The 144,179-nt window shown below is 38.3% G+C and overlaps 1 protein-coding gene across 5 annotated transcripts; it reads right to left on the bottom strand.

The window, feature by feature from the left end:
- Positions 1 to 20,920: 20,920 nt before the first annotated feature.
- PIK3R1 (phosphoinositide-3-kinase regulatory subunit 1) lies at positions 20,921 to 76,050 on the bottom strand. 5 transcript variants are annotated; one of them, XM_062514016.1, is made up of 16 exons: positions 75,922 to 76,050; positions 70,622 to 71,377; positions 43,433 to 43,525; positions 42,016 to 42,090; positions 39,082 to 39,213; positions 37,999 to 38,200; positions 37,725 to 37,804; positions 27,685 to 27,787; positions 26,907 to 27,005; positions 26,595 to 26,775; positions 25,998 to 26,123; positions 24,841 to 24,983; positions 24,391 to 24,567; positions 24,224 to 24,292; positions 21,743 to 21,913; positions 20,921 to 21,285 (listed from the first exon to the last, which is right to left on the bottom strand). In XM_062514016.1, exons 2-16 carry the CDS (start codon positions 70,953 to 70,955, stop codon positions 21,096 to 21,098), a joined length of 2,175 nt encoding a protein of 724 aa, XP_062370000.1. In that variant the 5' UTR covers positions 70,956 to 71,377; positions 75,922 to 76,050; the 3' UTR covers positions 20,921 to 21,095. The 5 variants fall into 5 exon arrangements, with proteins under 5 accessions (XP_062370000.1, XP_062370002.1, XP_062370001.1 ...); XM_062514018.1 differs by lacking the exons at positions 37,725 to 37,804; positions 37,999 to 38,200; positions 39,082 to 39,213; ... (2 more) ...; positions 70,622 to 71,377; positions 75,922 to 76,050 and adding an exon at positions 31,374 to 31,729; XM_062514017.1 differs by lacking the exons at positions 37,725 to 37,804; positions 37,999 to 38,200; positions 39,082 to 39,213; ... (2 more) ...; positions 70,622 to 71,377; positions 75,922 to 76,050 and adding an exon at positions 29,193 to 29,332.
- Positions 76,051 to 144,179: the final 68,129 nt, after the last annotated feature.

The following is a 144,179-nucleotide window of genomic DNA, read 5'->3' on the forward strand; positions in this document are numbered from 1 at the left end:
TAAGTCCTTGCACTGCAGGGTTCCTGGTGCACCTTCCTCCCTCTCCACTCCCTGCCTCCACCCAGCCTCCAACAGAGTTTTAGAAAACTACAGGAGAGGGCTTTGTACTGCTGCAATCACCTCTCGTATGCACTGGAAGCAGCTCATGGTCAGGGCTGCCTCACATCAGGCCGAGCAGAGGTCAGGCTCCTCAGAAGATCGAGCAAAGCATGGTTTACCTTTCCCTAGTGCTGCTAGCTTTCTGAATATTCTGAGCTGGATTCCTCTGCCCACTGCAACTACCATGTCTTAAAATTCTGGAATTGCTAATGCTTTTATTGTCAAAAGGAGAGGACTGCTACAAACCTAAGCCCCACCTGCAGCAGCACAGTGTGACTGGCATAAGATACAAGGCGTGGTGGAACCAACAGCTGAACACCAACTGGAAGGGGTCCAGCAATGAGCATGGTGATGGTGCCCATCACATGCGCATGGACACCTCATTCTTGACTTCTGAAGGAATTGATTCCATGCACAAATCAGGAGAACAATTGCCACAGAGAGTTTCATTGTCAGAGAAACAAAACAGGGCTGTGGAGAGCCAGGGGCCCACAGGACAGGGCAGGGAGAAGCTAGAATCTCAACACCTTGTGCATTGTCCCAGTTTCATCCCTGCAAAAGTGAGAAGCAGAGCTGGAAAATTGAAGGCCTGGCAGTGCCAGCTGACTTGCATGCTGTGACAGGACTACTCTGGCAAAAGGTTCTCCACTGCTCAAATGAGTTTTCTCAAAACTTAACTTACTTCCTGCCTCATTGCACTAAGACTTAAATACTTCTTGGGGGGTTACTGAGGCCCAGGGCACAGGAACCACAGTAATTACTTCTACTTCTGATCACATATTGGGACAATCTGACTGCCATTTTTGCTGGCTCTTTTTTTTTTTTAATTTGGTACTGATATTTTAAAAAATTATTATTTTTTTTAAAATTTCTGTTCAATTAAAGTAAAAATTATGATGGCAGATTGCCTAGTGAGGGATTAATTGGAGTACTGGTACTGTGCAAACCCATCACAAGCATAAAACATGATACTGATTTTGTGCCTTCTGGAGGTTTTTTGACAGCTGATAAGGTTTGCTGTAGCAGTGTTTCAGTTTCTGTTTGAGATAAGCTGCAACCATAATACATTACTAAAGCTACGAAAAAATTTCCTATTCAAAACTGGAATAACAACCTATGTGTAAGGGCATTTCCTAAACCATACCCTGCCAAGCACCCTTTCCCATAAGAGATTCCTGCAGCAGCTCTTTGTGGTCCTGTACCCCTGCCCTGTGCCTTGTGCTCATGTGCACATGACTTTCTCCTCAACACAACCTTAGCCAGCAGCAAATCTTCTTGACTGATTTCTTCAAAAATCTAACAGAAAAAACATGCAGAGCACTCTTTCAGCCTCTCCTATTAGTCATAGCTTTAAAATATCTAAACAGTTTATTTTAAGCCACTCCTTCACCTAATTCCATGTCTAATCAAATTATCCTGCTGTTAGATGTTCTCTCAGTAATCCTCAAAAAAACCTGTTTTCCAGCTAAGCTGATTTGTAACAAAGTCTACTTCACAAGCCTTAGTGCTGGGACCAGAGCTGTTGGCCCCTCCACCCTGACGCAGAGCTGCTAATGGCTTGAATATTTCCTCTTGGGTTTGTTTTCCCTGATCAAGTCAAGATGATACCACACTGCTGAATTACTGCCACAAGCAAAACCCGTTTCAGACGACTTCAAAATCCATTTATAACAGTTCTTGGCTTCCTTATGTATTTCAGAAAAAAGGTGTCAAGTAAGATGAGGAAACTTACCTGCTGGGATGCTCTTTTCTTGCCACAGTGTTGGGGGTTGGTTCTTTCCGTTTTCCCTCTGTGGAATTTTCCCCATTGTCATGCTAAGATACCTGTTGACCGGGCCCTGGTGGCAAGGGAGAGGGGAGGGAAGAGGGAAACCCCTCAATATCCAAACATCCAGAAGAGCAGACAGAAGGCTCTGGCTTGGCCCATTTCTCCCGCGGAGTTCGGACGAGAAGGACGATCGGTGCCTCAGCCCCATCCCTGCCATCCCAGCGCCGGGAGCCATCCTCACTGCTGTCAGACCCTGCCCTGCTCCCTTCTCACTGTAACCTGCCACCATCCAGCACTCTGCTGAGCACCAGGACCCACATCGTGAGTGGAGGGCTCTCTCTCCATCTCTCTCTCCCCCTGGGACAGCTCTGCCACCACCCCCAGCCCTCCTGCAGCTCTGCGGGACCTGCCCGCCCCCAGCACCGGGAACTGCAGCTCAGGGAAAAGGTGCCTGCAGCCAAAAAACACTGGGACTGAGTTACTGTTCTGTTTGTGGCTAATTTCATAGCTGTTGTTGTTCTTGTTTGTCTTGTTAGATGTATTAGTAAAGAACTGTTATTCCTATCCTCATATCTTTGCCTGAGGGCTCCCTTAATTCCAAAATTATAATAATTTGTAGGGAGGAGGGATCACACTTTTCATTTCAAAGGGAGGCTTCTGCCTTTCTTAGCAAACATCTGTCTTTCAAACTAGGACTGGTATTGTTGTTTGGTGAGGAAAAACCCAAGGGCATAGAGATCAGTCTTCTGCTTTCTAGAATGGCTAATTGATAATAAGCTTCTGTCTCTGAGTCAGTTTAAGAAATCAAAAAGCAGCTTGTCCACAATATAATGGAGTACTCTCTCACCATGATGCTGCTGCATACTTGAAATAAGACTTTTCCAAATGAAAACTCTTGTCAGTATTATTAAAGTAGATAAATACTGTCTACTAGGATTTATAAATAATTAAATAGATGCTAGAGAAAGATCTTGAACCTTGGTCTCCTGTATCCCCCAGTGAGAGATCTAGTCATTATGCCATCATATCCCTCCTAATTGCCTATTATTGCTCTGGGCCAGTGAATGTTTTATTATTTTCACAGAGGAGAATAACTCCCACAAAAAAAGATTGGTATTGATGAAGTCTGGTAATGATATTGCTTTGCTAAATATGGTGTATGGTTGTAACATCACAACACTCTTCCAGAAGTACTGTGTCCTTGGTCATTTCTCCTAGGCACTGAAAGTGGAAGCTCAGCAGTCACAGGGCTTCGCCAAAACACTTCTTTTAAGAGTTTTGTTTTTTTTGTTTTGTTTCTTTTTTCCATTTTTCATGTGCATGTCTAATGTTTTACTTTTCATTTTCTATGGATTGAGTGTTCTCATATGCCTTTTCTCCCCACCTCAAAGAAACTTGTGACAGAAAGCTAAGAAATAAGGCTCTGCTGAAACAGAGAAAAGAAGAAATGTGACCAATTGCAATGACAAGCTTGCATTGGGTAATTTAATACACACTCACATGAATTCTGCTTGCCTAAATGCTGTGCTAGTGCAGTAGTCAGATGGCCACAAGAAAAACAGAACAAAACAGAAAGAAAGAAGAAAGAATCTGAGAAGGAAAGAACCTGCCCATATTCCCAGGAAGGGATGAGTAAATTTTTGGCACATGAATGTTTTAGGTGAATTATGCCTCCTTCCCAGAATCATCTAAACCAAAGGAGACAGGCTGATGAGAGTCATCAAGCTTTCCACAAGCAGCCTGGTCTAACAGAAAAAGTGTCCTCCCAATTAACTTCTATTAACATAAGGCCAAAAATGAAGTATAGAGGCTCTAAGGCTACTGAGTGAGACAGGAATCAAGGAATAGACAGAGTTTAATAGGCTCATGTAGCACAGTGGGTCCTCTGACAGAGCTTCATCTAGTGCCTGGAATGAATTCCAGATGTATCTGCAGTCCATTGAACAGGAAGAACTGCAATATCTGCCTTGAAAATTATTCAGGATGATATAATATTTTACTAGTATGACTCTTTATCTAAAAAGCAGGAGGAAAAAATTGGCTTGTCATTGTGTTGATCTGAAAAATGTTAATTTTTTAAACTTTGTCTAAATGAGGGGCTTTTTTAGTTTTGTCTCTTTGTCATTGTTTTTTGTTCATTTTGTTTTTTTGGTTTGTTTTGGGTTTTGTACCTGCAGTGTATGGAATAGAAGTTTCTATTTTACTCATACTTGTTTAAGTAATGAAGAATGACAAAGGAGACAAAGAGCAGGAGGGAATAAAAACTTGGAAATTCATCAGGTGGAGAAACAGTGACCCATCTATGATAATTCAGGAATTAATGGGCTGAATCCAGCATGGATTTTGTTTTCTCTTCTTCAATCCCAAGACAAGACTTCCCCTTACGGATAAATGTAGGGAAATAAAAAAAAATATTTCCTCACGTTTATTCTACTTAGTGAGTGTTTTCCAGAATGGAAAGGAGGAAGAAGCCTTGTTTGAATGACTGAAAATTTAAAGGACTAAATTATCAGGAAAATGTTTCTAACCAAGTAAATGTCATTTTCATGCAGTATGAGTTCTGAGTATATCTGGGCAGGCAAATACTAAATCTGTTATAGTCCCCTCCATATTGGATGGCAGCTAATGAACTCTTGGCTTCAACATGTTAGGATAGAGTAGTACCTTAATTCTTCCCTTCTTCATTCTCCCCTTCCTGTTAATGGGAAGAAGAGCAGCTGGGAGGAACATTTGCTGTGGGCAGAGTATAGACTGCATTAAGGATCAAACATTTAAGCAGAACATTTCAACAGGGATGCAGAACCCATTTAGATTTCAGCTGTGAACATGTTCCATCTTGTTTAAAACTGAGCCTCTTAGAATGCCTCTGCAAAAGCTGAGAAATGTTAGAAATTAAGATTGCATTTACCCTTGAAGCAAAAGGTCATAAGAATAAAATAAGAATATTGCCTTATTTGTTTATGTTAAGAAATACATAGTGTGATTTTAGCACATGTAGTTATGGAACAGCACACTCCAGAGTTTGAAAGTGAGTCTCACAGACTCTTTAAGAGATGGCAATCTTACAGATTTCCAGAACTTTCATTAAATCAGTCATGAGCTCTGGAAGACTAAGGGAGGGGAAAAGAAAAAAAAAAAAAACAAAAGCAGTATTCTAAATGTGAACCAAAATTCTGAGAAAAAGGCAAAAAATAACAAGACCTGACATTCTGAATGTAGAGCTACATGTAGTTGATCATCACAAGTGATGCTATAAAGGGTCAAACTCCCAAACCTTCAAAAATTTGGTACACAGATCTGAATTATTTTAATATCTTTTTATTATATACTTGATTAGTCCCTGTATAATAACTTCTGTGGTTTATCATTCCTTCAGTTCTACCAAGTCTAATGATTTTACTGCCTGTAGTGTAGAAGCAGTTTTTCATTTCAGCTGTCCTGATGTATTTGACTGCAATGAATTTGTCTAATAACTCCTTAGTACTCACAGTTTCCCAGGCTAAAGAATTTTACAGTTCATTTATGTATTATTTGTATTTGTAGGTTTCAAATTAACCACCTGTTAAGTTTGTTTGATGCCCTTGGACCTTGTGTTCTAAGAAGCAGTAACTAATTTTTTTCTGTTTGCCTTCTCTTTTTCTTTCAGAAGTGGTTGTACCTATCACACCTCCTCATCAGCCACTTTTCTGAGCTAAAGCACCCTAGTCAAGCTTCTGTCCTCTTTCAGTGAAGTTATGCCATGCCTTTGACCACATTTGTCATGCTATCTCTAGTTTTGCTTTTTCATCTGCTTTTCTTCATGACAAAGAAGACAAAAATATGTAGTCAAAGACTTCGACTGTCTGAAACAACTGAGTTGTTTACCAACTTATGAACTGAGCCTCTTTGGGATGGGTACTATATAAGGCGTTTCTCACAGGTTCAGGTTTGATAAAGCAAAACTGAAGTGTGAAGTTCCACTGCCAGCCCAAAAAAAAGAAGGTGGGTCTGTGATCTTCAGGCTGATTGTCCTCATGTTGCCAGGAGGGGCACGGACAATTACTTATTCACTTGTCCTATGTGCCTGGAAAAACACTTACAAAAAATCCTCAAAAAGCAAACTAAACCAACCAACCAAGCAGCTGTTGGGAGTTGGTTTCTTTCCCTTTTCCCTCTGTAGAATTTTCCCCATTGTCATGCTAAGATACCTGCTGACTGGGCCCTGGTGACAAGGGGGAGGGGAGAGAAGAGGGAAACCCCTCGATATCCAAACATCCAGAAGAGCAGACAGAAGGCTCTGGCTCGGCCCATTTCTCCCGTGGAGTTCGGACGAGAAGGACGATCACTGCCTCAGCCCCATTCCTGCCATCCCAGCTCCGGGAGCCATCCTCACTGCTGTCAGACCCTGCCCTGCTCCCTTCTCACTGTAACCTGCCACCATCCAGCACTCTGCTGAGCACCAGGACCCACATCGTGAGTGGAGGGCTCTCTCTCCATCTCTCTCTCCCCCCGGGACAGCGCTGCCATCACCCCCAGCCCTCCTGCGGCTCTGCGGGACCCGCCCGCCCCCAGCACCGGGAACTGCAGCTCAGGGAAAAGGTGCCTGCAGCCAAAAAGGACTGGGACTGAGTTACTGTTCTGTTTGTGGCTAATTTCATAGCTGTTGTTGTTCCTGTTTGTCTTGTTAGATATACTAGTAAAGAACTGTTATTCCTATCCCCATATCTTTGCCTGAGAGCTCCCTTAATTCCAAAATCATAATAATCTGTAGGAAGGAATGATCAAATTTTTCAGTTCAAAGGGAGGCTTCTGCTTTCCTTAGCAAACACCTGTCTTTCAAACGAAGACACCAACAAAAAAAAGCAACCAAAAACCAAACAGGTTTTAGAAGAATTGCAATTTTAGAAGAGGAAATGTACACCTCCCTTTGCCTTTATGACTAATGAATAAAACCACTTCCTCCCCACACCCCACCCCAGCACAAAGAAACAAGAGACAGAAAATGTTGAACCCTCTAAAATAAGGTAACTACCAAGAGAATATTTTCTCACTACCCTCTAAAATTTCCTCTCGTATCAACTGATTGCTCCATCCTGACAGGGTGGGGCTTCTGATGACTGACTGAGACAAGCATCTGATCAGACTGTCAATTTGCTCTCTCTCCCTCACTCCCACCAGGTTATTTTTCAGACAGAGAGATGAACACACAGAAGACCTTAAAAAGACAAAATTCACCTTGTGTGAACAATGTATAAACAAAATTTATAGCTCAGATCCAAAGGACAAAGAGATCAAGAAACTTGGTCATCGGTAAGAACAGTCAAGCTCTCTAATTGGGAAAGACAAGTTCTCTTTTCCATTGCAAATATTATTCAGGTGTGGTAGGTGCAATCAGTCAGACACAGAAGGGGAAAAGGTTCCTATGACACTAGAAAAAAAGAAATCCACAGGAACTTGAGGCTGAAAAATCATCTGAGACAGATAATTTAGTTTTCTCAGTTACAAAAGCAGTATCATCAGATCTAAATAAATGATTGAAAAAGTTGTCAAATAAATAGCCTAATGGATATGATCATAATTTTGCTGGTTGAACAGCATTTGAACAAGTGCTCCTCCAATAATCTGCACAAGGGATTGTCCGAGTGACGTTTTAATGTGACTTTTCTTCTGCTGAACTTTTAAAATGAATACCCCTGATGCAATTTTACCACTCCTTCATAATTTTTGCACTTTGATACTGCTTCCTTAGAAATGATAGGAGAAGACTTTCTCCTTAACAGACTATACATGTTTTCAAGGCTAGGAGGCCTGACCAGTGATTTTAGTTCAGCCAGATTTGAAAATGTTGGTAAAGAAAGCAGAAATAATTTAAAAATAATTTAGTGCAGCAGGGCTAATCACTTTAATTTAACACAAAAAGTAGTGACCTGAATGGCATCTGGTCTACCTATAAGCTAGATAATTCTGGGAGATATTTTGTGCTGAGATAGATAAAATCAGTGAACCTAAAGAGATTTTTGGCACACGCAGCTCCACATGTATATTTGTCCACTTCAAGTTTATACCAATTTCTGTTGTGATTGGAGTAGTCTGGAGGGAAGGGATCTGAAACAAATAGCAAAGGGTCTTTTCTGACTTGGAGTTTCCAATCAGTGTAATAGTTAGTTGTGCTTTATGGTTAGTCTTTTATGCACCCATAAAAGATTCTAACACATTTGATGGCTGTTTTTTCTTTATTACTGTGTTCAAACATTTGCATTTCTGATCTAAAACACTAGGCAGTATTGAGTTTTTCAGTGCAACCGAGCCAAAACAAAGCACCTTTGATTTCTGAGTGGATAAGATAATAAGATGTGATTATGAAAATACCAGTCCAGTGTGGTTTCTGTGTCATACTCAAACCTGGCTAGGTTTGGTTTCCTGTTCCATTTTTAAGTTACGTATGTCCAAAGTAGAAGGCCTGTAATTTCTTCAATTGCATGTGATGGCTTTCCATGGTAGATAAATCTCCCAGACTTTGATACTTTGGCATCCAAAGCTACACTCACACTGCAGACAAATTAGGCCTTCAAATGTGACTATTGATCTAAAAATAGTTCTGATCCACATATTACTTCTTGAGCTGTAATACTCAGTAAAAACCGAAGAACTCAAACTGCCTATAGAAAAACATCACAATTTTAATATTACCCATATCAACCAAAGCCTGACTAGTTTTCCTGCTCTAGACATACAGTCATCATTGAAGCAGGGATGTGAATTAAATAATTTATTTTCTCTGCTGAGTGACAAAATAACGAGGCATTATAATGAGTTTTCTTCATCCAAATGAACGTTTTAATTTGTTTTATTTTATTGGTGGAGTAAAACCACCAGTGAATTGAAAGGATTTTTATAGCATGTTGTAAATAGCATAAAGCATTCACCTACAGCATCTTCTCTCTGCCTTCAGCCTCTGCTCACTAAAGATGCTCTTAGATCTCACATGTACTAAGTGACTACTAGGGTGATCACTGTTGGCTAACAGGCTTTATTAGATGGGAAATGAATTCCTCCTTTTAGTTTTGAACTTCCAACTTAAGAGTTGGACTTGATGATCCTTATGGATCCCTTTCAACTCAGAATTTCTGTGATTCTGTGGTCTATAAAAGAGTTCTGCTGAATTCATAACCTTTGTGAGGATTTCATACGAAATAAGTGAGGGTTTGTAAATAATAATTTCTTTTGAGGAATGATTCGTGATCAACTCCAGTTTGTGCATACTGAGCCTTTACTTCTTCATCTCTTTCAAGGTTTATTAAATTAATTTCTAGAAAGGATGGAGAATGAAAACATCTTGTTGCTGAGTGTGTAATTTATATGACACAGGAACATTACCTTGGATTATAAAATGCATCAGCTTCAACAAATACACCAGTAACTTTGAATTGATAAGGATGTTGGGCTGGAAAACTTTATCCTCAATTGTCTGCAGAGCAAAATTAAAAAGATAAGTAAGTTCAAGCTTTTAGAAGGCTGTGTGAACACCTGTTTATATTTTTATGCCTTGACCCTTCTGCTTGCATTCAAGAAGATCCACCAAGAATATAATCCACTGAAAATGGGTAGCTTCGGAAAAGAATGGTAGAAAACTTTTTGTTTTTCATGTCCTGTAGTCCTCCTCATGCAGTGGGAGCTAGTTCTCAAAGCTCCAGAGCTAGGTTTGCATCAGAAGCTTTAGAGGTGAAAATGTAGATAAACTTCAGATGTCACTTATGTGCTGGGACTCTGAAGATGTCAGGTCAAAGAAGAAAACATACATGTTGAATTGGCCATGGACACAAAACAGTCAAGGACTAAGTGTGTTTTACCAGATGGGAGAGCACTTTCTTTGAGTTTCTGGATCAGGCAGGTTTCTCACATTCATCCTGTCTTCATATTAGGGCATAAGTCATCCATCATCTTCCCTCACAGCTCTGTTGTCATCAAAAATAATCCAAGTGCATGGGTGGGAGTAGCTTTGGTTACTTCAGCTGTTTTCCCGATCAGTGGCCAGACCAATAAAATTAGAGAGCAGTCAAAAAGACCGCAGTCCTTGTTTTTTGACTGGAGATAAATATGTCAGATCTGATCTAAAAATTACAAATATTATCTTGGTTTGAATGGCAGGTGCCTGCGAAGGAATAGAGAATCTAACCTCCTTCCCTCCAAATCATTGTAAATTTGAAATTAAGGTGCTTTCAGGCAAAGATATGGGGAAGGGAGTAACAGTTCTTTAGAGGTATGTATGTGTATAACAAGGCAGACAGACAACAACAAGGACCAAAACCCCAGAAAACGCAATTAACCCTCTCCTCTCTCCCTGCCGTTCCATCCATTTCCGCCGGGTGCAGTTCCAGGCACAGCCAGCAGGGGCGCCGGTGGCTCCCGGCGGGCAGGGCGGGCGATGATTCCCCCGCTCCTGCAGGGGGCGCTGTGGGGCGGGCTCTGGGAGCACGCGGCCATGGTGGCGGGGCCCGGCCGGGAAGGGATGGAAAAAAAGGTTTTCTTAATAAATTCCCAAGGGCAGCTGGTTCCGGTGGCCCTCTGGATAGTGAAGTGAGTTATAGCAGGGACCTTGGAGCAGCAGCTGGAATGTCAGGGATGAGGAAAGTCCCGGAGTAGTAGACAAGATAGATCAGAAGCTCTGCAGCTGTAGCTGGAACCGCAGGAGGTCTCGGCACACACCGGAAAAAAAGCCTGGAGCAGCGGCAGAGAAGCAGCAGGCCTACTTTGAGGGGCAGTGGCAGTGGCAGTCTGACTCCTGAGCACTGCTGGAGAGGCTCCCTTGGAGGGGGAAAGGGTCTCGGGGGTCCTGGCACTTGCACTGAGTCACTGAGCAGATGGCGAAGGGTCCCCTGCCTGGTGAGGGAGAGTGTCTGTGAGGCCCCAGTGCAATGGCCTCTCCCAGGAGCAGAGCTCCACTCGCGGTACGAGGCAGCAGGAGACAGAACCCCGCAGTGGTGGTAAATTCTTCCCACAGTGACTGCAGGCTCTTTTCCCTCTTTTCCCTTCTCTTGAATGCTGAGAGAGCAAGACAGAGCTAGGAGCTGTGCTCAGCCCCTTCCCCCAGCCCCAATCTTGTGGTATCTCTGCCCTTCCCAGGAGAATGTCCTTCAGCTATCAAAGTAAAGCCAGCTGCACTCCTCCCCCTTCTCCAGGCTACTTCTTTTCTTTTGCTTAAGTACCAATCGTTATTGTTTTTTAGCAACAAAATGGGCAAAAATGCCCTAAGAGAAAGAAAACAAAAATGGAAAAACCCTGACCTCCAACAAATATGTACAATATTTGGGAAGGGATCTTTCAAGCTCCACAAGTGTCCATAGGGGAAAAACCCTACAGCAATATTTCACCTGGGCAGCATGGTTGCTTCTTTACTGAGGCATTGGCATGAATTTCTTTGGCTTCTCCAGAGGCTTTTAATCAATTTTATACCAGTTTCTAAGGATGCTTGAATTTCAGAAATTTGGGGAGAGTGGCATTTTGAGAAGAAGACACATTCATGTGCCTGTTCATGGGCACAGCCTGTCTAAGAAACTGAACACATTTTCCATAAGTTCGCCTGTCTTCAGACCTGAGGTCATGTTATTGGGTGTATTCCACTAAGAAATGTCAGGTGAGCTGTAGGTCATGGATATTAAAGTCATGTCTCTGTTGGAGACATGCTGAAGGGAGCATGTGCATACACACTGATATAGTGAAAATAAGGGAGGATTTGTTCAGGTAATTGCCACAGTTAACCACCTTCCCTAGTAAAAGGAACTCTATTCAGCCATCTTGATAGAGGATCTGCCCTCTGGTATGTGACACCAAAAGGAAAAATCTTACTACCAAGGCTTTAATAGCAGTCCTTTTCTTTTCCTACCCTCTCCTTTACTCTGGAAATGGCTGTTTGGAGTCAGGATTACACAAGAGTTGCTGCACACAGCTGTCAGAAGGGTACACAGGCAAATTGTGTCTGGTCTCTGGCCACACCCTGATGGAAGCACATGTGGCCCAGCCAGATAAGAGGCATTTTTTCCTCTGGAGAACCACAGACAAGACCTAACTCATCTGTGCCTGCCAAGATTACAGTGCAAATTTGGCAGATCATGACAAGATTTCAGTTTTAGTAACACTTATTGGCAGTGAAGATCAAGACATTTTGAAATATCAGTGTAATTTTACTGTGTGTATTTGTACACAGGTGGCTTTTTCTTTTCTTTAAATCAGTTTGTCCTTTCGCTCTCTCTGAAATACTCACAGTCCTGCAGGAGAGTGGCTGTACACATTCACTCACAAACTAGGTCAGTCTGTTTTCACCTAGGAGCAATATGCCTTTGTCCAAAAAATCTACAGTGCCTACCGTGAAGAGGTGCAATGCTGTGAACACACTCTGAGGGTTTTATTCACATATCCTGAGGAATCCTGGCACTCAAGGGTTGGTTGTCAATCCCTGGCTTTCTTGTTTGCATCGCCTCTTATCAGTAGAGCAACAGGTTGTTTGCATAGCAGCTCCTCTTCTTTCATGTCAAGACTTCTGAACCTTCTCCCTATAACATTCCTGCTTTTGACCTGACACTGGATTTGCTGTAGCAACTGAAGCTATTCAAGGCCTGATCTTCCATTTCATTGCATGGGGAAACTCCCCAGGTTCTCCACAGACTCTTCCCAGTAGAACATTCTGCACTTAAAGGTTTGGCTTAACTGGAGTAGGTATGCACACACTCATGTACCCAAAAAACACCATGGGACCTGCTACCTTCTTGAATTTTTCATGTAGAAGATGCTTGGGGCATATCACACAGCTCTCCTGCCCTGAAGTGGAACTCAGTTTTATGGGGAGGTAATTTGACTGTAGTCCTTCCTATCTTAGTTTTACTATTGCAATACCCCACCCTGTGGTCTCGACTATGAACCAACTGGAAGGAAAATTTTCCCTGGATAAGAAAGGAAATATAGATGTGGTGACTAACAAACTGATCTTACTTGGAAAAAATAGCAGCATCTTCTTCATGCATATCTTTTCAATGATCACATGGCTGGCAAGAGCCCAATTTATTCCTCAGAAGACAGGTCTATAGTTGTCACAAAGACAGGCTGTTGGGAGGCACTGATAAGCCAGGTCTGAGGCAGTGCCAGGTTTTTCCCTGAAGCAGTCAGAGAAGGAGGTAGTATCATGGCATTACTGCTTATCTGCATTCCTCTGCATGGAGTCCAGCATTGCATCTTCAAGGAGGATATGGGCCAGCATATTTTTGAACCTGTCACCTTTGCATTTACTATGAAAATCCCAAGTTCTATAAACCAATTGAAATTCCAGACCCATATTAATTGTCTTTTGTCATGATGCCTAAGAGCAGAAGACATTGTAGCTGGTACTGGAAAGATTAAAACTGAACTGCCCGTCAGCAGGGAAGAGACTGAGTTCATTTAAGCTTAGCCACATTAAAGGTGCACATCTAGGATATGCCATTTGCCTGGGCTCTCCTTCCAGTCAATGGAACAATTCCATAGAGTGATTCACTGCATCCTAAGAATAGTGCCTGAGGTAGGTGGGGTGAATCACTCTGAGGAATTGCCTGGATCTCTCTGAAGAGAGTTTTGCCAGACAGCTTTGATGACAAGCCTTTCTTTATGTGGTTAAAATTAGATGAGATGAATCCCACCTCTAAATGTTCAAACTCACTGTCTTTCTGAAACAAGGAAGAGCTGCAAATTGCACGAGAATGCAAACAGCTGATGTTTTGAAGTGACAACCTTTACCCAAGGCAAATCCTACATGGATTTCACAAAGAAGGTGGAAGGCAACTGGACTGCGCAGTCTGGGTGAGAGGTGTGAAGTTGTTCTTCTTGCCTTTGCTCCCTGATCTGACTCCAGTTCTGACAGCTGCTGATTTACATTCCTCTCATATTTCCACATCATGCTCTATGAGGTCTCTACTCCCATTCAGCCTTCCAACAAACAAGCTATTAAGCCTTGCTATACCTTTTAGATAGGTAGAGTTTACTGCTAATTGCCCTGAGTGCAGTGACAGGCATGAGGGCCCTTGAAAGCCATCACCTTTATGTATGAACCACTGATATGGGTATTGGGCAGGCAGGGGTAATGGATGACCCTGTCACACAAACAAGATACACATTTCCCTGTGGAATTGACTCCAGACATTGACTCTCAGTGTGTCTGTTTCACCTAACACCCCATGGATGACTACTGAAGGACTTCCACCAGTTTCAACATGAAAAAAATTGTGAAAAAGATGAATCCAGCAATATTTGTCTTATACCAAGCACAAGATTTGGGGGCAAAAAAGTAAACCATGTAGAAAACAAACATTTATAGACAATTAAATGCTCTCAGGTATTAATTCATTATCTTTCTTCGCAGGCTATAGTCTCTAATGAGTTAGGAATACCAGACACATGACAGTGAAGTCATCATCTGAATTAACTATATTCATGTCCAGTTTTGTCAATATTTTTTGTTCAAAGACCTGAGAATGGTAGGCTTTAGACCCTTTTGTGTGCTCCCTCTTGAATTTTACTCCTGTCAATATTTGCACACTTAAATCAGTAGCTCTAAACACCTCCATTTTTAGTATGCAAAGGTAGTTTCTTCATAGAGGACAGAATGGCACAAGTGGTGTCCTTGCAATGCCATTCTGGCAGAAAACAAGCCTTGGAATAGCCATGGATAAAACCCTGCTTTTTCGAAGAAGGGCATTTCTGGTTACCTGATTGATTGATCAGAGGTCAAAAGGCGTATCCCTACAAAAATTATCCAAAGTTTAAGTAGTGGCTGATCAATTAATATCTGTTTATCTAGAAGGTCCCAACAGAATTTCTCTTTTAGGTGGTCTGTGTATTTGAGGACATAAGTCCTCATGGATTTAAAGAGAGACACCAGAACTATGAGGTGTTCCTACTGTTCCTGTCTTTTGTTGTACCAGAGGCAATAGGGAAGGCCTTATGCCTCTTGCACAGCCCACAACTGCCTGGAAGCATGTCTGACCTCCTTCCCACGCAAGCTGTCCTGCAGGGAAAGGAAAAGCACTTATTTTTAGCCTTCTTTCTAGTTAGGGATGCAGGCAGGTCCCTGCTGTTTGCTATTTCCTCAGTCTGCACCCTTCAAATGAGGGAATGGGACCCCTGTGGTAAATGCTAAGTGTATCCTAATGGCAATAATCTCAAAAGAGTCCCCATATGAACAAGAGCAGCTCTTCCCCCATGACAGCTGGGAGGGCCATTGTGGGCAGTGATAGGTGGTCCAGGGCTTCAGAAGAACTGCTGTCCTTGCCCCTGCCCTTCTGTGCCTGGCTGCAGCCCTGGGAGCACCTGTTGGCCAGTGCAGAGCCATGGAAATGGCAACACTGAATTTCAAAACTTTCCCTCCCCTTTTTGGCTTCACTGCTCAGATAAAGGGATCTGTGTGAAGTTACTTGCGCACAACTTTGCATGAGTCTGGGAGAAAATATCCCAACCCATGAGCATTCCCAAGCCTTTAAAAATATCACACCCACTTGTGTCTGCACAAAGATAGATTTAAGCAATTTTCCCTATGATTCTGTGACCATCAAAGTTTAGCAAGAAAGTAGAGAGGGAAAGTGGGGGAATGTTTGTCTGCAGACAGTAAAAATAGAATGGCATTTTTTAAACTACTTTTCTAGTCTGCAAAGAGTGTTTTCTATACAATGTATGATACTGACAAGAAATCTGCCAGTCCATAGATTTTTCTGGATTATGATCCATTAGTCTTAATTTCTTTCCAATAGATTATGATAGATGATACATGATTCATCACTTAGCTCACCTTATTTTTCAGAGATGATTCTGTGTCTGCAGAAGTCTTTGTGGTTCAGGGGGCAGGACTGAGATAAACTCAGTGTCAGTATAAAATAATCAGCCCTCTAAGAAAAACTGCAACAGATGCATGTGCACGAGATCTAGTCCCGCTTGCTATTAAGCAGGCTAAAAATACAGTAATAGCCCTTAGTCTAAGTTTCTTTTAAGAATCTCTAAGGCTTGTGACAATGTTGTGGTTGTTAAAAATTGTTGAAGTCTGTGCTGAAAGTCTCAGTCCAGGGTACTTCCACATTAGTGTGAGCAATATGTATGCAAATTTTTGAATGGAAACCTTGGACAGATGGGAGTAGGAATCTCTTTCTTCCAGAGTAGCTGGCTGACTTTCCCAGAGGACCTCTCTTGTCGTAAGATATGAACGAGCTCAAAGAAGTCAGATACCATATACCAATAATGAAAGGAAGCAAATAAGGGTCACAATTGGCCTTACCCAATTCCACCCCCCTCCCCCCCCCGCCCCCATGCTTCAGTTTTATGCTGGTTTTCACAATTAGATGCTGACAAGAAACTGGTACCACTTCTAGTAGCAAAAGCTGACAGGTCGGCTTCATGGAAACCGGTGAAGAAACTCACACTCTTTTCAGGAGAACCATACCTTTATCTCCACTTCTGCACCGCAAGAGGCAGATAACAGATCATGAGTATTGTACTGTTTTTGCAATAGTATGAGATGAGCAAAACTGTTTGACATGAGATTATTTTGGAGCTACTCAACTACCTCATTCAGTTCAAGACAAAAAATGGCTGTGAATCAGCTGAAACTATTGGCTCCCTAGTTCCTCTCATAATAAGAGCATTTGGGTATCATTTAAAAAAAAAGCCACATAGAGACAAGAAGAGTTAGGCAAGGATGCTGGAAAATAAACATCACGGTCCCATTGAAGCCTCAACAACTGAACTGCAGTTTCAAAACAACCTTTATTCTGCTTGAAGACTTATTACAATTTTTAAAGCAACTCAAAAACAAGACACAGCTCCATCAACTCTACAGCTTGAACAAAATTTTAAGGAGGCATGTTTTCACTGTTGCCTTGTAAAGGCAATTTACAATCGGCTTCACCCTCCAACTCCTCAAGAAAATTTTAAAACAAAGTAATCTTAATGTTTTAAAGACATGTAACAGAACAGAGCTTTATTTTCAAAAAACAAGACTTAAAAAAAAATAGCAGCATCTTGGGCAGGTAATGCAATCTCATTAGGACAAGTGCAATGTAACCTTATGAACTCCTACAGTTTAGTCTCAACTGCCATAAACAACACATGATTCTACATAAAATGTTGCACTTTGTAACCTTGTCCGAAGGGAGGCATTATGCTTTGAGCTGCCCATTTCTAAAGCGACCCTGAAGAAAACAGAATCAGGATTCACTTTCCCAACTTAATACCATGCATAGCAAAAGCACTGTGTGAAAATCAGCAGTTTTCCCCATTAGAAGCATCTGAATGTTTTCCCAAGCATTATTATTTCATTGCCAATTACAAGACGAAGCCATTTTGTCACTACAGAACAGTTGACACCAAATAGAAAATCTGAAGATTTGGTTTTACAGATTGCTTGACAAGATAACGGAACCATACAGACAAGCTATTTTTTTTTTAAAGAAACTATCCAACAACACAGAAACTCAGTTTTCTAACTGTATCTGGAAACATGCTGCACCCACAAAGGTCTAGTGTGCATATGTGCGTCTTTAAACAAAGTTAATGATATTACTTACTAAACTCAGCAAAACGATCATGTTCTGTGAAAATGCATCTATATTGGGAACTGTTCATACATAAACACAGCAAGTGTGTACGAGTATGCACAGATATGCATCCCCAACCTGCAAATTCATATTTCAACTTAAGTAAAACAGAAACTCTTAATTTTGCTTGTGAGTTTTGGTTCTCTTTGCTATGTCTCATACCTTTTAAAGGTCTCGTGAAAGTGATGCTGCAGTGCAGCATAACTCAGGGATTTAAAATAAAACAAAAAATTCCCCAAACAAACAGAAAAAAAAGAGTAACAGAATAAAGCCCATCCATGAATTATAGTAGATTAAAAAAACTATGCATCAATAGAAATACAGAAAAACACTGTGTTTCTTCTGTTATATCCCCATGCTTTGTTTTCTGTATATAGTAGTCTGAGATCAAATCAAAACTGGAGTGAACATTATGGTACATTAAAGACAAACAACTCTGCAGTGAATAGGGCCTTTGGCAGGACTTAGCTCTGTGCATTAAGGAGGGAGAGAAATGCAGAGGCCACACAATATGTAAGTACCAAAGAAAACCCACTCATGCCAATTTGAGGGCATAAATAATCCCTGCAAATTGCACAGACCCTGTGTAGGCAGAACATCCCCTTAAGAAGCCCTAAGCACTCATCTTTTCAACATAGTGCTTATTTCTCGTTGCTTGTGCAAGAAAAGCAAGTGTCAAATCTGCACACACACTGTTTTTTTTTTTTTCTGCTACAGCCACACACAAAGAGAAGTTGCACAGCACACAGGAACAAATTATATTCCATACTGGGCTGAGCATGCTAAGGATATGGCCCACTGACATAGCAGGGGTTTTCTTAATATGAGGAAAATTAGATCCAAATGCTTTAACTATGATAAAATTTCTTGACAAGTGCTATGTGAAACATCAATTCAGATTACATATATTTTGCCTACAGAAAAAAAAATGCGATTTTACTCTTAAAATATTTAACATTCAGAAATTAATATATGTCTGAAGAATATCTTGGATTGCTATAAGTGTTAAACTGCTGTATATTGAACTAATCTGTAACTTCAAGCCCAGTAGTATAACTGGCGTGCTAGAGTAATTGTTGGTGTTTTTTGTATAAACCAGTTATCAGTATAACAGATTCACATGGTCCTACAGGCCTGAAAAAAGTGTGGAATGAGGAAGGGAAGGCATGAAGACTAAACTTCTATTCAGAAAAAATATTCAGAATAATTTTCTAAGTGATGACCATGAAGCAGTATTTGTTGAATCCTGTTTCTGATATAAATTACAGTTAAGAAAATACACCTATAGGAAAGCAAAGACAACTCACAAAAAGAAAGAAAGAAAGAAAGAAAGAAAGAAAGAAAGGAAGAAAGAAAGAAAGAAAGAAAGAAAGAAAGAAAGAAAGAAAGAAAGAAAGAAAGAAAGAAAGAAAGAAAGAAAGAAAGAAAGAAAGAAACCACAAAGTCAAAATAAAATCTGAGCTTTACAGCCTCAGAACTGAAGTAACAATGACAATGTAAAAAAGAAAAGATAATATAAAGATTATTAGAGACTGGCAAATTTCTTGTTATTATTTCCAATAGCTTATAAAGCATGGCATACTTTGAAATAAAAAACAAGGATCTCTAACCAGAGCTATTATGAGAGAACTCCATGGGTCTCAGTCTTTTGATTGTGTGCGCAACTCTCTTTAGTAGTAAAGGATCTTATCTTTTGCATCTTGGGGGAAGAATAATTTCACGCATTCACTTACTCTAATATTTTCCAAGATTTCTCTGAATCTCATTACTTTATTGATTTGCAACGTGTGAATTTCCTCAGTGATCAGGACAAAAAACAACCATTGCAAACCATTAACAGTGAACTGTTCCAGGATTATAGCTAACTCTTTTTTAGTGAGATTTATATATTTGTTTCCTTTAACTGAACAATGATTTTGAAAATCTCTGGTGCCCTGAAATTATGAAAGTGTTCACTTTGATACTGCCTCAGCCTACAGACTTTTGAAAATACTTATCATAGCCTAATCATTTGCAAGTCTTAATTAGTTCTATATTATATCCAAATATTCTGAGTAGAGGTGGATTTTTTCCCCCCACAATACTAATACAAAAAAAAATCCTAGGCAACAGATAAGAGAAACTTCCTTCATGTGAAATGAAAATACCTTTACAGGCTGACAAAAATTCTGTCACAGGAGGTCAGGAAGTCATTTATTTAATGTGAAGATGGATTCATTCTGAGATCCAAATTACCTACACTCTACACTGCAGTAGCAAAATATCCCCATTTTTTTTCTGCAGTCACTATCAAAGAAGGATACACTATTATTCTTGTCTTCCATATACAAAGACAATCATGATAGAAGTTCAAAATACTTCAAGAAGCAAATGTAGCATGGTACCGTATTCTAAAAATATCTCTGAAACAGTATTGTTGGACTCAGTGATACTTTGTAATGTTCACATATTTTTTATTGAATTAAGCAGCTTTGAAGCTTATCAGGCACTGCCCAACAAAATATTTAGTCAAAAAAAAATTACTAATTTTTTAAACTTTGAGCTAGTAGCTCAATATTCTATATAGCAAAAATTGTAAAATATTTCATAGTTTTAATTCTCAAGCCAACTCTTGCTGGCTCCCTGTACATTAAAACAAAACAAAACAAAACAAAATTTAAAAAAAACCCAAAACAAACAAACAAAAAACCAAAACCAAACAAAAAACACCAAGAAAGTTATTAACAAAAAAAATAATAATCAGAAAAAATATCCTTAGGCAAAAGAAAAAAAAAAAGAAGACAAAAAAAACAAGAAAAACAAGCTTAATCTGTAGATATGCTTGAGAGAAGACTACAGCCTAAAGAAAATCCAGTATTGCATAGCATAGTCTAAAAATTCAGCTTTCAGCGAAAAGGAAAAAACAAAGCAGTTTGGTATTGACAGTTCTCCATCAATGACAGTTAGTCATCCAGTACTATGTACATTATTATACACTGTATGCCATTGACAATCCTGTTTTCTTCAGTCTTAAATATATTCTTAAAGCAGGATTTTCAATCATCTAAACAAAACACTTCCTGGCACTTTGCTATTACAATTACTCTGAACAACATATTGTAACTGATGTCCTTTTAAAGTGTCCCTTAGAAATGAAAGTGCCACTCTGCTACATATCATTCACCAGAAACCAAAATAGAACCACGATGCTGTATGGATCCACTGAGTGCAGCAACACCATTGCAAGTCAGATTGTGACCACGAAATTCCAATAACTGAAAGACACAGACCTCTTATACCTTGTGTCTGGATAATCCAATGTTCTAGCTGGTAAAGCTTCAGAAGTGGTCGTAAACAAGCACCATGCTTAAAGGCCTCTATGTCCCTGCAGGGAGATCAGGTTTGGATTTTTCTCTTGTGTTTTTCTTTTATGATTACAAAAAAAAAAATGTACTTCAGATTACAAACGTACATTCACAGCATAACACTGTGATCTCTCCCACTGCAGTTGTGAAGGAAATCTCTAGTCCCATCTGAAGACATATAGCTTTGATACTGCAAATTCTTGAGTAAAGCTGAAAGGAGCCTTTTCTCTCCAGAGGCCTCAATGTTGACAAATCATTTCTTTAAAAAAAAACAACAAACAACCCAGAGTATTAAGATCTTCATCGCCTCTGCTGTGCATATACTGGGTAGGCTAGTGTGACATTGAGAGAGTCATTGTGCTGCACAAGTGATGTGTGTTGGTAATGTAGCACCAGTTCTTTGAGCGAGTTGTACAAGTTATATGGCTCTGCAAATCCATACCCAGTAGGTGTTTTGTTTATCACACAGTGCTTCACTTCACCATCCACCCTAGAAAAAAAAAACAAAACAAAACAAAAACAACCAGTTTTTAGTTTGTGAGTACAGCAAAATTAAGATAGAAAATAAGGTATTAGCAAGACATCTTAAGATGCTAGTCTGTACACAGAATTCCTCTGTTCTGCAGTGGGATAATGGTAAAAACCTGTTTAGTCCAAATCTGTGAATGCTATCCTGTCTTAGGGAGGCAGGAGGTAGGCAGCACTTAGCAGCTGCACAGAAAGGAGTGCATACATGTTTTGGTTTCCCTTCTAAATGAGACTCCTCTGTGGGAGCGGCACAGGTTGGAGCCATGTAGGAAATGGAGCAGCAAAAAGAACAGCCTCAGGACTCCTTGACCTGCTTCTAAGCCTAAAGGTCCAAGAGGAATTGTGAACATGCAGAACAGGTGTCTATCTGCCCCCAGCTGAAGGTAGCCCTTATATCATTCACAAGTTAGGGTACATACACAACAGAGCAGGCATAGCAGCCTTGTTTGCTGCTCTCTCGAACAAGGAATGTTCCATCTCGTTTTCCCCGTAGCAGATTTTCAGCTTGGCTTCTGTTGATATTTCCCACATTCCATGTTCTCTCATCATGATGGGGCAAGTCCTCATCATCTTCTACCATAGAGTATTGGCTGTCGAAAAGAAAAAATGTGTTTGTGAAACACAGAACAAAATCCACTAATTACGTAGTCTTTATTCTACATTACAGGATGCCTCCTTGCTAAAACTAGGGATTTAAACCAAGTAATACTGCACTATTTAAACCACTGGATAAAACTAAAATATAAGCTTTGTTTCTTGTTTCTTTGAAGAATACTAATGTAAATTTTAGGAAGTATATAAAAAGATGATATGTTATTTTTCAGAACATGCTGTGAGCACTTCAGTACTTCTGCTATGGTAAATAGAAAGCCCAACAAAATCAGTACCCTCTGAGTCAGCTTAATTTCCAAAGATCAGAACACTTGGTCAGCAGTGAAAAATCATGCTATGTATCAACCACAGTTGCTGCTTGGAGAATCTCTGAGCAGTTGCACAGGGAGACAGATTAATTATTTATAGGGGAATGGCTTTGTGGAAAAGGTGCAATAGTAGAGTGCTCTCTCTCTCTCTCTCTCTCTCTCTCTCTCGCTCCCTCCTTATAAGCAGATTATGAAAAAAACATGCAATACATGCTTCTCTACTAAATCACCCACAAACTATCAAGCTGACTCAGAGTTACAGAGAATCCTGAGCTAAAGCCCACCATGAAAAAGGAAGCATCTGGTTCAGCTGTATGAATATCACTTTGGAATTCTGCAGTTGCAGAGCTCCCCTATCCCATAACAGCCTGTACTGGTTGGCCCTGCCTCTCCTGCTCAGCTTGCAATAAGTCTGGGTTAGGCTAATGCATCTTTTTCTCTTGGTAATAGGCTTTTAATTAGTATTCCTTGGTCTAAGAAAAGATGACTTCTCACTCATCCATGGTTCTGTCTTTCTCAAGATTCTCAAAGTAGTCTACAGAAATCAGCAATTGCACACAGAATTCTATTTTTCATAAAGAGAAAGGGTTCTTTTGTTTCAGATAACACTATCACCAGGTCCCTAATCCCATCACTATTTTGACCTGCACAACATTCACATACATTCAGTAGTGGCTCTGTTTTTAACCAGCATCCAGAGAAAGCAATTCTTGTTTTTTATCCTGCTTATTATACTGGAGGATTTTTTTCTGCAATAAAACTCCAGAAGAGAAGCCATGTTCTAAAAGTTTAATTTTTCGGCAGTTACGAGACTTGTCAGCAAGGAGTATCAGAGTGAGAGAAAATGAAGATTTTTTAAAAACAGTTTCACTTACTATTTTGATGCTACACTAAACCCACAGAGTGTTCTTTGTCTGCTGTTTAAGTGATAGGAACACTAGTGGGAACAGGTGCCTACATTTTTTACATCTCATCTTTGAATTGTCCTAAGACTGAGAAAACAACACGACTTTAAAATGTGTATGTAATTTTTACCTCCTGGTTCTACCACAGCAATAAGCACAATTTCCAGGATAACAGCAGCAGACTCAATAAACCAAGACAAATTAAAATAGATGTGGACAAGGCCAGAATGCAAGGCAGAATGCACTACAGTTATTGTCAGTCTGCTGCTTTCATTGTATATTCAACCAGGCAGCATAAAAGGGATACAAAAGAAACTACATAGACAGAAAATGTTGGTATGAATACTTCTGACACAATTTTGATTTTTCTATTTGTTCATTTTTCACTGTTACTGTGCTTCAGATATTATTTTGTGTCTTGCTTTTGTTTAAATTTTGTCTATGTTTACACAACCCAAGCACTTTTGTCTTTTTTCCCAGGAAAGAAATTAAATGTATTCGTCAGCCTAGCCTCTGTCAGAACCTACAGAAAACTAAACTGTTTAAAATGACAGAATACTACCCTGCCATTTTCCAGAAAAATAAATCAGACCACAAGAACAGAGGCTATTCCTCAGCACATAGAAATTTATCATCTCCAACAGCAATGTGACACAATGATCTGGGTACCTCTATACTGAATAACATAATGGTACTCACAGCTGAGATTTGGAAAAGGCATGCTCATGCCTAAGAGGCCTTCTGAACAATTTATCCAGCTGTATGACCTCTCTAAGATACTAATAGCTTATGAACTTAATTTTGCTGGCAAGAAAAAAGACAGGTTACATTTCAGTGCTTTGTTACAGTAACTTGATTAGGCACTTCATTGAAGAAAGGAGAAGAGTAGAGGGTGAGACAGCATTCTTTCTAACACTTGCATTATGTAGGCTGTCATGTCTTAACAGTGTGCATAAGACCTAGGCTTGAGATTTCCTGTGTGGTCCAAGACTTAAATATGCTTAAATATGCTTTATCTCACTTTTGTGTTCAGGTGATTTGAAACACCAGAATATCTAAATCTTTCAATACTCACTCTTCTGCATTTTCATTTCCAAGCCATTCATTTAGCTTCTTTTGTCGAACACCTTTTTGAGTCAGCCACCTGGACAATAGTTGCAAATGAAATTAATTTTTAGTCAGAAAAGATGGATACCATTGAAAAACCAAACAACTTAAAATTTGTTAATTCATGATACTCACATCAAGTACTGATCTCTTGTCTTCCTCAGCTGTATGAGGTCTGGCTTTATGCTGTTCATACGCTTGTCTATCTCTCTATATTCAGCTGCTTGCTTTTTCAAATCTTCTTCTAATCTACGCCTGCTGTCCACAATTTCACTTATCCGAGACTTCAGTTTTTCATAATTATGCATGATTCTAGATGGAACAATGTGTTAGGTTATACTCTGATTTCTTATTCATTACTTTATAGTCTGCTATTTAGAGGTGTAGACACCTAAGAGAATAGATTATTTCTCTAGATGTAGTTATAGATTTTGTCAGTTCACATCTACCCTATTTGAGGCTACTTTGCTTACAACTGAACAATTTCAAACTTGTCATCTTGCTTCAGTTTTAGGCAGTCCTATAGTTGGCATTGTTTGTGTTTTCAAAAATCATACAATTTGGTATGCAAAATCAAATACTGACCTTTGTATCTCTTTGTCATTTCCTTCCCGTTTGAATTTTTCAATGTATTCCTTACTGTATCTTTCTTGTGTTTGGCACTGCTCCTCAAATATTTTTATTGTTTCATTAAATGCCTCAATGGCTGTTCTTTTCATTTGAATTTCCTGAAAATAAAATAATTGTTATTACAGTTGCTATCAGATAAAGAGTAAGATTTATTGTCTTGTATCACAGAAACACTTCAGTATATTGTAGAAGAATAACTTTGCAATGTAGAAGAATATCTTTGCAATATCCCATTACCAAACTGTATTCTGTCTGCTGAACTTCATGGCATAAAGAAAATAGGCCTGTGCAAAAGGCTACCATGATAAGATTTCCATGATGAGGTTTCTCAAGAAATAAAACTGCTAAAAAAGGAATCAGTTAAAATCTTTAATTTGTATAAATAAATTGAAGCTTAGAACCTCATGGCAGTGCACTTTGCCCTTTGTACAAACTTAAGTCCTTAGAGGCACCTGGCTTTCTGAAATAAAGGTGACCTTGACAAATCTCAGGAGATTATCTAGTTTACCCTCCTGCCCCTACAAACCTAGCTGGTAGCCAAGTTTTAAGTCATTAGTTCAAGTTAGCAGCAATTCTCCAATGTTCTTCAATTCTTTTTAGGCATATTTTCTGCACACTTTAAGAAGCAGTCTTGATTCTGAGTCTGTAAAACTGGACTAATTCAATGACACTTCAAGGCAGGGCTAATAATTGATTAAGCTGCAAGAGGCAACTTTTCATTCCTGCATTTCACCTACACATGTCATCTCTTTATCCTGCATAGGTAAACCAGACCCTTCAAAAACTCAAAATAAAATGCAATGCTTCCCTGCAAATGTGCCTTGAAAACCATAATTTAGCTTGATGAGGTTAGTATGCAGAAGTGGTGGTAAATCAAGACAGTTACGTACTTGCTTTTGATGGAGCTGTCAGACTTGGGCAGAGGGTGGCTTAGTTTACAGGTGGTGGCTGCTCAAACATGAGTAAGCAATTACACTATTCTGAGCAAGCACATCAGGGCAATACAGTGGTGGTGGAAGAGAGGAGTAGGAAGATGGCAGTATGAATTCACAATAATATTCTTTAAAGTCTGCAAAGTCTGCCATTCTCCCTTTGGTTCAAACTTAGCTCACCTGAGATGTTCTTGTGTAGTCTTCATAGAGTCTGTCATATTCTCTGCTTTTTTCTTGGAACTGGGTATTATATTCATGTAATTTCTTTCCTACTGCTTCAATGCTATCTTCTTTTACAACTTGATCCTGGAATGATAAGCAGGAAGAAAGACATTCTGTAAGGAGACAATTATATTGCACAGCTTTTCTGGATGAAACTGTTAAAAAATGCTTAGACAATTACATGGAAATGTGATTCCTCTTTCACCAATATGGAGATACACTAAATGAATAACATGCAAATGAGAAATTTATGACAAAAAGTGTTGCAAGTGTTTAGCTTTATACTGAAAATTACATATTTCACCACTGAGTGGGATAATAATTACGACGTTTATTTCCTCACAGTGTGTCTGCAGTATTTAAAGTTTTAAATATTTACATGCAAAGCATGTAAAATTTGGGGATTTTTGTTTGGAGTTGGTTTTAAACAAAAATACAAAGTTTTGTACCCACTTGATTTTTTCAAACATTAACAGAGCTGAAGTTCATGTTCTGCAAGTTCTGCAATAATTTCTCTGTAATTTAGTGAAACGCAAAGAAAATAAACTAAATTACCTGCTGATACTTAGATACTGGATAGAGTAATTTTACATCCAGTTTAGGATTATACTGGGCTAGAGATTCATTCCGGTAGTGGTTTATTAGCTCGACCACAGAGTTGAATGTTAATGGGTCAGAAAAGCCATATTTTCCATCTCGGTGAAAAATTTTGATCAACTTGTTATTTCCTCCTTTCCTGCAAATGAAGTATATTGAAAAGTTAGGCATGATTCAAGTACTATTTCCTGAAGAATACTCTGCATTAAGTGCAATTATTGCATTTTACTATCAAGTATTACAGACCTAGTAATTAGTAACTAGTGTTACCTCAGAGTCAGTGTGTAGTCCCCATGCATTTTGGTTGAAGCATCTCGTACCAAAAAGGTACCATCAGCTGTGTCTCGAAGCTTCTCATTTACTTCTTCTCTAAAACGAAAGCAAAAGTAACCAATCATTTCAATTAGTTCTTACATGCTTATTTTTCCACAGTGCTGTAAATTAAAATACAAATGTTTTGAAATGTGTGTTTTAGAAGCCTTCTATGTCTCCATGTCAATACAACTACATAATACCTTATTTAAAATTGTTGGAGAACAAGTGGGATAAAAAATGGCATACTCTCTGCTCTCACTACTGGACAAAATTATTGTTCATGCACAGCTCTTTCTGCTTGTTCATACAAGCCTATGCAATTGGAGCAGACAGTGCTGGTCTAGTATACCTATATATAGTACAGATAAAAATATTGCTAATATATAGCACTTGTTAGTCTGACTTGCTGACTATTGTGCCTACAGCTGAGGTTCTGAATGAAAGACCAGAACAAAATTCTTTCTTAGTGCTATCTTTTCATGCTAGCATTTCCTGTAAGTCTTAAAGTAACAGAACAATCATTTTGTATACTGCATTCTAAGTCACTGCCAGTATCTTTTTAGTCATATTTGGAATAAAACCAACTGTAATATGTTTATGATGGAAAATACCATAAAATTGCTCTTAAAACTGTACATTTTCTACACTCAAAGCATAATACATATACACAGAATAGCACAGCAAGAATAGCACAGAGCCAAACATAAGAAATACATGTCTTGAGGTGATTTACCTTGAGATATCCCCCCAGTACCATTCCGCGTCTTGTAATGACATGTTGTTATTCATGCTATTGTTAGTTACGCTATTAGGTTTCGGTGGCTTAGGAGGCAGTGCTGCAAATGAAAGGGGGGAAGAAAAGTTGTAACTCACTGAAAACATGACCATATATTCCTTGAAATTACACATTTTTTTTTAACATAAATTTTATAATTCTGTGTTTTTTAAAAAAAGAACCGGTTGCCAAATGGAGTTGTCCATCATTAACAGTTAAAAGACACTACAGGAATTAAGAAATTTGAAATCAAAATAATTCAAAATTAAGTTTTACTGTTTAAAAAAATTATGTTATCTTCCAATAATATATTTTAAGGAAAATATAACACTGTACTCAACTCCTGCCCCTGTGAAGAAAGCATTTGAGCAAAAAAATCTGAAGTTTTGCTTTTACCTTCTTTCACTGTCTTTGGGCAAACACAAGTAATAAAACATGCCACTTTTTTCTATCCTCCTATGTAATGATCTTAGAGGAATTTTCCTGTTTTCTTACCTAGAAGCTGAGTAATAAAAGATGCAAACCCATAGTAATACAGTATATATGAAGAAGAATTGGGGTTTTGTGATCCTCAGCATTCTGTGCAATGATTTGCAAAAAAAAATCAAAATAATAAACCAAACAGTTTAAGAAACCCATCTGTGACCCAAATATACCTCATGTTAATCTTAGTATTCTACAGAATAAATTGTGTTCCAAATGACAGGACTGATTAAAAAACATCTCCCCCCCCCCTTCCCCCCCATTTTCTTTTCAATGTCAAAGCTGCATATGTACACCAGTGGGTGCCAGAGAAGATACTGCAGCACTGACTTAGTAACAAGAGGGACTACACTGGAATCAGGATTAAAAATCAACTATCAACTCAGCTCTTTCAGTTCTCCAGTAAGTGCATCATTCCTGTGCTGTATGTTATGACCATGCTCAAAAGACAGTGTTTTCAAAGTTGCAAGGAATATCAGGATAGCACAATACTTTCATGCGATACAAAAAATGATGCTACAACAGGCATTCAATTAGTATTGCTAGATTTCAGAAATCTTTTTTTCCTTCAATAATCCAAGCCAATGATTTGCAATCACTGTTTCAGGAAATATGAGTGTTACTACAGCATCTCCTTTTAGGCACTGTGTGGAACAGAGAGAGCAAAAATAGCAATAAAAGAAATACAATTTTTACATGATAAAATAACAGGACTAAAACTACATCTGACATAATAAAATCAAAACAGAAACAGGTCACTTCAGTAAAAATTCAACCAAGCAGTCAGGTATTTTAATATGTTACGATTATAATTACTACAACCATGCACTAATTCACAATTTTATTCTAATTTATGAAAAAAAAGAAAACTATTTGTATCAAAAACAAAGTAAAGAAATCCTATATATCCTGTAAGAATTTTTCAGCAACTATAGTAAAGACCAAAATTAATTAAGTCTTCTATAATAAGACTGCAGTTTTACCTGGTGGATCCATTTCTATGTAAAACATCAAGTCTGTGCCACAATTTATATCTGTCTTAGGACATTCTATATCCAGTTCTTCCATATTCCAAACAGTATTGTACATTTGTGTGAGTTTCACTGAGTAAGCTCAGATACAAGAAAAGAGTCAGGCTGCCTTTGTAATGGTGTCTTGGAATTCATTTTAAAACCTATAAGGGGCTGCACTGTAACCTATTACATCATAATCCTCAGCCAATCATGTCAAAATAATGTCACCAAACCACTCCTGCTTCCTCATTTTATTCTACATTAATCTTAGAACAATTTCAGTTTTGGGAAGAATCTACATTTAGCAGAATTGCAATATAAAGCTGGTATTACACACAAAAGGAGCAAGTGGGCTTTCCTTGCCTGTGTTCCTGGCTCATTTTCCTGACTTTGCAGCATGGTACAGTCCAATCCTGGCAGGATGACAAAAGGCTGATATGCTGCAGCACGTAGCTCTTACACACACAGGCACACACAACACACACTCACACACAGGGCAGCTCCCTTCAGAAGCTGGTCTGTCACATCTCAGGTGGATTCTCCTGCTTGAAAGCCTGATGCTTGCCATTCAAAGATTTAAAAGGATTCTAGAACTACTACACATGTTAGATATGCATTAGATAAGGGCATGACTGTGCGTGTATATCCATTCCACACTCATTTTACACAAACACACACAGAGATGTATACATCCACATAATGAAATATAGATTATAGTTTTGAACTCTGCATTTTTCTACTCTTTTTATGGGCACATGGGTCTGATAGAGTTAATATCACTATATAAACCATGCTGATCAGAGAGATGTCTTCCTCTATTACCATTATGTTATAAAACGCAATTCAAATCAATCCAGATTAATTAATTTTGAAATATAAACCCCAAATATTGTAATCTTACACTCATCTGATTCACTCAAATAATGGAAGAAAGTCATAAGTGAGCAAGATCTTAAACAATGGTTTTGCTGAACATAAAAAAGGTTACGAGGATACAATAAGATTTAGTCTGCCCTTTCACACCATTTTTCTACTCTATTCTCATTTATATTTTTATCAAGTTAATTGTTTTTAAAAGCAAGAGTCTCTTGTCAATGTCTCCTTAGCCCCTTGACTTTATGTCAGCAGCATCTTCCAACCATTTAGAAATATTCCATCTTAACTGCCTCCATCACTGACTGTAACTCTCTCTGACCTCTTGGAACAAACATGGACAGAATAGGCTATTAACTTCAGAGCAGAATGCTATATAAAGCCATATGAATGTTTTATGCTCACTACAATTTATAGGGAGAGAAAACCAGAGACCAAAAATAACTACAACAAAGACTTGCTGTAGCAACTATCTGTGCCTTACACCATAAGAAATTCTGGAACAGCTGAAATATGCTCTATTTCACAAATACTCACTTAAAAAATTAACACAATTTATATGATTTCCAAATATTTTGCCCCTGCCCTCCCCTCTCACCCTGCCCCTCTGTCTGTGCTGCTGAGCAGATTATCCCTTTCAGACAAGCATCAACATAAAGAGCATGTCTGGAGTACCAACATATACAAAAAGATGCATGCTAGTTTGCCCCCTACATTAAGAAACTTTGTTTTGAAGTAGACTCTCCCTTTCCTCTTGAGGTAGATATGCTCCAAAGATTCTTTCCATTTCCAAAATTAAATAGGATACTTAAAATCACCCCAGACACAAGTCTAAACACTGAACACAGAGGTTTAGCCCACCTGCTACCCAAACAGTTGACTTGCCAAGGTAATTATTTCAATTAAGTTATAAAGATTTCCTGCAAAAACTGCATTGCTGCTTTTAGGTCTTGTGGGATCAGTAAATTTTTTTATTCCATTAATAAAGACTTTCAGGAAAAATTACTTCCCTAGAGTTCCACTGGTGGCCAAATTTAGGACTGAACAAACTTGTATAATCAGGTTAGTGCTCAGCTCAGACTAGCTTAGCCTGCAGGCAAGAAAAGACAGAGGAGGCACATAGGCTATCACCCATTTTGTATATAACTTGGAGAGGTACTGAAGTACTTGACTTAAATTCACATATCTTAAAAGACTCTTACAGCCCTACCTGGTAATTAGTTACCGTACAATGCTTCCACGATGATGAAAAAAACACAGAAATTCAAAATCACTTACTTTGTAAGTTATGCATCGCGAATGATCACGCTTGTGAAACAGTTGAAAATACAATCCAGTATTGGTTTCCTCTTATAAAAATCTTTTTAAAAAATAAACCCTAAAACCTCCATTTACTAGGAAGCTTCTCTGAAGCAATGAAGAAAAAGAGATTGCTCTGCTTTCCAACTGATGTTCCATAAAACCCCCTAAAAGAGTTGTAACTTGCAGTGAGAAAATTCAAGCCTTCTCTCTCAACTGCTTAAACCTCTGTGCTGTGCAGAAGGTAACTGCTTACTCTGGTTCATCATTAAAAAGTGAACCTGACTTCAGTACTGCGAAAAAAAAAAAGAAACCACCACCCTCAGTAGCTTGCACGTCTCTCTTAGATAAAGATCTCAGTTTCATGATTAACTTGGGTAGGTTCAAATATTTGCTGAGCCAGGGACTTCAGTTGGGGGATGGGAGCCAGATTCAAAGTAAAAGTTGTCATCAGCTAACAAGTGGCCAATGAGGGGCTAACTTTCTCATTTTAGCTAAGTAGATGAGAAGACCATTGTAAGAGGCCTTAAAATAGATCCTATCCCTGGCTGCTGCATGCAGCATTGAAGATGAGAAAAGCACCATGAACAGCAAATACAGGAAGTGACTAACTGCAGAAAAGAAAAAAAACACAAAAAGCCCAGAGTAAAAATTTTCCTTGAAAAGAGCTGCATCTCTAGAAGCAGCCCTGTGCAAGCAAAATAGCATGCTTGCAAGCACAGCAGCACCTCGTACATGCTGGATCACAAATACAGGTGCTCCTTCAAGACCCTTAGTCTGAGGCTGTGAGACTTTCTAGTAATTTCCTATATACTAAACATATTAGGAAAAACACCTGTCTGTATTCATGGTGATTTCCAGTATATCAGGATTGTTCATTTCTAGGGAGGCAGGTGAGAAAAGGAGCTGTACAGAGAGAGAGAAGCTTAGGTTAAATCTATTTTCCTTGTCTTAGTGTTTGGTGGAGACCAAACTTGCTGAAGGAACAGAGTAGCAACTGAAGAGCCTAATTCCCTCTGCCTACAGAGCTTATCTTTTTGCCAGTTAAACTTCTACAAGGGAATAAATTCAAAGTAAAAGGAGAAGCAGACGCATTAAGAGAAGGAGAGAAGGGGATTAATATTTTCTTCCCACTTCTTGCAGTCAGAGAGAATTTCTAATAAAAAAATTGGATAATTTCTTTGAGATCTTCTTGTTGCTCCTCAAAGCAGTCAAATAGTATAGAAAAGCTTTTGCCTCCTTAATACTTTACATACCAAAATCATCCTATGCTGTGAAACACCACTTGCACCTAATAATGAAATCCCAAATATCTGCAGTACATTTTTGATGTTTTGCACTTGATTGTTTAGCTTCACCTATAACAATCCCTTGCTTCCCTAGTTTTAGCCTCTGCGTATTTGAACAATTGTCAGTTCTAAATATAATTTAAAGCAGCAGAGTAATAACGGTATAGCCTACTTCAAGTGGATATGGAAACCTGTAGTTCTGAACTAATTCAGCTTCAGACTGTAGTTGATACTCTTAAAATTACAGAAGGGGTTAAGAACATTTCCTGGTTTGTAGGACCACATTACAGATGTATATAGTATAGAAAGGAGAAAAGACAACCTAAACTTGAGTCACTGAACTTTTTTATCAATCAAAAAAACCCAGATACCCACACAGAGATAATTAATTCCTCATTATCCTGCAGGAGAGAATGAAGGGTCTTGTAAAAAAAAAAAAAAAAATATATATATATATTGACATGCACACACCTGTATTTTCAAATATTGCCCTGTCTTGTCTTTTTATCTAAATTTCAAAACCCTGAGTGGTGTCCATTTTATTTTGCAGCCTAATATTCCTTCCAGTTGTACTCACAGTGTTCTCCTATTAACATAGCACTTTTTTTTCTAAAAACTTATGTTTGAAGCAGGAAAAGAACTGGTCAGGTTTGACATGCTTCCACATGCTTTATACATACATACAAATACCTGCAAGACATAACAATCTCTAAAAAAAGTTAATAACATCGTATGTACTGTTCCACTTCTATAAAATTCTTGCAATTAGATATTTGAAAACATAAAGCACTGGCTTGTGTCAAAACTTAAACCAAGAATACAGCATTCCAAAGTACGGTGGTTAGCCAAGCATTGCTTCCATCAGGTCAGAAATAAAGCCTAACTTTTATTAGCTTAGGAGGGGAGCCCTCTGCCGGGTAGGACACGGATGCACATGGTCCTCCCTGCCGTGGGCACCGCATCGGCCGTCCCTGGCACTCGTAGCCTTCTGCGTGCTCCAAACCACGCCCGGCGCTGCTGGCAGTCCAGCCAAGACTCTGACATGGTGCAGGTAAGTTCTGACAAGGGATAGCATTCCTAAACATTCGTTTATATCCCCAGGACAGTACCAACACGACTGTGGTCTCAGGCTGATGCCTGTAGCAACACAAGTACCTTTGAGGAGGAATCAAATTGCAGGAGGAACTGGATCAGCCTTTACACTGCCCTACTTTAGCTGTTATGCCACAACTCTTGCGAATATCTTTTGTAACTAAAAGCAAAGTGTCTGCACCTTGGTGATGCTGTCAGGACTTTCACTGCATCCCCAACAAGTGAGCAGTTACATATAAGGCAGCCTTATTACCTCACTCATTCTTAGCTATGATGGTCTGAGTAATGAAAACTACTTTTTCAGGCTGCAGTATTTCAGACTGAGCTGTTATTTACAATGTTACATTCAAGCCTGGGAAACAGGGATAAACTAGGATAGAGAGCCCAGAAAAAGCAGCTCAGGTCTAGTCAGTGCACAGGTTATTGGAGGCTTTGATTATTGATAACAAGGCAGCTCTTTCCTTTGCTATAGCTCTTCTGCTCTTCACCAGCAATGCTACGAGCTCCCCACATCCCCTTACTCTCTTGCCACATTCCACTTCCTCTTTGCCTTCCTAAGACAGACATTACTCTCACACACCCAGAAAGGACCCCTATCTCCCTGAACTCCTCACCCAAAATTACCTCTCAGATTTCTTTGTGTGGCCTGCCTTCGCAGCTCTGAGTGCTAAACTGACCCTGCTGCTCCGAACACTTATTGCACCTACTGTGGGCAGCTTTGGGATCTGCATCCAGGGCAGGCCACTCCAGACAGGAAAAACAGGAACTTTTAAGATCCTTGATAATTAACTGGAAAACTACCCCAGTCTTCTATACCTATAAACACAGCCTAATATAGCCTGTTTTCCACTGTTTACCTTCACAAGTCTGCATGATGTGTGAGACTGTGTGAGACCTGAGGAGCACTATTTGCCAAAATCTGTTACACTTAAACATTTTCTTCTAATAGTGCTGTTGTGGATTGTGCATTTAGAGACTTGTACTTTGTTTCTCACTGTACTCTTTAATTTAAAATCTGTGCAGCTTTACATCAAGCTGGGATGTTCAGATGGGATGCAAAAATCACCTACCTTGCCCACCAAAACCATCTTTTGTCTCTGCTACTAACAAACTTGAAGAATGAGACAAGAACCAGAAAATTGATCTAATTTCCCCAGCCTTATTTCTCCTGCAACATTACTTTGTCTTCATCTGCTACACGAATTTATGATTCTATTAATAGGTATTGTTAACTTTAGTATTTTTATGTGGGATTAAGCAATGATTTAATCCACAAACTGGAATCTATAGTTTGCTGATGAACACAACAGACAAAAAACCCCAATCAGTGGTAAGTCAAGTAATGGTCTAGGAGTAACTCTTATTTTTGTGTTATGACATCCAAGAAGCATCACTCTAGGTAAAAGACGTCCAACTGAAGATGCCTAATTTAAGATCCTTATTTTAAAATACAGTGAGAGGTAAGTTCCAGCTGCTTACTTTCTAGTGTTTTCAGGTAAGAAGTATAATTAGTGGGTGATGTGGTAAGGATAAAACCCTGCAGCTGTGCAATGATCTACTTGCTATTCAGATCAGTTATCTCTTAACACTACATTTAATGTATTTATATACCTCATAAGATACCACTAGAACTTCATGCAAAGCTTGTTTTAGACAGAATGTTCTCATCTTAACAAAAATAATTAAGAAGGAAGGAAGACATCACTCCAGCCTGTGAAAAAGAGAAGAAACTGGCAGCACTGGCTTTCCTGTTATCACTTAGTTTTCATGAGGTTATTTTCAATAACTAAAATTCTTTCTTCTTGAGACTGTTCAAATCCTCCACATGTAAAATCCTATTTAAGATTGCAATTCTCAAAATACATACATGGCAAATAAGGTGTAGTTTATTTGGATTTTTTTATTACAGCCTATCTAAACAGTCTTTATGGAAAAGAAAGCCTCTAAAAGCAATAATCTTAAAGATGACAATTCTGAAAAACACATCTTAGAGTGTCACAGAATGATATTGATGTGGAAATGGACTCATGGCTTAATCCTGCAACTCACAGAACTTTCTATTAAGATTCATCTTTTCAAAATGATTCAAACTCTTTACATGTCTGAGGGCAGAGACTAGCTAACCAGACACTACAAAGCCTGAAAATTTGTTTTTTGATAGTTTTTTCCAGCATATTACTACATGTGTAAATGTTCTACTAAAAACCATTCTACTAGACATGATGACTTTGAAATGCACAGGGAAGGAGTTCTATTTTTCTAACAGATCACATGAAAAATCCTAGTAGGACTGTCAAACTATTGCACCATGCTATATTAATTAATGCAGAAGTAGTATTAAAAACAATCAAATGTTCAATTGTAATTATCAATGTAGTGTCAAATCACATAAATTGGATGGATACAATGGCATTTCTTCAAGCACCCTAATGACACTCTCAAAATGACTAGACTCCTAGTCCTCATTAGTAGGTCTAACATCAACACCTTTCACTTTTATACTTTCTTCACATGAAGCAACTTGGGCAGATACGCAGCTGAATGACCTCTTAAATGCAACTTATAAAATTCTTGCTTTGAAACTGAATAAACTGTTGACTTCACCTTTGTTAACCTCCCAACCAGTGCTTCTAGACATATATATTTGCATGCATATTAGAACTTGCAAACGTGCAACTATAAAATGTGCTATTAGCACTAGACTAATATAATCTGTTTTGCTTTTTAAGGCTCGTAACATGTGACAAATAAAATAGTTATTTAACACTTAGCAGCTATTTGCTGATTCTTAGTAAAATAGTACAAATACAGTAAGTTTGGACTCTTCTAGTTGTTACAAAGCATTAGTGGTTCTAGAAACCCTTTTTTAACTACTTCACCAAAATTAAAAAAAAAAACTGAAGAGCACACTGAAAACAGATGTTAGGGACAGTTTCCTAAATAACAGAGCTGGCAAGATTAGAAAAGCCTTTCAAACAGATCATTAGAACCAAAAATTTTACCCATTTTAAATTAATCTTCATTATCTGATGAAGAGGATTATACAACATGCCTACCTGAAATGCAGGAAATAAAGCAGATTTCTGCTGTGTTCTAGTTCTTCAGATCTTAAGCAACCCTGCAAATCCTACTGCCAAGAATTTTATTCTGTGCTTTGACTACAGAGGTGTGAAAGGTATAGGATGTCCAATGTTTTGTTCACCCTTTCTTTTGTTAGGACATTCTCTGTTAATAAGCTGTGAAAGGAATTGCTTTCAGCTAATATGTAAAGTTTCCTTCATTAATTATTTCCTTTGCACATACTTAGCAAATCTGCCTTGCTTCTACCAAATACTTGATTCAAACCCAGGAATTCTGCATAAATTAGAGGTGTGCTTTACTATTTGTTGACTTAATTAGATGTTAACTTACTGAAGCAATACAAGTAATATCTAGCTTTCCTGGCTCTTAATATTTTTCACATTACTTATTGATAAATAAATTTTTTGCATATCTGGATAAAAAAATACATGTATGTAAATAATGTCTCCATAGGGTATAGCAAATCTAAGAAAATTTGCCTGGGAGGAAATTGAAAGTTCTATAAAACCCTAAGAAAGCTGCCTTCCCCCCCCCCCCTCCCCCACTGTACGATATGCATTCTATTGGTTTGCAGGTCTTAAGAATCCTCAAAAAATCCTATTTGCTGTTTACTGAAAGAGAACAAAAGTCCTAAGGCTGTACAAACTATTAACACTGAAATTATTTTAATGAAAAAGACTATTTCGTATATAACAAACATTGCACCCCACTATAAAACATATAAATAAATTCTGCTTAGCTCTGTAATTGTGCAATTTTGTTTCGTATTAAGTTTGATTTAAAAAGAAAAAACACAAGCATTTACTGTCCTTAAGTTGAATTTTAATATTTAAGATAAAATATAACTTAAAATTTAAAATATTTTTACCTGGTACTGGCTGTCTCTCATTCCATTCACTTGTGATTAAAACCTCTAGGATTTTTATGTGGTGTTCTGTATTATCAGAGCTGCAAGAGATGGATTAGGCAGTAAGAACTAGGAGAAATGCAAAAGTTTATGTTAAATTATTAAAAAAAAAAATTGAAAGAATTTACTACAATGCTCTCACATCAGAAATAAGGTCAGAAAATTACTTAATCCTACTTTGTACATAACAATTTCATATTTATAGTACAAAATATGGTAAAGAAGACACACGTACCTTGCTATCTGGAATTTAAAAAGCAGAGGGCTGAAAATTTCAGCCAGAGACCTTGCATTCAAGAGATTTTTGCTGGAGGCTTGACAAACTCTGAGGAAATGTTTGAGCAAATACTGGAGTGTGAGCCAATACTGGGGAGGTATATTTGGAGATCTGATCAGTTTCTTCAGCAACTGAGCATATTCCTCTGTGCTCTGCACTTCTGCAAGCAAACAGATAAATGATTCTTCAAACTAGCACAGGAACATTCAAGTAAAATGAATCTACATGTGACTCCTTTGGAAACACCAATTTTACAGAAAAAATCTGTCCTTCATTAGAGCCAAAATATTTCTTCCTTCTTTTAAAAGAAGTGAAATGCTCAGTGAAGAGTAGAGAACAAGTATTTAAAAGTCAAATGGAAACAGATATGCATTTTGGTAAAAACCACAATGTGTTCAGAGTGTACTGGAAGAAGTCTGTCTTGTGTTTAGCGTCACACATGATTGGGTAATTCTGAGATGCAATAGATAAGTCTCACAGGTGCTGTTCTAACTCTGAAGGTTACCAGTAACAATATCCTGTCCTGAGATATATAACAGAATACTTAGCCCACGTGCTGAAAGCCTTTAACCTGTACTTGTTTGAAATGACCACTGTAGATGACGAATCTCACATGTATGTATTTCTCACTTCATAATCTGCAACCCCAATGTAACGCAGCACTACATGACCTCTAATACATTTACTTTTTCAGCACTGATAAAAAGTTAAAAATTAGCTTTCTGCATACAGGTAAGTCCTTGATTTTTCCCCCCAGTTCTTCTATAGTATTTCTAGTCACTAAAATGTCGAGAGCTGTCTTATCCCTTATATTTTACAGTACATTTACCTAATTAAGTAACTGAATAATGCAGAATAATGTCTAGATCTGAACTGAAACAGCTTTCATCAAAAGGGGTAAAGGTGTATTTACAAATTCTGAGATGCTGCTGGGTTATGTAGAGTTTTTGCTGTTCTGTAGGTGACAGCTGCACCATCAGATATTCAGAATTCTAATAAAAGCCTTTTTGTTTGACATTGGAAATAAAGCAATAATCATACCTTGAGCTACAGAAATCATGTCACTATAAACAGCTGCTGGAATGATGGGATTTGGCAGGTCCAGAATATACCTCTTGAGAGCATCTGATAAAGTGTGAACATCAAATGTCTCTAAATCCAATGAGGAGGCATCTAAAGGGAAAGAGCAACATGCTTTTTAGACTTCAGAAAATGAAAAAAATACACAAGCTCATAATAAGCCAAAATTTCAAACTTACACCTGGTTCATGGGGAACAATTCATAAGAATGTAAGACACCAACACATAGAGTTCAACACCATGCCCAGTCCCTCGGCATCTGATGAACTAAATGCTTTCCATAACTGTGTGTGGCCTTCTGTCACATACAATTCAGGGCTGAACTCAGAGTAACAGTAGTGACTTGCTACATCTAGGCAATGCTATAGAACATCAGAATATTTTTAACAGATCTGTGTTTTATGTGTAAATATTTTGTGTAAGAAGTAAGTACTAATCAAAGGTTTAGTCAAATGCAGCTTCTCTACAGGGAGCTACTTCTACTATGACTGAAAGTTTGATTAACATCTTGGGGATCCAAGTCTGCAAATATTTATGTAAGTAAGTCAAAACAAATATACACACAGAGAACTGTGTGCTTGGTGTTTTATACAGCTGTTGGGATTTATCTTGTAAAACTTGATACCCTTCCAGGATAGTTATGACTTGGGATAACGTTTGGGAGCGTCACATGGACTACTTGTTAGTGTTGGAGCAAAGAATTATTGGCAGCAAAAATAAAAATGGGAAAATACAGAACTCCTTCGTTAGTGAAAGTAAGGCTAGGGCTCATCCTAGAACATTAAACTCTGGCACAGTAAAGTCCTAAGTGAATACAAAAAGATCCATATTTTGTAAAGAATTGGAGGCATTATTGCTGATCAACCTTCTATCTAGCAAGATCCGTGGTAGAGTAACTGTTGAATCCATTTGTCCAGTCTAAATACAGGCAACAGGGAAGCAGAGGACTCAGATAAATGGTGTGTCTACCAATACTGTGAAATAAGGCAGCCAAGAGGGGATAGTAAGAAACTTAGTGCTTCTCCACCTCCTTTGTTTTCCCCCCAAAAAAGCTTGCAGTATGAGCTCAAATCCTATCAGACACCAAAGAATATGCATGAGAGAAAAGGCAAAATTAATGTCTCAGATTATATAAAACTTGCAGTTTGGGAATGATTTCTGCAAAAGCAATTATATGTCAGAGAATCAACAAATTCTTAAAGAAATAGCTTTTATTAGTTTTGCTGTTCACTTTTTTATTTCATAAGCCACATTAAATCATGCTTCTTCAGTGTTGACCATTCCTCTGAAGTATGTCCCAAATTACTGTAATGAACACATGAGTAAGAATATACTTACTCTGCAACTCTCTGGATGCAATATCATAAACAGACCTGAATTCTTCCATCTGCTGACCTGACAAGATGCAAATCAGCTTTGTTTTTTGAGCCTATTGCATATTGTGGTGATGCTAACAGACAGTTATCCAATTAAATAATGGAGAGAATTTTAACCACTAGGATAACAGCACGCTATGCAAGTTCATAACTCTGAGACCAAAGCTGACTTTGTCCTCTGAATTAGCATTCTGTTAATTCAAAGACAGCAGGCAGAGGAAATGAGATCGATCTCTATTACCGCACCTGGATACTCACTGCACCAGCTCTGTCCTGGAAGAGCCTAATCCTATCTTAAAGAGAAGTCCAAAAGAGACACTGTTACTAAAGGGAGATGTTCTGCTTCTCTTACTCAAACCCAACTATGTTTTAAGTAAGAATACATGTAAACCACGAGTTTTAATCTCAAGAGATAGATAAACCTCTCATAAAAGTATAGCTCAGTTTAGAAGCTCAAGAAAGGATTCAGATAAATTGAGAGATACAGTCATTTTGGTGCCACAGAAAATCTGGATTTATCTGGACTAAAAACCTGGACTACATATATAACACTAAAAATGTGATTATTATCATGAGGCTGCCAGCCCACTTGCCTATCTTCTTTCCCTGCTTGTACACATACACTTCTTCACTCCTACCACAATCAGCATAGGACAGGATTTGTTTTGAAAAAACAGACAACTCAGAGTATCATCTCCTATTAACTTTGTTAATGTTTGCAATTATTAAAAATAAGGGGACTAAATTACTGTATGAGTTTGCTTTCAACAAGACATGCAACCATTTTAACTTTCTACCCTAGATTTTCATTGTATTTTTGCACTCTTTTAGGCAAATGAAAGCTAACACCACACATTGCACCCCAGCTTGCCGAGTCATGGTCAAGCTCTTCTACTCTCATACTAAAACAGTGCTGCCAAGCCAGTATATTCTGGCCTGAAGAAGAAATTAAGTATACCAAAAAGGAAGAGGAATTATATTTCAGGAAACTTGAATGGGTATGTGGTGTTAGTGATGTAGTTGCATTTTACTGTCTGAGAACTCAGCCTACAATATTAATTCAATTGTCTCTTTCACTTCAGTATCACTCTGTACCTGGTAGATAATAGGCTGCAACTGACACCCCACCTACTGGACAAAAAAAATGCACCCCAGAACTGTATGTAAACAACTGGTCATTTGTTCACAAAATAATAACCTGCAGCCTTTCAGGAACAATGTATCTTTACCTTGATTCTGAACAAAACATCTTGTTTTTCTCTGTACAGCTAGACTGTCAGTCTTTGAACAAGTGAGATGAAAAGAGTTTAAAATAAATACTCTTTAAAAATGCAGTGGAGCCATGAAAAAAGGCAACTTGTAAAAGTGAAAAATACTTTTCATAGCAAGTGTAAAAGTTAGAAAACCTTTTTACTTATATATGTCTTTTAAACAGTATATTATTGAGAACCAGCACATATGAGCGAGTGGTCTGACCACAAAACCTGTCTAGTGCTTTAAGGAAGAGAACTGTACTTACCACATTCAAAAATTTGTCTTAATTCCACTGCGCTGCTTGAGCCTTGTGCTCCATACAAAGTTGAATACTCCAGACCTTCAAAATAAAATCGATGGGACACATTCAGGACAACATTAATATTTCAGTAACTGTTCCCTGATGCCACATATTTCTGTTTTCTTCAATAAGTACTTCCAGTATAAATTAGCAACATTCTTTAACCTACCACACTACAGAATGTGATTGTTTTTTAAGTCTGTAAGACACCTCTTTGTGCACTCAAGCTGCTGTGACTGCAGAAAGAGATGACCAAGGAAGATCAGAGATGCCAGCAGTCCCACTGAGGAACAGATTCATACTGGTGTCAGAGAAAAATATCTGTATATATCAAATAATGTGTCTAATAATTCACCTGCATTATTAGAAAATACATCAATGAAGTGATTTTGCATGAAAGATACTGTTTTCAACTTTCCTACATCAGTGAAAATAGAGACAAAGAAAGGGAAGACACAAGGAAAGAGATCATATGCAGGGATGCAGAGCACTGATGACTTAACACTATCAGTGGTTTCTCCTGAAACCAGCAGTTCCTTATGCAAACTGGTGCTAAATACTGGCTCTTCACATTGATATCAGCAAGCTCCTACTCTTTCAGGAAAGGATTACACTCCTTTAAAATGCCAGAGGAGCATGTTAGAATCTAAGTCCCCAAGGACAGAAGCATGATTCTCATCAGAATACCACTTTTGCTCTAGTTCCCCAGTTCAAGGCCCCTAAATTAGCAGGACTCACTGAGCTGCCCCTTATTTCACCAGGACTATGAAAGCAACAGCAGATGAGGTGCAGAAAGATAGAAATAGGGCAAAAGAAGTATGACATCATAAAAGAAAAAGAGGAAAGCCTCACAAGGATGGAGACACATCAGCACAGGAAAGCAGGTGAAGGCAAAAAAATATAAAAGCAACACTAGCTCACTATAGAGCAGCAACAAAGAATTGGTTCCTGAAGAAAAAAAACAGCTCTTGAAAATTTTTCATATTTTATTCTTTCCTTTTTTCAGGGCAAGACATAACTTTTTTTGCCTGTGTGTCTGTGTATCCAACTCAATGTTATGCTGGCATTTACATAACCAATTAAAGGTGCTTACTGGTTAGAAAAAACAAAACAATACCAAACTGTTCTCCCTTACCTTCCGATGATAATTGTATTAATTATTAAATGCCATTTAAGGTAAGCTTTAGTTTTGTTCCTACAGTCCAAATAGCCTCTAATGAGCAGAAACCAGTGCAACAAACTTAAAGGAGATTATTTTGGATATTAAGTGAAGTGATGCATTATCACTCTAGAAAGAGGACATGACAGCTCGGGAGACAATTCTGCAGTCCTGGTTCACATAAGCAACAAAAAAACTTTGGTAGATCATTCTTCAGCCTACCTTTCTTTTCAATTGTCTCTACTATCTTGACAAGAATCGGTGGAGCAACATCAGGAGGTGTGAACTGCTCTGTAAGGTCTGGAAGTGCAAAAGCTATGAAAAAAAAGGGAAGATACATAGGTCAAGCTGCAGATAAATGCAATTACTTTTATAAAAATCATGACATGTAATGCAAACAGTTAATTTTTAATCACAGAACAAACATCCCACTTGTCAGGGCTATACGAAAAACTCCATACTTAATAAAAATTGAATAAATTATGACAATTGCATTTTTTAACAGCATTTTCTTTCAGGGACCTCAGTCTTAGTTTCAGTCTCCATTTTGTCTAGGAAAAGAAAACACAATACAAGTTTGCAGTCTGTGGATGTGCAGAAATACAATGCAAGTAAGAAAAGAAAAAATCTTTTGGTTTGAGATATTTACCTATGCTGTGCACCAAGTGAAGGAGCTAAACACATAACTGTCTGGGAGTGCCTGATCCCCTGGGTAAAACAAACTTGCAAAGGCTTGAAACAGCAGTAGAAACAAGTAGTTCACACTCATACAGAAGCTCAGTAACTTCTGAACATTTCAACTTCCAAGCATCATACTATTAACAGTATAGTTTACTTGAAGCAAGAATTTTCTTTTCTACATGGGATGGTTAGGAATGAATAGCAGTATAATTGGAAAGGGACACTTTACAGATTCAAACAAAACTGCACACAGATTTTATACAAAGTCTGTTTTCATGCAATCTAGTTCCTTCATGGAGAGAATATACTCTATAAAGGTATGTTCTGGTTCTGTGAGAAAAGATCTATCTCTAAATACACAATTTTTACCAAAACAATAATTAAAAAGTTTTAGAATGGTCCTGTTTAACGTTTGGAAACAAGAATGTTTACCTAAAGATATCAAACTACTGCCAGAAACAATTGACATAGCTTGATGGATTATGATTGATAAACAAAGATAAATCACTGAAGTAAAAATTGCCAGTTGCCAAAACAGTGGTGATCTCTGCTCAGTTAAACTCCCCATGGACAAACTGAGAGCAATTCTTGAACACACATACACAAAGGTGCCTGTATGGATGTATATAAATACACATATGCACACCCCCCACCTCTATTTTCAGAAGACTGAAACAAAATGATGATAACTAAGTAGAGGGAGAAAAAAAATCCAGAAAATCATTAACAGAGAATTTTTAAAGAAAAACTTTGAGACAGACAAAATATATATATCTACCAAAAAAGAGAGAGCATACAATTTTGGCTGGTAATTCACCCTATTTTAGATTACATGGCTTCATTAAAATGCAAACAATTTTGCTGCAGTTTAACCCCAGCCAGCAACTAAGTCCCACACAACTGCTCAGGCACTCTCCTCTAGTGGGATACAGGTGTGAGTCAGAAGTAAGAGTGAGAAGTCAGAAAATTAGCAGATTGAAGTTTAGATAGTTTAATAGGGAACAAAAAAACCCAAGCAAAATCAATTCAGTGCTATCATTCAGTGCAATTCAGTGGTATTAATTCAGTGCTTCCCATGGGTAGGCAGATATTCAGCCATCTCCAGGACAGCAGGGTTTCATCACTAGGTAATGGCAGCTTGGGAAGGCAAACACCGTCACTTTGTACATCTCCCACTTTCTTACTCTTTCCCCAGATGAGCTTTAATGCTGAGCAGAATGCTCTGTGGTATGGAACATCTCCATGTCAGTTGCGGTCAGCTGTCCTGGCAGTGCCCACTCTCAACCTCTTGGGCACCCCCTGTCTCCTTACTTGTGAGATGGGGTCTGAAGCAGAAAAGGCCTTTACACTGCATAAACCCCACTCAGGAATAATTAAAACATCCCTGTGCTATTAGTACTGTTTCCAGCATGAATCCGAAATGTAGCCCCATGACAGCTAATGTGAAGAAAATTACTCTACCCCAGTAAAAACCAGCACAAATTTAAAAAACAGTAAGAGCAAGGAAGGGACAGAAGTTTGGATGTGTGGAGAGAAGAGGAATGAAATGAAAGACAGTGGTAATAACAGAAGTGAAGCATACTGGCAAAAAGAAGGAAAATTATGGTACCATAATGATGGAAATACTTTCTATAACTGAGGATAACTGAGGATATTAGAAAAATATCTGTTAGATGTAACAGTTTAACTTAGGAGGGCCAGAAGATAATCATTCAAGAGTCTCAAAAGAGTTGCCTATGCAGATCTCTGGCCTCATGATGCTTTTCAATGACTTGAGGAAAATAAGAGCAGTTCCCACAGATCCAAAGAATTCTAATATGTGATCCACACTCTGGAAGGACAAGTAACATGCCTACATACTAGTGTCATTATAAATCCTGGACAAAATAAAGAAAAACCTAAAACTAGGCTTATAAAATGCAACAAAAGACAGCAGACAGCACTGTAACTAAGGATCCTCTACACAGCTTTTTAGAGGATAGCTTCTTTCCTTAGTGGCATCTTCGTGAGCTGAAAAAGGCCAATGAGTAGACATAATAAACACCAAAATTCTGTCAGTTTACTTAGTATAACACTCCAATTAAAAGCTAAACTCAACAAAAGCATGTTATATAGGTGAATTAATGCAGAACAAGCTACTCAGAGAGCAAATGGACTTTTCAACTCCTTTCATCTTCAAATCACTTTCAGATTCAAATCACTTGTCTCCTAATTCCAGATGGAGGCAGCATGAAGCCACGGTCAGCATTCTAAACTGAAGGAGACAAAGAAGAATAACTAGAGACAGAGGATGGAAGTCAAAACTGACAGTTGAACCTTATCAAGTGACAGTTTGGCAGTTCAGGGATGACCCATCCAGGCTGTTGAGAAGCACAGTGCTTTCTTCCATGAACCAAATTGTGCCTTGAAATGATGACAAGACATCAGCAAATACCTATCAATAAGGTGTATTTAGAAAAATAATTCCAATTTCCACCAAAGTAGACTTTCTGCATGAGGGATGGACTCCAAGGAAAGGAAAGAGGAGAACCCAGGGTCAGGGGAAGATGTAAGTTTGGGAAGAGACTGTTGCAAGGTGAAGACAAGACAATACAGAAAACATTTTGTCTCCATGGGACATTAAGATGGTGTAGACTTTATCTAAATTACCTAAGCAGAGAGGGCCTCTTCCTGATGCTCTATGTTTTTCATCTCGACTTTAAACTTGACTTTAGGTTGAAACCAGGTTTGTATCATAATCTGTTACAAATATGTTGTAGATTATTCATCAATCAATAATATTCTTACTTAAAGTGAAAGCCTTTTGGAAGCTATGCATTTCCCTTTATATTTACACAAAATCAGTAATATATCCAGAAAACCTGTGTATGCAAAGAAAATGCCACATTGCTTGAAATGAAAAGTTTCCAAAACTTCTCTGCTAGCCTAAAATATGCATTAGGAGTTCAGAGGATTTCTGGTGTCTCTTCCTCTCTTTATCCCATTCCTTTCCAAAGCTGGAAAGTTAAACAGCCAAAGATATTGCTGAACTCTAGATATGACATGAGACATGTCAAGTGAATGACAATCCATTCCACAAATATACAGTCTGTAAAATACTTGTGTATTTGACTGAACACTCAGGTATTCACCTCTCTTTTACGCTCTACAGCAAAAAGACACAAACAACCAAAAGGACACACAATGGCAAGTCCAAAACCTGCAGTTATCAGCAACACAGAAGTTACAGAAGAAAACATCTAAGTCACACAGTTACAATGCTCAGCAATGTAGTACAAAAACATTCATTTCATGAGCACGTCAAAGACAGCATGAACAAATTGAAATCTTTTAACTTCCCACGTGTTCTAGGATTTCCTACTCACTATATCACATTCAATATAATTAATGCATAACATCATGCTGACTTTTGCTTCAAATTTCCCAAGTTCTGCACAATATAGAAAATTATGTTACAGGCAAAAGGCTTCACGAGGCACATGTAGTCAGTAAAAAAACCCAAAAAACTTAACAGTACTCAAAGAAGCCACTTTATTATATTTATAAAGAAGACAACCAAATTTGGGAACAGTGCACTTCAGTTTCAAAATGCTGAGAGGAAATCTCAGAAGGTAAACTGAAGAAACTTACAACTTATTTCTGGAAAAAAAATATTTTTCTGCTCTAAGAGCCAGAATACAAGTTATGAGTAAATAAGTCCTGATTCTAGATTAGGTGTATCAGGAGAAAACCCAGCATGCATGCTAAGATTTGCAGTGGGTAAGGAAAACTTTTTAGATAGGTGAGTTTTAGTAAAACACATCTGGAAAAAAAACCTCACATGCAACCTGCATTTAGTACCTGATTTCAAAGTTGTCTTTTTCTTCGAAGAACACCGTAGGGCAGCAAAGATGTTTGAAAGATGTTTGAAGAACCAATCCGGTATCAATTTTTAATTTAAAGTAATATTTTCATCCAAATGCTGTTTTGCGGGGGTTTTTTTTGTTTGTTTGTTTGTTTTCTTAATCCCAGGGTCTCCAAAATATAATGGTTCTCAAAAGTGTCTTCTTTCTAGGACTGGCAGTGGGTCTCTATATAGTAAGGAAACTTCTGATGACACACTTGATAAAGCTCTATTTTGACCTTGCCACAGTGAGAACAAGTGAGATGAACCACAAATGAAGGGTTACCTCCAGTCTGCAAACTCTTCCTTCTCTCTGTTACAGACAGGACCGAACAGCTCTAGGCAATGGCAGTGTGTGGGAGATGAGAGCATACCTTACATTCAAAGGTTGCCAGCACAGATACAAAGTGCAAGATGAAACCAGCACACAGCTGTACCTTTTGGAAGGGTTCTCAGTAAAAAGATATAGAGTTAGTACCTGGCAATGACAAGGGGAAATTTAAAGCTGCAATTTGGCTTCAGATGCTTCTGAGACATATCTTTCATTATTGCTAGAAGAAGAATGAAATTGAAAAACATGTGTAATAAAACCCCTTAAAATGAATAGCACATACTGTGAAAGGGAGTTTAATTTCTAAATATTTATGGGAACTATATACCAATTCTACTTGAATTTAACTTTGTGTTAAGATTACTCCATGAATGTTCTTATTTTTCTAGAAATGTCATTAAAGTTTGTGCACACATTTTGCTTTTGATGACAATACAGCTCTATACAAAAGTCTACTATTTGAAAGTTCAGGTCTTAAGATGATCATAATAGTTATGGTGCATGCAGGTATACTCTTTATGCATGGACTTGAATACACTAGCATAATGACTTTCTATAGCTTTGCACATGTCCCTGTTTGAAAGTCATACAATAACTCCAGACATGAAAGGTTTTACCAGCACTTAAACTAGCTATATTAAATGTAAGCATATTAATTAATGCAGGATGAGAAATGCAAAGGTAAGGATCATGGTCAAGCAAGTTGTGATAATGCTCCAACAAGATTAGCCAACAAAATGCAAAGAAATTATGGCTGCTCAAGCATATAGAATACTTCCACCAGCAGCACCATCATTATAATGCATTACCAGCTGCGGACAATAGGGGGTTTCCTACATAGTTCAACACTGAAAAATCTGGGAAACACAGGAGCTTACTTTCTTGATTGAAATACTATTATTCCAGCAGTTATGTACTCCCCTAGGTATGGGAAATGGAATTCAAACAATGTTCCACTATCCATCTTCCTTGCAACAAAATCCGAGTTTCAATAAGGATCCATAGTGTCTGAATCCAGCATCTTATCTGTACACAATGTGGAATTCCAGTGAAGATGCATTGGAAATAAGGGCAGTTTGGCAGTTCTGCAGGGCCTTTCAGGCAGTGGTACATTCCATGTACTCCTCCAGGGTGCTGGCTGCTAGTGACTCCCATATCAGAGTCAGCAGAGGAGATTGTGCTGGGAGCACACCAAAAACCAAGCCTGCAGAAACACAAGTTCAGACTCTGAAAAAGTGGAAAGCACTAGGAGGTACATCGTCACACAGATGATGGCACAGCCTGAAGCTTCTCATGGCCCTGTGGTGGCAGCCAACACAGCCCTCTCAGCATCTGCTGTAATCAGCTAGAGAATGTCACATGAGCCTCACAATACATGAGAGTGAAAGGAGCCTTACTGACAAAAAACTCTGAACTCTTAGTGAGAGGGAATAATGTGATCTTAAAAAATCTTAAAAAGTAGTAAGTTCCTACAACATGTTTTAGTACAACAGTATGAAAGACTTAAAAAAACCTCTAAACTCTAACTGTGGAGAAATTTTCCATAGAGATCTGTGCCTTGGGTTCAGTGTCAGACCAACACAAAAGGTAAGTCTGGTATTACAATTAAATACCAAACAGCAAGTCACTCTGAGATTTGAAGAGCTTAACCTTGCCTTGACATTTGCATTTTCAGATAACCTAACAGTATTTACCAAAAGAACAATGTTCAGAACTGCCTGGCTGCCATTAGCAAAAGGTTTTCACTGGTGAAAGATGAAAGACAAAAAAGGCGAGATTGAAGAGAAAGTCAATGTTACTGTGTGTCTCAAACAAATCAAAGTCTGCAACAGTTAGTAAATTCAGCTGCAAATGTTGGTAAAGAATACTTTTTCTTAGCTCCTACTGAGACGATTTAGTTAGGCTAGTTAAATGCTATTAGAGGCTGAAAGCACCATTTAAAATGTTAGGAGGAAGAGCTGTTCAGGGCTCAACCACTTTCTCCAGTACTGGTTTCATTAGAAAGATTTTAAAACATAACACCATTCATGGAAAAAAATGTAAGAGATTCAAGCTTCTGTGAATTTGACACATCGTTATAAACGGCTTGATAAGTTTGCCAACTATTTGTTGTCTCTTGCTTTTGTGGGATGCCATCAGTCAGGCAGGTTGCAGACTCAGAATATCACAGAAGCCTTAGCAGTAGAGAAGACTAGATTCAGGAGAACTGAAGACAGGTGAAGAGTATTGCACCACTAGATAAATAAATGATCATGCCCACCAAAACTATGAGCCTTTGGGCTCAGAAGAAGTCCATTTATATTTATATATTAAAATATCTGTCACTCAGGATTTATTGTGATATATATGACCCTGGAGCTATGAAAAGACATAAGGAAATTATGCCTGCTGGTGACTTCAAATTACTGGGGTACAACTGGAAAGCTGGATGAAAATACTACCATTTTATAATCCTTGAATATTATGTACCCAGGACAGTCTGCTTCTTCCACTAGGCCACAGGTGTTGGGTATGAACTGGGGGAGTAAGTGGTAACTTGATTAATGTGTTCCCTGTTAACAGTACACTGAATATTTTCTGAAGGAAATACAGATCTGTAGTGAGAAAATAGTTTATTACATCTGCTGTCATTCCTCTTTTTCCTCTGTCTTCAATGGTGGAACACTTGAATAAAGCAGAACTGAATAAAGCCTTTCAAGGGCATCTCAGTAGCAACATTTAACCCTCACGGCAAAACAGTATTCTGGCAATACACTTTCAAACTTCAAATACCTTTGCGAAGCATTCATAGCTCTGCTGTGATCCTACATCAGTAACACCGCGTGACAATAATCCAAGGGGCTTATTCCAAAAGGATGACAACAACAGTTCTCACAAGCATGATCTTTTGACTCCTCAGTACCAGTTTACTGCCCAAAACAAAGCCAACATCTCCAGATTCCTCTGTGTAAGGAAGGTACTAACAACATAGTCTATACACTTGAAAAAGGGATCTCAAACTAATTTTTATAGAAAAATGTACAAAACTTGTCGCAATATTGTAGCACTTAACAGAATAAGTAATTTTTTCAGAAGGACAAACACATCTATATTAAGATTGGGCCATTTACAGTCCAACCCACTAAATCTAAGAGGGTGAGAATAAAACCTGAATATTACTTCATTTCATCCTAGTAACATATAGTATGTCAAAAAGACATAGTTACCTGCATAAATCAATGCTGTAACTGAATATTTTGCCTAGATACTTCACAGGATGATCAGTGCACATGCAAGCAATGCTTGACAAGTATCATGTGCATGGTGACTATGCAGGGAATTTTGGGGGGCCAGGAGAACTAATTCCTCTCTTCATCCAAGTTTATGAAGTTGTGCCAGCTGCACTCTCAGGGGTAAAAAGAAAAAGGGGTAACTATATGAAAAGGTGAAACAAGCCCTGGTAAATGCAGATTAGTACAATAAAGTAATCCATAAAGAATACAAGACAGGACTAGGCAGAAAAAAGCTCTGATTTGATATTGAAAGTCTTATTAAATAAGATACCAATTCTCTGAAAAAAAATACAGGACCTTTTTACCCTTCCCTGTCACAAAAATGAATACTTATCCTAGAGCTGCTGCATTAATCAACTAAGAATTTCTCTAAGACAAAGCAAAATGAAAGTAGGGAGAGAAAGAACAAAGAGATTGTGTCTGGCTTGAGGAAAGTTTAGTTGCAGAGATAAGCAGAAAAACAAAACCACAAAGCAACATAGTATAGAGAATTATATTCCTTTATAACAGTTTAATACTTTCAATTGTGGCTGATAATCATGTTTCACACTTTATTAATTTAATATTTCATAAAGCCCTGTTTCTATCATCAGTTGAAAGGGAAGTGATAATGTCTGTACTGAGAAGGAATTCTGTACATAATATTCTATCAGATTAAATCTCAATAACTTTATGAATTATGAGCTGCCAGACACTCATCTGCTACAGAACATACTTCTTAGAAATAGAAGCTATAATTAAGACAACAGATGTTCTTTGTTGGCCTCATCTGAAGCATGGATAATTTTTAAAAGCAGCCTGCAGTTAAGACAGTATTCTGCTTCCCTCTATGGGTGAGCTTTTGCAATACTCGTTTTCCAAACAGAATTGAATTTAATTGCTGCAACTATTTATACCTATTATTAGCATGATTAAAAAATATGAGCAGTACTATTTTGAGGAAAAAAAAATAACTAAGTAAAATGTTCTGATATGAAGTACACTGTGTTATAATGCTGTACATAATGTATATATAATTTTGGAAAGGAAACTCTCCCCCAAAAAGCAAGGCAGAGATGGGAAAACCACCTGCTTATTCAACTCTTCTTTCAAGGACCTGTGAGATAAAAAGAAAGATAAAGTAAGAAATAAGCAAGTAGAAGGGGCACTTGAAAAACTGAGAAGAATAGTGTGTGGGTCAGGATAGACATAGCTGAAGCTGAAGCACAAGCAGGCTAGCACTGGGACTTTGACACCACTGGCTTCCAGGAGAGGCACATCTCACCTCCCTCACGTGGTCTGGAGCATTGGCACAGCTTGAGGCTTCCCATGCTTTTCTCAGGCGTGGCAGACTGGCAAGTAAATTTTTCTTATCCTTCACTCTCAGGGATCACCCCAAGTCCTGTGTGACATGCAGAAGCACAGCAATAATAGTGCTCTCACATTCCCTACTATCACTTTAAATGGAAGGACAGGTTAATGTCTCTAAATAGAACAAGCCAGCATGGATTCCAATGACAGAGAAAAAAATATTTTAATAAGCCAACACCTGTTTTTCATGTCTTGTTGACATCTGCAGGTTCCCTGCCAGCAGTTTTCAGTCAGGGAGATATTAGCAGATGAGAGGTAAGCTGTGATGTAGGTACCAAGTTACTGCATCACCACATGCAAGAGATGATGGCAGAGATGACAGAAATGAAGGAATGGGACAGGATCAACCAAGTAGCTGAACACATAAAGTGAAGAACTGCCTTTCTCATTAAGTGAGTCTTGTTATATTCCCTCGTCTTCCCTCAGGATTGCTGTTTCAGGACTAGAAAAGAGCTGAAATCTGCAAGAATTTGAGTAACTTGGCCTCCTCAGGCCTAAATGACAATTTCAGCTTCTGGCAGTGGTTTGGCATGAAACCATATGGGCTATCAAAAAGGGAAATATATAAATATTCAAGTGCAGTGTGGATAGTGCTGGTGTGAGGACAAACAGCACACTCCTCTGGCAGCTGCATCTTGTGACTTATTTATCAAGCTCCTGGTGCTTCAGTGTTACTATTGCCATTAAACATCCAGATTTCTGTACTGGTACATAGAAGTCCTTATTAGATAAAATGTTGATAGTTCTCTAAACAAAACCTCCCTTACTGGTATTATGATTAACTAAGCATTCCCTTAAAATTGTTGCCAGCTGCCTTCCCACAAACTACCTCATAATTCCCAAGGATATTTATGCTATGATTTAGGTTAATTTCTGCGCTTTAGACTTTTTTTTTTTTAATAAAGCAAGAGAGAAAAATCACTAAAAATATAATTTATTATAAAGTGACTACATGTAAGCTAATATATTTACATGGTACTTTTGCTACTGTCACTCTATAAGGAATGAGCAGCAAAGCTCCCTCTGATGCCTGCTATACTACACAGACACATTAAGAAAGCTATATTGTGAGAGCATCAAAACCACTACCAAGGTCAAGCACTCAAAAGTTAAGACCACAAAGAACTAAGGTTGCATGTGCAATTTCAGTTCCTGCTTTTGTCTCTTTTCATATAATGACATAGAATTTTCCCCATGAAATTACACTGCCCATTTCAGTGCACAAGGGTTGCTCTATCAGACAGATCTCTCAAGGGGTAAAACTCAGCTGAAGAACTGAGCAATTCAGTACCTGGAATATTATCTAGACTATAAAGGACACGTGGTCATGCAGTAGCTTATAGTCTCCTGTTTATTTTCCTCTTCGAACCTGAATTTTCTATCATCTCATCTCAGAATGGCTTCCCACGTAGAAGTATTTTGGTCCACAATTTGTTCTTGAGTTCTTCTTAGCAAGTGGGAGAGGAAATACCTGTTTAATTTTTCCTGGAAACATCTGACACATAGGAGAGAGGCAGTTGTATATCTTTTAAGGGAAGGAATGCTGAGGTCAATCTCAAGAGGCACTTGAAAATTTTGGTTCTGGCCAACCAGTGGAAAGTCACTGTGAGATGATTTTAATGACCTGTATCAGATAAAACTTCATAGAGAGAGCAAGTTCATGTGCTGGATCCATTTTCATTTAAAAAGTAATAGCAGGCATTTTCTTCTGAGTCTGGTGCTATCCTACAAGGATTATTAACATCAATTCCCTTTTCACATATAAATGGTGATGGTTAGAAACAGTGCTCCAGTAGTATCTGCTCTTTGTAACCAAGACAGGACTGTGGATGAACTTTCACTGTGAGATACCATGGGTGCTGGAACACTGTTGAGAATGTCCCATCTCTGAAGGATCCTTGTTCCTTATTGCTGTTTCCTCTTTTCCAGTAACATAAAGTTTCTTATTCAAGGCCATCACTGGTTTGTGATAGTATCTCTGCTTGAGAAGCACATTTAAAGCATTGTCTTTTTATTCACTAATCATAATACATAAAGATTCAGGGCAGTATGTTGTTTTGCTCTGAAAGAATGCTTTGTTTTGTTACCTTTTTGCTGTAGAGAAACTGATGGGAGAAGAAGGCTAACAAATCCCTGTCAAACTATCCATGGGCAAGAAATCTAGAAGGAAAGAATAAGCTCTTCACAACTGCAAGAAAAAGATAATGTGTATTTTTTTTATTATGCTTGAGAAGTCAAGTTGTTTAGATCTGGAAGATTCACATAAAAGAACTGGCAGAAGTTCCTGACAGATAAAAGTCAACGGTTCCTTCATCTCTTTGAAATTATGGGAAACATTTATAAGTACATAGAAAGTTAAAAATAATGAGAATATAGCAGTCAACCAGAAACAATGGCAACAGCTCTCCAGCACCATGAATTTTGTTCAAAAAACTATTGTGTTCCAAATCAAATCACACGTTTCATCCTTTCGTCCTCTTAAAAAAAAAAAAAGCAAAACCTTAGCAACAGAATACAGCAATGCTGAAAAGTAATCTTATAAGAAAGTAAAACTGGGTTAATCTTTACAGCCATTAAACCATGGGGTGTTCTGACACACAGAAGCAACATTATTAGGAAAATCCTGGACTGAATCTACAAAGAGGTAATTCTACCATCCTCTTTACCTTTAGATGAAGAAGAAAACTCTAAGTCTATACATAATAAGATTTTTTGACCCATATTATACTCCTTTTGAGATTTGTCTTCATGGCAATATCAGTGTTATTTTCATAATCCAATATATTTCATACTACCAAGATCCTAAACAAAAAAGGATCTTAATGTACTCATGTACTTAATGTATGAACCTGAAGATCTTTTATAAATCATTGTTTGTTCACTATCCACTGCTGACACAGCTTTAATTTGGACCTTAGCATTTAAGGTGATTAATTAATTAATTAATGAACCTGTACAAAGCTGTTGGGGCCCCAAACAGTTAACTAAAAGACCTTAATTTGTGTACTGACCAGTGCACTGTGTTACAAAATTCATAAAGTGTAAAACCCGTTTATAGGAAGCATATAAGAAAATTGAAAATTATAACAAAGATGGTGCTCATGAAAAACTGGCTGTTTTTACATCACCATCTGCAAGCCAAAGACTAACTGAAGTCAGGGTAAGAAGGTATGAAGCAGGATTTCAGCCTGCAGTGAGAGTATTCATATGCAGAGACCAAAAGCAAGACACAAAGCCTCTCTAAGAAAATCCAAACACTCCAAATCCAAGAAATCCTTCTGCAACCTTACAGTGTTAGAGTATCTTGTGGTCCTAAACAAAGAAAAATGTCTCTCTAGAAAACCAGCAGTGTATTGTAAAGGAGGGAGACTGAGCAGAATAGAATGAAATAATGGAAATAAATATTTTTAAGTGATCTTGGAAGGTGTAACTTACAGAAGGACAAAACTAGAAAAAGCATAAATCTGGTTAAGAACTGACATGTTCCCTATGATCTTCAGTTCATGTGAATCAAATAAAAGTAGCTCTTTCATGGAATAAATGAGGGAGGCAGAAGCACTTTTTAGGTCCTCTACAAAGACCCAATAGATGAGCAAGAAGCATTCTGATCCATTACATCCTTTCCTTACTTCTCCTACTCAGCAGCTGCCCTTCACTGACCTACTCCAGCACAGCAGAATGTGCTGTAGACATTCTCCAACTTCCTTGTAGAAAATCCACGGGTAACAGGATCGATGCTGTCTCTGAACTTAGAGGACTACTAAGTGTATACATGAGAATGACAAGAAAAACTAATGTCTTGAATATTTAAGTGCTGCTAGTGTACATATCTCCTAGAAGTCACACACATAAAACACCCAAATCAGTTTTTCCACCATCCTTCTCCCATCAAGAAAGTTAGCTGGTATTCTAACCCATCCATACCCGAATATACAGTGGCACTATCTATCTAATACATTTATCTCAATTTACACATAGGTACAGAACTTAAAGTAACAGTCACTCAGTTGAGTTGAATGTTGCTTATAGGATGCAATAAAGGAGTAAAACTACATTGCTGACTTGCACAAGATGTGATCAAACGTGTAAAGGCCTTCTAGCTATGACTCACTATGAAATGTGTGGGGGATTGAGAGGCTGAAAGGCTGCTGGCTGACTGGAGTAAGCCTTCTGGCCACACTGCCCAGCAAGGACTGAGAGTTGACTATTCTGTCAAAATGCCAGGTGTATCCTGGTTGTTTTCCTGGTATCCTACTGGGTGTAGGGTGGTGGGGAGAGAGGAAAGCCAGGAAGTCTTACATTTATGGTCTTTTTGTTATTGTGCTCCAGAGGAATCCCTTGGTCATCTTGCCAGAAGAAAGAACCAGTTACCTTTGGCCTTAGCAGAAGGGATCACCTTTTTCTCATTTCATTTGCCTTTTTGAATTTATTGATTTATCTATTTGTCTATTTATTTGTCAGCCATGCCAGAAGGAAAAAGGGTATTTTGTTTGACTCACAGATAGAAAATCATTCCAAAAGAACTAATTCCCTGCTGAGAACAGGAGAAAGGGGGACACATTAATTTTAAACTGACCTGATTTTTCTAAAATGCAAATCACTCCTTGTTTTTAAGCACAGTTCACATGCATGAAGCTGGAAAAAGTCGTCTCCTAAATAGCTCAGATGTGGCAACTTCAGAGAACTTTACTGAGGATTTTACAAGATAAATCTCCTCAAAAACGGCAGATGCAGCAGACAGCTGGTCTAACTCACCTAAGCTCTGCTATGCTACTACCAGGTACCTATTTACTGCAGGACCTGCAACCTCTCAAAGGTTTTTCATGGTAAATGTGCCACTAGTAGCCTCTAAAATAATTTAGACATATCAGTATGAGCAATCATTTAAACTATGGCCTTATTTAAAGGGAAATTCCCTTTTATTTTTGTTTTTCAGTGGTTTGGGTTTTTTCAAATAACATATTTCTTGATCTCTCAGGGGAGCCAGCCCTTCTGCTTCTCTTTTTCTTGTTTCAGTATATCAGTCTGCTTTTCACCTGTCAGCTCCCCACATTTTAAGCCTCAAACCAAGAAGTCTGAGGAGAAAGAACAATGTTGGTTGGTTATTCTATAATGACATTCAGCTAGGAGTGAACAACAAAAAGGACCAAGTGAAAATGTTAATATGTGTTGCCTGAGGTTGAGAAGGAAGACATAAAGAAAGTGCAAGGCCACAGGTGTAGACTTCTCTCGATACACATTTATATATAGATACATTCATTTGTCTGCTGATTCAAAAATGTTGAAGGATCGTTTTGTGCTAAACTTGTATGCCTAAAGACTGGTTCAGGGGTTTATTTTTTTTCCCAGAATAGCTACAAATTATGTATCACAAAATTAAATGGGAAAATTTAACCTATACTGAGAGGCAACAGTGCAGTTTTGAGTCATGCTAATAAAGACAAGAACAAAGTTTCAGAGCTGATTACAGCGGCCACTTATGTCACAGTTCAAGAGTGCTCTGAAAACATCCAAAACAAGCTGCACTTTTTAAAATAATTTGAGTCAGAAAATAAGCATGGATTAAAGATTTCTGACAAGCTGCAAATAGGTAACCAAATAATGCTTTGCATGATAAAAAACACATTATTTTCCAGAACATTAACTTGATACTGAAATAAGAGAATTTCATGCTTTTACTTCTGAATGGCTATCAACTTGAGCTCAACAGAACAAATTGGAACCATATTCAAGTCTATTTTTTCCTGCTGGCTTTATAGCTTCCCCATGCTTTCTGCACATTACGCATTCTCTCTCTTTTGCTCTCAGCATTTGGACTCTCTCCTTCAGGCATTCTGTAATCCTGCCAGCCAAAGAGCTTTGCTTTAAGTAAGTAGATCTGCCAACTTAAACACCAGTCTCCTAAGGCAATCAAATAATGAAACACACATGTATGTACTTGCATATAATCTGTCAAATACCTCTCTAGCCCACTACAAATGATTTTTGCAATCTGGGGTTTTCATAGGAAAATGCATTCATACTTAGTTTTCAAAGATCAAATGCCATGGTTCTCTGGAGTTCTGTGGCTTGTTTGTACACTCAAACCCAATGACCCTCCAAATTCCATATTTACATCTAAAGATAAGAAAAATTAGAAACTAAAAACACAAAGGTTTGTGCAGAGAACTTCCTATGGAGTAAGTATCTCCTTCAATTTCTCCAATTTGGCAGAGAGGTCTCCTGCAAGACAGCACAGATTCCTCCATGGCAGAACATTCTTTCCACGTTTCTAGTGTGTCTGGAAAGTTAATGAATAACCATTCCAGGTGTCAAGAGTATTTTTCATATCTCCCCCATTACTCATCTATCATCCACACTAGATGTCTTGACTTCCACTTTCTAAACTAGTCTTTCCTGAAAGTGGAACCTAATGTATGATGCTAGCAACAGAGTAACCCAGGAAAAACTTTGTCATACTAGGATGAAATTGCACTGCCACACTTCTTACATAAGTAAAACTGCAGATTACTATGTGGCAAGATAAAGATGGGAACAAAAGCATCTTTTAAGGAAGCAAGTTATTGATTACTGTTAGAAAATAAAAATCAAGTTTCAAGAATGGTAATTTGCTGTGTAATGTCACTATTTGCAAAAATTGTGAATCATGACTGTGATACAACAAAAAACCCCTCAAAACTAATAGAGATGCACCATAAAAACCTAAAATAAGAGGTGCTTAAAACATGTGTCACTGAAATGTTCTACTACGAAACATGCTTTACAGGTACAATGAAGTAGTGAGAATATGAAACACTGGTTTTGCAAAATCATGAAACGAGTAAGCTAACATTAAATTATGTTACCATATTTGTTGAATCTGTGCACTGACATTCTACTCATTCTTTTGATTTTGATGTTTATATTTGGATTCCATCTGGTGCAGAAAGATGTATGCCAGGAAGATTTATTCTGCAAGGAATTGCTTTGAACATCCAGTATGTAGTAACTGAAGCCAGCCATGAAGTGAGAAAATGGTACTCAGTCCTTGGGACAAATACAGATTTACAGAGTCAAACCTAATGCATTTGTGGTTCCTGGTTTTAGTTATCTCAAGGAAATGTAACAGCTAAGGTTCTTACATATTAAGAGTTTTTAAGAGTTACTCCTCAGGTTCACCATTTTAAAGTGAAATCTACTTGGCCCTCCTATGACAAAGAGATTAACCTTAAACTATCTTAAAACAGATTTTTTTTTTAATTGTCTGTTTGGTTTACCTCATTCCTTACAGGAAATATGATAGCATCTTTGCTCATAACAGTGTTCTAAAGACGATTTAGTATTTGTCATTATGAAGTTGTATGAAACACTAAATAGTCATGTCATTGGAAAGAGCAGAAGTATCAATGAAAAAACCTGTTTCCAGAGAGAAGGCTGAAGGCTGGGAAGAACAGGTGTCTTAAGACCACAAACTGATCAACCTGAATGAAGCAGTTTTAATTGTATCAGATGGTTGTACTTGTATGTATGAACACAAGTTTTAGATGCACTTTTGAAACCTTAATATTCTCCTACTGTAGTGTGCAGTTCATTGTCTAATGTACATACATCAAGGTGATAAAACTCTGTATTTATTCTAAATATAATAATTTGTTACAGTAACTGAATATACAAATAAAATGTCATCATATCACTTCCTCAATTATATGAAACCCCTATTACCATCACATTAGTTACCCAAACAGGTGTAAGGAAAATATCAGCCCTGTCAAAGTATCTATCAGCCTAGAGCAAACTTTTAGCGTGTATCAGTGAAGAGTTCTGAATATATTGAAAGAAAACAACTTAGCGAAGGTAATTTCTATACTGTCATTATCCAATACAATTTATATGTAGTTTCCCACATGAAAACATTTTACTACTACTAAATTCACAATTCTTACCATGAAATGGACATTAAAGGGATAAAAGGTTAAGTAATCTGCACTAAGTATGTACTAGAGGAAGCAGTTTGGACTAGTTAACTAGCAGTTAATTAGCAACAAGCTTTAAATTAATCTAGAAGTTATGACCTCAAAACAAGAATAACAGTGTAAAATTACATGCCCTGCATTAGCCCAGGGCCTCAGAAGAGATGCTTACAACAGTTTCACTTACTTGTATTCAAAATTTATGAAAGGACAGTCTGACTGTTGTTTACATCAGTGTTTATGGTGTAGTATTTCATGCGCATTCATATTCTATGATTCTGGTATACAGAAATCTCTTCCAAAAAGAGCTAAGATTTGTGCTCCAAACCCTAAAGACACTGGGAATTTTGCCTAACAGAACTAACAGTAAGTACTATGGGATTTTTCCCAATGCTGCTAAAACTTGACTGGGTCTGATCCTGTTCCTTCTGAAGTCAAGATGAGTTTTTCTACCAATTTAAGGGAAAGTTGAATAGTAACCTATGGCTTCTTGTATGAGCAAATCCTTGAAGTAAAGAAAAAAAACCCTCAACCATGTATAATATTTTCAAGAACATCAGTACTTCAAAATAAGTTTGCATCCAAAATGATTTTCAAGAAATTATTTTAATGCTCTATTTAGAAGAGAGCAGCTCACATTGACAAGCATGGGCATGTTCCATCCTAACTACCAGACAATTTACCACTGCATTTGATTGACTGGCTGTTTAGTTCAAACAGACATTGAGAAGGGAAAAAAAAAAAAACACACAAAACCCTCCCAACAAAACAACCATTCTCATCTAATTGGCACATTCTTACTGTGTCATAATAAAACCCTACATATTTGTCTTAGAGGAAACATCTGGGGAAAAAGTATAACAGTTTGTAACTGTCTTCCCCTTTTTTTTGCTAAACTGTTCATGTAGCTCAAAGTCCTGCATCCTAAATCACTCTGGAAGGCACCAGCAGCCCACTAGCTTTTACAGTGAAGGTTCTAATAATTATAGACAAGATTTTCAACTTGCTAAGAAGCAGGATTCTATGCTAGTTGCTCTGTAGTAAACATTGTTCAATCAGTGGTTTAATATTATTTCAAAAAACTGTCCTGACAATAATGGGACTGTGAAAATCACGCATTTCATGTAAGGGGCTGCAGTTTCCACAGGCTACCAGAAAGTTTTTTGAGTTGTAAGCACTAAGTTTGATCCAAGAGGAAGTCACAAAAACATGAAAGTTGCAGGAAATACACGTTACTCTTTCAACCAACACTAACGAATTAAAAATACAGCAAAGAGAATTCAAATGTTTATTACTCTGTGCCCTTAAAAAGCCCTCACTCAATAAACAGAGGTCCTAATTTCTGTTATTTCAGAAGAAATTATTGCTACCTGCTCTTTAGAATGTGTTCATTAAAATTCTATCAATTGGCCAGGCCAGATTATGAGGATGACTAGAAAATTTTTATGCCTAAAACTGGCTTGCACTGGAAGAAAAAGCCTCCCTAAATCTTTTTCTTATTAAGAAAATGGCTTATCTAGGCTACTCACTAGCTACACTATTCTGGCTTCAGAACAATTGAGTAGATTTGGACTGGCCAGAATATATTCTAAATTGTACTTAAACACCTGTACAGATTTTGCACCAAAGTACCTAAAATAAGCCTTCACAGAAGACCCATGTACCAGCAGAGACTGACAGGCCAAGGAACAGATCACACTTCACTGCACCCCATGGTGTACTGGCACATCACAGCTCTTTGAAGACCACATCAGGGCTGATATCTCTCATGCATGTGCCAATCAAGGAGCAAGGCAGGAAATTATGGAGGGTTTTGCCATGGTCTCTGTTGCTCCTCACCTGTGCCGAGCAGCTGTGTCTTTGCAAGGAGACAATTCAAGAGTAAGGTCAAAAACACAACAGACATTTTCCTGTCTCCATCCAAGCGCAACACATGAAAAATTGCAATGAAATTTGCATGAAAAAATAGCATGAGAGGACTAGAATGTGTGCTCAATGTTGAACATCATCTGCAAATACGAAAAAGACTGAAATTTTTTCCCCTTAACTGCTTATTTCTGGAATGTTCCTGGATAGAGAGATAATAAAACCAGATACAGCTGTGCAGCCTTATTTACCAAGATGTATAATTAGCAGTTTCTTTCATTAGTTCCCTAATTTAAGTGTCTTCATCTACCTCCAGCAAAAAAGAGCTGAGGAAGAAGACTTGGAAATAAAAAAGTAACCTCACATACTAAGAGGCTTCTATTTGAGACTGACTGCTAGAGAAGCCATAACATGCTTTGAAACATTGATTTGCAGTGTATAATTAAAAAGTTTCTTTGCCAAGAATAGTCCTCCATGCCTATCTGCTATCTACCAATATTATCCAAGCAGGTTAAAGAGATCTTGGAAAAACAGGTGATAGCACATAAGATTTCTCTCCTAACCCCAACAAATGAATTTCACTGTTATATCTGTAAACAAGACATACAAACCTGGTGCAGCCATGCCTCCTGCTAGGTTGTCGTGGTAACTTTATCCCAGCAAAAAACAGCTCAGAGGTGCATTCCCTCTCAGACTATGGATTTCAGGTTGCGTTACTCTTCCTTCCTTCCCAGGTGGTGAGCAGGAGGCAATGGAATGGGAGTGTTCAAACATGTTGCATCCAGGAAATGCAACCCCAGAGGAGAAAGAGCCAGGTAGAGACCACGTAAATGATACCAATCTAATGTGCTTGAGTGGAATAGTTTGGCTTTTTGCTGCTACGTTTACAACTTTAAGTATGCAAGTGTTTTACAAGGAAGCATCAAAACGTTCAAGGAAAGCAAAGTTATCTTTGTTTTTCTAAAACACAGACACTAAAACGAAAGGCAAAAAAAAAAAAGGCAAAAACACCACAGCAAAAATTCTACCTCATATATTTTACTGAAAAGATACAATAGCTGCTCAAAATGTTCTGAAACTTGAATGGATTCAAAGTAACCGCCACTCCTGCAAGGGGTCTCCCTTCTGCAGGAGCATCTTCCCATCCCAGATGCCACCAAGTGATTTGCCAGCACAGGTGGAAACTGTCATGTTTAGACCTACCAAAGGCAGGTCTCACTTTTTGCCCTCAACATCTACAATCTCCAGATCTCAAATAGTGACCTCTGGGAAATGTTCTAACATAGCAAATGAAGAGCATATACAAACAGACCTAGTGTATTGTACGAGAAAATTGTCTGGCAGCTAACTGAACTGTTAAAGACTTTTTTTCATCATTCATGTCATAGTTTACATAGTAGTTTTGAAGTATAAGATTGTCTCAAATTATATTTTTAAGTGAAGAGCCCATATGCAATCACACCTTTCCCTGAATCAGGGCAGTAATATGTTTTTTAAACTCTGCCTTGAGGATCTTGTTCCCTGAAAAGCCATCAGCTTAAATATAATTTTTTAATGCTGTGCTGCCTTACATGCCAATAAAGTGGGTCAACGTGTGAAAATTAAGAACCAGATTTGGGTGCTATTTTTGTGGACTGTGGCATACACATTTATAAAAGACTGAACAAAACACAGTCATGTTTATACAAAAGGTTAAACCTGCTTATGCTTTAGGAAAATATTTCAGGAAATGTCCAAGGATACAGGCATTTCTTCAACACAGTTAAAAAATGAAAACAAACAAAAACTAGAACTCCAACAAAAAATCTACACAAGTACCTTCTCTTAATGAAACCATCACAAAACAGAATTTCATTTTAGACATGAATTTTGCTGAAACACAAACAAAAGTTAGCAACTATTAACCAGAGTACTACTTTATATTTTGGTTTTTTTTAAACCAGAAATTCTAAATTCTCCCAAGTACTTAGATTCTCACCAAAGTGTTCTCAGGACTTAATAACCTTCTCCAGTTAAAATAAGCATGTCTTTAATATTGTGTAACTCTCTTTGTCATTCTTAGCTATAAAAATAAAGATCTTTGTATTTTAGCCTTCAGATTGATTTCATGGATCTTCACCATGGAGAGCAGTTTTGGAGTAAGACACAGATGTGAAACAGTGCACAGCCAGCTGCAGTTACAGGCCCGAGTTCTTTCACACAAGAAAATCTGGATGCATGTATGGCATCACACAACTATTTAAGTGGGCATGGGAGTGCTGAATGATCCATTCTTGGCAAACACTTAGCACCATGTATTGCTGAAACTCACGAACTGATGTTATCATATGTAAGCCTAAGTAAGAACTATTTGCTAACCAGTGAAGGGTTTTTTTCAGATGTTCCTGGATCACAGCTACAGGACTAGGTGATTCCAATGAGAGGTGCAGGCTAATTCACCTTTGCCACACTTTACATTTGCCTCAGCTTTCATGTCAGCACAAGGCATTAGCAGACTAAATCAGTGTAACAGAAGTCTAATGAAGGGTAAGCAAAGTCACTCAACATAGTGCTACTGTTATAATAATGGAAAGGCATATTAAAATCAGTATTACACCAAACAGACAAATATTTGCTATAGCATCAAAATTAGGAGTGCCTTATTCTTTCAGCTTCTTAATGCAAAATGTGCAAAATAAGGCACTGTTTTTATTAGAATAATTAGATTGATACAGTTGGGGAAAACAGAATAATTTCAGTCACACAAGCCTTTTCAGTCTAAGTTCACCTTTGAGGAATAAAAGGGGGTTCTGTGTGCCCCAAGTGATAGATTTTTAACAGAAATATCTGTTGTTTAATTGAAGTATTATTTTAAAAAGATCTCTCTCTCACTTTAATTTTTATCCTCTGAGGATTAAAACGCAACACAGAAGACGCTAGTTTAAAGGTTCTTCCTCCTCCTGCTTCCTTCCTCCTGTACCAGCAGGTGGGGCCACGCATCAACCATGAACTTGCCCAGGCCCTCTACCCTACGTGTACTCGTACTTGCAAAACCTATCCCTGTGCTTCCTATGGTGCTTACAAAAGCTTTTTTAGCTATCATCAACCCTGATATTATCACTGTGAAAAAAATGCTCTATCTCACTTCAGTGGAGCTTTCAAGAATCTTTGCAATCATCAGTGATAAAGCAAGGACTCTGATTCCAGATGCATGCACTTATCTGGCAGGTAGAAATTTGCCTAGAAATGTGATCACAAGTAGCCAGCAAGGCTTTATGGCAGGGACTTGCCCCATTTCTCAGTGCAAGTCAAACTCAACTCACATCAGAATTCATGACTGCAACACAATTCTGACAACAGCAGCAGGGCAAAAACTTATACTCAAACTGGTCCTAAAAAGAAAGAATTCAAGGGCTCTGGCTTGAATGGTAAATATATTTACCTTTTGTACTTGTCATGAGACAGTGACTCACACTTCATCCCATAATTTCCTTTTTCCATTTGCCTAAATCAGGCAAGATGACTGTTTTCTTCCCAATGGAGGCTCCAGGTTCGCTGCATTTCACTCACTCTTATGTCCCTCAATACACAAATGTCAATAATATTCACAAATGGATTGCTAGACTGGCTTTATAGCAAAATTAAAGAAACAAATTCTACATTATATTCAGTTAAACCATGCACAAATGATTTTATGCCCTCTGTCAGATTGGATCTCTGTCAGATATTGCATAACCTGGCTGGTGAAAGGAAAGACTTTCCAAATGTTCTGTGTTATTATCTTTGTGTAACTTGCTGATCTGTATCTGTTCTAGAAAAATAGTGAAAAAAAGTTTGGTCTTCTTAAAAAAAAAAAAAATCTGTTTTATAGCTTCACCACAAGAAGGAAGAGCTTCGGATTATTTTTAGCCTCAAAATCAGCTGAAATAGTACAAAGTGTCAACATAAACAACCCTTTCAAGTTACACAGGAAGTTGCAGGAAGCACCAAAACATCAAAACAGACAAATTATTCATATAAAGTTCTGGTCTGCCCTTCTGCAATCTGATCTTAACTTCTAAGTGAGAATTTACCAAGTTAAATCTGAAAGTATTTCAGTCCATCAATCAAATTTATGCTCCAAAATCTACTTAAGATGCGCTTTCACAAACCAGGTAGGGAAATGATACTGTATGAATCAACTCTAAGTGTATGCTGCTATATCAGATGAGCTGAATCAAAGTTTGCAAAATGTATCCGAACTTTGTTCAGCCTATGCACTTCCCATTTGCAAAGAGTTGAGGAAACCTGGAATAAGCAAGAGGAACCAGCCTAATGTAGCTTCAACTGAAAAAAAAGAAACAATAATTCCAAGAGAAAAGACCCCAGTCATGCAAAATCTTTGCTGCTTCACATAAACTTCAGACGCCTGTTGGGGAGAATAAAGATGACCCTATGCTCTGTCTCCACTGTTGCAAGGACCTCAATCCTCCCAGCAGCAGCTAGGCACTCCTACCTCATGGGAAAAGAAAATGTGGCTTGGAACCTCACAACAGCAAGAGGAATTCCATCTGCCTTTCCATAGCTCTGACATGCATCAGGCCTGAGAATGGAAGGTGCTAGAGACTTCTTGGGGATTTTGTTTCTCTTTTATTTTCATATAATTTCTGATTTTTTTAATCCCCACAAAATCAGACTAAATCCATTTCTTTATTGACAAAGATAAGGGGAAGACAGGCAAAATGCAACAGTCCTAAAAATTCAGCCAAGGAATGCCAGTTCTTGTCTTAACCAACAGTTCTAGAACTTGAATAAGTCATGAATAAAATAAAAATATAGGGAAAATGTAAGTAATTAATGGAATTTAAGACCACCAGCCAAGGGAGTATTTTTTTCAGATTGGCTTTTAACATTAAGGAAGCTCCCTGTTTCTAAGTAAGACTTGGAAGACACAGGCTTGATGAGCAGCTCTGCCCATATCACCAGCCTCACTGACTGCAAAGTGTGTTCAGATGTGTATGATTATTTGTGTATGAGTAATGCACAATTGTGAGTACTGGCAGCACTGTGCTTAAATATTGCAAATTGGATCTAATACAACACATTGGACATTGAGGAGCAAGTGATCAGGCTTAATAAAGCCAAGAGAAAATAAACATTCAGAGTGAATAATTAAGTATTAAAGAGTATTGAAAATATTAAAAAGTGTTCTCTTCAAAAAATGAACCTAGGCGTATGGCAAAATTAAAGGAACTGCTTTGATTATGCATATATATTTTTCAAAATCTCAAGTTTCTCATACTCTTACTCAACATATATGCAACAGGGGTACACACAGAATTGACTCTTTATAGAATTAAAAGGTACATGGATTACAAATAAATTAGGTACATTTACAAAGTCTTAAATTACACTTGCCCATTAGTTTGCCATTTTAATCCACAGTATTTTCAATATATCAAGTAGTGAAAATGTAAACTTGACCGCATTTGGTCAGGCAAGTTTCACACTACACATTAATTTATTTGAAATACACTCTAAGAGCGTAGAGAGAAGTATCATCCTGGGAAGAATATTTTGGCCTACTGCCCATTACATTGGCTGCTGGACAATATTCCCTGTCCCAAACGACATATATAAAAATAGTGAAGCCACCTGGAAATCAAACAGATATTTTTACATTGTTCTTCATCTGAACTATATTTCTGCCCTCACCTCTGCTTTTACCTAATTTTTGTAGTATTCTGCTATCTTAAAAATTTCACCTTCATTTTGATTTTTATAATAGTCTTTGAGTAAATATTTCCAAATTTGTTTCTAAGATTCAAAGCACTCTCTGCCTTAGATTTCTTAAACCCCGCCCCCCCCCCCCCAAAAAAACAACAAAAAACAAAAAAACAAACCTGTAAAGATACTACTTTTCCTCATTTCTTTTTGGAAAGCATACTTAATTTTAACAGTAACTAAAGTTAAAGTAACTGAAGTTCAAATTTCTATTCAGGAGGGTCTAATCCCTGGTTTTAGGGCAGTAAGGAGGCATCTAGCCTCTTATATAAAGCTTAAAATCTTTAATTCAAAACCAGCTATAGGAACTCTTTTTTTTTTCCTTTTTTTTTTTTTAATCAGAAGAAAACAAAGTTGGACGGCAAGATGATTCTTAAACATTTTAGAGCAGGCTTATATGTGCAGACTTTGAGATGAAGATTCTCAGTTAAATCAGAACATCTTCTCGTTTCCAATTCCTACAGTCTCATGGTATTAAAAATAAACACATTGTATGCAAAGAGTACTTTGTCTAAAGGCAATAAACCTCACATAGGAGGTTACACATAAACAGAGCCCCCCAAATCTGCAGCAGAATTTCCCAAAGTAACTCCTGGAGCTCCCATAAATGTCTTGGGAGGATTGGAACCAGCAAGATTAACACCAGGACTTCCCAAGGCAGTGCTGAGGCCAACTCACAGCATGGAGCTGTGAACAGAAGCATGTAGCAAGCATGAGTACAGAAACCAAAGAAGTTAAAGTGCTACTTTTTAAACCAATAAACATCAAAGCCGGGCTGCTCCAGCCCAACATGCACACGTAAACAGGGGGACTTTCTTTCATTAAAAATGACATGTCAGCATAGAGGTGTCTACCCAAAAAGCCATGTTTATTCTACAGTTACATAGGATGGTGACAACCATCTCCACAGGTGGGTTAAGAAAAGTCAATGTCACCTGAGCAGCCCACGTTAACATCCAATACAAGGAATGATCAAAGACATGATAGCTTTTATTTTCAAAGGAAATATTCTGTATTCAGAACTATGCTAATGAAAGAGAAAACATGAGGCTCTAATGACTACCAGTCAAGAGTTCAGAGATAGGCACAGTATAACTTATAAAATGCCACTACACCCTACAAATTCATCAGAGCAATGATTTACATATAGGCACTGAAGACTTGCTACAGTGCTTCAGAACACTGCTATATAAACCAGTGCAGATTCTCTCTTCATTAAGTCTCCACTGACACAGAAATGCTTCTGCCAGGTTAACTTGGTTGCCACATACATTTTTACAAATTTCTGCCCTTATCTTTGCTGGTTATCAGCACAGTTGAATATGAACTTATAATATCCACAGAGGGATAAAAGTTGATAAACTGATACCACAGATCTGCAAGTGATGCTGCAAACATTTCTGTGTAGGCAGTGTGACAATACTATTCATTACTATGGTGCAATGAGTGAATTTTTCACTGTGAAAATCATGATCATGTACTACATCTCTTATTACCTACAGTTAGAAACTCAGAGAATTTGTGAAGCATTAGAAGTTGAAGAAATATAAGCGACTCTAGACTTCTCCAATAAGCTCTAAAGTCTATGCTAAAATGTACTTGGCTTATTGATCTGTGAAACCCAACTATATGAATGTCAGTAGGTAAAGGAGAAAAAAATCACTTCGTGGAAGGTTTTTTGTTTCTTTTGTTTTTTTATCCCAAAGCTTTTCCAGTTATAACTTTCCAGTTATAACTCTTAACAGAAGAGTTCTGATAAAATTCTCAGTTCTGCCTAACATACTGTTACAAATACAGTTTAAAAAGCAACTTGGGAAGAAATTTCCTGTTTAACCTTTTTTAATATGAGGCTATATTTTTCTACTGCATGCCATAACCCTAGACCAGAATACATCTTTTGCTGCTAGCACGATATTTGTGCTACAAGAAGATACTTGTATTTAGAATGCGTTTTGTTGGACTCATTGAGAACTTTCTCAACAGTGAGTCTGAAGAACCACAAAAGGAAACATTTCCATCAGTTTCTTAGAGATGTAAAATAAATGTTAAATGACTCCTTTTCCACTAAAGTTTTTACAGTGGAGCATTAAAAACATACTTTTCAACCTGGGAAATGTACCTCATAGTAAGTCACTGGTCCTTGTGCCTGAGACAAACCACATGAAACTACAAACTAGTGTGTGAGATAAATATTACAATGTAGGAAAAAATTCTTAATTGACTGAAATGAGCTGTACACTAAAAAGCCTGACTAGCAGGTGCTACATACACCAATATACACTCAGACAAGACTGTGAAACAAAAATACCTGAAACCAAGAACCTTCTGAATACTGACCTTGTTGCTCACTCTCTGATTCAGCTTTTGCAGGACTTGGTGCTACTGGAAGAGGCCGAGGAGGACGAGGCTTTGGAGTAGGGGGAGATATTTTTTTTCTTCCAATGTACTCTACATAAGTTCCTGGGAAATCCCCCCTCTCCCCTGTGGTTTCATTAAAGCCATTCAACCAACCAATTTCCTCAGGCTTTGCTTCTTCCCCTTCACTGAATCCAAGTGCTAGTAAGGTACCTTTATTCACAGTTAATATATCTCCTAAGTGCAAGTCAATGTCTTCTTCTCGCTCTTTTTTGTAGTCATATAAAGCTCTGTACTGATATCCCTCAGCGCTCATCTTGGAAAATGATTAACATTCAAAAGTGCTATTAAACAGTATTAAAATGCAATTGTCCAGTTATAGTTTTATGTACAGAAAAATTCAAGATGAATTAAATGGGATGACAAAAATGTCAACTGTCTCTTAAGTAATAAAATCCAACAGAATGAAAAACACCAGTCTGCCTTTTCACTGCTGATGGTTTTACCAACGTATTTATTCTTAGTCACTGCCCGCTGTAGAAGTTAAAAGTTCCAGTTCTTCTGTGTCTAGCAATATTCTTCCAATTAGTTCTTTTCCTGGGCTTGCCAGCACTTCTGTGTCTCCATACACAAGTTCAGCTGACTCTTCAGCCAGTCACACTTTCTTCAGATGCATTTGCCACAGACTGCCCACATACCTTAAATATTCTGCCACCAAACTCTGCACACATGCTTTTCCTAGAAAGAGAAGAGAAAACTGATGAAATAATCTCACATTCTCTTGATGATTATGAACTTGGTATTCTACTAACGACTTAAGATTTCTGCAACCCTGGCAAAGACTGCGTCCCACATAAGAATCCTATGTAACAATAAAATCAAGCAAGAGCACAAAAATTATCTCCAGCTAATATTTGCATTTTTATAAAGGATATATGTCAAATTACTTGAACCAAATTTGTACCCCTGCAGTATGAGGAATGCTTCCTTCTCTGTGACTTACGGTTACTGAAAAGTCTCAGGGTGAGAGGGCTAAGCCCTGGAGCGATCCCTCTAGTGCAGTATCTAACCTGGCTGCAAGATTTTATATATTATCTCCCTGAAGCCAGACAGCCACACCCCTTCTGCACAAAAGGTCTGTCAAGACAGAGGAGGAGCTTACTGTAATTAGCATTGATCACTGGGATATTCAGTCTCCTCCTGTTTATGACAAGTGTGAGGATAGGCCACAATCTGCATCCTAAAGCCTGTATTTCAAAAACCTTTTGGAGGAACTTGTCTTCTCATAAACTGTAAAAGAGCCAAAGACCCAAAAGAGCTTTTACTTGATGACTACCATATTTCCCCTTTTTCTTTTTTAAAGAGGGGCTTTACCACTCCTCCATCTTCCAGATGTTTTTTAAATGTGTTTATAGCATAATACTAGAAAAACAATCAGCAACTGAAATAGGCACACCCAGACCACCTAAGCAGCCCTAGCAGAAGTAAAGCATCAGGGTGTATGCTTAAATTACATTAAAGGCATGAGAACACAGGCCTGAACTTTTGGCTCAAGGTTGCCCAACCATAAAGTAAAAGAAAAATATGACTAAACCCCAAATCTATTTAGAGAACAGTTGTTTGAAGACATATAGAACAGTGAAAGATTTCTAAACATCATTTCAACTGCTACTCATTTTCAGCTACTTAAAAAGACAAGACAAATCATAATTCAAAATGCTATACCAGAAACTAGAAAGTACTAACTACCCAAAGCTACACTGAAAATCCTAAACTACATCTGAATAAAAGACCTGAGAGAGCTGTGTAATACCAGCAAGTAAAATATTGACTGTGTACTATGTACTCAATGTATAGAAAGTTCTTCTTTTCATGAAACATTCCTTCTTTAAAATGAAAAGAGACACCAGTAGACAGGGCTGGAACAGGGAACATCTGACAACTCTTTTCCACACCATTCTTTCAATGTCTCAGTCATCAAGTCCTTTGAAATATGACTAACTGACATGCTAAGAAGTGTTTATAAGAATGCATATGGGCTTTCTGTGCCAGTGAATCAACCTGATCCCAAATTTGTATGTGGCTCCTCTGCAGTCCATCAGGTCCCTGTAGCACATTGCACAACATCTCTCGTGACAGAAAATCTTGTTAAGTTCTTGAAGAACTTCCTTATCATCCCTTACAACCAGTTTTTTGTTGTAGGAAAGAATGATATGATCTGAACTGAATTAGATTTCTGATTTCAAAAAGCTTGCACATCAGTATTTAATAACTTGCAAATCTGTCCATATATATTAGGTACCAAACTCCCACCAGTTTTAATAGGAAATTTCTGCAGCCACTTCTGAAAAACCAAACTATGCTGCCTACCTGATGCAACCAAATATGACAGACTTTGCAATTAACATGAATAGTTTCATCGATATTTAATTTTGTATCTTCTACCAGAGAAAAGTCTACCGATGAAAACTGGGGGAAAAGTACAAGTATCAGTGTATCAACTAAATTGCAGAGAAGCCTTTACAAAAGCATGAATTTCTCCTGTTTCATGTAGGAAGAGGAAAAAAAATGCACTTAAGGAGTGTGGATCCAAGTGTTATGATTAATACAAATGTTTCCAATCAAAACCAGCTATGCACACAACAAAGCCTGATAGAAAATTACCACTTGGACTACTTTAAATACTCTGAAATATTTATTTTCTTTTTAAGGAAGGTTCAACAAGTGCTTTGCTACAACTACTTATTTAACTCCTACTGCCTATGGGCATTTTGGCAGCCAACAAAGTCTTTTAAATACTGCATAATTCAACTGACTTGACCTACTCCTCTGATCTTTTATTATCAAATGTATCATAGAAACTTTATGGCCATATACTTAAAATGAGTACTTCTGTCTCTCAAGTATCTTTTGAAAATACAGACCTGGAAATGCAGTAAAATAAGAATTTTTTATGACAATTTTAAAGCATATTTTAAAACCTCAAAACATTAGAAAGACTCAATGAAGTTATGGTAGCAAAGTTTCCTTAGATCCAGTTTCTCTGGGGCTCAGAGCTGCAGTACTTGTTCATACTCACTTATCAGCAGCACCCTTAGTACAGAGTCCCCAGCATCTGACCTCCTGATCTACGGTTCATGTACCTGGAGACACTCCTGTGAGTCAGTCATTCAGAACTTCTTGGATTTATGCCTTTTTCTATTCTCATTATGTGCCAGGTTCAGGGATGAAATAAGACTCAAGAGTTCAAGAATCTTGCAGATAGACCAAACACAAGGACAAGTACCAGTTTTCCACAGCTGCTCAGTAACACCACAGTGTATCCAAAATGCCCTCTTAGAGTGCTTTGCTAAGATCCTGTATTGAAAAAATTCCCTTTACTCCAGCTGAAGTTACACAGCCTCTACTCTCAGGAATTTTGACTCAAACTGACTTAAGCTGACTGGTCCTAAAACATATCACTTGGACACCATCTTAAATAGATTAAAACAAACAAACCAAACACTTCAGGGAAGAAAGACTCATATTTGAGATGATGTATTACTGGATTTCTATTTGGCTGGTCAAATGAAAAAGGAGGAAGAAGTATTGTAACAGAATCAATGTTAATTTGTTTTTTATTTACTGTCTAGGAGCTTGATACCACTAAAAATTCCTGAGTTCAGACAGAATTCCGGTCTCTCAGCAGAACGGTTTATGTTGGGCATTTCAGTAGTGATAAAATTTAAAATTCAAAAGAATAACTCAATACATTCCTACAAATTTAGATGGAAAAGGAAGGGGACATGAAATCTTCCCCTTTACCCTTCCCTTGTTCCCCTGTTAAAAATGACATCTGCCTCCCACTTCACTGGTACCCAAGTGTTTCCTCCCACACAAGCCATCACGCCTTTGGTGCCAGAGAATTAAAACTTCTACACTACATATGCATGCACAGTGATACCAGAGGGGTGGGCTGGTTACTGGTACAGCATCCCTAATATAAGATGAAAATATTTTCTTTACCTTTATATTAACAAATTTAATAACCATATCTCCTTACACCGCAATCTCTCTAATACTAATTCCAAAAGTCGCTAGAGAAACAGTGCCTAACACAAGTTTTCTTTACACTGCAGGATAAGATTGGCAGATAGAAGAGCTGACTAACATAATCAGGGAGGCACTGAAATAATGAGAATTGAGGGGTAAGAGAGGAAATTTGCTTGAAGACAGACTCTTCTCCCCACTAGGTGTCTACACACCTGTGACTCAAACTGCAGCTTTCTCTGGAGTACGGTCTCCAAGTGGAGACGACCAAGTACCACATTGGAACACTATTTTCTGCAAGAAAGTGAGGTCCGTGATCTGTCACGAAGTAATACCTTTATACGGCTTCCAGTCTGAAATAATTATTTTTAATCTGTGGAGATTCTGTCGCAAGTCTTTGTCCAAATACATATACGTTGAATAAGTACTCTGAGCACTGTACATCACATCTCATTCTGAAACATCTCAAAGACCTTATAAAGGCTGCAGACGATATACGAAGGCAGGTAAGCATCAATTCCACTTCGGTAGAATAATTAAATTACTAATGATAATTTAAAAACTTAGGAAAGCAGTACAGTCTGAACTTCCGTCCCGTTGAAGAGGACGGCAGGTTAACCACTCCGGAGCCCTGCACCGACATGTAGTCCCCGCCGCAGAGCAATCGCTCTCCGGGCGCCGGTGCTCGTGGGCTTGCAGCCCCTCCGCCGCCGGGGCAGGGCTGCACCGAGCCGGCGGTGCCCGGAGGCGCGGGGACGATGGCTGAGCCCCGGGCACGGAGGACCCCGCGCCGGCCGCTCCCGCCCCAGCGCTCCCTCCGGACACCCCTTCCGCCGCCCTGGGGCTCTATCCCACCGTGGGCACCATGTCGGCTCCCCACGCCACCCGGGGTCGGGGCTCCCGGGCCGCCCCGCGGTGGCCGCGGAGCGCCGCCCGCCCGAGAAGCGCCGGGCCGAGCCGCCCCCGGCCGCGGGGACAGAGGCTGAATCGTCCTCGGGGCTCGGCCTCGGCCGCAGCGGACGGCCCGCCCCGGCCTGCCGCGCCGGAGGGCTCGGCGGCGCCACAGCCCGCCCCGCACGGCGGAAAAGTTGCGCGGGGCGGCGCTGCCGCTCGGACTGTCGCCTCAGAGGGGCGGCCGGTGCCCGGGTTCCGGACAGCCCCACGGCCCCGCACCGCACCGCCCCGCTCCCCTGACCCGGCGGCCGCCCGAGGGGCAGCACCAGCTGCAGCGGATGCAGCGGGACTCGCTTTACCTCAGCGGCAGCAGCGGTAGGAGCAGCTGCAGCAGGAGCGGCGGGGTCGTCACCACCTCCCTCTCTACCGCCGGGCAGCTGCCGCTGCCGCGACGCCCCGCTCTCCGCCGTGCGCCCGTCCCACCGCGCTCCCGGACCGCGTTCACCGCCTCAGCGCCTCGGCGGTGCCGTGCCCGCCGCCGGCTCTGCCCCCGCCCCGCCCCCGGCGCCTCCGCCAACCCGCTCTGGCACCGCCCCGCCGCGCCCGCTGACTGACGGCGGCACCGCCCGCCCCCCCCCTCCGCCGCCGCCTCGGCGCAGCCCGGCCAGGGCTCGGGCGCCGCCGGGCTCCCCGCAGCTCCCTCCCGTGGCCAGGGGCCTTTGGGTCGCCGTCCTCGGGCGCGGCGCCCTGCGATGCCTGCGAGCCCCGGGCGATGCCTGCGAGCCCGGGGAGGCCAGTCCAGGCCTGGAGGCGGCAGCGAGACGAGCACGTGCTTCTGCCTAGTTCCTCGTTGGGGATTTTCCTCCTCTCTTTTCCTTCGCGCCCGCCCACCCCACCCCCCGTATTGATGCGGTGTGTCACGTTAGTGAATTGTGAAGCTGGTGAAGTCCAGAACAAAAGCGGTCACTGTGGGCCGTGCGTGCCCGGCTGTCGGCGGAGCGGGGCCGTGCATACGGCCAGCTGTCCTCCCTCGATGGGCTGCCTGGGGCTCTCCGCCGAGGCACTGCTCGCCCAGGGCCGCCTGGCAGCGGCGGCCGGTGGCCGCACTCCTCCGCATGGCTCTGCCAGCCCAGCGCCGTCCACCGGGAGCCGCGGGCCGCAAGCCCCCCAGCCTCAGCCTGGGTGGAGATGGCAGCTGTCTGCAGCGACAGAGACCACCAGTTGATACCACTGATTGCCAGCGCCCGAGTTTGAAAGGCTCCACACAGTGCAGAATAAAATTGCTTAATCCCTTCTGCCACAACACCACGAGCTTGCAGCATGGCAGTCATACTGTAGATGCATCTACCGCGTTGGGACCGATCTCTGTTTAGATACTAAGAACGTTCACAAGCGTTACCAGACTGTGCCTTTGAAAGAAGGCGGGGTCGTCCAAGACAAGATACATCCAGGGTGGCAGGGAAGGAAGGCAAAGGCTGCCCTGCAAGAATCAACGTAAAGATTCATGGAGTCCTATGATGTGAACACAAGAGCAGGGGTTGCCCTGCTTAAAAGCAGCCAAAAGAGAGATAGCACAGGACGTCCAAAGTGTTTGCTGCAGAGAGAGTGCAAGGATCAGGCCTTGAAACAGCATGTAAGAAACTGTACATATGATAAATTAAGACAGTCTGAACTTAATAATCTGAATTATTATTATTATTTTATAATATATAATATATATATAATATGTTATTATATATATAATATATATAATATATTATATAATTATATTATGTATTGTCTGGGCAGGAGGGAAGAGTGTCTTGTTTTAATCTGAGATTCTGAAACAGTGGATTACCTTGTGGTCTGATCATGAACAACAGAAAGAAAAAGTGGACCAGTTTTACTACAAGCTTCTGTCAAGTGTAATAGATCAGATTTTGGAATCTTAGACTTTTTGGAGGTACTTATCTGGAAAAATGTTCTAAACCAATATTTTTTATTGAACCGAGTATGGGGTAAATGTGGAAATCAATTAGTTACAATTCCTTAAAACGATGCTCTTCACTTGTCTATTATTCTTTGCAGAGGATTTTACTTGTTTCCCCATTGTGTTCCTAATTTTTCAAGCTTCCAGGAATCACTAGAAGGATGTTCTCTGGCATCCATTAATGATTTTTGCATTGATTTGTTTGTTTCAGGACTGCAGGTGGGAGAGGATGACAGCTCCCAAGGCCTATAGGGTGACAATGTGGATCTGACCCCACAGAGGTGTGAAAGACCACTGCAATGCTATATCCTTGAAGGTCCAGGGCCCAGACCCTGATAGATTGTAAAAATGCTTTCAGTAGTCTGTCTGGCAACCTAAAGACACAGAATGACTTTTTAAAATAGTACCTCTTTTGGAGTAGAGACTGCTGTTTGTACACAAGCAAAAAGACTGCTATAATTTAATATTTTAAATAAAGTAATAAATAAGGTAATTAAATAAAGTAATATTTTTGAGGGAAACTTCAGCTCATACCATGGTGGTTTTTTTGGTTTTTTTTTTTTGTGTTTTTTTGGTTTGGTTTGGTTTGGTTTGGTTTTTGGTTTTTTGGTTTTTTGGTGGAGGGGATGTTTGTGGAATTGAAAATGCAGGCAAGAAACAGATTTAAGACATAATGTTCCATTTCTTCTGTCCAGACTGCTGCCTCTGGTATTTGCTATCACTGAAGGTAAAAACAGCATAGATTTTTGGAGGGTATTAGGCAGACTGGCTGGTTGGAATGCCAGTCCCAGCACTGGTCTAACAATGGGTATTTAGGGGAACTAAAAATTTCTCAAGCAGTGTTTCCCAGCTGGTGAGACTAGGCTTGTCCCACAGGAGAAATGCCGGGCTAGAGTCAATGTCTGTGCTCCCTCCCTGCTGGCATAGTATCTGCCAATGGAAGGACGAGTCTCCAGGGGAAGTTCCAGGACCTCCTTCTTGCTTCCTCTCTGCCCCTCCAGGGCATCTGTGTCACTGGTTTCCTTACAAGTTTTCTTCCCTGTACTTGACTTTTGATTTCACTTTGAGCATCTCATTTGCTGCTTTCTCTGTCAATCAAAGACAGAAAGGGACCCAAAAGAGAAGAAGCAGGAAATAGCAGCACATAACTTTGATGCTAGCCTTGCTGGCTTTGCTGTCATCACTGTTGTGACTTGGGTCTCAAGGGCACTCCAGCTCTTTCACACCTCTTTCCCCATAGATCCCAGGAGTATCTCCATGTCTCCAGGAATAATTTCTTATGTTTAATCTTGGCAGGTGAAAGTTATACAAAAAGGTTTGCCCTAGGAATTTTGCAAAGAAGTACCCGAGGAGACAAAAAGGAGAATGCACAAGTTGAAAACCATGTTTCTTCTTCTATAAGGTACTTTTCAGAGGGTCTTAAGGACTGCATAAAGCTTTTGCATATTAAGTTTGCAAGCTTTAATGCACGTATATGTGTTTGATTAGTTCTAGGTTTATGGAGAAATATATTCTTGACAAATTGAAAGGTTAAGTTATTGAGGCAGCATGTAAACAGGAAGGATTTTCAAGGCAACAGTCAATGAAAAGCAGAAGACAGAAGGGTAAAATGTGGGTAAGAGGGCAGGATCATCAAAGTACAAGTCACACGCACGTTTTTGCTAAGACAACTGTAGTTTCCATCTGTCAAGAGACCTTTTGGGCATTTCTGCTAGAAGCTCCTTAGGAAAATGCAATAAAAAAGTGAGCAGGTCTTTTTTTTTCAGTACTAGTAGCAGTTGGGTGATATGAACCTTTGTATCTTATCTCTGTGTAAGCTTTCTGTGGTAAAGGTCTTGCAGCACTGGAAAGGATCTACACTGGAAGCTCCCTTTCCTCTCGGAAAAAAAGTTTAGCTAGATCTTAGAAAGGAATATTTGAAGTATGGAAACTGAGATGAAAAAAATGTGCTCATCAGAGGATTTGTGAGGAAAGCAGTTTCCAGAGTATAGGATCTCTTCCACTTCAACTGATAAACTCCATATTTTTTCTTCACTGGCACATTTCACCCAGGAAGATTTCCTTCTGTTTCTTATAGGATGCCAAGGCAAATCCATTTGTGAAGTAAAATGTCTAGGTTAATGGACAGTGTTAAGTTCACAGCTGGACTCTATGATCTTAAAGATATTTTCCAATCTAAATAATTCTATAATTTTATCAGTGCTGAATCTGGTCTCCTGGAATAGATAGACAAAGGTGGAAGAGACTATGCAGAGGAGTTTTATTGCAATATACCTTGGGTATGATGAATGCTAATGGCATATGCCATTTGCTAAGTTGAGAAGAGAGTCCTGTGATTTATGACATAATATTATATCATCCTGCTGCAGTGGGGTTTTCAGCCAGCTGATTTGAGGAAAGAAATTGGAGGAGAATCAATGCATACATCCATTTTACTCCCAAAGATGAAATTTTTTTCATACAGTGTAATTATACTGTTCAACTATCATGCATTGCTAAATGACTCAAGTAAAATTCCTAAAGGAATGGGAGTTAGGAAAACAACAGGAAAAACTATCCATAGTTATTGTAGACATGAACTAAATGCAAAATAAATACAATGGATCACGAGAAAGACAAGCATCAAAGACTTTGAATGGTGATGCTTTCCTGTCACAGCCAGGACAAGGAAACATTGCTGTTCAGAAATGTAGCTTTAAGTGTGTTTCAGAAGTCAAAACAGTAGCATGGAAGGCAAGTTCCTTCACTGCTTAAAAGCTTTCTAGCATGTAAAGGGAAAGAACAAGCTGAAAATAAGACAGAGAAATTCAGGAAAGAAAGAAGCAAAACTTGCAATCTCTTTACAAATCAGAGAAGTAAGCCTGACAACTTTCATTTTAAAACTGGAAGGAAGCTGATTAGCAGCATGCCAATCATGTTGGGCATTGCAACATGATTCAGTCTGAATTTATTTCAGTTCTGTGGGAAGAATAGAATAGTGTCTCTCGGGCCAAAACTCTGACATCAGCAATAAATGTCAATATCTCAGCTAATCAGATAAATCTGCCTTCATGGATATTTCCAGTTTATATTCATGTCACCGTTGACATCTGAGGCTGTTTTCCATTCTTCAAGATACAAGGCACCTGGGGAGGTGATGGAATCTCCATCATTAAGTGTTTTTAGGAAGATAGTTGACCTTCTGCCTGGCAGAGACACTGGCTGTCTTGACTCAGCCAAACAGATGGAATTGGTGGCCACTAGAGGCCTTCTATGATTCTGTAAGTGGACATATATACAAATTATCAGAAGGAGGCACAAACCTGAGAAGTTTTATTTTCTCTTAAATAAATTTTCCCATGAGAATCAAAGTGGCCCAAAATTTGGTCCCCCTGCTTCCACCTGATATCTGAAAGCCTGATGACTACAGCTGTAGTAAAAAAGAATATGGCCTTGCTTCTCCAATATCATCTTTTAGCAAGGAGTTTCTCCAATCTGCTTTAGATCACAATTTCAGAACACAGTAGTGGAAAATACAATTTTTGTGTGCTAATCTCATCTAGGAAATACTTTGTGTTCATGGAAAGTCTTCAAAATATTTTGCTTAAAAGCATCCAAACTACTTTTGGTTATCTGAAAGTAGATTTTTTAAATTTAATGTTTTTCTTTAGTCTCATAATTTTGACTAAATATATGAAATATACATTTTGTCAAGTAACATTTTAAAATGTTTAAGAATTAAGAAATATAAGTATACAATGTTTTTCCATGTCAGAAGCACAGCATAATTGATAAAATAATGTTATAAATATAATATCTGCAAATGCAACATCTGTGTTTATCTTTCAACCATATAAAATTACATAAACAAGGATTCTGCTTTTTGTGACATCTATGAGTAATTCCTCCTCTGCTTTTTCAGTGCTTGTATGCTAAATGATGGAAAAGTCATGTTTAACAGCTATGTAAAACTCATGTGTTCAGACAAGTGATGCAGAGTGAACAGAAATTTTAGGAGTTTTCTCAGCTACTGTATCATTTTTGCACCAACAGCTACACCGACATTTCAGGTCTGACTGAGTAAGATTGCCAGGAGTAGTAAGACCTCTATGTGTAATTATGTATCTAACTATCTAGGGCCCTTTGTAACTGCATTTTCTATTAAGACTGTTTTCCTGAAGATGCTGTTTTAGTTTTCAGTATTGGCATGGATCACAGGGCAACTTTAATTCTGAAGAAATAAACTCAGAAAAGGATGGTACTCAACTTAGGTTTAGAGCATTTAGTAATTTTTTATCAGTTTTTACTGAGTAAGAGATGTGTAGTTTCTTCCAATTACATCAAGGTGGAAGGTATCACATACTGTTACAATTTTCTCAGAAATCCTGGACCATTAAATCAATTATTCAGAGGAGTCATCACAGTATATCTCAGTATAGATATTTGATACGTGGTACACTCCCTTCTCTTTCAAAGTGGATAAGATGCAAGACCAAGCATCAGAAAGCTTGCTAGTTTAGATGTGTTTTTGTAGAGCCTGTGAAATCCACTGCAATATGTGCATGAATAACCCAGACTCTGCCAGGCAGGAACATGTGCTGTTGCTCCTACATAAAATGCATCTAAAGTGACATATCCAACAACTACAGTACTGGGAAGCAAATACAAAATTAGGGCTCATCCTGTGAAGCTAGTAGGAGTTCAGGGCCAAAAGGGACGTGTATTTAGTATCCTCTTGCTTCCTGGACTAGGAAAGTATGTGGGTTTTTTGTTTGGTTCTTTGGGGGTTTTGTTTGTTTTTTTTTTTTTCCAGGGGTTTTGTTTTTATGTTTGTTTTCTTTTGTTGCAGCAATAAAGAAATGATTTCTTGGTGTTTAAATTGATGGATCAAAGGTATCATATTTTTAAATTTTGAGAGAAACTTGCGATGTGATTAATTGCATGCATCAATGCATTCTACTGCTAACTAAGGATGCAGCACTAAAATGACAAGTTTTTTATTGCAAATATTATTGCACAACATGGCAGCTGTCATTCAAACACTCTAAAAATGGAAATACAGAAGACATGAGCTTAGAAAATCAGGCTTCCTTAAATCTCAGTTAGTTGAGAAGGTTGTTAATATTTGCCTTTCACATTTTTGTGGGAAAATGCAAGGCAGCAAATTGCCTTTATCATTCCTACCTACTCCTCTTACAAAGGAACAGTGAACAGAAGATTTTCAGTCCCACCTTTCAGCTATAGGACAGGATGATTCATCATGGGTCTCCTCAGTGCACATGCATACCAACTAACACATATGCACATATAACTGATCCTTATTTATGCCTGCCATCTGAGTAGGGTGTTTGTGTCATATTATGGCAACAGCATAGTTGCTGTACAAAAAAAACATAAGAAAATCTTACAGTAAAAATGTCACAAAGCTATTAAATTAATGTCACTGTAAAACAAGTAATTATAAGAACAACTAGTGTTTGGAACCTTTTTCTGTTTACATGATCTAAATTTGAAGTTAGCCATGCCTGGATCAAATTACAAAGAATGGACTGATTAGCCCTCAGTGGTCCTTTCCAACCTAAATTATTCTGTGAGTTAGTGATTCTATGAAATTTTAATTTCCTCCATTCTGACTTGGAATGTAATAGAATGAATATATTACATGTAACGTTCCTAGAAGAGTATTTATTGGGCATGTACTACTAGGAAGCATTTTGAATGAGATAAAAATAGGATTTGACAAATGTATGAGAGCTAATATATTTCAATATAAACTGAATAAGTGTTTTGTACTTTCTTTGAAAAAATAGGGAAATTAATGCATTTTTTGAAAGGCTCATATCAAAACAATTGCATCGGGAATTTACTAAACTGAAAAACCCAACCAGAGAAGCCCTCAGTTACAAGCAGAAAAAGAAAATGCTATCCTTAGTGTTCAGTTGTCATTTTCATACTATCAGCAAGCCTCAGAATAACAGAATTATTTTATGTTTTTACATGCAGCAAAAGTGGTGAAACCTCCTCCTGTTCTGACTTTATCTGTTAAACCACAAAGGAAAGTGGGGGGAGCCTTGGGGGGAGGGATAGCAAACCACAGTTTTAAAGCAGGGTTTGGGGTCTAAGAAAAAGAATGGAAATTCAAAGATAAGGATGTCTACCCATTACCCACCAATTCGTACATTGTTGCATGCTTCATGTGAGAACAAGTATTTCACTTCTCTATGCCTTTGGAAACAGAATGCATTTTGGAAAAAAAGCACCTCTCAGTAACCTTCACAAGACAGAAAAATGAACCTTGAACAGAGCCATGTAATCTCTAGCAGTATTTGTTAGTGGTGTGTGGGGTGGGTTTGTTCATTTTGAGCAAGGATAGGTTTAGGTGGCAAACAAAAATCAGTGTCTGGTGCAAAGATACCATAATCTCCTGCAAATCATGGTGAGAGTGAGTTATGTTTTTGCTCTCACCATCCTTGTTTGAGTGTGCCAGCTGTCTGAAGCAGAAACTATGTTACAAAGGGCAATTTATTCATGCAACATTCTGTTGAAAATACTAGCTCAATGTGATGCAACTGGGGCTTATAGTAGGGTCACCAGGCTCTTAAGAGACAGGGCTGCTCTCCAGCCTGTCTTCTTGAAAGTAGCTTTCTAAAGGAAAGCAAATTTGGGAACTTGTAGCTCATCAGCTGTGCCATATCATAAATCAGATCTCAGAGGGATTTTGTGATAGCCTTAAAGACCTCAGTACAGAAGTGGATTCAGACAGTATCCAACATAAAATGTGACACAGAAAAAGACCTGCCATTTGTGAGTTGCTCTAGAGAGAAAGTCTTGAAAAAAGCAGAAAATGCTGATGGCTTGAGTTTAGGAAAACCAATGCAAAATGTATAGGCTGTGGGAACAGAGCAATATGATGAGTTGCACTGTAGGAAACATCATGGTTAAACAGAGGACAGAAGAATTGCTGCTACAGCAAAACATTTTCTTGGAAGCTGATGAGAGGAAGTGCTATTAAAACAGTGTGACATATTCTGAAACTGTGGCTATTCTTGTATGGGACTGAATTAAATTACTGACAAGGGTCTGGACTGTGGGAAGAAAATCTCCTGTGTGAGATCCTGCTCAGAGCTCAGAGCTACAGTACCTGAGGACTACAGTCTACATTTTTTCTGGAAGGCCAAGAAGTAGAAAACAGTGTTCCAAGGAGGGCCAATATCTCTGCAACGTTGTCTTCTCACAGTGCTCATCTTAAGCACAGATGCTTTAACAGTTTCACAACTAAAGTGCCACACAGAGAAACTCCGACTGAGTGAGCCTGTGGTGTGCCTTGCTCAAATTATGTGCCTTAGTGCAGCCACAACTGTCTCTCTAAATGGAAAGAAAATAGAAGAAGCTGAACAGCAAAACTGTAGCTTATACAGGTCCACAGGAAAATTGAGGTACAGAGACAAATGTGGTACATTGATCTTTGCAAAAGTTGTAAGCAGTTGTCCTTTGAGAGCATTTCTTCTTTGAGTAGAGAGAGACAAAGGGAGTGACCAATGTGCATAATGTTTCATGCACTGCTCTACACTATTAAACTCTGAAAAGCTGGGGAAATATGGAGCCTATTGAATTCACCATCAAATATCTCCGTTTTAAATTGCTGAAAGCTTCTCCTGTGTATTTTTTTTCTCTCTGTGTGTGCACAGGTGTTGTTGCTAATGGTTTACAAAATGTTGAAAGAATGCTAGAATAGCATTTCAGTGGTGGAGTAGGGAGCTGGAAAAAACTTTATTCAAAAGAAAAGTCAAGCAGCTTATTGTCTATTGATAGTCTTTTCTGTGACCTGGGAGTCCTCCTTTATTTCAAGCTGGACAATATCATGTGTATTGAATTTTTAAAAGAACATTTCAATGCTCTGCTTTCATACAATGCAACCTTAATTTGCTTCCACTACTTGTAGTAGAAACATGGACAGACTGAATAGAGGTCTCATCTATGTATCAGAGTCCCATACATTAATATAAAAGCTAAAATAAGAATGAAATAATTCCACTCAGCCTGGAGACCTTGTTTTCCACACAGTACTAATTTCATATTTATGGCCACTCTATGGAATCTCACTGAGCCTTGGCAAAAAGGAGAGGCAATTTTTGGAGGCAGACTGAGATGGACTTTCCTTTCAATGGGAGTATTACTTCTGAGGCCTCATTATTTCTCAAAGAGTTCACCCTTCTTCCATGAAGACAGCAGGACATTCAGTTTGTTGCACTGCCTGACTCTGTCAAGGGACATCTAGTCAAGTCAACTTAAGCTGGTGATGAGGCCAGTGTGCATATAGAAAAAGATAAAAACTTTTCTTTCAAGAATTCCAAATAAGATGAAAGATACCTCTGTGGTAGCTTAGCTATAGGGGTGTCTTTACAGAAATATATGTGATCCATAGCTCTTAATTTTTGTTGGTTTATATCCTGTAGGGAGATGTATGAGCAGGATCCAAGCCCCTGCTAGGCTTATCTTTGAACAGGCATTGAAAAAGAGGCCCACTCCAGAGACCTGTCTGATAGGTATGTTAAGGTCTTAAGTCAACCAGTGCCTCTCTCTCTGCTCAGTACTGTTGCAGTGCTTCTTCTGTTTGTGGTTTCATTCTCCATGAAAAAAACCTCTGTCGGGTCACACACCTTGACCTTGATACAGTGTTGTGTGTTAGGGCAGGGAAGCATGGTATCCCTCAGGGTTGTTGCTAGGATGAGACAGTCAGGCTTAGAATAAAGCTGGAGACTTCCATAATGAAAAACCTGAGTCTCAGTGCTTTCCCTGCAGTCAGATTCCAGCTAGTGGCAGTTGCTTCTGTTCCATAATGCATCAAGAAATACACAGATCCAATGAAGAAAAGTAGTGCAATGCTGAGAAACCTGCTAGGATTCTGCAAAGCCTGGTCTTTGGCCAGTGAGTTCACACTTTGCATATTAACTTTATCCTGCAGCAGTAAAGTCTGCAAATTCTTTCTTCCCATATGTGCTTGCAGAACTCAGAACTCAGTCAGCAGGTCTACAGCTTTACCAATTCAACAGTCCGAATTTCTCACCAGCCTTTATTTTTTCTATAATCTGAGCAGAAACCCTAAAGTCCTGTTTTTGCAGTCCACTGTGTCCAAGCCACCTGGCTACAGCTTATGTGCTAGAGCCTTCTCATCTGCAGAAGAGGTGAACAGGATCCTGGTGGGGTACTGTGATGGATCACTAATTCAGTCCATTAGGACCTTGTTAATGTATAAGAAAGGAAAAGAACATTCTCCAACTTTAATGTTTCAATATAATTTTTAATTCATAGATCTAAGGCCCTAAGAGGTGGTTGCAGCCCTCTGTCATGCCAAAAAATCACTGGCTGAATCTTTAGTTAGATATGTCCACTACCTTGCATGATAAATCTGGATGGAATGCAGTCTTCTGAACATTCCTTATAATTTCAGGACCTACTTCACCTGTGTGAAAAGTTATTTTACTGCTTAGAAAACGATTGTCATATCTTGTCCCATGATGGAAATCAAGCCATACAGTCCCGTGTCCTTGTATTAAGTCCTATTGAAGCCTACATGTAGATCCTTACCAGAGGTGAACCACCACGTATTTATTTAAGTCGTTAGTTTATTTATGTATTTGAGTTAATTGATAGTAAAATAATGCAGTCAACTCTCTTTAAATAATTCACTTTCTGGAATGTTATGAATTAAAATGTTAAATATTCTTGGCATAATTATTAATCTAGTTAATAGGCAAGTTTTAATTGGATTTTATTATTAAATTCCCACACAGACCTATTAAATAATCACAAATGCATGTAAAAATATTCCTGTATCTACAAATAAAAGTACTCTCCACTATAGGAGGTAAGAAAATACAGACTTAGTTACAAGCACTACATACCACAGAAATAGTATCCTGAACACTTTGATCCATTTTTATACTACTATGTAAGAAAATGAAGTCTTCAGCAAATCTTTTTTTGAATTAAAAGTTATTCCTTCCAAGAATTTTTCCCCAAATCTCCCCACTAAGTGCTAGCATTGTTCCTGGTAGAATCCACTTTATATACTTGAGTGCTAAAATTTACAGTGCATTTTCTCATTTGTTTATAAGCCATCCTCAAATAAGCAATTAACTAAAATAGTTGCTCTTGTAAATGGACTGTAACAATAGTTAATAATTTATATTTTTCTGATTCCACTGTGCAAGAATGTGAAAATTAAGGACTAATTTGTTGTTGATATGGAAGGGAATTTTAATCTTTTATGAGAATGTCTTGGCTGTTGGTATGCTTATCTTTGAGAAAGAGAGTTGTAATTCTTCAGTGGGCAGTCTGCGAATATTATTGAGGCAGTCTTGGAAGTAAAAATAATTTAACAAGGATCTAGTAACAATTTCCTCTCCTGTACCTAAGATCCTTTTCAAGAACTCTCTAAGCAAATATGAACAGCCCATATTAAAGAGAGTATTATTTCAGATCTAAACCAATAATTTATTAATTGAACATTAATTGCTTCCCTTATAGGACACAGAAGTCTTTTGTTGCAAACAAGCTAAAAGAGAAATTTGGCTCACTTTTAATAAAAGTTCTGAAAAAGGTGACTTAATGACCAATATAAGTGTCATTGCTACTTTAATTAGGATTTCAGAAGAGATGGTTGTCTTTTTGCATTTTGGGGCCATTTACCTTGTCCTACTCTTAGGTTCATGCTTCCATTTAAAGTTTACCATTGTGATTGAAAATCAGACCTGGTGATTTCAGGGGCAAATCAGATACCAAGATAGTTGAAGGAGGGACAGGAGGTACTCCAGGCACCAAAGCTGAGGTTCCCATGGTGAGGCAGCTGTGCTCCTGCAGCCCATGGAGGAGACCAACACTGGAGCAGATGAATGGCCTGTGACCCTGTGGGAGGCCTGGAATAGGCTTCTGGCAGGACCTGTGGATTAGAGGAGCCCATGCAGCAGGTTTGCTGGTAGGAGCTGTGACCCTGTGGACCACAAACACTGAAGCACGCAGCTCTTGAAAGACTGTACCCTCATGAAGACCTCCAGCCCATGGGAATGACTCAGACTGGAGAAGTTTGTGGCAAACTGTCTCCTGTGGAGGGACCTCATGCAGGAGCAGGGAAGGACTCCTCTCCCTTAGAAGCATCAGAAACAATCTGTGATGAACTGATCATAACCCCCATTCTCCAACTCCCTGCACCACTGGAGGGGAGGAGGTAGGTCCCAGGGAGGGGATTGATCCTTGGAAGCAGGAAGGGACAGGGGAAAAATGTTTAAAAATGTTTAAAAGATTTATTTTACTTCTCATTATTCTCCTGTGATTTTGATTGGTAATAAATTCAGTTATTTTCCCCAAGTTGAGCCTATTTTGTCTATGACAGTAATCTGTTTGCAATCTCTCTCATTTCTTATCTCATGAACCATTTTTTCAATTGTGGAGAGGAGTGATAGAGTGGCAAATGACATCCAGCCAGGGTCAGTCTGTCACACACGATCTTGTCAGCTCTCTATGACTGACTTTGTTTTCCCTTTGGAAAACAATATGACTGGAAATTAAAACCATTTTATTAAGAAAACTATCAAATTGTAACATTTGCAGTGGCATAGATTTTAATTTTTCCCTTTCTTGTTTTTTGGAGGAAAATCTGTTCTGCCTTTCTTCTTAAAGTCTAACATGACTACTTCTATATTTGTTTGGCTTTAAATTTAGTGTTTCCCTTTACTGATTCCATAGAATTTAACTTCTTTTACAGAAATGCAGAAAAATGTTGTGTACTTTTTCAAAAAATGCACTTTCAATTGCATTTCACTGTAGTGAAAATGGGAATGGAAATGCCCTATTATATTTCTAGCTGATGCTCTTCATACCAAAATTGTTGTATATAGCTATTCTCAAGCACTTTGAGTAATAACGTTGTAAGTGGTTCTCCCACTCTCCTATGAAGGGTAGCATTTATATTCCTGTAGGCTTCCTTACTAAATGCTTTTCTTGATAAATCACATTAATTTTAGTGAACTTCTGACAAGTCACCTACCTTTGTGCTTACAATAGGCAACTTTCTCTCTTTTTGTTTTAAGGAGTCTTATTCCAGTAACTTTCTAGATTGGTGCAAAAAAGCCCTGAACAGTCCAGTTACTCTTTCTTTTTGCATGCATCAAAGAATGCATCAGAGCATGTAGAGTATACCTGCTTTTTGTGCTTGTAAACTAACATACAAGTATGTGAACATTGCTTCTATGCTGTTGATTTTGTGCTGCAGATGAGATGCTATTATTGGCTTCAGACTCAAATGTCATCTGGATTTGGAGTCTTCCAGATTATGATTTCATCTCTGTAAATTCTAGTTTTCATAAGTCTGTTTATATGCGCTGTAAACTGAAATATTCAGTCTGAAATAGTTTCAGACATAAAATGCTAATCAAAACATTTTATGGTTGAGTTATGCCTGCTTCCACTCTTCAAAAAATTCTGCTAATGAAATCACATCACTGTATTTTAGATTAGATACCTAAAATTTCCTTGTTTGTGCACTTGCTTTATCCAGACAAGCCACCATATTCAATTGAGCAGGGCTTAGGACTCCAAAATGGACTTTAATTTTGGAAAAAACCCAAATAGAATGACAACATTTTCATTCTTTCCCAGACAGGCTTATCATTGGGGAATTTGTTAGTTTAAATCAGTTGCTTCCTTTAATTTGCTAGCTACCTTTAAAGATCATGCAATTCCTTGGAATTCCAGGATAAATGCCTTTATAAGATGGCACAGAATGGGGGGTTGGTGATCTTTTGTATGTCTCAGTGAACAAAATAGGTGACAGGAAACAGTTCTGCCTGCTTAGACATTCTTCCAAGTCCTGCTATAAGGATTGGAAGGACATCCATTGACTTCACTGGGAACTGGATGAGTCTCCAAGCGTCAATAAAATCAAAGAATTCTCACAGTGAATTGGCCTATCTGGCACGCATTAAAATAAACGATTGTAAATTTTGAAAATGACTCTTCTTGCAGCATAGGCCAGTTGGTCAGCTGCAAATTTGGCACAGCTGTGCAGCATGTGTCCTGGGCAGTCCACAGGAACATGATGTTCTTTTTCACTCCTGAGAGCTTTGGAGAATGAAAGAAAGGACTCAACCCATTGCTGAAGTCTAAATGCTGAAATAATGGAGCTAAATAAAGAAATCAACAAAAGGCTTACAAAGATAACATTTATTTTGGAGGAAAATAAATTAGCAAAACCCCCAGAAGATGAAACATTTTTAAGGCAAAGTTACTGCTTAATTGGGTGTTCTGGAAAGAAAATAGCAAAATTTAGAGAATTCTTTGGCAGAAGATGATGGAATTTGACCTTTCTATCAATGCACTGTAGAAATCAGGCAGAATTCCTGAAAAAAAACCAAAACCAAACCAAAACAAAACAAAAAACAAAACACACCAAAGGGAAAAAAAAAACCAAAAAACAACAATCAAACCAAAACAAAACAACACCCCCCCCACCCACCCAGAACTAAACACGTAACTTTCATCCTTTCAACCTTTAACCATCTGTGAGGGGAGTGAAACTCATCCAAAGAGAAGAGAAGCTACTGAGCCCTAGGCATCCATGCTGATGTGAAGAAATGCTGCTGCTCTATCTTCAAATAGAAGGATGATTTTGCAGCACAGACTTCTAGATAATGTCTTCAAAGCCTTTTGCAGTGGGTATGAACTTCAGAAAAAACAGGTAGATAGATTTTTGACTGCATATAAAGACAGAAGAGCAAGAAATTACAGTCAAATGTTGTGGTTCATGTAATGTGCAAATAAAGCCCAGCACATGCACGCTTAGGCTTGAGAGCAGCCACTGAAAAACTGGTTTTGATTGCCCTGATTTCCTACAAAGGAAGCTTCTCATGCTTAGAAAGCTGGACCAATGTCATTAATGAAAAAGTAGCTTCAGCACGATAAAAGAAATGCAAGGTTCAGTATCTGTTACCATGCTGTTAAACATTAATCCCAGGAGACCTTAAGTCTAGAGTTCTTACAGCTCAGCATTTTGCAATTATGTAGCAAAAGATACTTTGCTAAAGCTTCCTTATTTCATGTTTTTGGGGGTAGTCTGCGATGGTAAAACAAGATACCACAGAATACATGATTAGTAACTAAATATCTCTGTGACCCAAATAGCTGCTTCTCTCGGAGAAGAGCGAGTTCTGAAGGGCCTCTTTGCAACTGCTAAAAGAATTTGAGAATTTGAAGGATTTTGCTTTTTATTTCCAGCTGTTGCATGTGATCTGAAGTTGTCCTCCTCCTCTGCTTCTCTGCTGGCTCTGAATGATTTGTAACTGCATTCCACAAAGACCCAGTGTGACAAAAGCAGAATACATTGAAATACCTTTTTAAGGTAATTTTATAGCTTTCTATTTTGCTAATTCAACTTCTTTTTTTTTTTTTTTTTTTTTTTTTTTTTTTTTTGGTGAAAAAATCTGACCACTAGTACTTTAATTTGACTCTGATGCTAATGATCCATGTCCACCTCTGTTTCTATGAAAATGGATGCCCTCATGATGAAGAGTCGGGAATGATTTTAAATATTTACTTCATAGAAGCTGTCACCTATCAGGTGTCCTTTATTGTTAAAATCTGACTTAGAAAGGTAGAAAAACATAAGCTCTGCTGAATAGTTTCTAGTACTAGCTGAGGAACAAATAAACCAAAATATATTTTCAAGTATATGCAGAAGAAAATCCCAGGTCCACAGGCTTCTTGATCCTGATTTCTTATTGTCTTACATCAAATACAATGATTCATCAGATCAGAAAGAGTATATCTATTGCTATGAAAGTAGGATGGGCAAATAAAGCATTACCAAAATGGCACAAGATTGCTTCATTTTTCTTTGTAAAGAACCAGGCAAGATGAGAAGGAAAGAAGGGAGAAAGTCTGGCAAATTTCAAATATCTGCTCTTAAAGGGAGCATAGAAATTGTTCTCCCATTGGAACATTGGCTCCCAACCATCCATAGAGGTTTTGCAAGTAAAGTGTAACACAACATTTCTTTCTGAAAGCTATCACTCTGGAGGAACATTTCCTTAGCCTGAACATGTTGGTGTTGTGTTGAGGTTTTTTTTTTCTGATTCATGGGTAAAATTCTTGTTGGTTCAATAGATAGCAGTATTTACAGCTGAGAGCAAAATTGTTTCTAACCATATAGAGAAAACTTAAAAGCCTTTTCTTGTTCCTGGCAAAAGACTGAAAGACTTCATTGACAATATCCCATCCATGTCTCCAATCTGTATATGCATGTACACACATGATCTTGGTCTCATAAAACAGTGAGGAAGGATAACATGAAATGAGTATTTACACAGAGTAATATGGAGAATACAAATCACTTCTGCTTTTTAAATTAACTCCTCTGGCACCATGTGTGAAGGCAGAACACATGTCCAGGCATGTATGTTTTTTCAGCATATTTTGGAATATGGCCACATGCTTGTTTTCATGACTTTTTAAAGTGAGTTCTCCCATTGGCTATCACCTGGTTTTAGGTTATTTGAGTCAGATGTCATCTAACATGCAGCATGTGCATTTTAATGTCTGTAGCTGGGCATACTGTAGCATCTCAACAGTGTAGCCCCTGACAGATTTAACGCACTGAGCATTTTGTATAGTGCATGACACATGGATTCCATATGTGCTTCTCATCATCTGAGGTCTTGCCCTTCGTGCCTTCTTCATTGCACACTTTGTCGCTCCACTCCATTGATCAAGTGGAAATAGACTTCATTGAAAACAGTGCTGACCACTTTGCACCTGATTTGAGCAGCTGGCTTAACATTGATCTTAACACAAAGAAATATTTTTGAAAATTCATCCTGAAAACTTTCCCTGAATAGAGCCTTTGTCCTGGGACAGTTCCCACCTGGAAGAATGATGTACCATTATGTGGCATGTTTGGATTTCCAGATTCACTGGATGGACTAGAGAGAAATTTTTCCTTGTTGAATTTTTATGCTTTCTGGAGTAAGAAAAAGAAATGTGGTGGGGCGTTTTCCCCCCAAATGCTATGGAGGTAGTAAGTCCTGTCATAAGTTACAGACCCTCATTTTCCTTACTGAGCTGCTGGAATGAATTACAAAAATCCCTGATCATAGTGCTATGGAGAAAACAGAAGTCGCAGGACATGAACATTAGCATATATCAGATCAATTAAATTTGGCAATGTTGACAGTAGAAAGGATCCAGCTGAAAACCAACATTGTGTTTAAAAATTAGTTGAAAAACTATTTTCTGTTGAAATTAAGTTTCCACAAGAAAAAAACCCTTCTCAACCGGTCATATCTGAAAGGCCAATACTCTGCTGATGACAAAGTATTTGGTTGTTACTTTTGTACAGATGGCTGCATAACATTCACAGAAGGAATGATTCTAGAAGCCAGTTTTTCAAATGTCATCTTCTACATATGTAAGTGCAAATGGGTTCAAACATATCACTTGTGCATGAAAATGATAGACCTAGCATTTGCACATCAAGCACAGATCATCTTTGAGCATTATCCTACAGATGGACAGACACAGTGTGAATCACATTTATTCAAAGAAATGAAGGCTAAAACCCCTTTAGAGAGGCAGTCCGTTGGTTTGTCTACTCCCAACAACATACAGTTGCTGAGGTCAGCAGTTATCCTCCACAATCTTGTGAAGAGAATTTTTTCTTTCTCTGATTATGTTCTTATTAATTCTGCTTTCCAAAGGTCTGATGCTGTGACACTGTGCACTGCAGAAAGGAAGAGAGGTTTAAAATTAATACTGGCTTGGGCTGTCAATAATTGCACACTTACCTCTTGCACAAAAATTGACAGAAAGAAAATATGCTGGGTCAATACTGGGAGACTGGATTACTTAAAAATGTTTTGTAATATCCTTGTCTTTAATCTGTCATGTCATTAATGATGTATCTTTGGCTGAGGAGCTAAGGCACATTATGCTTCTGATTAGATTTAGCCATGTGAAAGGGTTTTTTTTTTTTTGGTTTTTTTTCAGTCTAATTATTTGTAAGAATAGATTCTTTTACCAGAATAGCTAAGACTAAGAAATTTTGGGCCAGGGTCTCATGAAATATAAGCTGATTCCATTGGCTTCTATACAAATTATTTAGTCAAAGACTGAAAATAATCACCTTCACTGAGGCTCAGAGTAATTTGGAATAGTGTTAAACAGCTAATAGTATACTATCTACAGATGTGCCAATAGCTGGACATGCATCATATATTAAATTGAAAGTTTTATTACTGCTTTATTTAATGCTAGAAAAGCAGTGAGGTTTCACTCTTACTGAGAGTAGGAGTGGTTCTCCAAACAGTACCATTTTAAATGCACAACATGCAATAAATTACCTCTTGTCTGAAGAATTTAAATAGTATTTATATTTCAAAGGAAAACATCATAACACTTTTCCCTGTTTAAACACAATTCTTTCTGACAGAAAGGGAGCTCAAACATATGATTTTAAACTTTTGTGGATATTTATTGTTAGCTTTGCTTCAGTATTCTTGATATTTTTTAAGGAACTCAGTTAAGTGTGTCTTATTAGCTCATTTGGCAGCTATTTGATGTCAATAGTGTTAACGTGGGTTAAATAAAGTTCATGGAAAGTATTGTATTTCCAAAAAACAGACAGCTTAGCATGTTCTCTGTTGGTCTGGTCATATGACAAGGGGGCCTTATCATGACATGCTCAGTTTTATTATTAGAGGTAAAGCTTTCTGTGTGTGGTGAGCTATTTGACTGTTACAGTACTGCATTTTGGATAGTGGTCCATAAACATGGTTGTGCGCATTCAAGTATGTAAAAAATTAAGGACTTACATAATTGCCCACGAAAAGGAATCGAATGCAACTTTTGTTTGGATTCTGTAGGGAGCACAGCTCAGATGAGTATTAGCTATCTTTTGACTGAAAGCAACAGTTTTTAACTGTTTTTAGATCTTTGCATGTGTGTAGCTAACTTGAGAAGGCTTCTAAGGGCTTTCAGAAGTCATAGTGTTTTTTTTTTTTTTGCATAATGAAGAACTTTCTGAACTTAAATAATGTAAGATGCTGGAGGAGAAGAAGATACTGGAGGAAATCTACATCTTTTGAGTCCAGGGAGAAGAGCAGAAGACCCAAAATAGTAGACAGTGGGTGAAATTTTCCTAGAGGTAGTAACACACCAAGCTGGGTGTAGCAATAACTACATAAAATTAATATTTCCTTCCTCTTCTCTCCACAAACAGATTCAGAAAAAAGGACCCTGTGACTTCTTACCCTTTGAACTTTAATTGTTTTTTCTATCAGTCAATTTCTGTAGCAGTCTGTAGGGTGAATATGACACAAGCTTTGCTAATAAAAGTGCAAAGATATGGAGAAACTGAGTCACATCTTCAATAATGAGTAATTTTGAATGAGAAAGGTATGGAACAAAGAAAACTGACAGGACAATTTGTGTTAAGACAAGAGATTAATGTTTTACTACATAGTTATCTTCAAAGACAGGAATTTGTAGTGGAGTCCATCATGTAATTCAGTTCTTAGACATCATCTGGGAAGAGCATTCCTGTCTGCTATTCTCCCTTAAGTCCCACCATGCATTTTACTGAATGCAAAAGAAACCTCTGTTATGAACAACGAAATCATGTTTCTCCTACTTTGAAGCAATATACTGGACCGCATAATCTATTGAGAACATTTTCCTATTTCCTTTTCATTGATTATATTGTTGGAGGTAACTTCTCTGTGATCTTACAGCTTTCTTCCATGCCAAAGCAAAAATACAAATAATTAAAATTAAACTACTACCTAAATTTCTGTCAGAAAATCATTAACCAGAAAATAAAATGTAGGAAAGAAAATGTTCTCTGTCTCTTCTTGGATCAATGTCACTCTATTGCCAACAAGTTAATTCATTGATGTGGAGATGCACTTTCTTTTGTCCTCAGTGCAAAGGATTTATTTGTACTGCATTGCCAATAATAGGAGTCTGATATTTTATATGTTTGCAGCTAAGTAAATTCAAGATCAGTTTTTACTAATAACATGGAACTGTGCAGAATATCTGAGTTCTGTGCTGGGCACAACATTTCCATGATAGGTGATTGATTTAAGTTTATTTAGTGTACCTTTTATTTATGAATAGTAGGCAACCTCCTGTCAAGTATCTACAAAAGATGGAACTGTATCCAAGAACTGACAGCTATTCAGCACGGACAAAAACCTAACATGAATTCACTTTGAAATCACCAAATGCCAAGAGAAGTTATCATAAATTCTGCCACATTTTCTGGATGCTTTATACATGTGATAAACAAAAACCAGACAGCATTCTGCTGGCAGACATGTTCTTAAAAAGCAAAGTCTACTCCTTTCCAGTGCTGTTGCTCCATATAGTGGTTATTGGGTCACTGAAGTGTCTGTCGGATTTTAATAGCCTTTCCACATTCTGAGTGCCTGGTTTCTTACACAGAGTTCTTGAAATGACAGGTATCCTTGATCAATACTTAACCATCCAGATTTCTTGAGCTCAAGTTCTTTGACTCACAGGTGGTTTTTAATGGCTTAAGGAGGTTTCAGAATAAAACATTTGTAGTTAGGTAAGGAAGAATGATATTTTGGGATAAATAGCTCCAGAAAAATGGGTCTATAGATCGTTCTTTTAAACATCACTGCCCTTCAAATACGATAAAGAAAATAATGTTTTGGCCTGAGAATTTGAGCTGAGAAGAAAAAATAATAGTTATTTTATTTTGTTGGATAAGGAATTCTACCATTGTACTCTTTTGACTGTATACTGAGAGATAAATGCAGGTATGGAAATTTTACAGTTGTCTCAGAGAAAAACTCAAGCATGGATATGTGACAAAAGGGAGATTGTTTGGTTTGTTTGTTTGTTTGTTTGTTTGAATATTTCAAATAGGTCTAGAAGGTCCAAGAAAAATTATGTGTTTTGTCCTTGAATTGTTAGGTGGATTTTTGCATGGGAATGAGAGAGGCAAGAGCTGTAAATTTAGGTTCTTAGCTGGGATTGGACTCACTGCATACAAGTGGCCACAGATACCACTTAATATTTTTAGCACTCAGTTTTACTTCCTGACTTTTGTGACTTGTATCTCTCTTATTCAGATCCTAGTTTTAACAACTGCTTGGTCCTTCCTCTCATACACATTTTTCTGCATTTTACCTCTAACTACGAAGTGAACAGTTATCTCCTGTACTTGACACCCTATCCTCTTTCAGAGGGTAACACCACACATTCAGTGGCATAACTTCATAGTCTCTATAGTCAGTCCAAAACAGCAGCCTCCTTCATGTTTTTCTGTACTACTGGAGCTGTTTGGAACTTGTTCCTGGGAGTGGAATGTAGACTAATAAAATTCCAGAGTACATGAGGTTTATAAATAAATTAAAGTACTCTCATCTGAAACACTTGGAAGGGTATTTGTGAACATTAACTGTAGGCATGCACAGATATATGCCCTTATTTATCATCTCTTGTTGACTTTAAACAGTTAATCCACTCATGTGTGAAACATTTAGAATCCTGTTGGAGATGCTTCTAGAGCCACATAAGCAAGAAAATTCCTACAGTGTACTTCAACTTCTCCAAAGAATTGTACAACTTTCAGGTAGAGAGGCATATGTATTTTCCCTGCCTTTCATCAGTTTTAAGAGTATTTCAGTAAAAGAGAACTAAAAGAAATTCACTTATCCAATCCCAGTCAAGCATGTACAATTAAATCTATGAAGATCTTTTGACCAAGGACCAAGAACTGTCATTCAGGCAGTGCTGTATACCTCATCTTCTAATTGCTGTCCCACTACTTCAGTCTTATATGACAGGTAGGTTATGAGTGTGGAAATAGAAAAAAAATTAAAAATTTAAGAAGAGGTCCAATTACAGATACAATAATCTTTGACTGATAAGCAGATGTTTTTAATGCACTAATGTTGGACAAAGAAAGAGCGTCTCTTCCTCTCATAGAAGACTCTTTTTTGGGACCAAATTTGCACCAAGGCTGGGTTTTTTGATTGGTTACATTTTGCCTGTTCTAAGTCAGAACTGTCAAATAATCAGTATACTCAATTTGACTTGATTTTCTAAATATGCTTATAGTTTCTATTGCATGAAATCTTTGTGATCCTGTTGCAGGCCAGTAGGTAAGGCAGAATGAAGCCTCTGGACCTGATGAACTGTACATGTGCCCCACTGTGAAGGTTGTAGGCGAGGCAGGTTTTAGGGCATAGAGGAGAAGGTAAATCCCATTAATGTTCTCTATGCTCAGGATTTGTGCATAGAGACCTGGATCTTTATGAAGAGTAGATGTTGACTCTAACCTGGATTCTTCAATACACCTTACCCCATCTTCAAAGGTAAGGATGTTTTTCAGGTACAGTGGAAGGACACAAAATCTCAGTTCCCACTGCAGAGATCTTTACATCTCAGTACGTCTCACTGCTGGCTGCATTTCTGCCTCAAATTTACTACCGCTTCTTAAGCAGATACTTCTCTGTTTAGATTTTTTTCTCATTTGGCTTTGGTCCTGTCATCAGGAGTTTCCATTTTCAGTCTGTAGGACAAGGCTGCTACAAAATATGTTCAGTTTTCAGAACACATTGAATGCTGAGCTTGTCAGATGGAAGAATATTACTTCAATGGTTTCAATAGATGCTATAAATACCACTTATAAAATAAACTGCTCTTATTTAAAAAGTTTGTTTCAAAAATATGTATGAATTACTGACACTAAAAAATAAAACTAATGTAGATTTACAATTACAAACCAAAATAGTCTTCTGCCTGTTCCTTTCTGCAACAGGGTAACTGTAAGATTTTGGAGTTTTATTTGCTACAGAGACAGATGACAAAACAGGATGTACTAAGCAACCAACTAGAAGATGGCTTTTTAAGTGCTGACTTGAAGTGAGTTTGGAAACACTCCCAGTGAAAAAGTAATGGCCAGAGGCACAACTCATCAAGAGGTAGGAATCAGACTGTAGAATGAAGTAAGATAAAACATATTAATTTTCTTGTGGAATGAAGTCTTAAATCCCAGAGGACTGTTTCTATCACTGTATTAATGTGGGTGTTGTCACAATGCTTTATTATAATTTGGATTTTTCATAAATAGAAAATAGTAAATATTAAATGCTTAGTACAAAATCCAATTGTTACAGTAGAAAACTGCAGAAACACAATGAAGTCAAAATAAAGTATCTTGCTTTAGTTGAATCAGCATGTTTTGGCACAACATAAGTCAGTGAGGAGGCTTCACATCTTGTCTCAATTAGGAATCATTTTTGTCTTATGTACCCCAAAAACCTGAATTGTACAAATGTGGCCTCCTATTTAACCCACCTCTTTTTTTTTCCTGGATCAGACTACTCAGAAACCTTTGCATCAGTGAACAGTAAGTTCCAAAAGAAGTTCTTTCACTTCATTTAATACATGATTTCTACTTCAACTGAAATAACTTTTGATAGTTAATCTCTCTAGGCCTTTGAGAAGTCTTACATCACTGAGCTCTTGCTTGTATCACTAACAGAAGAGCAAATTGATACAGAAGGCAAAATGCTCCCTTGGCAGTACTAAGCTTGTTGGTCTTGTTGGTACTTTGGCCTCCCAGATGAAATTATTTTTGTACCAGTGAGTTGTCCTACATGGTATCAGCTATCAGGTGTAATTGCTCCCAGAATAGTTAAGGTTTTCTACAGCAAGTATCTGTAGTTATGGATGCTTCCAGTAGCTGGAATCCTGTTTGTAAAAAAGCAAGACAACTCTCATTATCTGCAAAGTGTGATACATTTATCCTCTGCATATTAATCTGAATGGTAGATAGAAAATACATAATCTCCATTTTATGAAAAAAATGAGTTGTCAGTGAGAACCCAAGATCTTATTTCTGGGTAAAGCTCATAAATTCAACTGAAGAAGTCAGAATTGGAAATTGGGGATTCAGGGTGCACGGCCTATCCATCACTGAAGTCATTGTCACATATCCCATTGCTGTTGGAGAGCATACCAAAAGACACCATCTAGCACACTTTGTGTTGTATTTTACTTTCCCAGATGATTGAGTAACAATGGATGGCTTGAGTTTCTGGCTTAGTCAATTCTGAGACAGTGTCCAAAATGAGCTTTATCTTCCTGCATGTCCATAGATAATTAAAGCACTGCTACATCAAATTTAGTCACCATGAAAAACTTGAGGATTGAATCTGCAGGACCTAAATGGCCAAGTAGATGAATCTGGCTAAGCATCTTGACAAAAAACATGGATTGCAGATACTTATATAAGTTCTCATCACATCTAAGAGTGGGAAGTACTTCCAGCTCTGGGCATCTGGGCTTAAGTTATCTAAACTGGGAATTGCAGTAAACTTTGCATATATAGCTAAGGCACAGAGCCTACGCTGAATAGGTTATTACATCTCCACCCTTAGTACAACTGACTTCAGTACCTGCACATCTTCTTTCTCCTGAACAAAATCAAAAGAAACACCTTTTTAAAACTGCATGGACATAATTAAATCCATCTTGTAGCATAATTTATGAATTGCTTTGTTGACACAAGGCAAATCCACATCAACTACTCTGCCCGTGGACAGAGACAAAGATAATTCAGCAGCGTGAAGTCCAGGTATAGAGTCGTTAGCTAGTTTCTTTGTGAGTACCACATTTGCCCTAGTGCAAGTGTTACTCTCTGTGCATTCTTGGGTTTTTTGAGCTGTAACTGTAATTGGCTTGAATGCTTCAACTGAAGTATTTTAAATTTTTTCAATACTCAAAAGTTCTCTAAAACATTTTTGGATCTTTCAATAGAACCATCAGCCAAAGATGTTCAGTGCATAAAAAAGAACAAGGTCTTAAGTTTTCGAAGCCCAGTGATACATTCATGAAGACCTAGTTTAATGTTTTCTATTCATGTTGTTTTCACCTTTTCTCAATATCTCTTATTAAAGAGGTATTTTGACTACTATAATTTACCCAACTACAAGAAATTTTTGAAAAGCAGCTGTAAGAAATCACTTGAAACTTCCAAATTCTTTTGGGTTTTTTCATGCTATGATGTAGATCTTCAATGATAAAATAAAGCCAGCATCAAAGTACAATTTGCTTGTCATACTTCTACACCAACACTGATATTTCTATTCCTTCTTCCAAATATATGACAAATATTTGACTCCAAATATCTTCCTCCAAATATTTTTATTTCTGTTGAAAAGGTTAATAAACCTTTAGTTACTCAGTATTGTCAGCTTTTTACCATTCCTTGTCTGCTGTGTCATTTTAAATTCAGAATTGCAGAAACAGCATGAACAATGCATCACTTAAGCCAGTCATAGTGTTATAATCTCTTGGTTACTTATTAATACAATTTATCATCCACCTAAATTACTTAGTTTTGTTTTCGCTGTAATAACACTAGGATTTTGAGTGTTCTTTTGGTGAAAACCTTTGGAATTTTTCTTGGGAAGAAATACAGCTTCCTTTCTCAGTGTATCCAAAAACTGGATTTCACAAATGCTCTGAGAAATGAAGTTCATTGGACATTAGTAATGTTTAGCATTTATTTTATCAGGGAGCAGAATGACAGCTTAAGGCTTGTTCAGGCAGAAATGGATGGAATCCAAAGTGCTTTTCCTCTCTTCATGTCACATATAAATTATTAACATTCCTAAAAATTTATCTGCCCCTCAGTCACCTCCTGTTATACATAAAGAGTCATATTTTTACTAATGTTTTCCTTTTTATACAGTTCACAATAAGGCACTTAGCTGACAAGATGGAGGAATTGTGCCAGCAAAATTGCAAGTATGATAAAGTTCCTTCATTTGAAGATTGACTCAAGTTCCCCAGTCTCTTCTATAATGTTGATTCCAGTAAACAACTCAGGATGCAATTCAGGAAGTAAAAACCGTGTCCTAATTATGAATTTCCATCTAAATCCTAAGCTACTTTGTCCTGCTCCCTTCACCTTCTGCCTACCTCTTCCTCCTCCTCCTCCTCAAAAAAAAAAAAAAAAAAAAAAAAAAAAAAAAAAAAAGCCAAAACCTGACTGGGAAAGACATAAAGACAAATAACCATTTCTCCATCAGCAGATACTTGTGATAAGCACTAGTAGCATGTGCATCATCACCCCTTGACATCCTGTATGTGGACAAATGTTAACCTAGTATTGGATGCAGTTACATCTGCCCTCCAAGTGACAGATCCACATAGTTGAGCAGATACCTCCTGTAGGGGAAGGGTTTCCAAGATGGCAATGTAGTCAAAGCAGACTATAAAAGCTATTTGCCATTGCACTGTCAGCGCTTCTGTCCTGAACTAGCAACTTTATTCCATGCTCATTTCAGTGATGTGTTGAAGTCAGTACTTTACCTGACCTGGAATTTTCCCCACTGCTGTTGAGGTGATAATGCTAATTGTATGCAGTGTAGTTAAGCAGACAATTTGAAATGGGACTTAAAAACCCAAGAATAATTTTTCCTGTGGTTGAAGAATACAAACCACAAAGAAGTGCCCTCATCAGAGGTTGGGATGCCTAAGATGAAAATCTCTACAGAGCCAGAACTGCAGCGGGAGCTTGCCTCAGGTGTATCCACCCAAGCTAAGGCAATTCTGGATTGAATCATTCCCTCTAAAATTTTGTTTTCTATTTGGCAGCATACTATTCAGAACCTAAAACAATACTCCTGAAGATGTTTTGGTGCTCTGCTGTGATAGGGGTTCACACTGCACTGCTGCTCAGCACAGAAGGAAACTCCCTGCGTGCCAGATATGATGGTATCTGCAGCAACACTTCTCACTTTGTGGGTTTCCTATCAACAGCTAGCAGTTGCCCACTGGCCTCAGAACACACCTCACCAATACCCAGCCGCATACCACCACATGAATTCTGCTGGTTATCTCAGCAGTAACGGCAGCTGGTTTACCAATCCAGCTGCAATCAAATGTTTTGCTGATCAGGTGTTATAATCATAAATATGGCAGTTAAGGCTGACAGACACTGCAGATACTGCTCTTTTTTTTTTTCCTGTGCCATAGGCAAGGTGATTTCTCCTGTGAAAACTGTGGCTCACCATGTCTCCATCCTGCTTTCTTTACTTCATGATGCTTCCTTCTCCCCTGCTTACCTTAGCTCTTGTTCCATACCAACCAGACTTACTCATTTGTCGTTTTCTTCAGCTGTTCTTGTTCCTTGAAAGATTCCTGTAGAATTGAATGTATTTATCTCAGTTTGTAATTAACAGGTGAGCAATTAGTTTCCTGAACAGTCTGATCTTTAAATAAGAAGCCCTTAATGCCTCCAAAATCAAGCATAAAAATCAGGTTTTCTTGGCTCACTAAAAGTTTTGGTTCCACATTAACTGTGTGAATCTCTCTGTACTACTCTTCTGTCCAGGTTCACAGTTTGCAGACAGAAAACTCTATTTTCCCTGCTATAGCCTGAGGGCTCTAAACCAGGTCTCAGATAATTCATTGTCTTTCCTTGTCTCTGAGCAAGACAAAAAAACCTTTTGGTTCTTACCTTTTATCTTTCATATATGTTCCCCAATTTGTTTTTCAAGTAGGTTCCAATCTTGTTTCATGTGCCCATAGAAGCACGTGCAAATGACTTGAGATGGCCAGTGAAGTTTTGCTCAAGTCTTTGGTTAGCAACAGGTAATTTAAAGCCAGAAAAACAGCCTGAATTTCAAAGGAAGTGAGCAAGAAAGACCTGTATTTGTGAAGTGAGTGTAGATTATATATGTGAGGTGCTTTTTCTGTCATAAACTTGCGCACTATTTTCAGGCAGAATTGTAATAAAATCATATTCCCAACAAAATAATAATCTATTTTACAGGTATAGTTGAAATGTTTTCTACAACAGGGTCTGTACCAACATGGCTGTTAGCACATTTTTAATTGTAACTGTAAATACCCAGTTTGGGAAGACTAAAATTTCAGAGTAATGTTGGAAAACCTATAATATCCCATGTATTTTCCTACCCATGTGGAAAAATAGCTTTCTGTGGTTTTTGCCATTAAGTTCTTAGAAAGCCACAACAAGATAGGAATACAGTTTAATCGTAATTTTAATTTAGGAATAATATTAAACAATTATAAAAGGTCTGTAGAAACTCTTCATTACAGTTTAAGATCAAACCTTATCCTATGAATTTCACTAGGAACTCCTTTCCCATTTTTCTCCTCTGCTGCTGCAGGCTGCTTCCTAGGAAGCTAATGAGCTGCGTGTGACCATGCCCTTTGCTGGCTGACCTTTGTCTCTCCAGCCTGTAGCCCCAAAACCTTTCACCCTGGTTGTGACCTAGCAATAGACCTTGCCACATGTAGTTAACTCATCATCCCTATCCTATATTTGAAATCCTACTATTAGATAACAGCATTAAACCAGCACAACAACATATGAACTATAGATGGAATTTTAATAAATATCTGTATTTTTATAGGCAAGAGTTTGATAATTCACGGAGTGAGAACATGCAACAGTTGCAGTTGTGGCTGAGGAATCAGTTAATGAGCTGTAATAATATATTGGTGGGAAAACTTCCTGTTGCTTGTGCTTGGGTAGACACTGTCATGCAATATTACAATATACTTCCTAAGTCACATATGGTAGCCATAATGTCCTGGAACAGAGCTGTATCTATTCTGGTCATCCTTTGTGCTTGACAGCACTCAAGGTGACACCAAATTATTCTTCTGATCTTATAGAGTCCTGCGTTTCTCTGTGTTGATTCAAGACATGTGAGAAGAGTTTCTCTTGAAGCAGTATTGTCAGACAGCATATGGCAGTTGGACTCAGTGTAGCTCAGTTTTACCCGATGAAATCAGATTCACTGAGGGATTATTGAAAAACCTTAGTATCTGAGTTACAGGTGTTTGAGCTTTGTATATGTGTTGTGAATAGATATGGCCAGCCAGCTTCCTTCACAGGGAGTGAAGGCTGACATTTCTTCAAAATACAATCTCTAGAATAACACTTATTCTTGAAAATATCTCAAGTTAATATTATCAGAAAACAGAAGTGATATATGTGGTACACCCTCTGATGAAGTATATATTTGAGCAAATATTACTGCATTTCAGAGGTCATCTGTGACAAATAATAGGTAGGCACAGAAGGCCTTCAATATATTTCAGAGTAGGAAGTAGTTTGAATAAGGTCAAATTTTCAGCTCAAAACAAATGTAACCTGTGAAAAAACTGAAAACCTGACTGTGATTCATGTTTGCTATTTCACATGTATTGAGGTGTGTTGGGAAATTTAACTCAAATGCAGTAAGATTGCTGATATAAGGGGAGGATTTCTAGAAAACCTGCATTAGTCTGAAAAACAGGACATATCACTGTCAGTCACTGACAACCTGTGTATAACCAGAAGTAGCTAATTAGAATCCCAAGGGATCCTCAGCCTTTTATTAATGCTAGTCAGTTCAGAGCATGGTCCTACTTAGCACATTGCACAGTAAGCAGCTTCAGCTACATCTTTATTAGTTAGGCATCTCTTAATATATTCTAGCATTGCTTGAACAATGTGTGTGTAAAACTAGCTGCTCCAGCAAATCAAATTCACTGTATATAAATCTTCCGCTCTTAGAAAATATAAAAACTTTTTCACAACAGGAAGGGACATTAGTAATTTCAAGAAGCAGCAGAATTGGTTTGGAAAATTAGTGAGGAGAAAGACCTTTCACTGGGAAAGATCAAGCGAGTGGCTGCAGGATGTGACTCAAGCTCAGTAAGAACTGTGAACTAAAGGATGTGACAGATAACAGGGTCTAATAGGTTGTCTACAACAAAAATGAATTCACCAAAAGCAAAACCAGGGAATCTGAGATTTTGAGAATAATGCCTGATTATATATATTATGTATTCTGACAATTACCAGCTGTTACTGATGCCTGAATATATATATATATATACACATAATACTTTCTGTCTATTACCAGCAGTTACTGGTAACCCTTGTAGCAAATTTTACTAGAACTGCTCAGAAACGTCCAAATGGATCTCTTTTTTTCTGTTAAAAACTGTGAATTTATGAATGTGAATTAATAGCATGACATTAACTCACAGGAACATACTAACCTGGGAATCTGGGCCCAGACCAAGAACAGTCTTGCAAAGAGCGCTGCCGAGATTGGCTGCCAGACAAATTCCTATCAGGGGTTTGCCAGTTTGCTCAGCTGTATGCTTACATATACCTATACTGCAACCTCAGGTTTGTGACCTAATATTTAATGGGTTGGCACCCCTGAAAGCTCTTATCTTGCATGTTGCCCTAGAAATCCAGGAGGGTTTTCAGCTTTTATAAGTCCAATAGAGTAACACTTAAGAGCTGTGATTACTTCTGTTGTTGTTGGGAGTACATCTGAAGTATCTGAAATGAAATCCCATTTCAAAATGAAATCTGGTATGAATTTTCCCTTTCCAGAGAAACATTGAAACTTCTGAAGACATTTTGGGGAAAAGCAGTATCATTCTCTTCCAATTTTGTAATACATAATGGGATAAATTCTCACTTTTCTCAACTCTAGCCACTTTATAACACAAAGAAAAACAGTCCCCCACTCCCTTGCTTCAGCAAAGAAGTAGAGTTGTATCAAAAGATAAACTTGTCAGGCTTACGAACTCAGGCTATGCTTGACTTCACATAGCTTGCCTTATGGTGCTGTCTTTCAGCTTTTCACTCGCTTTTTTTCTTGATATGGATTGGTCATGTCAGATTAAAAGCCCCCCTGAAATGTGAATGCGTAGCCATTGGTCAGCAATTAGCAAACACAAAAGAAGACAAAGGCACCAGAGTGGGGAAAATGTGAACTATTCCAAATAAATATAGGCCAGAAAGGGAAGTTGCTTTTGGAAGGATGGTCTCTCAAGCTGAAACTTTCTGTCCATTACCAGCTGTTGCATTTTTTTAGTTCTAAGCACAACTTTCTTTCCAAGATTTGCTGAAGTAAACTTAGAGAGAAAACGGCAAGGAGATTTTGAACTGCTGAACTGTTCTGGATAGGAAGATGAAAGGGATAAATATTATCACCAAATTAGTTATAAAAAAAATGGCAAAACAAGAAGAGTTTCTACATAGAGAACTGTAAAAAAAGAAGAAAACTAAGTGAAATGCTAAGTTAACATGAATACAACTACAACTCCCTCACTAAAAGATGTCATATAATCAGTCATAATATGCTATTTTGACTAGGACAGCAAAAAACTATTTTAATTTTGTATGGTGAAACCATACAATCCATACCAAACATGCTATGTGCTGATGTTGTGGTTTAACAATGAGGACAGCTGATTAATCATGAATGCATGAAGATTTCTTCTACATTAATGTAAAGTTGTTTACCTGTTTGCATGTTCACTGAGTATCAAGAGTTTTGGATAGATACTCCTCTTATTAACATTCAGGCTTTGTTGTACAGATTGTTAGCAATACAAATGTTGCAAAGAGGATGCACTTCAACAGCTGTGAAATTGCCTTCTACATCTGGACACCAATCTGAAAAAAAAATAGTGTGGACTGATTTTCATCCAAAAATAAAGAAAAACAGTGGAACATAGAGGTCCCATGCATTGCTTTAGCCATGTATATTTCTTACAAAGGAAATGCAACGTAGTTAGACTTGCAGTTGAAAGAGGAAACAGAGGTATATTTCTGCTACCTCTGATACACTGAAGCTTCTTCCTAAGAAGTTGTGAGAGTTTGTCCAAAGAAGATGATTACTGTTTCACATTAAGAGAGTAATTCAGATGCTAATTTCTTTCATATTATCACTGATAATGTTGAAAATTAAAGCATAAAGTTGCCAGGAATATAAGTGATTGCAATCTTGATAATTTTCATGAATTCTCGCTGTCTAGTATTTGCTCTATATTCCCACTGCAATAATTTTTCTGTTCTGTGTCACTTATTCATGATACTGGAAACAGGAAGATGCTCAACTTTTTGATGGAGAACTATGTCTGTTTTCTGGGATTCTGTACTCTCAGTCAGAGAAAGAGAGAAAAAAAAAAGGCTAGAGCTGTTACTATTTCTAATGTTTTGTTGTTTTCAGCTTTGAGGAAAACAAATCCACTATCAGTGTACACAGACAAAATAATATTCACAGCCAAAAAATATTTTTGCTTGCTGTTGTAGTCAGCTACTGAGCAGTACTGTAGGACAGTGCAAATATAGGCTCTGTGTCATATCATTGGCTTTCAAGACACAAGTATAGGATTCCTCATAGTGTTAAAGCCTTTCATGGTAAATGTCTGTGCTATAAATTTTGATGTACTTCCCAGCTGAATGGATGCTTTGAGTGGAGACAGACTGGCTGGAGCTAAAGCAGTTAGGTTTGATTTACCTCTTCTTTATTAGTCAGTTTTATCGAGAATTTGGAGGAGGGATATCAAGGAGTGTTGATTGACTTCCGTTTGTAGATTGAAATACAGTGAGTGTTATTTAACCTTGGCCAATACTATACTACCTTTAAATGTGCAAAACATTTGTAAAACAGACAATGTGTTTACACTTTGTCACACAATGTGTTTACAATGATTTGTAAAACAGACAATGAAACATGATGTTTGCAAATAAATTCATTAACAGATGAGCTTTTCCTAATGATTATTCAGTGTGTGTTTTTTGTACAAATCCTTATGGGGTTAGAATTAGAGAAGTACTTGTGAAGAGTCCCTGTGTGTGCCATTTCTTAAGCATTATTCATATTTAGTTTGATTTGTAGAGTTTGGTTTGCATATGTTGATCATATTCAGGCACTGCATTTCATCTGCTACCTTTTCTAGACCTGAAACAGTTCCTGCTCTCCAGCATTTGTAGAATATTCCTCCTTACTACAAATTTTCTGCAACATGCAGTTGTAGTGAGAGTGAGATAGCTATTAGTGTGCCTAAAATGAGTGATTTAAAAGAATTGATCCATTTTCTAAATCCTGTTATGACACTCTATAGCCTTCTTCATAAATATCTATGCACTTCTGGTATTTCTTCTCAGATGGAGCAGTGGGTATTTGTGGAGTTGAGTAATTTCCTCACCAGTTCTATCTAGCTTCCTTACTAAAAAGCAAAGTATGATTTCTCTTTCCTTCTGGAATCAAGCAACGATATCAGGGTTACTTTCCAGCTATTTATTAATGAGATTAATTAAGAGTTTTCAAGTCATTAATCCTGTGCAAAGCTCCTGTGTTCTGTTGCAAATTATAGGTGGCTTTTAAAGGATTGTCAATATTGACAGTTTAAAGTACCATGCAGTAAAGGGGGCAAACACTGGTGGGGAAAAAAAAAAAAAGGACAGATATGCAACCATCCTGAGAAAGATCAGGCATCTTAAAATTGAATAAATCCTTGCCAGCAATATTTCAGAAGGTGGTGTGATATTTATGTGTCAGTCCCTAGGGCTTTCTGAATGGGAATGCCTGTCAACTGTGGTAGCTATAAGTTACAGTCCTCCAAGCACATATTTGTTCCTCTGCATACTTGTCATGCAGTCTGGTGGCCCAAGGTTAAGCCAGAATTAGGATATTTATATCCTGAATATTATTGTCACTAACCCACACCAGAGTTAGACACATTTGAACTGTATTTAGCCATTGCATTAGACTCTGCGCACTCGAGGGAAATTCCCCCCCAAAAAAGAGGGGAAGGTCTGAGTGGTATCAGCTGTTACCATGCAGCAAAGTGACAATTAAACACTCTGTGTGTACAGTCCTGGTTAGTGTCTATGTATGCAGAAATCTGACCAGATATGTCTAACAGACATATCTGCTGTTACTGTGCACCATGCCATGCTGTTCTTGCTCAGACAAAACTGTCAGCAGCTGAAGGTGGAGCATGATCTTGTGCTCCAAGGCCTTACTTTTTGATCTCCATATCCTAGAAATTAACTAGTCTAAACAAGTGAAATATAGAATCCTTGAAGACTTTTACCAAAATAGAACTCTATAAATGAATCTCAGTTTATTCTTTTCCATCCCTGTTAATTTTCCCAGACCAGCCATTCCCATAGACTGAAAAAAATGCTTAGCATTCAGCTGAAGAGCTATATCAGGCTCCAGATGAATTTGAAATACTTGCAACCCTTAAGCATCCAGGTCTTTCAGAGACTATGAATTTCCAAAGAGTGTGTGCAAAACACACCCTTCAGAGTGAAGTTGCAACAGGAGATTTAGTCTGTCTCACATGTCCAAAGATTCATGCTTGGTTTTTTTAGTCCAAATTAAGAACAACTTTACATACAATTGGAAGGTTGTGGACTAAAACCACATATAGCCCACTGAGTTATCAAAACTGTGGTTCCCATTTATTAGTTGTAATGGATGGGAATTCCCTTTGAAGTTCTAGTATTGCAAGTTCTAAATTATTTGCTGTAAGTGGCTAGCTCTGTGTTTTGAATATTGTATTTAATGCCAGGTATAATATTCTTACAATGGTACCTAGAAAAAAAAAAAAAAGCGTAATTGTGCCTTTTCTGTAAAAGAGAAAACCATGCAGCCAAGTTCAATATTCACCAGACATCCTGAGACAGAGCGGAGAAGATGAGGAGGAGAGACCTCACAGATGCAGCTCCATAGATGTAAAACCAAGAGCTGTGCTCCTGACCACATCCTTTGAAGTGGTTTCTAAACCAAATAAGTTTGAAGGAGCCTGGGAACATCTTTCATCATCTGTCTCCTTGCTGCCCTTCCTTGATTAATGTCAATGAATTTGAGCATGAGGGCTGAAAAAGGCTTGCCAGTGTGGCACTCCTTGTTCTGTCCCTCAGGCAGAATTCAGGGAAACACATGCAGTGAATTGTCTTTACTTCTAAGTATTTTTCGGGTGAGACTAATATAACCACCTGTCCAAAGACTATATACAACACATGAAACATATGTGTTGCAACTGAGATAGTTTTGTGTTGGCAAGGTGCCAGTACCCAGTATAATTTAAATATCCTGGACTCAGTGCTAATCCATAGCTTGTCTCTGAGAAGACTGTGCTGATATTTCTAGTTAGTTCTTGCTACAAAACTGATTTTTAAATCTAAGGTGGCCCAGTTCTATGAAGTAGAGTGTGACTATAATAACTTAACATCGACGTTTTCCATGATTTTATGAATTATATTTCAAGATTTGTACTAATTATCCAGGAAGGCATTTATTATTTATTTGTGTGCTTCTGAATGACTTGAAATATATCTTGGAATTGTCAAAATATGGAGATGTAGAAGACAAAAGCTAAACTATGACTCTATCCTAGTCTGAGTCTTTGGATTTTGTTGGACTATTCCGCTTGTTTTATAAACTCTGTTTTCTTCAATGCCATGCTTTTTTAATCTACATAAATAATTATTACATGTTGGTAGCTCAAGTAATTTTCCTAAAGCTCAGTCAGTTGCCCTTATGCCTGACAACCTAACTGCTATTTGGAGGAGAAGCATTACATTACATTGAGCCACTAGGTACATAATTTCTCATTCCACATCACATTTCACAGCAGTCTCAGCATTCTACTTGGTGGGTATTTTTTGCATACATGTCTCTCTAAATCTTGCACTACAAGTTTCAGAGGAAATTGTTACTGTCCTTTCAAAAATCTACTCTAAATGTCAGAAGTTCCTCCATATATGTTCCAACTTCTATATGTCAGAAGTTCCTCAAGTCAATGATAATTAGACTCAATTTTGACATTTCTCACAGTTTAACATATCTCTTAAGGAGCTAATGACTACATCATAATCTCATCTTTCACTAAAAAATGCATACATAAATAAATACCACTCCACAAACTGGCCTATTGAACAAAATATGAAAGAGGAACACTGCAAGTTCAAACAACTTTAGGTAAATAAGCAGCCCTTAGCATGATTTTTTATTTAGTTTTCATTGTGTTTACCAACACCTTCAGCTTTTTGTGATCAGGATTTTTCCTCCCTCCTCTTTTCCTTTTTCTTCTTCTTTGATCTCTCAAGGTTCGCAACAGAATCACAGAACCACAAAATAATTTAGGTTGCAAAAGACCTCTGGGTCTTTTACAAGTCCCACCTTTAAAGATACCACTCTCTTAACTAGACTGTGGCACTAAGTGTCATGTCAAGTGGCTTCTTTCTTGATCACCTCCGAGGATAGAGACTCCACCATTTGGATGGCAGTCCATTCCAATGCTTATCAACCCTTCCCATGAAGAAATTCTTACTGATGTCCAGCCTGAACCTCCCCTGGTGCAGCTTGAGGTGATGTCCTCTTGTTGTGTCACTGGTTGCCTAGGAGAAGAGAAAGAGCCCCCCAGCTACAGTTTCCATTCAGGCAGTTGTAGAGAGTGATAAGGTCACTAACAAATCTCCTTTTCTCCAGGCTCCCTCAGGCTCTTCTCATAAGACTTGTACTCCAGACCCTTCAACAGCTCCACCACCTCAAAGTTCTTGTGGTGAGGGCCCAGAACTGGACACAGTACTCAAGGTATGGCCTCACTGGTGCAAACACATGATGCTACTCCATGAGAAAAAATTCTAAATCCATTCCAGTTTTCCAGTTTTAGAAGTGAAAAAGCCATCATCAATCATCCAGTAGTAAAATTTAAATTCCCAGATCACTTGCACATAAGCATGTTTCTGGAACTGTTTATATTTTACTGCCTAAGATTCATTACTTTTGTTATACATTTGATGAAGAGACAGAAGCTGATGAGTACAGATGGATTTTGGCAAGTAAATGTATAAGGATACACACCATTTCTGCAGTAGAACATATAATACATACTTAAAGTAAGAATGGTTTTCAGTTCAAAGAGAAATGCAAAAAAGTTCAGAAAGTTTCAATACATAAATTTAATTTTCTGTGTACAAAATGCATCTATGTTTGTTGTATTCTTATGTGCCTAATGTCAGGTAGTACCATTTTCCTTGGAATGAGATTTTTGATTGATGTAAAACTGTTTAATTGTGGGCAATTCTGAAATCTAAACAAAAAACAGTGATTCTCCTTGAAGTGACCTCTCAGTGTCGTGGTTTTAAAAATGCAGTTGTAGAGGTTGTGTTGCTTGGTGTGGAAGAAGTAATACGCAAAAATCTTCTCTGCATTAGGCAAGGAAATTTCATGAAGTTTTTAGCAAGTCTCATGTCAGGAATCAGAAAGAACAGAATAAGGATAAAGGATCAGTGGTAAGGGCAAACAAAGGTTTTGTGAATTTACTGTAAGATTTTCACATTTAGAAAGTTGAAGTTCAAGAGATCCTTCTGAAATTCCTTTAATTCATTGTTAGTTTAAATCAGATATTTTTCAGGAGGTTCTTCATGTTTTTGGTGCTGACTCAAATGTAAAAAGATCCAGAGGAATGATATGCAGCTAGTAATAAAAATTATGTGATCTGCAATAGATTTTGGCACAAATCTATTTATGATCAACAAATCAATTTTTTGGCACACCTGTTCAGGATTTTCTGTGTGTGGAAAAGCCACAGAATACTTACTTTTCAGAACACAGTAAATCAGTCCAAGCTGAAATTTCTTAGCACCTCATGCCATCAGAAACACTGTGATAAAACTACTCTCCTTTTTTAGAAGAAACATTTTTTTTTTGTACTTGGATTATGAAGAATTTGACTCTGTAGAGACTATAACAAAAGGATCCATTGAAAATTGCTTGTGAGAAATAACAGCTTAGTATGAAGCTGAATAAAGAAGAGCTACAGGCATGCAATGTGATGCAGTGAGGAGTAAAGGCAAATAACTACTGGTTATTAGAAGTACCTCCATCAGAAATAGAATACTGTCACCATCAGATCCTTCTACTTGTCACTTGTGAGACCCCACCTGGAGCACTGCACCCAGGCCTGGGGCCCTGTGGGATGATGGCCAAAGATCCAGCAAGGGCCAAGGCTTGCTACCCATGGCCTACACTGTGTACCTGCTACATTATCTTTGTGGATCAAGAAAGGATGGGCTGGCTGAAGGAGAAGGTCCTGTGGAGACAGGATGGGTAATGGCTCTGATGAACTGCACAGAATGCAACAAAGTCATGTGATTAGAACTTCAAAGGGCACCATAGCCAAAATTGTAACTTTTAGAATTGTAGAGTCATAAAATGACTAAAGTTGGAAAAGACCCCCAAGATCATCCAGACTTTTCACTGATCATCACCATGCCATCTAAACCACAGCACTAAGTGTCATGTCCAGCTATTTCTTGAGCACTTCCAGGGATGGTGACTCCAGCACTTCATGGCAAGTTTGTTCCAGTACTTGACAAGCCATTCAGTGAAGAAATTCTTGCTGTTGTCCAGCTTTTCCATGATGCAGCTTGAGACCATTTTTTCTTGCCCTGATTAGGGGAATTTATATATTAAAACATACATCCTGCAAATACCAGTAAGCATAATGAAGTATATGGAATGACAATGCTAAATCTGTGTATCTGTTGCTTCAATTTGCCACAGTATTTGTGAATCTGTGATAGCAAAGCTCTTACTGAAGTGACTGGACCCAAAGTGTACGATAGATTAATCACACCATTCGTGAGTCTTTGATAACCACAAAGTTCTTATTGAACATGACCATTCTTCTAATGCCAAATGGGCCATAATCAGAGATTGAGCTTAGTCACATCCAGCTTCTTTGGTCTCTGAAAACCAGGTGGAATGCAAGAGGGTTTACATCCTGGTCAAGTTGCTTAACCTGAATGTAACAGGCTTTCAACATGCAAAGGGAATGGACTCATTGAAGCAGGTCCAGAGGAGGCCATGAAGATAATCAGAAGGATGGAGATCTCTGCTATGAAGACAGACTGAGGGATATGGGCTTATTCAAACTGGGAAAAAGATTTTGGAGACACCTCTCAGCAGCCTTTCTAAAGGAGGCCTACAAGAAAGGTGAAGCGGAATTTTTAAAAGGGAGTGTAGTGAGAGGATAAGGGTTAATGGCTTTAAAATGGAAGGAGGCAGGTTTAGATAGGCTATTAGGAAGAAATTCTTCATTGTGAGAGTGGCAAGAAGAAATTCTTCATTTTGAGAATGTCAAAGCACTGGAACAGGTTGTAGAGAGTAGTTGTTAATGACCCTTGCCTGGAAGTATTAAAGGCCAGGTTGGATGGGGCTTTGAGCAATCAGGTCTAATAGAAGGTGTTCCTGTCCAGGGCAGGGGAGTTTGGAACTAGGTAGACTTTGTGCCTTCCAGCCCACACCTTTCTGTAATTCTTTGATGAAGCATCTTTTGAACAATTATTTTCAAACTTGGATGTTGTATTTAGGAAAGGTTAGCTTGGACTATAATGGGAGATGAATAGAGGAGAAAGAAGATATGTTGCAAGGCACTAGAAGGGTCTAGTTCACTTTACATTGTAAAACACAAACTATGAAGGAATGTATTCATTTTCTAAAGCAAGGAGTAAGAAGAGTTATATATAACAACAGCTTATGCTGGCAGAAACCCAAGCATAGCCTTGGCTCACAGCTCTTAAATTTAAGTCTTTTCAAACAGAGCAAAGAAGCAAATCACCTTAAACTGGTACAGGCTGCTGTGCATGAAGTTAGAGACATCTGGGGTTCAGCACTTAGGAGGTCAATTCCAGCATGGCTTGTTATGAATACAAACAGGGAAATGGGAGCTGATTTAGATTTTTTTTCAGTGAAATCTGTTTATTGTGGGAAATTCTAAATTATCAAATGAAAAATTTCCCTCTTTGTACTTTGTATAAATTTCTTTGTACTTGAAACTTTCAATTCTTTTTTTCTTCCCCCTCCTCAAGATTTTGTTCTTCACTTTGACTGGGCATAAGCATTTTTTGTGTGAAAGTAAAACACTTTCCCTTAGGGCTTTTTTAGCAGCCTTACTTGTGCATTGCCTGGGTGTACTGAGATGCAGTGATTTACATCTCTATTCCATTTGTTCTTCAAAATTTTAATTCTGTTTCCCACTAAGTACAGCACTTGCTTGTGCACCCCTGTAGCAGTAAATACACTTTTTCTTCTTTATTCTGATTTCTAGCCAATATGCATGAAGGAATTAGATCTCTATATTATCGTGATTTGATCAGTGATAATTGGATATTCAACACTCAGACTTAAAAAAATATCTAGAATCACAAGTACAGTAGCTGAAAGACCTCACAGGTTTAGAAATCCATCCATAAAAAAGCATGAAAGAATGACAACATGCATGGAAACTTTACTGCATATGGGAAGATAGTCCTTCAGTCAAGAAGAAGTAATGTTGAAAGTTTTTCCACTAAAAGCCTTTTTTTTGGGGGGGGGAGGGGGGATGCAGAAAATGTAGTTTAGTTCAGGTGATCTGACTATTTTCTTATTTATTGTTTTAAAAGTAATTTTAATCCATTTTAATATGAGAGACTAAAGAGATCTTCCAGTGGTAAGTGGGGTAGGCTACCATGACAGATTTAAGAAATATTGGACATGTCTGCAGTCCAAACATTTGAGCTGGCATATACCTGCTGGCACTAGGAGCCCTGGATTTCTACATTTTGGCTCTGACTAGCAGACCATAGGCCCTGAAAATTCCTAGTTGCAAGGAAGGTCCATGGCAAGGCCTGTCCAGCTTCCTTGCAGGGCCAGTCCCCTGACTGGATGGATTCTGTTGGAGACAGCCCGTGAGTTCAGGATCCGATTGTATGTACTGGAAGGAGGTTCTCTGAAAATCTGAATTTGAAAATCCTATCTCTGAAATATATCCAATTTTATTTCTGTGAAATGTTTTGAATAGGGATCATTCCTGACCACAATTTGTAAGAAAATTCTCTACCCGACTGGAGAATGGGAAGATTCTCAGCCTCAGACAGTAACACATTATGCAAACTACGTAAACTGTAGTTTATTTGCCTTCCTGTCTTCATTCCTTCCATCTGTCCATCCCATGCCTCCACAAACACAAAATCCAAAGAGATCTTCTTCTGTTCTCCTCAGAGCTGCACCTTTTCTTGGTATAAAATGCTTTCACTTGCATTATTGGAGAAGTACCTGGGGGAAGTTCTGATTGGCAGCCCTTTCCGGCATGAAGCGATAACATACTGAGAACATATTTAATTGCCTAGTTGAGTTTGAACTAAAAAACTGAAATAACGTCACCAACATCACTAGCTCTGTTAGATATTTTTTGTGCTAAAATACTGCTACCTTCTAAGCGTAAGTTAAGAAAGCTGGCAACAATTAGTTGAGCAGAAACAAGCAGTAAAATCAGACTGGGAGATGAGATACAATTGGAATTACCTGCCCTCTTATTTTTTCACATTTAGATTAATTTGTAGCTGTTTATTTTTTCTATTGTTCTATGCTTCAATTCTTCTTCCCATTTAAGTATGGAACAATATGTTGCAATATCTCAAAAACTCCTATGGAACGGAAGGATAATTTTCTGTTTAGATTTGGAGAGCAGATATAATACTAATAATATTGTTCTTTACTCTTCCTTTTGTTTGTCTTTCCCTGAGTTTCTTTTCAGTCACATGAATAGAGCTAGACTTATTACAGTGTGAAGTGTCAGAATTCACTGACTCAGACAGAAACCATGTATCTTCCTGCTACATGATGGAAATGTCCTTTTAATATAATTTCTCAACTAAGTATCTGTGATTGCAGCACATGCAGAGCTTGAAAAGTGTAAAAAGGAATGAAAAGCTGGGAATATGTCTAAATATAATGCTCAGTTCAATGCCGTAATGGCAAATTTTAAAAGGCATCTTACCACATCCCGCATGTTTTTTGTTGTAGCTGAAGCCTTTTGGTTAACGTAAATGACTGTGCAGCTATTGAAACTGGTGTACACAAAACAAAAAATTAATTCATTATCTGAAAGAAGAGAAAGCTACTGCATTTTTCTCCTCTGACTAAACTGAAAGTTGTTGTATTTACTATATGCAGCATTCTGGAGAGAGAAGGAGGTTTGTGTGGGACTGGCCTCCCAGAAAGATCAAGCAGCAATGGCAACAACAACTTTGTTGTTTAGTGGTTTTCAGAGCCACATTCAAAGCCCTTACAGGAAGAGCACATAAAAAGCCTTTAAAGAAACACAGACAAATACTAAATTTAAAGCAGAAGCGAAAATGTGGTTTAAAATAGACTAGGAAACATGTTCCAAAGAGACACTCTTCAAGGCTCTTGAATGATGTTAGAGAAGATATCTGAAAGCTAGGACTGAAAGTGGTCTTGACAGTAATACAATAAACCACTATAAGACTGATTCTAAGAAAGATTTTTAGAAATTATTTTTGTTTCAAATTTTGCATAATACTAATTACTTCTCTACAATGCTGGAATGTGATGTAATTGCTAATTAAATACTCTTCATAAAACTCACAACAGTCACATTGGCTACATTTACATTATCATGTAAAGAGGGACCAGGGAGCAAAGAAGAGCATTGGATTTCAGGTAGTTGAGACAGAATGGCTCCTGATTCTTCTTTTCGCTGTATTCAACTGACCCTGTCCAAGATGAAGCTACTCTTGGTTTTAGGGACAGGTACCTTCAGGGAACATTCCCACCAAACCACAGTGTAGGTGTTGCATCAGAGTTGGCTCCCTCTGCAGTATGCCATCGTCCAAAGCAATCTTATCAGGCTTTGCATTCCCTTATTTCCTCACATACCTCCTTTCTACACTCAGGGGCATACAGGTCCTGAGTTTCAGCCTCTAAAAATCTAGTCTGGCATAGCACTTTCTACATGACCTCACACAACCACAGGCCCTCTTTACAGAAACCTTGTTCACTGGGCTCTTTTGTTTAGTTGCACTGATGCACCATCTGAGATAGGTGAAGGCCTGCAAAGTGCAGTGTCCACAAGAAATACTTGCAAACAATTTCTTTGGCCAAGAATACACGAGCAGGACTATAAGCACATGCAAAGCAATCAGGGAACAATACTTCCTTTATCATTCCTAATATTTTGTCCTCAGGGGTTTTCTGAAGTAGGGATTGTTTACTTTTTTTTAATAGTTCCTACAACCTGAAAACTTGCCCATGACTACAAGAAACTGACCTTGAACTTTGATTTGACTAAATATGTGTAAATTACACTCTAATCCCATTTACACTCTTGCTGGGATTTGGAAAATATTAAAAGGAAAAAAAAAAAGAGGCAAAAAGGAGTCTTCAACTGCTTGTTCACTGGTAAGACTGGAGAGTTTATTTTGAAGATACACTCCACTGCCAGGAAGGCTACAGGTGTGTTTTTTTCTTTGTTGACCTAAACAATGTATTTCTTAAGTAGTCATTTGAGTTTAGCAGCAAAGGCTTTAGGAAGATAACCAAACTATCATGAGACTTGGACTTTGAGAAGGTCACAGAGCATAGGACCAGGATTCAGAGATTTCTTCTCCAGCCTTGTGCTTTTTTTTCTTTTCTATATGTAATTTCTACCAAAGATTCTTAAGAGCTTTAAAAAAGAATATGTTATAATCAATGGTATTCGGTAGCTTATGAAAACCACTAATTTTTAGTGGTTTGGGGTTTTATTTTGAATTTGTAAAAACTGTTATTGCTTTCTTTCATGAAATGTTAACACTGGCAAGGACATTTCAATCAAGTTGAAGCCTGTTTATCATCTTTCTTGGCACAGCCTAAATCAAGGCAATCTAATAAACTATCTGGAGAAATGCTTTTCTTAGTATTACTCTTGGATGCAGATGAAGAAGTTGAGCTTATGAAAACATTTTTTATGAGTACAATCGTTGTCCAATCTAGATATCTTAACAGATCAAGTGAATAGTTTAAAAAAATTGAAAAAAAATCTATATATTCAAGGGCAACAATAATACATCACTGAAGTTCAGAAATAAAAAAAAAAAAAATAAAAATTCCTGTTTCATTTTAGTTTGTCTTTCACAATTATTTTCCTGTTTCACTTTGGATAATGCTTCCTCTCTTAGTGGCACCCCCAGTTCAGCAGATTATGTATATATTTCCCTATTTATAGGTCCTAAAGCACACACACTTGGATATTCTGTAAGTTACTATAATTCACAGAGAAGCTGTGGGTGAATATTGAAATTGTTGGCTGTACATTTGTAAACTGTTTTATGCTGACAATGTAACTATGTGATGATCCCTTCTGGTTTTAAGATTCCTGACTAAGTATGGATTTCTAGCAGGCTATTCATAGGTGTACCTGAAGAAAAGAAATGTGTATTCTGCACACTTTTCCACTGAAATACAGCTACCTTCAAAAGGTAAATAAAATCAGCTTAAAATAAGCTATAACCCACAGAGTGGTTTATATTCCCACAGTTCAGGTGCTGGTTACAAAATCAATTTAATGCTTTTTGGGACTGATGCAAGAAATGGATGAAAAGATTTCTTTGAAACACAGGAAAGATTTTGTTTGTATTATTTTTCCTTGCTGATCCAGGTTTAGACTGGTTCTCATTTTATCTGTACCCTGCTCCCACCTTCACATGAGCACCCACAAAGCAGGGGCTTCAAAGCTGACAGCACTGGCCTAACTCTCTTCTTGTTAAAAGCATTGGCAAAACTCCCAGTGGCTTCAACAGCAACAGGATTAGGCCAACTGTGCATGCTTTGAGAAACTCACCCAAGGCAATAATCTAGCATTAATTCACAAAAAAAGGAAACCAAACAGGGAAAGGAATGAAGAGAGGGAAAAGAAGACTCATCGTTCAGCTGCTCAATGTCCTTTAACAGAACAATTACCCTGGTTACATATTATGATGTGGGGTCTGTGTGGCTGGTACATGAGAGTTTGTGTTAGGTGGCTTAGGGTTGTGCAGAGAGTTAAGATCCCCCACCTGGCCACTGTGCAGAAACTGCTGGTAATCCTGCTGTTTAAATGGTCCAAGAGCAAGGAGAGTTCTGAGATCACAGTTCCAACTCACCCATCCAGAGAATTGTACGGGATCATGCCAGCAAATGCTTCACCCTTTCCCCTGCAAAGCATGAGCTGCTCCAGTGTCCAGTGTTTTGAGGCACTTTGCTGTCATTTATTTGACCTACCTGCATCCACTTGTTCTCAACTCATCTTGCATGTTTTGCAGTAACTAAGGGGGGCCTGCAAGAGATCCAGACAGCATCTTTTTACAAGAGCATGTAGCGATAGGACAAGGGAGAATAGCCTCAAACTGAAAGCAGGTGGGTTTAGATCACATACTAAGAAGAAATTCTTCACTGAGAGGTGGAACAGGATACCCAGAGAAGTTCGGATGCTCCATATTTTGAAATGTTCAAGGCCAGGTTGGATGGAGCTCCAAGGGACCAGGTCTAGTGGAAGGTGTCTCTACCTGTGGTGAGTGAGCAGGAAGTAGATGATTTTTAAGGTTCTTTACAACTCAAAGTGTTCTAGAATTCTATCATTTACATAATCTTTTCTACCACTCATTTACCTGTGCCTGTCTTTGAATTACTTCCCTTACCTTGTTTTGTGGTTTGGTGTGGGGTTTTTTTGTAGTTTTCTTTTTCATTGTTGGTTTGGTTTGGTTCTTTGGAGGTATTTTATTGTTGTTGCTTGTTTGTTGTTGTGTTTTTGGTTTTGTTTTGGTTTTGTGGTCTTTTTGTTGTTTTTTGGGGGGCATTTTTGTTGTTGTCTTTTGGGGATTTTGTGGAGTTTTTTTCTTTTTTTTTTATTTTGTGGGTTTTTTTCCATTTTTTTATGGGGAGGGTGTTGGGTTTTTTATTTGTTTATTGTCTTTTCACTAGAGACATGAACCTTGGAGAAATGGGATTAAAAAATGCAATGGCAAAATAATTTCAGTGTGAATGCAGTAGGACCACCATTGCAGTACCAGAACCTCCACCTCAACTCCTTTTTCCTTTCACCCTTAATATTGCAGCAGCCTTTGTCATCTTCTGTGCTTCCACAAAGTGAGTAATGCTGAAAGCATTGACAACACTTCTTCATGAAAAGTTGACTTTGGAAATTGTCCAGATTCTTCTTAACTCTCTACACACAGTAGTGATTTCTCACCTTCACAAAGTGATTTGCCTCTCATAGATGTGGCCAGTATATATAGGTGGCATTTTCCCCTTCAATGTTCATGAACTCTTCATGCTGCCCTGGAAAAGCAAAAGGGCTTTACATAGACCTACAATGTGCCATTAACATCATGCAAGGATTTGTCCTTATTTTCAGAGGAGAGCATTCATAGCTCCTGCTGACACCTTGGAGTCAAAAAAGAATTTTGTATGAAAAAAAAAATTGTATAACAAAGATGTTAGTACATATCTTGTCTCAGACACCTAATTGTGATTTTTATTTCAACCAATATTATTATGTTAATCCCAACAAATTTAATTTGTGATTCTTCCATTCACCCTTTATGGTATGAGGAGCTGGATCCAGGGTTTGAAATAGTAAAATAGATTATTCTGGCATCCCTTTTCAGCAACCAAGACCTTCAGATTTGCATTGCTGTAGATTCAAAGCCTTATATTCCTTTTCTGGCCTTGTATCAGCATCATTATTTCACAATTTCATGAGCACAAGTTGAATTAATGTACATTTTCAATGTGAAAGAAGATTTCTAATGCATGTAAAGAAAAAACAGACTGAGAGAGTGTTTGGAAGAATACCATTAATCTATCTGAAAATTACCTAGGAGTTTGATGCTCACACAAAACTACAACTGGTGTTTTTGCCAAAGAAATGCTCCTAACTAGAATTTTGTGTCTAGATCTGGGGAATTGATTTTCAGGTCTCAATGGCAGTCCATAAGAATTCATTTTACATGAATGTGGAATGAAGTGTACAGCCAAATGAAAAGGAGGAAAAATAATAATTTTTGATTGAGAACAAATTTTAGGCTTTGGAAGGGATTGCTTTTCCTCCTCGTTCATTCTTTAATAAAACTGAAGTTCATTTTCAAAGGCTGAGAACTAAAAATAAAATCTCAGAACTGAAATGCTGACATTTTTCCAGTTTTAAGACTTTTTCCTTAAACAGCTTATACAAGAAAACCAAAACCAACATCAAGTAAACAACAAAAAAGTACACCAAACCAAACAAAAAACAAAACAAAACAAAACAAAAAAACCCAAACCAACAACAACAACAACAACAAAAAAAAACAAATTTGAATCAAAGTTTTCAGGAAAAACTTCTTGGCCAAAAAAGTTTTATCTGACTCTGTATCTGATATCCTCCCATAGTACTTATCTTTTTAATACAGAGTGGGAACATGCTGAAATGCAAAACTTAGTGCAAATCCAGTAAAACTATGCAAAAGAACAAGTCAGCACAGAAGACAGAAATAACTATGTTGTTTAGTTTTTAGTTAAAGCTATTAAACTAGATGATTTCTGTGTTCACATCACCTTTGTTAAACCATGTATAAATGCATTTCCTCCCCTTTCTTTTAGTAAAACCTGGTAGGCTTCTAATACATCTACTTCTCCTTATGTTAAAAAGTTTATTGTAATCTTGGAGTGTCAAAAAGTAAATGTTGTTAGAACAGGAAATCACACATGACAAAAATTAATGCATTGCCATTTTTGCATTTCCTTGATATTCACACATTTGCTATTTTTAAATTTTCTTGATATTTGCAACTCGTAATTTATATTAACAATTAATTTAAAAAGCAAAAGATAATCTTGTTCCCTAAGTAAGTTAGATACTATTGTTCCATCAATGATCATACTTGTTAAACTGAAGGAGCCTGAGATTTTAATGGCAACTGTTATGCAAACACACAAATAACAAATATCTATAGGCTAGACAATATCTATAGACAACAAGTACAGAACCAAAGAGAATTGCTGAAGAGAGAATGAACTGGGGAAGTTTTGGTTTGTTCACAGACAATTCAGGTGTGAAATACAAGCATAAAATGTGAGGTCCTGCAGTGTGATGGTCACTTTTATGACAGCCCATGTATAGTCAATATGAGTGCAGAGACAGGTAGTTATGGCAGGTGGTTCTTTATTTTACAGGAATGCTAACATCACTGAGAAGTTTTCTATTACCTTCACGGGTGTTTAGGCTAGGCCTTAAGGTAGCAGCAGAAGCACCTAGCAAATTTAACTTTTACTGTCAACCTTACCTTGAAAAAGAGGTTCATATCTAACCATTGCTATGCCATGGCTTGTTACAGTGATAATTAGTTTTCTGTATGCTGCACTTTTGCTATCTGCAGTCTTCAGTAAAGATCAGAGCATCCCAAATGCTGGTAAAATACAGACTCTGCAAACCTGATGCTGATAATAGCCTGAAATAATTGCAGTAGCAAGGCCCTTCCTGGAACCTGGCAGCACAGTGTGCTAGTGAACCCAGAAGTGATATGCAGACAATAGGATAAATGGTGTGGACTGGAGTGGCTGCTCCAGCTGAGAGAGAGACCACTGGTGAATCTAAGAAGAAAAGGCCAATGCATCAGTATCTGTTTTATATAATGATCTGGAAAAAATTTGCTGGCCAAGAGTAAATGGAGTTTATTGTGACTTCTGTTAAGTTTAGGTTTCCAAGGTACTGTTGATTACTGCTGATCACTTACTGGGGTAAAGCATTTCTTTTGAATGAAATGTAAATTCCCCTTCAGAGATGTGAGTGAGATTAGGTGGCATTTCTGTAAAAGTAAAAGGTACATAATCTTGGCAAAGACTAAGATGCACTGGGCTCTGTCCTCTGGCATTTGCCAAGAGATCTAAAGCTGACTTTTGGTTGTCCAGATATTCTAGAGTATGTCAATCCAGGAAAAACATATTTGAAAAGGAACTTACATTCCTTTTCCAGATCTGAACTCGTTTTTTTGCCAAAGTGGTTTGAAGTAATCTCTTAGCCAGTACATATCTCAGACCTCTGCTTCTGAGCACAGAACAAATAATCTGAAACCCATGAACTGACCTACAGATAAAATTACACTCTGGGACTCTGGAAGATAAAAATGGGTGAGTTTGGAGTTTCCTGATTCCATACAAACAGCAAAAACAAAAATTGAAGCTCAGAATTTTTGAGCTAAGGTTGAAGTATGTGGATTAAGGAGCAAGACTGATATTGAGAAATAGGTATTGCTTTAAAAATACCCCAAACAGTCTGGAGGTCTCTGCCTTCCCTGCAGTTATGGTGTGATCTGAGGAACATCCAGAAGGACAGGGTGATCTCCACATTCATGTGTGTCCTTACATTCTCTTTTCTTGTAGGTAACAGAAATTTTGTGCAAGTACCTAAAACAGTAGTTGCAATGTACTAAGTCTGAGCTTAGATACTACTTTGAGAGCAGTCTTTGCCCATACTTTAGGCTGTGATTCTGATTGAATATCTGGAGAGGTTATATAGGATGTATAATGTCTCTGAAATGCCCTTTGCACTGTAGAGTAGCTGTATTATTTGATCTTATATTTTTATACAACTGCTTTGTATTTTCTAATTTCAGGCAAAATTTTGGTCTTAAAAATGTGCATAATAATTTTCACTGCCGTCAGAAAAAGTTCAGACACATATGTTACAAGTGACTTTAAAGCAATGCATTCATTTCATAAGGCACTTGAATAACTACCTGGCACATATTTGAACTCTGTCTGATAACTGTACCATTTATTTTCATAGTTTCCTGCATCAAAATCTGTCTCTCTGATGAAACCCTGACCACTTCATAAAAAGCAAACGATAGCATTAATGTTGCCAGCAGGAGAGTGCAAGCCATAACCATTTGAAAAAAAAATGACATGGTTCTTTTTAGCTGAGCCTCTTCCTGAGGGTTGATTACTATGGAAAAGAGAGGTGAGAATTACTTGCTTTTACAAATGTCAGCATTGTTAGAAGGTTCAAGGTAACAAGAGGTGCTGAAAAGCATAGCAACAAAATCCTCATCTTCTGACATTAGTATTGTCACTTCTGTGACATTCTTGACCTCTTCTAACCCAGCGTCTGGGAATTTGAGACTTAATTTTTGGTCTACCACATGTTGCTGCAGAATATAGCTACTGCAAAATGAGACCACCTACAAATAGGGAAAAGATCTATTTAAAAATGAAAAATCCCAGCCCTCTCATTCTTCCTTAGCACAGGCATTTTTAGAACCAAATTTCAGTCTCATACTGACCACTTAATACTTTAAAAGCCGTGTTGCTCACTCCAGACAGGCAGGAATGTTTTGCTGTTTGTCTTTAAAGCCATCATGCATGGCTCTGCTGGGAGCATCTACTCATTCAACACCACTGTGTAGTTCACATTTGTAGGTGTAGAAGAAGAGATTACAGGTGATCTTACCCCTGAAAAGTCACAGTTGTATTAATCACCAAAAAGGAGGAATAGCTTTGTCCTTAATGGGTCATAGCTGTGACTAATAAAGATAAGTGTGATAAGAGGGGTGGGCTGGCTGGTTAAGCAGGTAGAGGGCCTGGAGAAAGAGGACCTTGAGGAGGTAGAGGAGTCCTGAAAAAGAAGGAACAATCCAGAGTGACACAAAGTGAAAAAAAAACAAGGCAGAAATTTGCTGCAGTAAAAAATCTGCTATGAGGTCAGTCTGATGGAGTCAGAGCCTGCTGTTGGAGCCTGCAGTCACAGTTGAGCTGGGTGAAAATTGTGTTCCAAGTCTGCAAACCAGTACTTGCAGTTGCAGACTAGTAGGAAATAACCAGAAGTCAGAGTCTGCAGTTGGACCCTACAGTAGGAGCTTGCTCTAGTCAGAGTCAGGGTGGCAGAGTGGTAAAGAACGAACAGGGATCCTTTTCATGTTGTTGTATATGAGTCTGTGTCTTGGCTCATTTCTACCCCTAATGAGAGGTCTTCTGCAATACATTCTCATTCTTAATTTCAGGGAAACTTTGTCTGGGTTTGTTGAAACAGACCATAAAGGAAGTGAAATTGTATAATAATTAATATTCCATGAGCAAAACCAACATTAAATTTGCTTAGTTTTGCAAGAATATAGTTCATGGATTGAATAGGTGGTGACCTAGTAGCCCTTGTTGATGGTATCATCTTCCCATTTGGTCTGCATTGCTGAGAGTTTAGATAGGGTAGAGATTCAAAATATTCACACAGCACCATGAATCAGAAGGGACCCACAAGGATTATGAAGTCCAGCTCCTGGCCCTACACAGGACCATCCCCAAGAATCACACCATGTGCCTGATAGAATTGTCCAAACACTTCTTGAACTCTGTCTGGCTGCTGCTGTCACCCCTTCCCTGGGGAGACTGTTCCAGTGCCCAGCCATCCTCTGGTTGAAGAACCTTTTCCTCATATCCATCCTAAACCTCCTCTGACACAGCTTCAGGCCATTTCCTTGGGTCCTGTCACGGTTCACCAGAGACAAGAGACCACTGCCTGCCCCTGCTCTTCCCCTCACGAGGAAGTTGTGGTTGTGATGGGGTCTCCCCTCAGTCTCCTCCAGGCTGAACAGACCAAGTGACCTCAGCCACTCCTCACACGGCTTCCCCTCAAGGCCCTTCACCATCTTCATGCCCTCCACTGGACACTCTCTAGCACTGTCCTTCTTGCACTGCAGCACTGACAATCCCCTCCCTTGCCCCCAGGACACGCTTGGCCCTCCTGGCTGCCAGGGCACTGCTGGCTCATGTTCAACCTGCCACGGACCAGAACCCCAGGTCCTTTCCATGGCACTGCTCTCCAGCCTCTCATTCCCTTCTGTCTGTACATCCAAGGTTGTCCTATCCCAGGTGCAGAGCGTGGCACTTGCCCTAACTCTTGAACTTCCTAAGATTGGTGATTGCCCAGCCCTCTCTGCAGAACCTCCCAGCCTGGGGGGAGTCAACAGCTCATCCCAGTTTTGTACCATCCGTGACCTCTGTATCCCTCCCAGCCCTGCACTCAATCATTTATGAAATGTTGAAGACCACAGAGCCTAAGGCGGAGCCCCGTGAACCCCCCTAGGGACAGGTCCCCATCCTGATGTCACCCCATTCACTGTCACCCCTTGTGTCTGACCCATGAGCCAGCTGCTCTCCCATCACACGATGTCCCAATCCAGCTGTGTGCTGGACAGTTTGTGTACATTTGGACACTGTGAGAGACAGTACTGAAAACTTTACTGAAATCCAAAAAGATCACATCAACTGGCTTCCCCATATCAGCTAGGTGGATTACCTTGTCATAAAAGGAATTAAGGTTTGATAAGCAGGGATTTCCTTTCCTGGAGCTGTGCTGGCTGTGACCAAAGACTGCATTAACTTTTGGGTGTTTTTCAATACCTCTTAGAATATTTTTCTGCATTACCTTACCAGGCACTGAAGTGAGACGGAGTTAGCAGAGTCATTCTTCCTGCACACCCTTCATTCACAGGCTGTGCAGTTTGCAGTGGGATTGTGCTCAGGGCAACAGAGTTACTGCCACTGACTCCTAGGTCCCTCAGCTTATGGGAGCCTGCAGTGCTCCAGTGAACTATCTGCTTCTTCTCAGTTACTGCAGCTGTAAGGTATGAGGAGGTGGCTGTACCAGCTTAACTGTAGCTTTACATGACATAATACCTGACACATTCAAAGTGTTGCTGGGTAACAGTTTTAGACTTTATAGCATTTTTATTATTAATGACGTATATGATACACTTAGCACAAGATGTATTCCTCAAGTTTTTAGTGTGTCTTGGAGGTAAAGTCCGGTAACATACCTTTTGCAGCTTGCTCAGAAATAAAGCTAATAGCCTTTAATATTAAAACTTGGGCTGCTGGGAGCCTGAGATACTAGCATAGAAATATAATGAAGAAACAAAGTTCACCTCAGCCCTGCTCTTCAACCCCTGCTTGTTCCCAGTGGTTCTTCTCTAAGATGACTCTGTTTAAAATATCTTTTTCTACAACAGCTGACCCATTAACATTCCCTTGCAGCCACCCCACTGAGGTCAGGAGACAGGATGCAACAGTGAATCTGCCCAGGGACAGATTCCTTTAGCTTCACTTTTGCTTTTCTCCCAGTCTTGAAGGCTTGCTACTTCACCACAGAGTGTTATGAAAAGACATTTCGTCTCCCCAAATTGCCCCTCTTCCTTGCTTGTAAGGAGAAGCCCCTACCTAGATACTGGAGATCTTAAATACAGATAGGGGCCAAGAGCTGTCACCTTCATGTATTGGGTACTCACGTTTTAAGCTCAGGTTCAGAGAAAGTTTGACTCTTCAATGTAATTCTTGTAAGTGAAAGTGAGGGACAAGGGCTCAGCTTGCTGCCTCTCATCTGGCAGAATGCTTTTGGAGCATCTGGGCCTGCTCTCCATCAGAATGACCTAATTCTACATACATCCATATTGATCTGATCAGCATCATCATCGGTTCAGCATTCATTAATGCAATTGGGTGCAGAAAGCTTTCAGGGGAAATAGATGAAGAGAGAGAATCATATATATTGTACTCCTAGAGTGGGAGTAAAATTAGATTATTTTTGTGCTATTCAGTTGAAACCTACTCAGTGACATTTTAGAAAGGTTGTGTGCAAAGGCCCTCCCTCTCTCCCCCTCCCATTCCTTCTCCCCTTCTTCTCTTTCTCCTGCTCCTTGTCATTGTTGTTGTCTTCCTCCTCCTCATCCTTCTCTGCTCAAGGCGGTGGTATAGATGGTGTCCAGTGAAAGGTACCTCCCCATGCAGCCTCTGCCTCTGACAAACAGCAAAACCTCTCCTGCCACCAGGAATGCTGGCATTCTGTTTGGCATAATAACACAGGCCAGTAGTTTCTCCCACTGAGAACAAGGCATTGTGCAAACCCAGGAATAACTCTCCTCTTAATTTCAATGGTGTAACTGCAAATCTTCCATGGACTCATTCCCAGTTTATATGTGTGAGTGGAAGATAACACAAGCACGCAATTAATTTCACAGATTCCACACTGTATTGAGGACAAGGTGGTCCACAGAACATCCTAGAACATCCCCACAGGGTCTTGAGAGGATGTATTTGCTCACCTCCTGCTTTAGGAGGAAGAAAGCTTGTCTCTTCTTGTTATATTTCTCATTAGAATCAGAACTGATGGACTTGTTCATGTTAGAGGAAATAGGCAGATGAGGAGCAGTTCTTGAGATGAAAAGTTAATGAGAGTGATTTGAGCTAGAGGCACCAACAGTCATATACTCCCAGCCAGTATGGACATCACACGCTTCTCAATTGAAGACTCAGCACATAAGAAATACATGACATGAAAGCTCTGTGGGTGTTAGCTGACAACATACATTTTATGTACCAAATAACACTATTGTGTATTTTCAAAAATTATTAGGAAAAAGCACAAAAAATTGTGCTCTGAAATTTGAGACAGAGTGTTACTGTATGCTGGTTTCATTTGATATTATTCAAACTCCCTTTTCATTCTCTACAAAGGCAAGGTTTCTGACTGTTGCTGCTTCCATTGTATGACTACTGAACTACAGCTGAACTCATACAGCAGTAGGATAAGTAACAGATAGAAAATACATTGAAATTAGAGAGATGTAAACTATTTACAAATATTTGGTTTGATCACAATACAACAAATATTTTGTTGTGTGATATTAATATAATTATGGGGATAGACTTAGTTTTATAATTTTGCTTCTAATTGCAAGAGAAAGATATAGCAAAGATGATGCAAAAGCACAGTTAACATAAAGGAGACTTGTAAAACAGAACTGGAGAAAAACCTGAGGGAAACTGTCATTCAGTTCCAACATGGAGTCTGTGAAATTCACAGCCATATTGAAAGAAAAGCAAAAGTAAATAGAGACCAAAGATTTTTGAGTGCCCTGTCATAGCTGCCATTTGGTGTATATGTCAAGAAAGCAAGCATTCTGATGCATATTCCTCTACCTCTCTCAGGAATTGGTTTTGCATAGTTAGTGATTCCAGTCTGCTGTTGCCATGAGGAATTCCTGACCCCTCAGTCACATTGACTCCTTCCCCATTTGGGGACATAATTATTAATAGAAAAAATAACTTTTCCAGGACAGAGGAAAGAAAGGAAAGAACAGGAAGGAAAGAATGGGAGGAAGGAAGGAAGGAAGGAAGGAAGGAAGGAAGGAAGGAAGGAAGGAAGGAAGGAAGGAAGGAAGGAAGGAAGGAAGGAAGGAAGGAAGGAAGGAAGGAAGGAAGGAAGGAAGGAAGGAAGGAAGGAAGGAAGGGAAGAAGGAAGGAAGAAAAAGAAAGAAAAAGAAAGGAAGAAAAAGAAAGGAAGAAAAAGAAAGAAAGAAAGAAAGAAAGAAAGAAAGAAAGAAAGAAAGAAAGAAAGAAAGAAAGAAAGAAAGAAAGAAAGAAAGAAAGAAAGATTTTATCATACCAGCTTTTCGGAAATGGCAGGTAAGAAAATTGTAGCACAGTCCTAATATGTTTCTGCATTAATACACACCAATACACTTGCATGTACCAAGAAACGTACCAAGATAAATATTTTTTCCCAAGCCACTCTCTTTGGCATTGTGGCTTTTCAATTTACTAAACTGCAGCAAAAATGCATTTTATAGGGGAGAGAGGAAAGTATTTGTGGGTGCTGTGATCAAATTACTAATGCAGCTGACATGAATGGACCTTAAGTCCTACTTGATCTTCTTAATACAATGTAATCCTTAATTATCTATTTTGACATCTAATGAGCACAAAACACGTGTGTGAACTCCCAAGGCATGTATCTCTCTTGCCCTGCTAATCCTGTTATCCTGGCTGTTCCTCTGCTAACTCTGCTGCTGTGAGTGACTCACGGATATAGTGTCTCTCCTTGCTGCTGTATTTCTGACATGTAATCATAATAATTATGCTCCATCATGAGGAAGATCTGGAAACAATAAAACCTTCCACCTGTTGACATATGTTGAAGTCTGTGCATATTTTTAATCCAGGATATAGTTTGTCAGAGGCCATTGCAGACCTTGTAATGATATTGATGTTCTTGCTGTGAACAGGCAACTGAGCAGTGCTCTGTTTGACACAGCATGAAGCCATGGCATTAGAGCAGGGGAAAGGACAGATGGTACTTACACATGAGCAATCAGACTCGGATTTTTCCTTGAAAAGAGAGAGAAACAACGCTTTCCTTAATACCTGGTGTTGCCAGGCTCTTCTACCTGAACAGTGTCAGGGCTCTAGTCCTGCTAGTTGTTCCTCAGCAAGAGACTGATGGAGTGGTCCCTACACTTCTTGAAGCACAGAAGGAGATTCAGAGATTCACATTTCATAGATGACTTATTCTTTGAGGGTTGAGCCTTACTAAAAACTACAGTCTAAAAATTCCAGGCAATTAAACACATTGTGGAAGTTGAGATATGGTGATTACAACTAAAATTCCTGCATTATTGATGTCCGCTTCACTGACAACATCACCATGTAACTTGTTGCATTCTCACTAGACCAAATATTAGGATGAATTTAATGATGCTGATATCAGTGGGGTGTGGGGTAACTTTCAGGATTCCAGCTGGAATAATTGAGAGGGGCATCTAACCTCCCTGCAAGAGAGTATAGCTCTCAAATAACTGCAATCAACACTTTCTCTGCTTTCATCAGGTAGGCAAACTTTGGTAAGAGCAGCAGGTAAACAAAGAAGAGCAGTTGTCATCCAGCTTTTGACTCCAGTGGGGCCCTCCATTTCAGCAGTGCCAAATGGAAATTCAGAACTTGTGCATTTGGGTTGGCTCAGCACAAATCTTCTGAATCCATTGGTGTAAATAGAATCTACGTCACCCAGCAGAACAGCGATAAGCCAAAGTGTGTTATCACCAGGGGATTCTCATGGGCATGTGACAGTGATGACTGCACAGCACATCTACCATCTCATGGAATTTGGTGCCATTGGTGATGATGTGCCTGTTATGGGAGCACACTCTTAAAAGGAGGGGGCTCATTAATCTTCACTATAATGTCCATCCTCATCTACAGTTCATAACTACAAGAGATGATTGTAGTCTACCTAGTGCAATGCACACTGGGCAAGAAGTTCAGAGATGAGAAAAAAACACCAATACAGTAATCAAAAGCAGTTCTGGACACAAGGTATTTTCTGCACCTGACCTAAAGTGCTGAAGTGACTAGAGGCCTCTCTTTACAGTTATTATGCCTAAAGCTGTTTTGAAATCTCTGCACTGTGTTCCACTGTGTGGTGTAGACAGGAACATAGATATTATTGTCTCCCTTGACTGAAATATGGGTGAGAATGACGGTCCTTCCATGGCACTGCTGTGTTTGTATGCAACTTAGTGTTGAAGTGCTATTAATTTTAAACACCAAAGGTCTAGTACTGGGAAGCCACTTTGAACCTTGTGGAAGTTTAAGCTTACTGTTTGATGAATGCGAAACTTAGGCTCTTTTACAGTCTTGCAGTAAAGTCATATCTTGCAGACATTTTATGAGGTTATAAAAAGCTAGTGTGAATTTGTGACAATACTGCCTATCAAGTTTATTCACCTTCTTAGGCACAGCTTACAACCAACCCAGATTTGTAACTCCTCAGCTGTGTACAGCTTTGACACTCCTTTGATGCTCAACCTTTCCAATTCCTGAGACTTTCTTGAAGCCAAGGGCTAGGAGAGAGACCACTCTGCTGGGCAGCTCTGAGTTCCTGGGTGCTGTCTAGACGACAGATGGGGTCTATGCAAATCACATGGAGATACAAACTAAGATGAGTCTAACAGCTAAAATGCAGAGAGCAGAAGGCAACAGACCGTCTTCATAGTCTCTACAGCTGATCTTGTGAGTGAGCCTAATCCCTTTGGGGCAAGACAGTCAGGTTAATTCACACTCCCTCCCTGTTGTGGGTTAACTAAACTTTTGACTTCAGATTGAAAGGAGAAAGAAATGTTCATGGTTACTGCTTCAGCTGAGTGGTGGTAACTACCATCTTAGGGTTCAAGCAACAGCCAACATCCAGCCAGTCCTGGTAAAGCTGTAAGGACTGTGCCCTTCCCAGAGCAAAAGTAACTATTGCGGTGTTAGTCTCAATAATTACAACTTCACAAGAATGGCTGGATATACTCTGGAGTTTATGCAGTTGCTCTAAATATTATTTAGAATATTTTTTTTATGGAACAGAAGTAATTATGTGAATATGACAGTAAAATGCAGGGTTAAATTACAAACAAATACTGGCAGCAAGATTTACTGCACTGACAGATAGGTTCCCTAAACCTTTTTTCTTGTTACCTTTATTTCTGGCTATTTTTAGGATTCACAAAGTGTTCTGAAATGGACAAGACAATAGTAGGTGTGAAAGATATATGTGTTCAGAATGGTGGGCTATATGGTCTCTGGTTCTTGATAATCACAGAGACTTTAAGAGTTCTCTCAAGAGGTAAAAAATACACAATGTATATCTCGTAAATCTGAGTGCTCCTAGTGGTTAATGAAAGAAATAAAAATCTAGTTTTAGCCACCAAAAAAGAAAAAAAAAAAAGAAAAAAGAAAAGAAGAAAAAAAAAAGAAAGAGAGAGAAGGAGGAAAAAACTGTTCCTTGTGAAATAAGAATTTTGTGCCTATGGTAAAACCGTGGCATTTTCCCCTTTTTCCTATGATGACACATGCTTTAAAATACACTGGATACATTTTATTGTAGAACTGAGTAAACAGGACTGAGATTCAGGTAGTTACTAAGTGACCACATAGAAAGAAAACAGGTCTGGGAAAGGATCTTTAATTAGGAAAAGTTAAGGAATAGCCTTGCATGCCAAATGAGAAGGGCACACCAAACACAAGGCTCAGAAAAATATTCCATTCCTGGACTCCCTTAGAATCTTAGAACTAGAGCATTGGATGCCTAAGCTGCAGAGGCCCTTACATTCAAATGTGTAATTCTTTTCTGCAACTTAATGAGCTAGCCTCACAAGGAATCTCATGGCAAAGATTTCTTCCCACTATCTACACCCTGTGAGATGAGTTGTTGAGCTGGGATGATTTCCAATAGCATTAAAATAAGAAGTTAAGCATACCATTTTTGCATAGCAAAATGTGTACTATTTTTGTATAGCATGTTTTCTTTTGAGAGTTTTTTGGATACGTTTCAAAGAGAATAGAAATCACAAGCACGGTTTTATTGGTCTGAGCCATGTTCTGTTTAGTTGGGGTCCTGCTGGTCATGTTTTGAGATGTTAATGGCTCTATCTGCTGTCATCCTGCCCAAGCCTGATGTGTTGCTACAGGCGTGTGTGAGAAGGCATTGGAAGGATGGATGCAGGAGATCTTTTGTTTGATGAAATACTAAGGGTTGAGTGGGGAAGGCAGGGGCAAGGGATGATTCTCTACAGTAGTGAAATATAAGGTATAAAACAAAAAAATCCATCTGTTTAAGGAGCTGTAGTTGGTACTGCCATATGCTGCTGTAGTTTTGCCATCTCCAAGCCAAAGAGCAGAGCTTCTGAGAACATGCAGGGGAGCAAATCCTGGCCCAGACCAGACACAGCTTCATATCCATGCGACTGCAAGAGCAACACAGAGGTGCAGCCCCACTCTTTTTGTGGATAACACTCTCACCGATCCCACGTGCTGCAAGCTCATTGAATAGGACTCTATTCAGAGAGAGCACTGCACTGCAGAACTGTGGCCTGACTTAGATTTATGTCTAAACCACATTAGACCATTTTTGCAGTGCCAGCAGGTCAATCAAGTGGGTATAAATGGGAGTCAGCATTTGCAGCAGCTCTGAAGGAACAAGTAAAGCTCTGGCAGCTGAGCAGTGACTATTCAGCCTGCAGAATTTTCTTTCCTTTATTTTCATTGGCACATTGTGTAATTTATATGGCAGCTTGAGTGTTTGTGGTACTTTGTAACAGATAAAACATTCTACTAACCATGAAGGGAAATAGAACTTGAAGAGACAGAGAAGAGTGCAGGTGGAGAGGATGCTTCAAACATATAGAAAAGAGGGGGAAAAAAGCCCCTAATGAAATTAAAGAAGGTATTCAGTGGCGTGGGAAATAGAATCGTGACAGCACTGGTACATGCTTACGGAAAATACAAGAGAAGAAAGACTGAAAACAAAATTGCATTATCTTGAAGAGCAGTAGAACAGTGGAGTAAAATTAAGGGTAGCAAATAATCTGAGGTGGGGAAACTAGTAGCAGTGGTCATCAAGAGGAAGGAGATGCTGTCAGTAATGGACAAGTCTGTGCTGCTTAAGTCTGTTTTAAATCAGTTGCACAGGAAATAATTTCCTGAACTTAAATATGGTAGAGCTGCTAGAGCCTGGACATCCTTGCAGAAGCTGGTTAGTCAGGAGACCACAGGACACAGAATTCTGTCTACTCAGCAAATGAGAACCCTCTCTGTCTCTGAACACAAGGAGAGAGTATAGATTGCCTTTCTACAACTTGACAAAACAGAGAAAGGTTGAAGGGAAGAAGAACACATGAGCAAAACAGTCTAGAAAGAATGAGCTCTCTCCCCCTCCGCCCCCTCCCCCAAAAGATATCTAGTGTTTGCCTGTAACAAAAATTGAGATTATAGAGCATTTGCAGTGTCCAAACTGTCTTGATGTAATAACCCTCTGCTATACTGCTAGGAAAGATGCAGGAAGCAATTTTTTCTAAGTAAAATGAAGGATGTTAGTGAGTGTTATCATAATGTCCTTATTGCTAGAAGCCAAAGCCATGGTTCTGTGGGACACAGAAAGTTCTGTGGGAATAGGCACTACCAAGGACTAATATCTTGGGATTCCCTTGTCTTGAATGCATTTGTATAGCTTTGGTAGTTGGCCTCCAGCCAGTGTGGTAAGAATGGATATTCCTGCAAACATTTATGATGGAAAGTGGTGAAGGCTAATTGTAGTGGGATGTTTATGTAACTCTCCACAGATCAGTTTTATTTATATTAAGTCACTGCTTAATACAATTTAGCATTCACATGGCATGAAGTTCTGTTTATTAGGAAAAAAATTTGGATTTTTAATGTATGCCTCAGAAGCCTCATCCTTTTGGAGCCATTCCGAGTGTGCTACCATTGTTCCTTGTTTAGTTTCAAGGAAAATATCTGGTTTTGATGAGCCTTCTCCCTGTTTTTCTGGGGATTTCTGACTGACAGCTATTTTCTTTTACTTGATGAGTATGAATGAGAGATCATCCTAATGCATTAAAGTTAAATACAGATTGAAGAGAACTCCACCTACATTCAAAACACAGATTCAATCAATTCTGTTTCAACTGTGTTGAAGATACTCTGTTTCTATGAGGGTGACTCAGTTCCCTCTTTCAAAATAGACTGAAGAGGCTCAAAGTGTTTTATTTAACATCTCCTACTTTGCTGAGATTTTGCTGATCAAAATTACTTCTGGCTTGTACAATTTAGGTCACCTTAATACTTTCTCAGCTTTAAATTTGCTTTGAAGAAACCACACAGAACCAATTCAAAGTAAATCAGATATGTGTGTGAGCTATTCATCTTTCAAACTGTGTTCTTTCCAAGAGATGGCCATTTGTTTATCAGGGGGAAATCAAAGCTTCTTGTCATCTGAATGGAGCAATGAAAATACATTCAGCTTAACAAGGAACAGAAACTGTGTATTTGTGATCTGTTTACTTTTAAAGTCTGTTTGATTAAATCTTCTGTTAGTTTTACTAAAGCTAAATAAATGACACTGAAACTGTCCTAATGCAATTCATACTTGTATTTGCTGCCAGCTTTGTTTTCCTGTGTTGTATTGACATTGGAGGCTTAAGAACTCTTCATCCATTTTGACAATGATTATGTCTATAGTAGAAGCGGTATTACACTATATGTAGTTTTTTTTAAGTGGTAATATATGGAATATTCACAAACTCTTTTCCTGCATTCATCATCATGTTAGCTGAATGTTTAGAGATGCAAATTTGTAACTTAGCCAAATAAGCACCAGTTAACTTCATCACACTCTACATCTCTTTCCTCTTCTGATGGGTGATGTAATTAATAAACTACTTAAGGGTGACAGGCGTAATATGGAATATGGCTATGAGTAACAACTCATAGCCTGGGGCATGGAATATGCAACTTGATCTTTGCTGTAAAGTACATAAGGCAAGTCACACATTGTCTGAGAGATGGAAGGTTGAAGGCCACACTAAGAGAAAATTATGCTGGACAGCTTTGACCACAGATGAGCTGCTTGTGTCTGCAAAGGTTTTGAATCATAGCCTGCCTTGTGGGTCTTATGTGTCAGACTGTTCTGCATCAAAATTACAGCACGCTGTCACACAGCTTTTTACTTCTAAGATGGGAAAATCTAAGAAGTCAAAGAGAAACTCATTCTCTCTCAGCTGTTATACTGAGAAGGGACATTGTTTCTGTAAAGTCAACCAAGTGTTTAGGCAGGTCTATGCATAGCTATGCAGCCTTGCCATCAAACTTATCTTCCTGTATCATTTCAAATGCTTATACCTGAGGGGTAAAACATTTCACTTTCTCTTTGCTATTTCTAATGTATGCCTACATTTCTACCTGTCACCTTAATACATTTACCCCTGTTCTTTTTAGAAACACGTCTTTATTGAAGGTAAATGTGTTAATGTCCTATCCAGGATTTCAAAACTGTGGCCCTCCCATTTTCCCAGGATAGCTGTGAAGATCCTCTAGATGGATTTTGTAATGCACTGTCATCTGAGCTATTCAACATTTCTTTGCATATCAAGGTTTCATTTAAAAGGTTATTTGTTTCTTCATTTAAACAGGACAATTTCGTAAATCGAGGAAACATTCTAGAACTGAATTAATTAAATATTCAGCTTTTAACTTTTCTTCAGGTTTCTAACTTTTTCTAGAAGCCATAAATAGTTTGTTGCTTTGGACATTTGCCAGAATAGAATCTACATTCTTTCAGATGGTGGAATTAGAAGATTCCTGACTCCCACACCATGTTTTGCAGAAGTATAATTTCCTTTTAACTTGCAGTTTCTCTGGTTCAAGAGAATGCCTCATTGACATGACCTGTGCTGAATAAATAAAATAAAAAACCCCAATCTTTCTGCATTTTCTGAGGAGTCTGAATCAGCCAGCACACTGGCTACAACTCCAGTGGCTTTTTCTTTGTTTCATTTTTTTCCTTCTTTCTTTAAAATATTGGTAGTAACTGCTCACTGCCTGAATGTTACTGTTAAGTATGTTCTAAAGCCTCAATGTTATTAAACCTTAATGTAGGTTGTCATATTTTCACACTTGATTTTAGTTACACTTATTTTTTAAGAGGAGAAACCAATGGAATTCAATTACATATCATATCTAAGGATAAAGTGGTTTTTCATGAGAAGAAGTTATCCACTGTTCTCTGCATTAACATTTATTTAAAATGCATGTTTATTATGCTACTTAAAATTTCAGGTTAAAAAACTACAACAAGAACACATTACTCTGTGTACAGCAGGGCCTTTAGATACAGGAATCTGTTGATGGTTAACTTTGTTAAAGCAAACTGTCCTAGTAACAGTCAATTTTATGGTGCAGCTGGTAAATGACAAATTGATTTTGTTTCATCCCAGTGGATGATCACTTTTAAATTGGATCTGTGCCTGTTGTGAAATTTCACATAATCAAATTATGCTCCTGAAATGCTGCACTTTCCAACCCTCTCTGCCTAATACAGGACAGCAGCTTCTCTCTTTTTGCTGTTCTTAGTGAACTGAAAACCATGTATTGTGGAGAATGTCTTTCTAATCATGCTGCAAGTACCTCTTATACTGGGGAAAAAGTTACACCCTTTGCATTGCCCCTCAGGAGTTCTTCCCAAAGCACTGCAATTGATTACTGAAATCCAATGGAATGGCAGAAGGATGTAACTGCCATTTCAAGGATACTTGAACCAACATAAATACTGTTAAAAAAAATTTGCTGTGATCTTATAGTGCACATGACAGATTTTTGGGCTGGAGATGGGCTTGAGTATAATTTATAAAATGTCAGATTTTTCTTTCTTTTGACAACTGAACTGTCATCAATCCTTTAATAATTGTCTATCAGTATGAAACTTTATTTTGGAGCTAAATATTTCACAGGCTTCTTTCCATATTATCTGGAATTCAAGCCTCTTTTTCTTTTACCTACAGCATCAACATCTTCCAGTTTCATTTTCCAATCCAGGAAGAATTTTATGTCACCACAACGGGAAACTTTGAAGAAGCAGCCCTGCTTGGGTTTAATGTGCTTTCCATCGTCACATCATCATCAGAAATGAAAATGTACAAGCTGGTAAATATGTGCTAGGGGAAAATATATTATTTCATTGAGATTTTATTTTGCAGAAACATAATCCATCACTGGTTGTTTTCATGTCCATGGGGTGGTGGATCTGATGTACTTCAGATACAAACACTCTTGTCCTTGGGTCAAATATTTTTCATCATTGAGTAAAACTGATCTGAAGACGTGGGCATGTTTTAAGGGTTTTCTATACTCTCTGTGTATTTCTGAGGGGCAAAAAACAGAACAAAAAACCAAACCAAAATAAAAGCAACCACATACCAAAAAAACCGAAAACAAACCCAATCAAAAATCAGAGAAAACAAGAGCCAGTGCATCTGAGAGAAGCTAATCACTTAATGCCCATTTTGGAGACCCCAGACAGCATGAAAATTGGCATTGAAAACTGAGGAGCTGCATGTTACCCCAACACATTTATGTGTCTGTCTTCTAGTCACCTTCCCAGCTCTTTGAAGAACAGTTTGGTTAAGTGGCAGAGGGACTGTGAGTGCACTTCTATGTGGGAGTTTCAAGGTCTCTTTAGCCAAAATGTAGCTGTGTAATTTAGCTTTGAGTGTGTGAAAAGTCAAATCAGCCTTGAAAATTGCCACGGACGAAGTAACTTTAACACACACATTTTCCATTTAAAGATTGTTTTGGCTGCATGGTTGTTGTAGTGCATGCTCACTGTTCTCTATGTAACAAAAGTTCCTTGCAAGTTTGCAACAAAGCTTAATAAAAAAGATGCATAAAACTAGTGGAAATCCAATTTTAACAAGAAGACACACTCCTGCTGGAGGTGGAGATAGAGACAGGCTCAGATATTAATTCAGCTTTAGACTGCTTGGTGGGCATCCACTGAATTCAAAGAGTTAGTCCTAGGAAGAAGGTGTTGGTGAAAGACCTAGGAGGAGCCAGGGCTAGGAAGTTATTCCTAGTGTTGGGGCTGCTCCTTTTTGTGTCCATCAAGTGTGAGAGTAAGACCAATGAGAATATTAGTCTTTGCTACTCACTAGGCATCATCTTCCTCATATTTGATCAGTATTTAGAATTTAATTTTGTTCCTTATATTTCTGACCTGAGGGATATGGGCTTTGCAAGCTCAGCCAAGTTTTTTCCAGTTCTAGAAATCTATAGCTGTTGACCTGAAGAAAGAATTTCTCTCTCTTCTTACAGACCTCTCTTCACTTCTGTCCTCAATCACCATAGCTGCAACTCTGTAATTGCCTTGGTGACAGGTATGGGAAAGGGCTTTCCATCAATGACAAAAAATCCAGGTTTTTACAAGGCACTCCTTGGTGACTGCTGCCACTTAATAACCTCAAAAATGACTCAGTAGATAAGAAGAGATGACTACTTCTAGATGCTCAAAGCATGTCTCCATTATAGTATTTTATTGTTCAAATTATATAACAAAAGTATTTGTGGTACATTTGCACAGTGAATATACAGGAGAATATACAGGAAAACTGTGTCACAATAATATCCTAAAAATTTTGATAACATTTTGTACCGGATTTAATAAAAAATGGCTCATAACTTGCATACAGAATGGATTTAGTAAACTTTAAAGTGTCCTCAGGATTTTGTTGCGGTTGGTTTTGTTTTGGTATTTTGTTTGCTTGTGAAAATTTTATTTAACTTCTCTTACAATTTCTGATTACAATCTTTTAATTGATATTAAAATTCAGGTACAATGTATCAAAAGAGGCAAAATGCCTGTGTTTCCATGAATTTTAAAAAAATGAATGTAAACAGTCTTTTTAATGCTGTAGATTTTTTGTTTCCATCTAAGCCTCTCAAAACAGCCTTTGGGAATTCTACCCACAGACTGAGTGCACACCTTAATAAATTTTCTAAAAATCTGGACAGGAGGTGCAGAATAGTGTGTGTTTCTGGGGCTGAATTAAAAGATGCCATATTCATGGAATCAAAAAAGATGTTAGCTATATTTTTGTTATCTCTTTGTATCCCTACTCTAGCATCATTCTTTATATGTGCACTGTAATAGACAGACCCCCCAGAATATGAAGAGGAGTTGCCTAGTTACTCATGATTTTAGCCATATTTCAGCTGAAATACATCCAAATGCAAATTATAATGACAGAAGAGATACAAGTGCTACCTTAATTCATGCAACTCAAAATAAATTATGGACTTAAGATACTGCAGAAATAGTTTGCTTTATCAGATGGTTAAAACTCTTTGCTAAGAAAACCATAAAACTGAAGTTGTTAATGTAAGAGTGAAGAGAAGTCAGCCTTTTATTATGATGGGCTGTATTTTCAGTAAAGAGAAAAGTATTTTATACTTTGTTATTTTGACCAAGGCATGACAACTAATCTGTCATGTAACAGCCAGCCAGCTTGCTATATGCCTATCACTTCACTACAGAGCATGCCTGGCAACACAACTACTATGACTGCTAAATATCACAGGGGCTGCTTCTCAGGAATGTAATACTTGTGGCCCATCTTTAACTCAGCACTACAAAAGCTGCAAGTAGCACATGAGACTGCAAACACATGTAAGAAATTCATTCTAAGGTAACTAGGCATACAAATGAAAACCTATCAGCAGCTATCTGTTCAAGACATGAAAATAACACTCCTTCCTTCCCTACCAACCTCAAAAGCTACATTACATTCAAAGTCCTGGAATGATCCTATAATTATAATCTCAGTTTTCCAGGTCAAGGAAAGGAAAACAAGAGGGGCCAGCATACAGCCCATAAAATAATAAGCTAAGCAGCAACAGTGATCTTGTTCTTCATGTGGTTTGAGAACATGTCTTGCACCTCAGGGAGTGCCTACCCTATCCTGTCTCATAAATAACCAGTCTCTTGCTCAGTTTTAGCCAGATCTTTGAATGGTGGAAGACATTTTCACTCTCACTGATCCTATGCCTGTCTATTTTTGATGGCATTTCTTCCTCTCCCATTCCAATTACTGTTTGCAGATTTCAAGAAAGAGCAGTACAAAAGGAGACATCTGAAAAGTGAGGGAAGTTCTACAAAGTTTCTGAAAATCAGGTCCTGGTTGGTAGAGAATATCAAATAAGTACCCCATGAAGGGCACAGTGAGCAGAGCTCCACCCTTATATGCTGCTTTTGGCATTGACTGTCTGGGTTACACCACCTGCTGCCCTTCATGGTGTGGGTGTAGGCAGATGAGGAGTAAGGAGGGAGCTGGGTTTATTTCAATAAAACTGTTTGAGGAAAATGTTATGGGGTAGCACATAAACATCCTTAGAAGACAAAGCTTGCTTAGTCGTAGTTTTTCTAGCACAGTTCATTTCATTTCCTTAGTTCATTTTACATGACGCATATACTTTCTGCTTTAGTCTTGCTCAAATTTTCCCAGCTTGTGTTCTTGGAGCCTTTTAAATCTGCCTTGAATGTAAGTTTGATTACTTCAGAAGGAAGTCCTTACAAGTAAAACTTGGATTATACAGGAATATATTTGTAAAAAATGCATTTGCATTTCAGGAAAGTAAAATACAGCTGCACTCAGAGAAAGGTTGCTTCTTATTTCAGTTCTAATTTCCAGGGTTTCAGTGGTGGTCACATGAGTGCTGATTAATGGCAGAGTTCTTTCATTGTGGCTAAAGGAAAGTTTGACTCAAAGCTTATTAACTAGGACGACTCTTTATTTTAATTTCAAGG

Source organism: Cinclus cinclus, chromosome Z, assembly GCF_963662255.1.
Source record: "Cinclus cinclus chromosome Z, bCinCin1.1, whole genome shotgun sequence".
Taxonomy (NCBI): Eukaryota; Metazoa; Chordata; class Aves; order Passeriformes; family Cinclidae; genus Cinclus; species Cinclus cinclus.

Coding starts and splice junctions, on each gene's coding strand:
- PIK3R1 (XM_062514016.1), bottom strand. CDS start 70,955: ATGAGCGCTGAGGGATATCAGTACAGAGCTTTATATGACTACAAAAAA. Junction 42,091..43,432: donor AGAGACAATTGAAAAGAAAG/GTAGGCTGAAGA, acceptor TTTATTTTGAAG/GTCTGGAGTATTCAACTTTG. Junction 39,214..42,015: donor AAGACAAATTTTTGAATGTG/GTAAGTACAGTT, acceptor CTTTCCCTTTAG/ATGCCTCCTCATTGGATTTA.